This window comes from Lates calcarifer, linkage group LG8, assembly GCF_001640805.2.
Source record: "Lates calcarifer isolate ASB-BC8 linkage group LG8, TLL_Latcal_v3, whole genome shotgun sequence".
NCBI classification, from domain to species: domain Eukaryota; kingdom Metazoa; phylum Chordata; class Actinopteri; family Centropomidae; genus Lates; species Lates calcarifer.
In genome coordinates, this window is record NC_066840.1 from 8,421,631 (window position 1) to 8,565,809 (window position 144,179).

General features: G+C 40.2%; 1 protein-coding gene across 2 annotated transcripts; it reads right to left on the reverse strand.

Moving 5' to 3' along the window:
* Positions 1 to 9,661: 9,661 nt before the first annotated feature.
* Positions 9,662 to 87,058, reverse strand: LOC108882875 (glutamate receptor 3). Of its 2 annotated transcripts, none has more exons than XM_018675643.2 (16): positions 86,651 to 87,058; positions 85,994 to 86,152; positions 63,854 to 64,093; positions 47,833 to 48,020; positions 37,363 to 37,416; positions 36,212 to 36,373; positions 34,840 to 35,007; positions 34,343 to 34,447; positions 32,151 to 32,255; positions 30,049 to 30,255; positions 27,536 to 27,909; positions 26,799 to 26,997; positions 18,471 to 18,718; positions 14,533 to 14,647; positions 12,837 to 13,084; positions 9,662 to 11,451 (listed from the first exon to the last, which is right to left on the reverse strand). In XM_018675643.2, the coding sequence occupies exons 1-15, from the start codon at positions 86,727 to 86,729 to the stop codon at positions 12,839 to 12,841; spliced, it is 2,649 nt and encodes an 882-aa protein (XP_018531159.1). In that variant the 5' UTR covers positions 86,730 to 87,058; the 3' UTR covers positions 9,662 to 11,451; positions 12,837 to 12,838. The 2 variants fall into 2 exon arrangements, with proteins under 2 accessions (XP_018531159.1, XP_018531157.1); XM_018675641.2 differs by lacking the exon at positions 14,533 to 14,647 and adding an exon at positions 17,569 to 17,683.
* Between the last annotated feature and the right edge of the window lie 57,121 nt (positions 87,059 to 144,179).

Sequence of the window (144,179 nt, forward strand, 5' to 3'; positions counted from 1 at the left end):
AGCTGTCACTGACTCGCAATTGGTCCGGCAGGTGAATGAGCAGGACATCAATACTCCCACCAATACTAATACAACTGCGCAGACTCTGGCTTCAAATGATGTCACCAGCACAAAGATGATGATTTTACGGGAGTAAGTTAAAATGCGTCATCCATCTTTAGATACTTTTATACTATATATATATATATATATATATATATATATATATATATATATATATAATCATTGGTAGCAGGCAGCAGTTTTCAGCATAAAAGCTCTAAAAACCTGCTGAACAGTTTTAACCCTGATACCTCAACATTTTTTCACCTTCAAATCTTGACAGGCTTTCTACTGATCATTTCTGTAATTGCTGGCTGCTTGTCACAGTGATGTTCATGCTGACACATACTTGTTGAGAATGCAGCATCTGTATGGTCTTTGCCCTCCAGATTTAAATAATTCACACAAAGCACAATCTCCATTCAGTTTTTATGAGCCCCCAGTGGCAGTTCAAGGCAGTTTCAGCCTTTTATATCACAGTCTCCCTTATGTGCCCTCAACCCAGCCTTTCTTAATTTTGCATTTGGTTGCAGCCTGTGAAGCCTGTAACCTTTATGTTCTCTTCTGGTTTTTAATAACAAGCCCCACAACTATTATAAGGATTCTGTAGCCTTTACAAAGAACTACTGTCTTTCCAAACACTCAACACCACTGTGATTCATGGTGCGGGTTATTTAAGTGCACGTATGACTTTTAAGATAAACCCAAGGGCAAATTCCTGGATGGCTTATAGAAGCCTACCAACAAAACAAAAACAAACAACCCATCAGACGGAGGCACCAACAGCTACGGGAAGAGCCTATTGTACAGGACAGCTAAGCAGAGCCGCACCAGGCCGGGAGTGATGCACTATTCTCATCTCTCTCATAACGTTATTAAAAGTTTGAGCCTGGAGGCCATGAAGGTTTAGCAGAGGATTATTATTTCAAGCTTCCTGCAAAATAAATCAATCCTTTATCAAAGTCCGCAGTCCCCATGAACTGCGTAATCAAATTGAACAGTGTTCTAGGCTAGTATCCCGTTACTGTTCTATTAAATTGAGCTATTGCTGAGGGAGATAGCTCAAATATAGCCTTCTACAAAAGACATGGGTGTTATGCACAGACAATTGAAAAATCCCATAAATTTGGCAGTGTAAAACATTTTTTCCTAAAGGATTCTTTCTTTGAAGTTTTTTTTCTCTCCTCTCTTCATTACCTCTGGAGAGTAGAAAATGTTTTGTGTTAAGGAAAAGTCCACAGTGTGTAAGGTTAGCTGTAGTGGTTGTATGCATTTTTAATATGAGACATTTTACTCTATGTACAAGCTAAATCCTCATCTCTTTAAAACTCTTTATACTTTGCATGAGGTAACTATGAATGCCTCTCTGACATTTGGAGAGAATATACTGGGCAGACCAATTCCTATTGTTATATCACATATTCCTGTAATGCAATTTCTGAACAACAATGTCTCTCTTGCTGCCTGGTCTCTCTCTCTCTCTGTCTTTCCTTTTCTCTTTCTCTCTCTCTCAGGCTGGTACGCCTGTCCGCTCCCAGTGATTGGACGAGGCCTTCTTGCGGGCTCGGCGCTTCTATTCAGCTGGTCCCCATTGAATAGTGCCCGTCAAGCAGTGGAGCAGATGAAGTGGTTTTGCTGTTATGGCCAATGAAGGAAATGACAGTGAATTTGAAAATATGCTGATGACTCCACTTGAAACAGCGATTTCTGTGAATTTAGAAGAGGCAGTGTTTCCATCACGTCTCCTCCCTCCCATTGTTTCCTTCACAGGGTTTCCCATTATTCTGGCAGGGATTTCACCTTGGACATGATGTGAGATGATACCATCCAGGGAAAATGGATACAATGTGTGTCTGAGACCACAGTGCTGCGATGTTTTCAAACACTCAAAAACTGGATTTAAGTTTCTTTGTTTGTTGCAGTTAGTCCTCAACACAACATGGACAACATAAACATCTAGATGTAAACATTTAATAGAGCAGCAACATGTTCTAGTGTCAGTAACAGACTGAAGAGAGAGAAAGAAAGATGTGGTTTTTCAGTGGAAAATCAAGTCATGCACATTTCTTGGCAAAACACTGATACCTTGGCCTTGTGGCTTTTTTTGAGATATGAAACTGTAATGCTTGTTTTTGAGTTAAGAGCCACTTAACACCATTTGTTTGTTAAAAAAAAAAAAAGAGAATAAAGCAGCATCTCATTGATTTTATGTTCAAAAACAAAGGTATGTTTGCATTAAGCAACATCAGCATCAGTGCAAAGGCTAAAAAATACATCATTATATGACATGAAAAATGATAACAAATATCATTAAAAGACTACTGGCATCTTCACAATGCCAGGATATATGTATAATGGTAGCAAAACAGACTCTTGAAACACATATATAAAGAAATCCGTTGTAAAAGACCATTTTCCATTTTTTCATGTGTGTGCTTGCAAAGAGATTCATTAGCAACTGCTTTATATGCAAAACACGCAGCACATATGGCATTTGCACCTTACATCTCATCCACTGTAACCCAGTGTGTGTCATTAAAAGGGAGTGTAGAAAAAGCAATTTAAAGTGAAGCTTTGATTGAACTTTTGATGATTGCTCAAAGGTGTTTTGAGGTACACCCTCGCTACATACCTGGACGACAAGAAAGAGCCGCTCTGCCTTTGGAGCTCTAATTAGGTTCTAGAGGAGCGACTGTGACAGGAACATCACTTCCTGTTCAAAGACCTGGACTGTGTCACTCATCTACTGTACAGGCACGTTTTCTCTCTCCAGCAGTAATGAGCCGGGCACATCCTTCTCTGTTTGCCTCATGCAGGTTTTGTTTCTTACATTCTCACATTCAGAGGGTACATCTTATTTATTTGCTGAAGGGCTTGTCAAATTTAAAAAGCACCACTATTATCTTGTAACTGCTGTCAATTATGAATAGAAACATCAAACAAGCAGAGTATTACTGCATCTTTCCACTACCTCTTAGGCTCACTCACAGACACACAAACACATTCTGTTTTTGTCTACTGACGCTCCAGTGAATGAATGAAATTACTTCTCTGACTCTGTTCATCCTTGTTATTCAAGTGATGTCTGGGCCTGTACCTCGTTCGACTTTGTTGCGGGAGTTGTAGTGGAAGGATGGTATTTTAAAACAATGATGGGACTTCATGCACTGTCAGCTGCTGACAGAACCTTTTGCCTTTGATACACTGAGCTTCTAATGGACTGGCACAACTCTAATACAGAAGAGAGGAGTCTATATTAACTACATCTGAGTGTGTGAAAATGTGCTTTGATCTCCAGTTATGGCAGTGTTTGTGGAGTGCTTACTAACTGATTAAAATTCTATATCAATACTTTCTGCTGCTGGGACCTTAATGAAAAATTTAAAAAGGACTGTTGTGATCAGAAAGTCTCCAGAACTATACTGTAAATTATGCCAGTTGAAATCATTTATAAGAAAATATAATGAGATTTACTGTAATCCAATTTAAGTATAAAACAAAGCAACAATAAGACTGCTGTCCCTCTCTTGGTCAGTAAGAAACAGAACAGAATACTATTTCTGCCTGGACATTTCTCTGAACATTGAATATGGTCATGCAGAAGGGTGATGTATCATTTATCCCAAAATTTACCACAATCAAGTCAAATCAGTTATCAGCTGAGCATCTTAAATGATATGTTTGGCGGTTTTAAAAATATCAGTATTTGCTTAGACTTAGATGAGAAGATTGACACTGTCTCTATACTAAATATTAAACCTTAAATTAAAACTTAGATTAATTAAGAATGAAAGCAGCTTGGTCTGTTCCAAGTTTAAAAATAACCCCGGAGTAGCACCCCTAACAGGCCCTTAAGCAAATGAGTTACGGCGTAATAATTAGTGAGCCTCAGAGGAGTTGTTATTTTTGAACTCTGGAGAGAGCCGAACTAGCTGTTTTCAGTCTTTATCCTATAGGTGAGGCTAACCACCTCTTGGTTCCCGCTTCATACAAACAGTGGTAGCAGTCTTCACAATGTGTCATGAATAAATGGCACAAATGCTTTATGACATCTACCACACTGCCAATTTTAAACAGGTCTGCCTGTTATATCAGCAAGATTTTGCACCATGAAATAAAAGTGAAAGTTGATGCCACTGAGTTGAAACGTCGGAGTGAACGAAAGGTGTGAACCACAGTTATATGACCTGTGCTTGTTATGGCAAGTAGAACTGCCACTGGATAAAGGAGAGACTAACCCAGACCCCTCTTGGGAGGGTGCATAGTCTCAATCTGCTGAGATGAATCTAGTCTACAGTCCACAGAGACGGAGGTAGCGGCATACCAACAGTGGTTTGAGTTCTTAATCATGTAAACAGTCACAGGGTAGGCTGGGCTACATATGTTAATGTATAGGCTGTGTATGTAAGCATCTATTTAAAAGAAAATATTTTTACTGCTAACTAGGTATGAAGTGCAAATATCTGTTTGTTATGGACATGAGCACCAGCTGCTGCCAGATGTCGACTATAATGATATGTTGCTATGTAGTAGATGTTGCCATGTGTAACATAATTAATTGGCTGAACCTTATCTTATCAAAGGCGAAAAAATGAGGAAAGAAGAGCGACATTTTGCCATGTATGTGCATAGTTTCATTCAACAATGAATTATTTGCCTGAAAAATTGTGCTCTATGTAAAGGGTCCTTAACTCTTGGCATGAAAGTATCTAAGCGTATCTTCCAAAATGTCGAACTATTCCTTCAAGGCCAAGATAATCTTGAAACGATTGTAAGTGCTATGTGCTACAATCGTCTAAGTTTCAAGATGATTATGGGAAACATGTCCCAGATCAGTCTCAGATATTACTGCATATGACTCATGGATGAGTCAACAAATTATGTAGTGACCTTTCTATGGGCTGATCTGTTTATTTATGAAAATGTGAGAATGTTATCATTCCCTAGAGTTTAGCAAAAATCCATTACACAGTGCCCCCCGTAGGACAAACAGTGTGATTTAGAAAATGCTGCAGTTGCACAACAATATACAGTTAAACTTTCATCAAAATCCAATCAATGGTTTCTACAGGGATGGACCACAGCTGACTCATATTCCCTTTTGTTATTGTGGAGAGCAATTATAACATCACTATAACTGTTATGATATTTGGATTACACATTAGACTGTAAAATCCAAAGCTGAAGACCAGTAACCGGTACAACCTAAACAAACAGTTACCAAAGCAATTTCCTTGTGTGAGAAATAAACCAGCTTCTGCATGTGGCAGCTGATGACTAATGATCATTTTATAAATGTAGACTGAACTGTGCAATATATTTGGGTCAACACGACTTCAAAGGGGATATTTTTGCAGTCAGCTGCATACCAAATCTGTTGCTGTATAAAAGCCTTCATATAATAGAAGAATTGTAAAGTAGTGCAATGTCCAGATGTGAAATCACACTGAGCTGCTTGTCAGTTCTAATGGGCCGTATTAATGAAGCTCTGCAGGACATCAGCTCCTGCTACTCTCTGCTCATTCCTTTCTGATCCAACATTGTCAGTCTCCTCAGCACCATCCTCTGTTCTCCACACATTTAGTAAAAGTACAAAGCTACAAGCATGAGCAATCAAAAATGGTATAAATCAATGCAAGACACTTGATAGCTCTGGAAAACTTTGCTGGTATGTAGTAAGACTTCCTTTTACCATCAGAACAGCTGCATTCATCAAAGCATGGATTCAGCAAGCTGTTTAGAAATGTTCCACGGGGATGCTGGTCCATGCTGACTTGTGACTGTCACGCAGTACCTGCAGATTTTTCATCCATGTTATGAGCATCTTGTTCCATTTTATCCCGAAGGTACTCTGTTTTGGTTGTGATCTGGGAACCATTGAAGTGGATTTAAAGAACAATCCACCCTGAGATATATTGTAACAGCTATAACTACAAGGACTGACTATCTGTTAGCTTAGCCTAGCATAAAGACTAAACCAGGGGGTAAACGCTAGCCTAGCGCTGTCATTTTTGTCATTTTTCATCAAAAACAAGCTGTAACATTATACTTTTTTTTTATTGTTATAATAAATAGCCAAAAATGAGCCAAAGTGAAAACCAAAGTAAATGTCAACTGGCTTGTTAGTATCTCCCAGCCAAGAAATTGTTCAGCTCATAATCTACAAGCTTCATGCCCTCATAAGTTCTGAACATATTTATGAACAGTTTTAAACCCAACTGTGAATGATTTGTATCTCTGAATAAGATCAGTACATGTTTTAGAACGTGTGCAAAATATATGTGTATTCATTTAAATATCATTACAGATGTATTATACTGTGTTATCAGACATTCATTAACTGTTAAGTTAAGCAGTTATTTGCTAAAAACTGCATTATATTTTATTTTAAACCATGTAGTATATACTGCTTATAAATGATGGCTAGGAGGGGATTTAATGTGTAAAGGATGAGTGATAAATTTAGATGATATGACCTCACAGTACAGCTAGTGTTTGATCAGGCATCAGATTTTAGTGCCTGTACCCCAGAATCAAAGAGCTAAGGCTTCTTACACTCAGCATTTTGCATCAGTACTGAGAAATATCATTGCTGTGGAGGAAGAGATACCAATTTCTCCACAGAGCCTCAACAATCAATAATGTAATGCAGCCGCAAGATATTTTGTGTTTTGAGCAAAGGGTTCAACATCTCCTATAAAGTCTCCCTGAACACCAGTTTCACTTTTTTGGATGGAAATGAGAGAAAAATAGGAAATCATGACTGGGGGCATCACTGAGGTAGGTTAAAGGAAAGTGAAAAGTGTCTGAAAGTGGAGTTTTTATTTAATCCACTGATACATTTTGAACACAGAGAGAGTGTGCTTTGTAATGTGACCCCTTATTCTGGCAGACAGACCGAGGCCATGAAGAAGTCCATCCAGTAAACAGCAGTTTTAAGAACAGTTCACACTATATGCAAGTGTAAGCCAACTTTTAAGGCTTTGTCCAGCCGTCGGCATATTGCAGCAGAAAGCAGGATTTGTTGTACGCGCTGAGATGCATGCCCATCGGTCTGCCTTGCAACTCTCTCCTGACCCCTCTCTCTTTGAGGTTTTCCTGCTGTTAGAACTCCAGATTGACTGTATTGTATATAACAGCATTCATTCTCGATTAACTCTGCGTTCCAGAGTCTGTAGTGCACAAAAACTCCCATGAGGGCAGCTGTCTCTGCAGATGCTGGGACTGGCACATCTATCGCTCGTGATCACACTGTGCTCAAAGTGGGATCATGAGTCTTGCCCATTCAGGTTTAGTCAAACAGTAACAAGATCTCTCCTCTCGCTATCTGCATTGTCTCTGTGACTCACACCTGCATTACTCACCGTCTGGAGAAGGTGAGGTTTTGCATAAATGGGAGACATGCCTACGAAACATGGCAAACATAAATCTTTTATATAACTGTTATGATGATGAACTGTTGTGAGTAGCAGGCCACAGCTCATGTAAATCACAATCTCTTATTCAGTGCAGGATGCTAATGGTGCTTCTGTGCTAATATTAGTTTTCATTGTTTCAGTCGAGCCCTAAAGGCTTCACATATGAACTCCACGTGTCATTTCTCTACATCTCTGTTGTCTTTGCAGTCATTAAAGTGTGCTTCAAAGAGCACAATTACCAGCTAAACGAATTGGAAATGTACTAAAAAGCAGATGAGAGAAGTTTGCCAGATTAAATAACTATAAATGTAAAAAGCTGTTAATGTCAAAAGTCAGTCCAAAAAATGCTTTATTTATAATAATGCCTTTGAACTAGTCTTTTAAATAGCAGTGTGTGTGTTTGGGAGGCTGATCAATGTCAACTGAATTTGGATGTCAAGTGCAGGTCTCTTCAGGTGCACTTAAGATAGCTGGAGAGCTAAAGTGCAGAAAAGAGGGAAATGGAACAACTGAGTTGGAATCTGATTTATTCATTGTGTCCTTGGAGAGAGAGACATGGTGAAAGACTTCAGTATGCCGCAAAGTGAGGGAGCAAGTGAACCAGAAAGCTTTTTCTTTTCTTTTCTTTTTTTTCTGTGGCAGTAATCAAAGTATCCTCCCCACGACACGTCCTCCTTCAGCCTTTTTGAGTTTTCGCTTCTCTCTTTCTTTCTCACTCTTCTCTCTCTCTCACTCACACACACACACACACACACACACACATATATATATATATATATATATATATATATAAACCTCCTTCCCCTCAGTGACAGAGCCCATGTTAGATCAGATTAACTTTCACAGCCACAGGCCCAAAGAAGGCAGCCGGCACAAGGAGCCAACCTATAGTCGCACGGTTCGACACAAGTGTACGACGACGCAGCAGGGGATGATTACTTGTCCTCTAGGGGAATGAAATGTGCTTTCCTGCTCCTGTGATTAGACAGTTCCCTTTCCCCCTGGTGTCACTTTCTGAGTGAGAGGCCTCATCCCTAATTGCTTGTTGCCTTTTGTTTTTCCTCCTATTCTTGCAGGACAAATGCTGCCACTGTGTCGCCCCTCTTTGATAGGTGAGTAAACTAATTCCAGACAATAGTCTCATGAGCATCGTGTACTGCAGTGCAGTGTCGTCCTCGCGCACCTCTCCCCTACGTTGTCTAGTTCCTGTTTGAAAGCAGTCCAGGCATAACAAAGAGAGAAAAAAACAAAAGGAGAGGCAGTGAAGCAAAGGAAGAACAAAAAAGCAATATCCTCTCATGCTTTGTCAGAAATGGGTTGTTTGGATCGTACAGTAGTGTTTCATACAGACTGACTCTGTTCCACAGGACTGGTGCAGTGAATAAATCCTGAATCATAGTGTCTGCATCCAAAAATGAAAGAACCCCCCCCCCCCCACACTGGTCTTCTGCCATGTTTGTTGGATTTGTTATTTGAGCTGTGGCAGGCTGGATCTCTGGAAGGAGGAATTCATTTACCGCACAATGTAGACCCAGAGACCAGTAAAATGACACAGACTGTCTGGGCAATCTATCGAGCCTTGTGCTGGTTTACTGTACAGTGTGAGAATTTACACTGTGGGAATAAGCAGTGTTTAAATGATTAACTGCCCCTTTGCTGTATTTACTTATGCAAATCCTGATGAAAGCGTCCTCCTAAAATGTAGTTTTGAGCTTTAGAAACCACTGCTGGAATTACAAGCGACACAACATCCGTGTGCAATTTGCTTTGTAAGCAGTTGGTGGTTATAATAATACATTATTGATTGTGTCACAAAGCGTCTCATAAAGAGAGAGCGGCAGAAAGATCACATGCCAGATGAAGCTGTCAATGGAGCCCTCAATCAGTGGATGCACAGCAGGAGAGCGAGAGTGAACCAGATGGTGCTTACTATTGATCCAAAAAATGCACACACACTTCCACTGACTAACGGCTCAATATCGGACCATTACAGAAAAACTCCTCTCTTTGTGTATTTGTCTGCAGGGGGGGTTGCTCAGGCTACTGATACTCTATTGGCACCATACTGGAGTTAAAGTATGCAGTGTGTTTAACCTGAGCCGAGATATGCTCCTGCAATACCTGCAGGCCACGAAATACACAGCGGTTTATTCAACAACACACACAGGTTCAAATAGTGTTGTGAAATGACAGACGCAGGGAACTTTCTGTACATTTTATTTACAAAATGTATTAAAATTCTCTGTACAGCGCCTCACTAATGAGGTTCAGCAAATTATGCATGCATCTCTTGCTCTTTTGTACCCACTACTATGCCTGGCGAGTTTTCGTTTTTGCAGAAGGTGAGGTGTACAAAAAAGAAAAAAAAAGAAGGTGAAACTGATTTACAAAAGAATAACCAGGGCTGGATTTCTAACGTTAACCTAAGGTCAGTTTGTGAGTAGCAGAGCTCGTCAAGCATCACTGATTTCACATGCAATTTCTTAGAAAAAACAAAAACAAAAAAGGGAAACCATCATGTAATATAAATAACTCATTTATCTAAATGTACACACTTCTCAAGTTACTCTTTCTTTTTCTTCTCTTTCAGTTTCTTTTTTCATATAAAACTATCTGCCCATAGCTTCAGGTGATTAGATAAGTATCGTCCTAAATCCTATGGAATCACAGTCTTTTTGAAAGAAAAAGAAATTATTACAGCAATATGGAAATGTGCTAAGCTTCAGGAGTCTCCCTGGTATAACCTTGTATAAATCTATTTTTCATTGTATTCATATATTTTTCATTTTCATTTACTAAGTGAAGTCACCAAACACTGTAATGCTCATTGAAGGAAATCAAATTAAAAGCAAACCACAGCTCATTGTAAAATGTGCAATTGTTAAAAGAAAATGGTCAGGTAATCCAAAATACTACAGTTTAAAAGCCATTACTGTTATCCTTTAATTGGATTGCAGTTAATCTACAATTGAATTACCCTTTTTGTTTGGTTTTACTTTCATGTACAGAAGACTTGAATGACTCTAGACTTCAGGGAGAAACTGTTTGGAGCTGTGAACCTTAGCGACTCAGTGGCTCCTTTGATATTTTACAAACTGTGAATCACAAACAGATTTTTTATTATTCTTTTTTTTTTTTAAATCAAGCATGAATACTTTGCTTTACACACTTTTTTTGTCATACAAAACACACTCTTGGCAGTATTGGAAGTGCGAATCATGATCTGGTTCAGCAGCGCGCAAAAGCCAACCAGATCATCTTCTCATCTCCGTGAGTCCCGTCAAACGTTCAGAAGACAGTGGCAGCAGCACCAGAGTTTTAGAGTACAAACGACACACTCATCATTGTTTTGGGCTGAATGGCATTTCGCTCCAATGAGATCAATCTGTCTTTTAAAATGAGTACAAGGTCACCGTGTAAGTGACTTACAGCAGTAAAAAAGCTATCATCTGATAACCAGTGTCTTACAGTGCACTGAGTAGATCTAATAAACTTATCTGAACACATATAACCAGTGAAAATCTGGCAGCAGAAGGATGAAGAGTAATCTGATCATACTGATTACAAGAAACCAATTAGACACTTGTCATATAAGATTTGTCGTCTGTCTGGCACTTCAAAATGTGCTTAGGGTTGCAAATGATGGCTTTAGTTATCTCATTCATTGTAACATGTCAAATGTATTACATATAGAGATATATGTTCTTTTTATCACTGCACCATTCTTCTGTTTTGTATGAGTTTCAAGCAAAAAAAAGCAATATCATTGTGAATGAGTTGCATTGATTGGACTCGGGAGTTCCATAAGGCACTGAGAGGAGAGGAACCGTGTCGGCTCTTCCCGTGACCAGTCCAGTCGTGTCGTCATTGCAGATTATCGTGCCGTGTATCCGCGCGAGAGGATTTGGCTTGGAGCTCGAATCCCCGTGATCCTGTCCTTTCATAGATGTTTAGTCACAGTTGTAAGGGACAATGCAAATGTTTCCTAAACCTGTGACAACACACAGAGCAGAGGCAAACATTGGGTAGAGTTGAGGGTTTATGTGATTGTCGGGAAAAACATCTTCATGCACTGTGACTCATGTTGGGTGAAAATATGTGACTGTCAATTAAAAAAAGTCAATTTAAAAATCAATAGAAAACTGTGAATGTGGTCATTTCATTGGAGGACTACATGTTCTATTACTCTTTTGAAGCCCCTGAAAACAAGTTTTCAAAACTTTTTCTAAATAACACGGAATATTTATGATTGAATTAGGAACAATCAAAGTTAAAGTTCGGAAAAACATCCTCAGTTACAATTTATCAAGAATTTAACACTCAATAAAATCTGCTAATCTGTTTCATCAGGACTGTGTGGGTGTGGTTTGATTGGATTGGGTTGACAGCAACAAAAGCAAACAACCCACCAGCTGTCATCAGATTTAGACTATTTGACATATGTGACTTCAAACTGGTGAGGAGGCCCAGACAAAAAAAAAAAAAAACACAAATAAAGAGGTCTGTCGTGCAAATAATCTAAACTTTTCTACTTTGGCAGAACATTGCGTGTTGGGAGTTGATCGAGAAAATATGTTTCCAGGGCTTTCACCACTCTTTTTGACGAGAAGCAACAGCACACACATGCAATCAGTCCAATCAAAACATGAGACTAGCAATTTATTTAACAATGCACTTGTCAGGGCGTGTTCCCCTTCATTGCAAAGCTTGGGCTGCTGTGTGAATTCCCACTTAACTCTAGTGGTGTTAAGTGGTAAGTGAGCTTTCAGTGGAACTACTTAATACATTTCTACAGAAGGAATTGGCTCTGTATCAATGCTGCAGTTACAGCTTCTTCTGCTGCCCCCTAGTGGGCAAAAACAAACAAAGAAAAAAAAAGAATGCTGCTTTAAAATGGTTTTTTTTTTTTTGATCACCAATAGATGCAGGCTGAATTCTAAGAAGTGGATATGTCAAAATAAATATCATTAGAGGTAAGTGAGAAAATAACCATTTAAAGGTCATGATTTGTGCAACAAGCTAACTTCTTCCATTATACAAAATAACCCTATATGATAGTTTGTTGACACAAAAACACGAGGTTTTAGATCATGTGTTCTAGTCCTCACATAGCCTCAGGCACTATCCATGAAGCTATATGTTACAAGGCATGAACAACATCTCAGAGTTTTGTGTTTGGGTGGGCATGCGTGTTCTGTTGAGTCCAACATGACAACCGTAAACAAATTCACAAGCAGCAGCAGCTCCACAGCAACACATACAAATGAATAATTTACTCTAACTGATATGACAGGAAGCTAAATGATTCATCTCTCACAGTGCTTTGGGGGCGGGGTGGGCTGGGACTCTGTGGACGAGTGAGGGGAGGCGACGTACCTCTAGATCTTAACACTCTCGGTTCCGTATACGTTGTAGCCTTCTCTGTATGTGGCAAAGTTCTGGGTGTTGGTCGGGGGAGCCGGCTTAAAATTCTGGGCATTCTTGGCCAATTTCAGCCGTTTGGTTTCTTGCCGTGATTTATAACAGAACTCTATCAGAGCCACCATCATGGCCAGCCCCAGCCCTCCAACCAGAATATAGAAGACACCAGCCACATTGCTTAGGCTGAGAGCACTTGTCTTGTCCTGGGGGAAAGTGAATAACATAGTTAAGAGTTTTGCAGTGGAGCAAGGACAGCAGAACAAAAATGCAGCCTGTGTCCTTCAAACTGAGCCTTACATAGCCTTGGCTTTCAACAGTAAAACTGCTTTAGTAAATCATCATACTCTATCTTGCTGATGCTAGATCATGGATACTAACAACTACAAGAAACAGAAAAATCTAAAATGTAATGAGGTGCTGAGGCTATAATTTCGACTGAACTGATTTTCCTATGGTTGCCACAAAGTCGTGAGGAACTTCAGACTGCCATAGTCAAACCATTCTCCACTAAGGAGAAAGAAGCCAACTCTTGATGCTCTATCTGCTGGTGAATGTAGAGCTTAACGCTTCCCTACACTGCATGTACGTTAAATGGCTTCTGCTCTTGACCATGTTAGGAAGCTGGTCAGTATCGCATAGGTCGACAGCTCTGAAAATCCCTATCTTTTTTCATCCTCTTAGCGACATGTACGTATAACTCTCATGGCAACATTGTCATACAGTACAGTCAAATTCATAGTAGATGAATGATAGCTCCATTGAAGTTAAAAAAACACTAGAGATCAAACCATTTTGCTGCTGCTTACCTACCAAACATATTCATTAAAAATTTGTTCATTAGAGTTTTACTATTTGCAGTTTAACCCTATGAGCGTGGAGATATCATAAAGCTATCTAGCAACCCTAACCTGTGATCTGAGGCTTTGACTGTATCTCAGAGGGTTAAATAGTGGGTTTATTACATTCCTCAACTTCTTGTAATGTGCAAACAGAGCCTCTAACCTCAGCCACAAGCAGCCACAAGATGTGGAGGACGCCCTACGGCACTCTCACTGCTTAGAGAAGTTGAATTTGAGTAACTCATCACAATAAGAGGCTTTGCTTGTTTATCACACCACAGGAAGCAGAAGAATCTAATAGACACATCTCGATGCAAACTAGTAACAACACAAATAAATCAAATTTTCATTAACAGTTTGGTAAATAGAAACAGCAGCATAATGGTCAGAGTATCATGAATGTCAAGAGTGAAAATGAGCAAAAATAGCATTTATCAACAACTGTTAACTGCTGTGAGTCAATTGACATTATGTATCTGAAAGGCACTTCAGCAATTTCCCCTCAGCATTATCATTACAGTTTTCCACAAAAAAAGAGTTTCTATATTTTATCTTGCATCAAAAAGTGTCTCATTTCTATGGCATAAAAGAAAAAAAAAATGAATTTGGGGAAGCAGTGCCATGTGTTAATGCCACACATAAACTGTGTTACAGTTGGTGGCAGAAAAACTGAAATACTAAAAAAAGAAAAAAATTATGTGTAGCAAATAAACAAAATGTATACTATAGATGTTAGAGAAGTTTTGTCTTGCATATGAACAGTACGTCAAAATGCAATTTGGAATCAGTACAAAAGACCTGCAGCGACTGACCTTACTTCCAGAGTCCTTGGTTCCACATTCACCCTTATCGTACCACCATTTGTTTTTCAGCTTGTCTAAGATGCCTTGTTCACTGAGTTTCAATACTGCAAGGTTTACAGGAGTTCTTCACGTGGGAAATAACATAAATAACATTATATTATGTTATTTTATGTTATTCAACTTTTAAACTACTACATACTTTACAAAGCGATAAAGCAGGGCTCCTGGCTATGTCAACATCACAGAGAGCAGGCATTCTACCTATTACCTTCATAACCCCTAGTCTAAAGCCAGGACCTACCCATATCGCTTTGAGTAATCGGCAGACGCTGTTAGCAGGGCGACGAGCAGGTACTGAAAGTACAATCTGCAGGTCTATGAATATCAAAAAGCACTGGGTTACATGGATTTTGGGGGTAGATAATTGATCACAGGGGGTTTCTGATCAGTATTTAACAAGTTCAGTCCAAACGGGAGCTTTGTCTTAACGAACAGAAAAAATCTAAGTGTCAGACACCAACTTTCCATTTCCACAATATCGGCTTAATCCTGCGATGGCTAATACTTCTTTCACTACAATGACAACAATCAATTTTGGAGGTATTACAACCAATTTCATATGTGCCCAAAAGTGAAGGCTTAATTAAATCTTATGTGTTCTATCTGGACGTATCGCTAAGAAAGCCTTATCTTCCAATTATGCCAGATTAGTGTCAGATGAGTGTGTCCCAACCAAACTGCACAGAGCTGCAGAACTAAGCTCACAAGTATCAGCGGAATAATTCCTCTCATATTTGCCTGTAGCTGCATAATCTAATGTCTGACACAGCTGTTTCTCGCCTTTTGATAACTGTAAGAGTTATATCATGACATCCAAATACTGCATGTTAACATAAATTATAATAATATTCTACAGAAATAAATGCAGAAAAAAACAATTGCGGAGCTGGATAAATATAACACATTGTGGTCATAAGATAATAGTGTATCATTTGTGGTTTAGGTCAATCTCTCTGTAAAAGTGAAAAGCAAATTGGAAGCACAGAAAAATAGTGCATCGATAAATGAATGACCTGACTACTCCTTGGGAACGATGTCCCCCAAAGGGATCCATGTGATGCATAATACACTGAGAGAAGATTACACTACTGTATATCCCTCGTAGCCAATCTGGAGAAACGGACTGTGAAGACCAGACCATTGTCTTGGCTTGGAGAGACATTGATTAACAATGCAATTACCCTGTAACATGCTCTGTGTCTGAAACTCAATCTAGGCTGCACTGTGTTGTGCCTGGGGGCAAGAGAGAGCTGTGTTAACTGTGTGTGAGTGGGTGTGCGTGCAGCTGTGTGCATGCTCATGAGCATCTCCTGTTGTCTGTTGGAACATGGGAGCTGTGAGCGGGGCGGAGGGCCAAGAGATGCGCTGTTTGGAACTGGACCGCTCCAGGTCCACTTTATTCCACCTAATCAGGGGCAGGGAGGGGAGCCCTTTCCACTGAGTCCTGGAGAGCCAAAACAAGCCAGGAAACAGATGGACAGTACATACCTGTGCGTGACAAAAAGTTGACGACAGCACAAGAGACAGATACTTTCGAATGGCTCCTGAGCACGCTCTCAGTAGCACGGGGACGCCTCCTGAGCTTGGCTACAGGACATAGCAACATTAGCAATGCAAACAATGAAAAAGTTGAGATTAAAAATCCTTTTCAGAAATAGGACATTATTTGATCTGTGCCTCATGTAGCCTCTTGTGGTGATGCTATTTTAACAGGTACTGCAGCTTAACAGTTCACTGTGGTCCAGGCCAATCCATGACAAATGACACTAAGGGTGTAATTATACGATCCTCAGTCCATGGGACCTTGCAGCTTGTGTGTAATCTAGCCAGTTATCTGACCCATATCATCACGTGTGCTGACAGCGTCATTTGTCATTAAATTGACCAGCATTGTGAAGAATGTAACGCTACTACCTCTCATGTAATTTAGTGAAAATAGCACAATGCTTCATGGCACATAGCCTAACTAACGTTACACTAAGTCGTCATGGGTGAGTGGGGTTTCACACTCTGCACCATTAGCTCCCGTAATGGCAAAATCATTCATCATCTAACCACAGAAGAAGACGGGAGCGATCTGATGGTCAAAAGGGTCACAGCAGGGTTATTAATGAGTGTCGGGGTAGGAACTGCATGTAGTGGAATCAAACAACAGGTGGTTTTATCAGATGACCCATTAAAAATGAATCATAAGTCATTTGTGTAATTAGAATTCTCACGTTTGCCTGCAATGCTTAGTCCCCTCAAGACGCCGCTGTTCCCCTTGCTTCCCTGTCGGCCTCGGCTGAGCAGCCATTTTGAGGTTTATTTGCAGTTAAAGAGAATTTATCACGTTGGCTGTAGAGCTCATGGGGTTCTGGGTCAGGGTCATAGATCCAAAGCAGCTGTGCGGTGGAGTACCGCAAAAGCCATCTCTTACGGGATTAGCAAACTTCACCCTCATGAGGGAAGGCTGGAGGTTACGGCCTTTTCGATGAAGAAACGCTCTCCGGCAAACTATGCTGAATTACGTGTGTGTGACTTTATTGAGTAATATCTCAAACTATCAAAACTACGTAGACAAAGTTATAACAACTGAGACCTGGTGATCTGCCCTACAGGTGTGTAAGGATGGATAAACAAAGCTCAACCTTTCACAACTGTAGGGCAGCCACATTCCCTTCACTAGTCAAACAGTAAAAAAAAAAAAAAAAAAAAAAAAAAAACTCCTATATTAACTCTTACTTGTACTAAATGAATCTCTAGGGACATTACAGTCTCATTAACCACAAATAATATTTTTCTATTTGCTAAACAAGGGCTCCTTAATTTGATCTGAGCTGTTAAACTGTCTGGTCAGACTATAGGGTTAATTTGGTAATCTGCCTTAGGGCAGCAGCAGGTTGGTTGGGGTGGACATTTGGTTTGGTTATGGTTGGGTTGTTGTAACAGCCTTGCCGATTACTCTGCACTATAGTACCCGATTGTGGTGACATCGAGGCTGACCTTGGAGTCACCTCCCCCGCTGCCGCACTCTCCCTTGTCGTACCACCATTTGTTTTTCAATTTGTCCAAGAGGCCTTGCTCATTCAGTTTTAAAACTGCCAGGTTAACAGCATTTCTTGAAACGATAAAACATAACTTGTAAGAAAATGCACAGGTCCGTGAGAAATCTAATGCAAAGTAATAATCGTACTAAGCATCATAATGATAGGTAATGGTAGTGAGACTACCACTGTCAAAGCAGGGGGCTTATGCACAGAATACTATCTGTTAATCAGAATGGTCTGGGAAAAGGACAAATTGTTTAAGAATTTAAGGAATGTGGAGAGATAAGAAAGGCTCATATAAGGTAAAGACAGTGTTAAATCTTGGAAAAGGTGGCATGAAGGGTTACGTAGTTTAGAACTGAAGTGTGCGGGATGGGGACACTTGTCATTGAGAAGAAAAGTAACAACAACAAACATCATGCAATTAACATTCGTCACAAGTGACAGCGCAGCTTTTAAAGGCTAAATTGAAAAACCATTGAACTGTTAAATTAAAAGTGACAACACAACAGTCAGGTAGGACAGCACACGGGACAGAAGGAGAGATCGAAGGAGAGAGAAAAGCAACAGTAAGAGAGACATAAATATGAAATGATTGTTAGCTTTAGCCTTATTATCTGGATTTGAATCCTCTACTCTGAAATAGTAAAAGTCTTATCACATATATGAAAATATTTTAAAAACATTAATTATCATTATATAACCTTTGTATCCAAGTGCATTTAAAGTCATACTACCGTTACCTCTGTGTCCATAAAAAAACAAGAAGAGGAAGAGAAGAGAATGACAACAGGGGGACATCAGGGTAGGTGGAATACTATAACAACATGGAGGATATTGTTATATTATTCCACCCACCTTAATGCTGAGCCTTTGGGTGTCGCCACACCGTAGCCTTTCGAGTCGAGGTTCCCGCCCACTTTCATGGTGTCGCATGGCTTCCGCTGCTCGATGTACTCATTCATGGTGGACTCGAGGAGAAAGGCGAACTTGCCCTTTGACTTTCGTACCCGGGCTACGCCATCGGGCGTGGTCTTAACAAAAACTGAGGGTTCAGCGGATTTCATGTATGACCACATCTTCTCATACACTGCTATTTTGGATCGCTGTGCAGAGAAGAAAAAGGAGAAGAGAAGTAGTTTAGAAACCCAAGTGTTATATGTGTTCAATGGAGTTTGTAGGATTTTTGTGCTTAATGATCACTTCATTTAAATTGGCATCATGAAGTATTTATAGACATCTTGGAAAGCAGCAGTGCGATATCTTTAAATACTTCCACAAAATATAGCTTTAGAACTTTTACAAGATCATGAAGTACAAGAATTTACAAAATCCACTTCTCTTCATCAGCATAAATGTGCTCTTTGATGTTGCAGCTTGAAGCTCAAATTCACTGAGTGTGAATGAGGATCACACATCACCTGTACTGCCAATAATGTCATGCAAACTGGGTTTCAGTGGAAATACTGGCCTTTGTGGGCTTGATTATGCAGAAAATGTTCAATAATTAAACTTTAGTGTCAGTGAATTGCAGGTAATCACCATTTAAAGGGACACTTGCAAAAGTTTTGGATCAGCTTGTAGAAAATAAAGTCTCAGTGAATTTGAGCCATTGGTTTATTGCCCTAATTTAACATGCTGAACTTATTACAGTCATTAATTTCAACAACACTGTCCTTAATGTAACATCTCAACTGTGACTCAGAAGCAATGTGCAGAAGAAGCAATAGAAGTGAACGAGTAAGGGGGTTGCACAGACACAAGGCAACCCATCACAAAGTGACACAGATGAGCATTTTCCCAGTGCCTGGGGTCAGGCTTAGCGAGCCTGTAAAATCTGGGGGAGTTGAGCCCTATCTATAATAAGCATCAATTAAATTATTCAATGCCGCTGGATTTATTTTGGCATAGGCGTTTCATACTTTGAACAGATCCCAGTCCAAGCAGTGATGAGCCAGTTCCCAAGTGGCACTGTGTGTACTGAAGACCGGATCCCACATAAAAAAATATACTTTGTTTCAGTAAAGGCCAGAGAAAGACAAAGGGGTTGGACAGTTTTCAAGAAGTGGCTGAATTAAAAGATCTAAAGGGTTTGTGAATGGAATATGGAAAAGATGTTGCTGTACCAGCATCTGTCAGAGTTACTTCCCAATCTCACATGGTCACAAGTGATGTAGCAATTGTGCTGAAATGATTGTTTAATACAACTTTGATGTTCAAATAATCGTTTGAGCCATTTATCACAGAAGAAGACTGGCCAAAAGTTCACAGCCAAATCTTGCAGGCCTCTAAGGCTTAACTTAGGCGCACCAGTGCTTTGAGCTAAATGCTAATGTCAGCATGCTAACATGCTCACAAAGACAATGCTAATATGCTGATATTTAGCAGGAATAATATACCATTTTCAACATCTTAGAATATCATCCTTTTGGTAGGAATTTGTTCATAACCCATGTATTGGTTATTATTATACTTTTCTATTATACTGCTGGTATTTTTAGCCAGCTAGCATGGCTGAAATTGCTAAATTTGCTGCTTCCAGCTTCTCAGATGTTTTCTCTGTTTTATATCACATCAGAATCATTTACATTGTATGTCTTGGGATTGTTAACTGTTGAGAAGCTGTCAACTTGGCCTCTGAAAAATTGTAATGGCCATTTTTCACTGTATTCTGACATTTTATAGACTAAACACGCTCACTAATGGCAATAACTGTTAGTTATAGCATTTGTTAACAGGTCATACAGTCAATTAGGAGAGCTACAAAAGAAGATATTATATTACAAAGCTCTTTTAAAGTTGAAGATAATGGGTACTGGAACACATGCTGAGCTTTGGCTTTGAATGTCCAAATATACTGATCAGTAAAAACACTCATCACTGCCCCGAACTGATAAAAGCTGCCTCAACAAGAGCATATCCATCTCTAATGCTTTTCTATTATTAAAACAAAAGCATTAACCTTGACCTAATGAAAGTGCTTCACTGGCTTTATGTAATCATATACAATTTGTTTGTAGGCATCTGTCATGGAGCATCAGGGCAAGGGTGAGGATGAGATGAGACAGCAACATAACACAAATTAAAAAGTCTGCATGATGAATGTTCCCTGCATGATGAATGCTCAGAAGAGAGAGAAGGCCTTGAAGTTGGGGTGATGGTCGCTCCATTTTAATGCAAATACAGCAGACAGGATGGGGTGGGGTTGGGGGGGGGGCAACAGTTGGAGATAGATGTGATGTTTTTGTTTACAATCTTGTTAAATGTGTTCAATTTGCATGTGTCAGACATCATGGAAAGGACACTAGTTTGGAGGACAATTTCCCTTAAGGCCCGCGGCTCATCTGCTCCGCACTGGGAAAACTCTAGACGCCTCCTCAAATGAAGAGAAAAGAATGGATCTGGGCATTGATTACTGACGACAGAGTGTGCTGCCTCAGTACTTTATGAAGTCAATTTATCAATATCAGACCGGGGACGAAGTGCAACCAAAACCTAAATAGGCTGATTCTACCGCAACTAAAGTCACCAGCGAGATGCTTAAAGCAGATTCTGACAGAGAGAGAGAGAGAAAAAGAAAAAAACAAGATACAGTGAAAAATTCCAGCAAGGGAAGAGAGATGTTTGATTATTGCCTGCTGGCATACTCACAACTGTGCACACAGAAAACACACACACATACAGTACACACACATGAACACACCATAATGTATTGAAAGTCTACTCTCATCTCCTTTAAAATGTAATCATTCACATCCCGGTCTATGGTGGTCATTTAAAATTCAATTAGGGAATAATGACTGCAAAAGTCCATCATCAATGAAAAGACAATTTGTTGAGCAATTATATACTGCCATAAATACAGCTTTATACATGTGGCTCTCCTTCACATCATATAATGGCCCTGTTAGAACATACCGCTGTATTCTAAATGAGCTTCCAGGCAATTAACAAGGAGTGGCTACATTTGATGGCTGATGTATAAGGTGAAAAGAAACATGACTCTATGTTGGGTAACCTGCAAACGGCATAATCCTCCTCCTCTAAATGTCTCCACATTATGCTAAAGCAACCGTAATGTTGTTCTATTCATAATGAAGTACCCAAATAGTCGATCTCAGCCAAACCTCCTACCTAGGCGACACAGTTACATCATCTGTGTGGGTGTTTCTCCTGCAAATCTGTCTGAAGCAGTGAGTTTCCTGCTGTCTTGTAATAGTCATAAAGACAAACTCAGGTCTCCTGTTCCAGCCTGGTGACCTAAGATGAGGAACGAAGAGAACAGGACTTGCCTTCAGCAAAACAAGGTTAGAGGGAAGCCAGAGGAAAACTGGTTGGTGCTTATTATTCTTCTAGGGGAGAACTCTTCGAATCACCACATCTAAATCACACACAGATATGAATAGACATGCACTCAAGCACAATAATACATGCAGATACAGATAAAAGTTCCTTAGAGCTGGAGTCAGGAATTCATGTTTTTCCTTTTTTGTTTAATTAAACCTGCAACAACTGACTTTCTTTTGGCCATTTGGGGCCGTATGAACTAGCTGTGTGCATGACACTGATATATTATCACATTACACATGCAGCAGACACGGAGCAGCATTTAAAGTCAAGTTTCTGATGAATATTCTAATATTCATTGCCTTTTAGCTCTGTTTTAGTCTCCACAACCTCCTCACAAAATGGGAAACAGCTGGCTCTTTAGCTGCAAAATGTGCTACTGTATTCACCAGCTGGCAACTATTTTTTAGAGCCTTTGCCCAGGAAACAGCTGAATGCAGTGGTTGAAAATACACTTTAAGGGTAAAATTTCTTCATAAAACTTTTTTAGGATTGTGTGTGAGGGTAGATGTCATCTATTCCCAGTGGAACGCTCTAATACTTAAGTGCTAACAAATGACTCATGCTAACATAGGTTCTGTGTTGCACTACCAGAGTAGAGGTTTACTTGCCAAATTACCCAAACAAGATAAACACCCTATTTTAAATACCCTGCTTTATTAAATATTAGATAAATAATACTAATAATAATAATATATTATATTGTGTGGCACAAATCTGTAATGGTCAAATATGCTAAAGCCACAAAACCAAACGTGTTTAAATTCACAGGATACAGTAAATGAAATGCATAATGTTATTTACCCGTGCTGGTGTCTGTTTGTCTTGTATCTATATAGCCATCTACAGTAAAATAATTTAAAAATGCAACCTGTAAAAGAAAACAATTTAGCTGTCTTCAGGGGAAAAGTATTTTTGCTGGATTTGCTCCACAGTCCATTGTTTGCTTACTGTTACCTTAACGTTTCTCTCTTACAGGCAACCTCTGACATACAGACAATCTCTATACAATCTCAAGATGAAATGCTTATATTAAAAATTTTCATCTTTAGAATATCTTGTGATACAGTGATGTAGGCAGAGAGAGATAGGTTTTTTTTCCAATATTTTCGAAGATCATTAGTACAACTATCGTTTAGAGATTTTGTTATTCGAGAAATCAGCAACGTCATTAAAATGCCCAAGAAGAGACAAGTGATTAAAGTCTAGCGTCAAAGAAATTGCCCTCTCCATTCTAAATAACCACTTAATCTGTATTGATTTGGAGTTACGCAGCATTTCTAGACCTCTGTCCACTGCCCTTCGAACTGCAGCCTGTTTTTTATTCTTCCTTTGGCATCGCAGGCTGCTTTCATTATGGCCTCTCTCTCATACGCTCCACTGCTTGTATATCTAAATGCCATCTCCAAACACCCACCACTACATTTCCTTCTACTTTCCTTCACCTCCATTTTGTTTGTGGACATCACCACTTTCCCCCAATATCCTGTATGCCAGGACTACCTGTATCTCAAGTATGCAGAAATGAAAGTTGAGGCTCTGGGAGTGTACTTTGTCATTGAAGTGCCACATGCAACGCCCTGAATACCAATTGCTCGTCTTTGATGCTTGTTGCCGGACTCCAATAGCTCCTCTCGCGCCTGCTGTTGCTACTCATCTAAAGTTCGACAAGGCCCTCTGAGGACAGCGCTTTCCCTCAGAGGTTACGCCTATCTCACACTAGTCTATCATCACTTTTGTCAGCTTTCTCTTTTATGCAAACAGGCTCTAATCTTTATAAAGGAGCCTCCCCTTCACTCAGCAGTGTACTGAAACATAAAGTGACAAGAGCTCAGGGAGTTGTGTTACAATGTGCTGCATATGATTGCAGGGCAACCTAAGGATTTCTTGTATGAATCTCCGTGCCGGCTCCTCTTCATGCAACCTTGGCCAAATGCAGGACTGCTGTGCATAAAAAAGCTACTTATTAAACATTGTGTTGGACCATGCAGAAGCTATAGTGTCTGTGCCACAATAGCTGAGACGTGAAATTGATTTTCATGCATAGTAAAATGCATTGGTGACTGCACTCAAGCTGTTGTTGCCATCTCCACCACACCTGCAGATCAGTAAGATGCATGATGTTTGTGCTGAGGCTTTGGGTAATGTATAATCTTTTTGAGGGGAACAGAAAACAATGCTGTGGTCTCATTTCTTGGGGCAATTATCATTCTTTCATTGTTACGCTGTTAAATGAGGTGCATGAAGGGACAGCAGTGTGGTTGTCTTTGATGGTCTCACCCCAGTCTTTACACGTAATTAAACAGCCACATCAGCCCATTTTATCATCTCAGCCATTATTATGATCCGGCTTCTATGTACATTTCAAAATGTAACTGAGCCAAGCCTTTTGATGGAATAAAACCTCATCAAGAGGATAAACATGGCCTCGCTGGTACAACTCATCATTTTCTAATCATCCAAAACACAAATATTCAACTGACTGCATGAAAAGATCCATGACAGGTATTAAAATGATGAAACAAACCACAGTGGTGCAGCGGCGCGTGACAGCTGCTATGTTGAGGAAGAGCAACACAAAGCTTGAAGCTATCCCGCATTGTCTCAAGGTAAAGCAACAGACAGGCTGGAGACAGAGGAGGAGAGGGTGCCCAAACACGCAGGGTAGTCTGGGGAAGAGGGAGCCAAGAGCGGGTAGAGCCGCACTGCCAAGCGCCTAGAGCCGTTCAGGCTTCCGCTGGGCACGTCAGCGGGCTCCCAGGCCAGCTGTCCTAGTTGGTTGCGAACAGCAGAATCAGGGGCTTTCTGGGGGATCTGCGCTAACACCACTCTCTTTGAAAATTCCTCTGCAGCTTCTCTTCATTCCCACCCCCCAAATGAAGACACACACACAGTGATGTGAATACTGTCACTGTCAGGTAATAAGCCATATGTCCAAAGTGTCTGTTTTTCAGGAGCTAAGAAAAACAGGAGGAATGTCTAAAACCACAGAAGACAATGAGATAATTTATCTGAGTTCAAAACATGAAAACCAATGTTGAAGGATTTGTGACTCATTATTACAAGCTATATTTATATTACTGTGGCTTATTTTCCCCCTGTCTGCTTAGAGAGAGCAAAACATTATTTTTTACAAATGCACAACATTACTGAGCTTGTTCTTCCTGCCATGTAACTTTGTAAGATAAACCAGGTGAAATCATCAAAAATTCAAGACCAAGGGTGACAGAGATGATGACATATGTCTTGTTTGAAACATTGGACTTGATTTAAAATTTCCAGCTGGCTGATGCCGTATGGGTCTAATTAAGCCTGAATGTATTTCCTGAAAAACAGATCTGAAATGGAACTTGAACTCCTATTAATCAGTGTGTTTTTTTCCTTGTCAGCCCTCTACAGCTTTAATTAAAAGTCCCTTGGAATAGCGGTTCACACATGTCATTTCCTATTTGAAGACTTGGGGATGTAAGTAGGACACTCATTATACAGAATACAGGAAATCTGCGACTCCCTGACTGACCACCTCTAAGATTGTTCCACCAGCAGACCTTGGGTGACTCCACTGTCAGGCCGGGAAACCTAATCTGTAATTGGCATCCATCATGTCCGTGACACAAAAGCATATACTGTACATAGACTTGTGCGGCAGCTCTGATGAAAGAGAGAGTGATGACAGGCTTTGTGAGGTGTTCTATGGAGAATCAAGTGTTGCTGTCATACATGTCATGCACCACATTTCCCAAGATATATGATCCTCTCAATGCACAGCCTTTTACAACCAAAGAGTTTAGAGACTTTAAACAAAAGGATTTTCAGTATCAAGCTTTGAAGACGCTATCTTGTACTTCTTTGTCTAAAAAAACATGGATTTGATTTTGCATTTTGTTGTTCTGAGCAATTCAACCCAGGGGTAATACAAATGAATTGCTCTTTCTGCCAACAGGCTGCAGCTGTGAAACATATGAATTGTTTCTCTCCTGCTGATGAGTAATGAGGGAGCGTAAGATAAAAGACTGTCATATTGCCTTTTCGTCATCACAGGCAGAGTGCAGTTTCATTAATTCTTTTTCAACTTATTGCTCTGCAAATGCAAAGGATGGGACTGCTGATGTAACCACGCCACAAGCTAAGACATCTATAGATTTTCAGCACAGAAGGTTGATCAGCCTTAAACATATGCAGCGGCATTTAACTCCTGCATGTGGTTGCCTTTCAGGGACTAATATACTTTCGCCTCCGATTTTAGTTAATTTATGACTTAATTGCCAGGCTAGTCCCTCATGCCGACGGACATATTGCTTATTCCATCTGAACCATCTTTCAGACTGCTCTGTTTGACCTACAGGGCTCTTCTTCATCAGGTCCAATTTGCCAGCTATGGCCGGCTAGCTAATTATATTTCATGAGCTGACCCTTCTGAGTTTGAGCCTGATGTGGGTGCTTTGATTAGCCTCCTGTTTTTATCACCTCTGAGTCTTCCACATTGTTATCACACTTTCTGCTGACAGCCCCACCGCCTCAAGGTTGCACACTGCAGTACTGCCGCATAAATTTCACGTTCCTGTCATAAGAGTTCAAGAACTGCTTCTCTGTCAACATGCCTCATTTGGAGCAATCTCGTGCAGGTCAGGAGCGCTGTACTAAAGGTACAAAATGGAAAAGCAGCAAGGAAGGGGTTTATCAAGGACGTTACACAAAGTGGTTCTTGTGATTCAATGTGCCTGAGTGCAAAGTGTTTAGGCCTTTGCATTATTTGCCATTTGATCTGAAAACAAAAGAGCCACTGGGCTGATTAGTCAGGTGCTGCGTGTGTAAAAACAGTATGCTGGCTCTACTCACCCTAAAAAACTCTTTTGTGGAGCCTGAGTCCAGAGTGCCATATGCTATCTCTGTCTGCTTGGCCAGATCTTCGGCACTTTCTATGGGAGAGACCATCCTCTCCACTGTCAAGAAGGCAGCCAGGTTGGCTGTGTAGGAGGAGATGATGATGAGGGTGAAGAACCACCACACACCACCGACGATACGGCCTGACAGGGACCTGCGAGATGGAGGTTGGTGACAGGGAAACACAGAATGTAATTACACAGTGACATGTGGTGCCTATCAGGCCACTAAAATCTACCAGTTGTGTTTAATGTACCTAATTGCATCAGTCATCAGAATTTCCTTGTAAATCGTTAAAACAATCTGGTACTGTGTCAGCACGCTAAAACAGCACATTTCTGAGGAAAATAATACCAGTTGTTTAAAATGTACTCTGATCCAAGACTTTAATTGGTTGCCAGACAATCAGGGTCAAAGATCATTTCACAGCCTGAAGAAAGTATTGATGAAACCATTTTGTTGATGATAATTTCAGCATACAAAATGACAAACTCAATTACACATATAATAGCTGCAATAAATGTGAAATGAGTTTAGTTTCGAATAATGAACACCTAAAGGAGGAAGACAGCAAATGAAGACGCTAGAGTGATTCTGTGTAGTAGTTGAAATTTCTTGTATTAATTCAGCATTCATATCTATTTCTGTTCTGCTCTGCTGTCCACTCCTGGTGTCTATTGGAGCTGACCCACCTGGGTGAGATGTCACAGCCCTGCTGCATGAAGGCGCCCAGTGAGAACCAGAGGGAATTGAAGATGCCAAAGTCATTGGGCGGGTCAGGGGGAGTCTGGGGGTCTTTGGTCTCGTCCTGTTCCTCGAGGTTCCACTCGTAAGGACTGAATCGACTGACCAGGAACAGGACCACGCTCACCCCAATATAGGCAAACACTATACACATCCAGATCTCATAGGCCAGTGGGTCCAGGAAGGAGAAAACGCCGGGCTTGGACTTTTGGGGCTTCTTTATCATAATGGAGATGCCCAAGCTCATAAACGGCTTGGAAAAGTCTATCACCTCCTCTCGAACCAGAGTAATGGTGAGAGGTGCAACAGCTATATCTGCTCTCTGGAAACAGGGACATGCACATTGAGCATTAGTTATGACCTGCATAAGGAAACAGATCATTTTACATGTGTGTGAATGACTACAGCTGGAGAGGGAGATAAAAACAATGCTGTTATCAGACATTTTACACATTATAAGAAATAAGCCTCTGACTGTGGTGCTTCAAGGCAGACTGAAAAGAAAACACACACGCGCGCACAGGAAAAGCAGAGTAGCATTTGCACAGTGTTATGACCTAGGATGGCAGCTAATACATCTAAGATTCAGACAGTAAATTAATCAGACTTTTCACTGAAACGTGGCCACATTGGGAGGTAAGAGGGAGGAAAAGCTCATGAGGGCACTGCAAGACTTTGAGAGAGACAGCTTGGAAAAAATCCACTGAGGCAGATGGGAGTTTGAGTCATGTTTGACCAAATGCTTCCTTAATCAGGACCCAAGGAAAAAAACCTGAATTGTTTACATTAAAACTGCAAAGTACTGAGTAGACTGACTCAGCAATTTTATAAATGGATGTAATTTAAACTTAAAAATGTATGGTAACATTGCTGTATATAAATAATAAAAACAAACAAACAAACAAAAACCCAACAAGCCCTGGCTGTGTAAACTTTATCACACGCCATTCAGTAGGCTGGATTTCCCCAACACAGCTTATTCTGGCATTAGCTTTATTTTCTTTATTTTCCAAGCTGTTTCTCTTTATCGCCCTCCTTTGCTCTGCTGCTTCAATCACATTATGTTATCAAAACACATCCATGGAGGTGGTGCTGCCTTTTTAGAAATCACAATGGGTTTCTTTGTAAAAGAAGAAGAAAATAATTAATCACATTAGACAGTGTTACTGCAGCTAGTGTGTATGTGATTAATTAAATAACTGCTCAGTGAAGGACAATTCTTTGTATTGTGCTGTATTGTCTTTTTATGTCGAAACTGAGAAAACGTCAGCTTGAAGCAGCACGAGGCAGAAAATGTTTCTTACAAGGTCAAACTAGGAGCAACACAAATAGGCCCAATAAACACGACTGTTTTCTTTGCGCTGTCAACACAACATTGTGAAGGGCTATAACCATTTAATCCTCGTGCAGGCGTAAGCAGCACTCAATCAATGGCGAGGGAAACAAAGCAATAAAGAGCAGCCTCAGGCCTAACCTTTAAAAGACAACTAAAATCAAATTAATTTACTGGTCAAAAGGTCAAAATGTACAAAACTATTAGTCCCGGCCCACCTGCTGTAAAATTACAGGCCTGGAAAGACTTGACAGCGACATGATTGGGATATTTTTTTTTTCACCTTCCATCTGCAGGGAGTGGACTTTTCCCATTTGAAAGATAATTTGGTGGCGATAGCACATCAAACCAGGCAATCTCTCAGGCTGATAGTTGGGAAATTGAACAGATGAGGAAGCCTAACCCTCATGCATTTTGTATCTGGCCCCCGTTCAACTATTGTGGCCTCTGAAAAAGGCAAGAAAGGGGGGCGAAGGTGGGGGTCGGGGTGGGTAATTTTGGAATGCTTGAGGTGTTGCGAGAGCTTGAGAGCTCTGTCAGATGTAAAACACGGCATGACCCTTTGCTAATGTGAGAGGTTCAACCTTTATGGAGCACAACACATATGGATCTTGTTGTTTCAAACCACAAACCACCATTTAGCTGTTGATTCTCGAGCAGATTTTCTCAGCTGTGAATTTACAATGTGCCATATTCATCATACACATCAAACATTGAACATAATTACACAATCACTTCAAAGGCATACAATCTTTCATTCATCAAAGTGATTACAGTGTGTTTGCCATATGGACTCATTGTTTTCATGTACCTACCTCTGTTTCGTCTGTAAGAGAGAGCTTTCTGGGCTAAGCAAGAAGGATTAATTGCAATGAACAGCACTGAGAAATGATTTCATTTTCTCCGTCTCAAGATGATCACCAACTCCCCAATGCTTGAGGCTGCATTCGACAAATTCACTCACAGCTGCGCTTCCTGAGACAGCATTAGACTTTGAACTGGGCAAAAGCTGATGAGTTCACAACGGGTTGGTGATAACCTTAAGACAGAAAAATGAGATCTCCTCTCATGTTGAAGTTCCTTGCAAACTGTCATGTAATCAGCGAAATCGAGGCTCCCAGTACTCACCCCATAGACCAGTTCACCCACCATCCCGTTCCACGTCTTGGTCTCGGGGTCTCGGGCTCCGTACTTCCCATCCATTACTATAGACAGTTTGTACTTAATTCCAACATGTTTGGCAATCTCAGATGCTAAATCGACGCAGTAGCCTTCATATCTGTCATTCCCCTCCAGATGCATATAATTTTTCTTGTACATCACATAAGGAGCTTCCTGTTGATTCAAACACACGCTGGTTTATTCACTCCCATGCCCGAGCACACATTCAGTTATACAGAAATATGCTTACATGCACTCATATGCGCCCGTGCACACACATACACACACACAGGCTCACACACACAGCACCCACCCACCTACAAACACACACACCCAGAAATTCAACATATTATAAGCTGTTATAACCACATCCATGCAGTCATGCATACAAAGATGATGCCCTGCGAATGCACAAATATGCACTGATAACAGCAGCGTGATCATGTGGTCACCCTGCTTTCATCAAGCCATGGCAGCCAGCAGACACCAAGCCCAATGCACCCAACCCATTTTGAGCCCAAGGGTGCAACTCTGTATCATAATAAAGGGAAGAGGGAAGAGGAGAACAAAGTTTTCTTTTTCATTTCTGTGGGGGAAAACAGGAGGCCAGAATGAGTTTTAGTAGGGCTGGGAGTCATTGGTAGGCAAGGTGTGGGTCAGCTCAGAGGTGGGTGGGGATGGGAATGGGGATGGGTTTCATAAGTAAATGCCAGTGACAGGAGAGGGATCAGAGAGTGCCCATAGTATCTCAACATATTCAAGCACATTGCACCAATGCGCAGTTAAAGGCTGTTTCATTCCAAAAAAAAAAAAAAAAAGAAAGAAAAGAAAAAATAAATAAATAAAAATAAAACAAAATGAGCTGTTATTCGCTATCCAGGAAAATGCAAAAAAATAATACTCCATAAATAAAATAATTACATCAGGAGAGCAGGAGCGTGCTAGTTTTCCTCTCCTTTTCAAAACGCTGGTGCAGCTTGTCTTTTCTCTTACTGAGCACATCATCATTATCAAACAATAGGACTGCTCAGGAGAGCAGGCATTGTCATTACAGCCACACACAATTAGAGTGCAAGTAGGAGAGCAATGGTTTGTTTGTTCTGTGCTGAATGTATCCCCTCACCTTGGATCCGCTGAGTGTTTCCCTTGAGTTAACACGTGTTTACCTTCTGACTGTATTTCTCATCTAGAGACGTTAAACGTTTCCTCTCACGATTGAGTGACACTCCCTCACGCCTTGGAATACAAATGAAATCTAACTGTGGATAAACACCAGAGATCCTTATCGTTTTCCAAACATTTTCTTTTATCATTTTAAAATGTATGCTTGCAGAGATTGAGGTACTGCATCAGGTAATTATAATGACATTATACAGTCAGTAAATGCATTTGCAATGGAGGCTATTCAATAAGCTTGAAGCATTTAGTTGAGTACATACAGTTAAAAGTAAATACATCTGCCGTATTTGTTTGTTTATTGTACTTTGGTCTGGGAGCAGGCCTGGAAAATTACCCTCTTCTAAAGTGCTGACTGGAAGTTATACTTCAACACAGAACACATGGGGGAGCAATACAAAATAGATTGAAGAGGTGATAACAAGGAAAAATACCAGACCTCCTTATCCCTCCTCCAATACTGTTTATTTTGCTTTGCCCAGCTTGAAAAACCATTGCAGAATCATCCTCTAGTCATTCTTCGGCCAGTCTATCCCAAGTGTCATTGAACATTTACTTGATGAGGACAGACAGGTCTACTTACGTATGCGTTTGTATGCGTTTTGTAATTGATGGAGTCAACCATTATCAAATATACCATTATTGTGATGTCACTGCTACGACAGGCCACTGAAGTATGGAAAATCAAAATGCTTTGACACCCACACGGATACAGTTGAAACACTCCCTCAGTTACGGACCGACTGTTTCAACATGTAGTGAGTGGATGGAAAGCAACACAAAAAAGATGTGGTTCTACCCGCCCAGGACAGAATGTATCACTCATTGGAATCAACACCATGACCTTGAGTGGCAGAATACGTGAAACATTTAAAACTGCAGGGAAAGTGTACCATAATAGTAGTGACCACAATCGTTCGGTTTTCCACTGAGGAGTCGTTGGAGACCTGCGGGTCCATAATATTTACAAATCGCGTGTACTCGTTCCAGTACCCAATCTGCAAAGAAAAAATAGTGGTTAGTGGTGCATTCCCACCCATCGGCGACAGTCATGTAAGTGAGCATATAGCAGGGACACTTCTAAGCATTAGTGGGAGCTACCATGATGCAGAGCTCATTAAAACAGCACTGCATTTCCCAGAGGCCTGCTGTCTCTGCCCTAAAGTTCGACCAAAAGTAGCAGCGGAATGAGCAGAATACTAAAACGGCAGAAGTTGCAGAGGAAAGTAAGCATGGAATAAATACAGAGTTTATAAAATGTTGTTAGATTTAGCATGCACTTAGTGCAGTAATAACATGATAATATAATATGGGTTCTTATGATCTACACCAGTTCAAATAACCAAATGTGCAGGAACTGAACTGCATGACCATACGGCAGAAAACTGCAATCCCTCCCACCTTCAGCTTCCCAGGTTTTATGATAAATAATTGATATTTGGGCCTATGAACTGCATACTTGTTTAATAATTTAGCATAATATTCCAGTGGCTCTACAGTTTCTCTTGCACAGGCCTGCCATTGCAGTTAGTCTGTATTCTGCTGTACAGATGCTTAAGTCAAACCAATGTCAAGTGTTTGTTTGCCCATCTGAAATAATGGCTGCTCTGGCTCACGATGAAACGCATTGCATATGTTGCTGCCAATAGTCTAACTGTTGCTGGCTAGGATTTTCCCCTTCACATCTGGTGCGCATTTTTTTTTTTTTTTTTTTTTTTTTTGCCTCAGATCTTTAAATGTTTGGGCCAGACAGGTGTACAACAGTGCAGAGTTTCTAAAGACCAAGTGGAGGCGCTAGAAAGCAGCAAACTTCTCAAACTTTAGTTCCAAACTGTGGTTACAGTTATGGAAGTTGTTAGTGCACTTTGCCAGACTGGGGAAAGCTCTAAATGTTTATCCCCAGCTCTTGTCCGACAGTGATATTTGAGAAGCCCTGCTTGGGGTACAAGACTGTGGGGAGCTGTGTCATGGAGTGCTGCTCCAGAGGCAAAGTCCTGATCTCACCCTGAGCAGCTGGGACAGATATCAGCCCATACATCACTGGTGACAGTCACAGCTAAGAACCTTCATCCTCTAACTGTCACTGGGGTGACTGGGGGGCTCCAGGTCCTGACAAACTGCTGCCCGACTTGTCTCATCTTCCCTCTCTCCCTCACTCTCTCCTCCTGACCTCCTTTCTCCCACTCGCTCCATCCCTCTCCCTTGCTTTCTGTTTGGCTGTGCGGGGATGGCTGTAAGGGCTGTGTGATGCTAATTGAAGTGTGGGCTTTAGAGGCCTGGGAGGCAGGCGGCATAATCACATGTCATATCAGACTGAGCCCACACTTATCCAGCTAACGAGAAATTCACAGCTGTCTCTTGGAACCCGGTGAGGTTATGAAATAAAACCAGAGGTCATCATATGGTACCGGTTATAATGTGAATGTACCAGTTGGGAATTACCATTTTGAAGACGAGCCAGAGGAATTCTTGGATCCCCTTTGCAGTAATTGGTTATTTGAATGGTAATTACTGTCAGGAGAGGACCAAAAATCATATCTGCACTATCCCACGGCACGGAAATAGTCTTTTATCATTCTTTTGATAGGACAGTTTTAGCTATCAGATCGTGGGCTGCGCGTGATTTGTGGGGCTTGTAATGCTTGGCATAGCTCATCAGTGCTGCTACCTAACAGAGGTAGGGAAAGGCAATCAGCATTACTCTGCACTGTCCTCTCAGCCCTGCTGGTCCCACATGGCTGAAAAAGCCCTCGGAGGCAGAGGCTTGTTTGAAAATGTTCTCTACTTTCACTCAATCACACATTTCTCTCGAAATAGTTTAAACTGACTTCACGGGTATGGTTTTGGCATGCCTAAACATGTGGCCAGCACTCACTGAGTTTTGTTCTTTGGTACAGATGATCAATAAATCATTTAAAATTACAGGTTGGCTAAATTCCATGATTTTGACAAGGCAACAACCCAAACCTTGATGTGTGCCAGCTGTGTTTTGATAAAGACCAGGTCTTTTTTTTTTTTTTTTTGATGAGGTCTGGATTTGACAGTTGATAGATGAAAGCTGATAGAGGTCACCGCTGCGTCTTACCTTCCTCGGCCCACCTGTTTTCATCTCATAAACATCTATGGTGTAGTTGGTCCTGCGGCCGTAGTTGTCGAACTGAATGTTCCCGGTCATACCCTGCACTTGGACCTGCCATGAGGGACAGACACACACAGGGGGATGTGTAACAGCATCACTTTGCATATATAGCTGGTATTAAGGTGCTCGTGTCCATGGAGCTACTGGAGTGTGCACAGTCTGTTAATCAAATGATGAACTGGATACGCTTTAATAAAAGATGTAGTTTTATGGTAATGAGGGCCTGGATTTGAGTGAGCTCTGTGCAGAGATATCTGGAGGCAGAGGGAGGAGAACAGCTCTTGCGCTCTCTCCCCTTCTCTCTGTCACTTTCCATCTTTATCACGCTCTCACTCGCTATCTCTGCTTCACTTCTTCTAGCCTTTTCTTTAGTTATCAGCTTGCCACTCTCTCTCTCCCCCTCTCTCTTCCCCTCTTTTTCTCCCCCTCCCCCACCCCCCTACCGTTTTGAGAGCTCTCTCGATGTCGATGCCTTGGCTCCAAGGTACAGCGGGATTGGCCAGACAGTCCCCAGCGCTGCCCCTGCGAGAGACATCCACGCGTTGGCGCCGCAGGTACCTGAAGGCCTCTGCTATCACCAGGATGGCATCGTGAGTCAGAGCTGAAGTGTACTGTTGAAAACAGAGATTTGATAAGATTATTGTTTTTGTAGTAAAGCCTTTACAGGTTTATATATAACTTTATACTGTCCAGTGATTATGTAATATGTTTTGTAAGACTAAAAATAAATAGTTTATACCACTATGAATTAGAAGGTAGATACTTGACTCAATCCAAACAGGACCTGACGGACCTAGCAGGTTGGCCTGTGTTTGGGCAAAAATTTAGAAATGATGGTCAGGTTTGGTTTGGTTTGGGTTTGGTTTGGGTTTGGTTTGGGTTTGTGTCACGTCGGTTTTGAACATTTGACCTCTGAATTGCTAATTAGGATGGGCTAGCCTATTTGACATGGCATTTCAATTTCTTATTACTGAAAATATAGTGTAAAAATCAATAAAAATGATGGATGGACAGGGTCACACAAACTCCAGCTCTTCAGCCTATACTGACTGAATCGGGCTCTGGTCAGGCTCAGTTTCTACTCTCTCAGCCTGGGGTTGGGTTCAGACAGAAATATGTGGCTCACACCGCACTCTATTCATAAAGCTTTTATATGAATACGCCACTTTTTCAAATGAATCAGTTTGCAGAAGTTTGCAGTAAAATGAGACAATCCCAGAGGAAACTGGGGCAGTCTATGTGTTGTTTTTAGCCCGTGCATCTCAGTGCCACTGGGTCAGATGAGTGTGAGTGGGTTGGGCGCGAGCTCTGACGCCCTGCTTAAAATAGATAAAAATAGTTTGATTAGACAGAACTGATTAGAAAAGCCAGGACATGTCTGATGGTCAGGACCTCTTTCAAAACTTTAAGTACAGAGTTAGAGAGAGATTTAATGTGTGATTTTATCTCCCATCGCACTTCCCTTCCAACTTCACCTGACCTTTTCACCACTGGGGGTTGAGTCACTTGTTTGTTGACCACTGCACCATGACAAAATCTAATTAAATGCCATTCAAAATCCATTTCTTTCTTGATCATTGTTTAATTAGATGTAAATTGAAGCTGTGCTATAACCTTGCCTTGCACCGCCTATCAATATATCGATTGCTGAGAGGGATGGCAAAGCAAAGAGAGGAGGAAGCGAGGGGTGGGAGGAAGACAGAATGACAAAGGCAAACAGGGGATGAGAAGAGGAGAGGAACCGATAGAGAGCACTTCAGAAGGGGTGATCGTTGTATTCTGCATGCACAATGAAAGGCCTTACAAGCAAAGTACCTTCAGAGGAGTGTTTCGGGCTTCTGGGAATTCTCTTTCATCTAGCCGTTCCCAGCGCTGCATAAACTGCTGCACAATCGGGTTCTCAGGGTTGACTATCTGAAACCCTGAAATGTTGGCTCCACCGGCGAAGACTTTGTCCAAGCTCACATTAGAAAATCCCTGAGATGAGACATAAGGGAAAGGAGGGAGGAGAACACTCCTATACCTTGTTTTTCTTTGAGGTTTTTTAATATAACCTTGGGCTAACTGCCACAAAATATTAGCAGCTATTCTGGCAGCACGCAAAGTGCATTTTATTATGAACTCTGTGCTGTATGAGAAAGCAACATGCGTTTGCCGTTACACCGAGGAAAATGTTTCTCTTCACACTTTGTGGCGTAACCTGAATTCATTTACAGAAAAACAACCTGCAAGTAGATACTTTAGAGTTTGTGTCAGATCATGTAGAAGACAAAATATTTTACTTGAACCAGCTGGCCTACTTTCATTCAGAAAGCTTTGCCATGGAAGAAAAAAAACCCTAACATTTTCTAATGCATTTCAAAACTACTGCTACTCCAGCTGCCTTTAAATTTCCCTCTTCACCCTAGAGCCATGACATGGAGTTATTTCTTTTTATGGTCAAATTGCTGTTTTTTAAGTACAGGATTGTGTCATGGCGTGCAAGGACATGTGTCTGACTGCTGCATAATCACATCTTCTAACGTCGGGGAGACAGCAACAGGGGATCAGCAAGTGAGAGCAGGGCAGGCCTTTAAAACTTTCATGCTAATATCAAGGCTAAATGAACATTTCCCTCCCCAGAGTTTGGGGTGAGGTGGCTGCCCTCCAAATATAGTTAAAAAGGTTAAATGCTGTTTGTTTATTGCTTGGGAGATTATACTTAAATATGAATTTATTCGATTAATGTTGTCTGACTGCCAGATTGTGATTGATAAGGCACGAACAACAAACATAATAAGCCAGATACAGTAGACAGAAAAAAACCCAGAAAACATATATAGGCTTTTTTTCTAATTTCATACAAAAGCCTATAATCCACTTATTCTGCATGCACATTTGTGCCCATAGCTGAAACTAAGCCCCATCACATGCAGCAAAAAGCAAGTTCCACTCCCTCCCAGGGGAGCGGCTCGGTTATTACTCACAAGATTGGCCAGAATGTAGTGGTAACCACGGCTGTTCTTCCCCAGGGTCACAACCTAGGGAAGAAAAAACATCAATACAGTAAACCACGGCTCGTATAAGTGGCTTCAACAGTCTCTGTGAATGCAGTTAACGTCCTGCGAGCACGCAGGGTGCCACCAAAGTTGAAACAAAGCGGAGTCGCCTATGGAATAAGAACAGAGAGGGAGCAGTTAGAGGAAGTGTTCATTAAGGAGGAACTGATAATGAGAGAGTAATGGGGACAATGAGGAACATCCTTGAACATTCTGCTCACTTTTGAAGTCATTCATGGTGTAGGGATGTAAGACCTTAGCAACTGCTGGACAGAAGGTAGAAACAGGAAAAAAAATATATTTCAAAGAAATTTACAGTGAGACACTAAGATGTAGATCTCACTCTGCTTTGAAAATATCACACCTTTGGAGCATAACAGCATGTTTCAACCCACGCAGCCTGTCTGAAAATAGTAAGTGGTGTTCTAAGCTATTCCATCAGTGTGGTACTAACCATATGTTGCCTTTTATTCTAGATTTTCTTCTTCTTTTTCGTTCTGGGCCTGCAGATAAATCTAATATTGAAACTCGAAATTGTCCAGGCTTTTTTGTGTGTTATGTGCTGGACATGGATTTCAACTGGGCCTCACGAGGTCTGTTATTTATGAGTTTTTACAGTCTGTTGCGGATGGACTTCTCAGTGGCTGCCATGCAGAAACCTGTCAACCATGTCTTGGTTTTCATCTGCCTTCTACAAACACAGCAACACAAGTTTACAGCAAAATCAGCATGTTTGCACATGTTCTGGCTCTGGCTCTGTCACAAAAACAAACTGTCAGTTTATCATCTGTTTGTGTGTGCGTGTTAGGCCGGGGATGTTGGATATTTGTTACTGCGGATCGTTTACGACATTCCCGCTGAGTAGGAGAGAGTGATGAAAAGCAAACTTGTATCTTCACATCTCAGGCTGCAAAAAAATCTCTGAGGGACGTTTTCAGTTTCACCCATTTCGACTGTAGTGACAGTATTTCATTCAGCTATGCTGAACCTTAACTGACCTGGGTAGACTCTTATACAGTAGCACGAAACAATAAAACCGTCATCTTTGCTTGGACTGAGAACCCTTCCAAATTAAATAAATTGCTTGTCTCCCTCTTTTGTGGACAACCTTCAGATGTCCACAAAAGAGGTAGACGAGTGGAGACGAGGGGAGAGAAGTTGGTGATGTTTTTTAAAATGAGCACTCAAGGGAGCACAAACACATAAAGCCTTTCACTCATGCTATCAAGCTGCTTGTGGGGGTCAGTGTTCTCTGACAGCTTCCCCATCATAAAGGCTTTAAACTTCCAACACTGTAGGATGTCAGACAGAGGGGGAGCAAACCAAGAAAGTGAAATAGAAACAAAGAGGAAATGAGCTGATTATAATGCAGAAATAGCAGGAGCTGGCTTTTAGAATCCATCAATCTGTGTCTAATGAGCAAGTGACAGAAAGCTCCATGAAAAGAAATCTCTGCAACATTTCTGCTGCCGTGATATCAGAGCTAGCCAGATCACGGCTACTTCCGCTGTAATTGTTCACAAGTCTGACTTTCAGACTTTTAGCCCTGCTGATTTTCTTGGACAAACCCCACAGCTCCACACTCCTTCACCGAGAGCTAACCTTGACTCTGGCCGTAAGCCCTCCTCCTCACACTTGCCCTGGAGCTGGGCAGAGAAAGACCTTACCCCCTGCCTGCAGCCTGCAGCTCACAGCCAGTCTGGCAACAGCTACAAGCAGCAACCTTGGGATGGAGCACAGCAAGACATTGATGACACAGAGATACACAGAACCTCCGGCCAGAACACACCAACCTCTCCCCTAAACCTATTTAATTAGGCAAACGGCAAGACCTGACTCCAGTTGAGATGGACAGATTTCATTGTTACTGGTTGTGATGCACCACTGACTGCCCTGTCCATAAAACCCTTAGATACTGCAGATGGTGATAACTATCTTTTAATAGTGTAGTAAGATATGATTCTCATGTGTTTCTTTTTAAATCCAATAGTATTTGAGCAATAAAACACAAATATCAGAAACAACACTTACTTGGATTAGACACAGGAAAATAAAGTCTATTTTACTTGAGAATAAACAGCAGTTAAAAGTGCTGTTACTGACTTTGAAGACATAGTTTTAGGAAATAGACTTTCTTTCTTCTCAAGATTAAAATAAGAACATTCTAATTCTAATGCCAATCTCACGTCTAAAGAGCAGGGATGAGATTAGCTTAACCTAACATAGGTTAAAAACTGGAAACAAGGGGAAACAGCTTGCTTGGTTCAGTTAGTCCAAAAAATACACCTGACAACAATGTCAGGTGTCTTGTTTGTTTAATCTACACACAGATAATATGAACAAAAAATATGAAGGCTAATATTTCCAGCAGAAAACAATATCTGACCTCCAAAGGTGGTTAAAAAGGTTAAATGTTATACTTGTACAGGACATTCATTTATGCTTAAATTCATTCATGCATTCATTTTAAATATGCAGTGCTTCACTTGGGAGACAAGCAACAACAATGTCTGTTTACATGTAACTTAATTCAGGATTTGATTAGCCAAGTAGCATAAAACCTGAAAGTAGGGGAGGTAGCTAGCTAAGATCCAGACAGAGCCAATGTAGCTGCTTTCTCCTGCCTCCAGTCCTTATGCTAATCACTGTGATTGTAATGTTTGACTCACTCCCAAAAAAGATGAAAAATTAAGATGTTTACATTTTCATTCAATGTTTTGCTTCTATTATAATCTTCAGTTTATAGTGGATTTTCATCTGTATTTTGTTTCCCATCCCCCCTGAATTAATTTATGTTGCTGTTAATCACCTTTAGGGCACATATAGTGGCTTAAGAAAGTAGCCTTATATCATACCTCTTCACTTTTTTCAGACTTTATGGATAAGAATCCCATTTTTGCCCATCAGTAGACTATGTAATAACTCACAATGATAAAGTGACATTTTTTAGATTTTTAATAAATTTTCAAACATTTCTAAAAAAACAATTTTTATCTTGTCATTATGGATTATTGAGTGTAGACTGATGGGCAAAAATGCCAAGCCCGCTGACCAATTATTCTTTTTCTCAGTGACACTGAAAAGAAAGTGTTAAGTGTGTCTACCGCTTCAATAATGTGATTCCTCTTTTTCATACAGTGTGCCCTCTTGCTCATCGATCCACTAGCTGGCTCCACCACCTTTTGTTCTGCTGCTGTAGGAGAGCCTGTGTTTTGCAGACTGGAGTTTTCTTTAAAGCCTGATGGGGAAAGACAGTCGGGATGACCTTGACTTCACCCTCATCCTCGGCGTGCCTCGCCCTCACCAGACAGAGAGCCTTAAATGTAAAACTACAGCTACACATTTTCAATAAACGCCAGACCGTTTTCCTCCAAGTTTGACCTTTCTACTGTGGAGTTTGCCACAGCACAGGAAGAGGGAGACTGAAAATGGCTGGTTCCCCAGAGTTTGTAAATATCATACCATTCACTGAGGCATATAAAAGAGCAAATAATGATGCAATTATTTTTAGCCTGAACTATGAAAACTCAGTCTCAAACATACAAACTCTCAGCTTTACTGGTAAGGTACACTGTTAGCATTAGGACTGCATCTAACAAAAAACAATGAAGGTTTTGCATTTTTTTCTTGATAAACTGATCAGTTATAAAACTAATGGTACTAATTATTTCAGCACTAATTTGTACACCTACAGTATATATCAGTGTTTTAGCAAGAATTTAGGGGAGAAGGCTCAAATGTGCCCAGTTGTACCTCTATAAAGGTAAATGGTCCATCCAAGGGGGAGAGTAAGCAATACTGTAGAAACTGTGCTACAAAATAGTATTAAATTGATATGGGAATAGATATTACACATGTAATTAGTTCAATTTTCAATACACTAATCAAATGAGAATTACAAAATTATGTCAATGAAAAATAGGTCAATCAACAAAGTACACTCACCACAGCTGTGCAGGCAAATATTTCCATCAGTATTAAGATTGAATTAATCTTTAAAGAACTTGAGACTTCATCTGTTTCTAGAAAAGCGACCTACTTACATATAAGAGAAAGGTTACTTAAAAAAAAAAAGTACAGAGGCATTGTTTCAGGCTAAGCCTCCAGGTTTAAAACCATTGCCACCTTTTAGTGACAGTAGTAGCAGTAGTAGGTAAGTCACGTACGTTATTTAAATCGATTGTACAGGTCTCAGTCTCTCATTTGACTGCTGAACTAACATGAGCTAATATTAGAATTTCACAGACGGAGAGGCTGCTGCTCGTCCTGTGATTAAGATATTGATGTGATGTGCTTAAAAGTATAACTGAGGGATTCTGACTGCTATCCGCTAATGTTAACTCTTGGTCTATATTTGACTGCTAACCTTTTAAATATCAAAAACAGTTACATTTCTCTCTCTTTTTCTAATTGTACAGACAACAGTTTTCACTTCACATTTACTAGGTAACAGTTTTATTTTAGAATTTGGAAGCAGAATAAATAAAACAAAACTGGCTAACAGCATTTATCCTACCCTTGATTATAGGATAACTTGGCGCAGGGTTGAGGCTGTAGTGACATGACATTTTATGTTTAAAGGGGGTCATTGTTGCCATGAGGCACTCTGGTTTAAACGGATATAAATCCAATCATTAATTAGAGTGTTAATAAGAAGCTATATTAACTGCTACATGTAATTTCATGATAACAAGTGTTATCATGAGTAGATCAGTGGCAGTGCTCCACTTCACTCAGGATGGGACATAAGGGTGAATTTGACCTCTATATGCTTTGATAGAGAAGGACTTTCCTCTTCCACTGACTCCATTTCTGCTTCAAGGCTCTTGGTAGAAGTGCTCTTGGTGGAGCACTCTCTAATTAACAGCCAGCAGTGGCTTTGGCTGAGATGATTTTCTTGGCAGCAGCCATATATGCCCCTGAAGATAGCACAAGTGTTGGCCTTCCCCCAAATGCAGAACATTTTAGAAACACCTGACTCTTATTCAGATGATTATGTCTATCATTGCTCTGAAATACAAGAACAATTTGAGACGTGATACCTTGGGAGGAAGGGATCGCTGACACCGCAGCTGAGACGTCCTCATGTTTGTGCCAAGGCTTTGAAACACTAAGATGTCCTACTCTGTTTCCACTGAAAACAATCAGGGTCATTTTGCTTGATTGATAATAGGAAAAAGATCCTCTGGTTTACAGACTGTATTATTATAAGACTGTATTCTTTATACTGCATGTGCAAATCATCACAGTCACAGTACGCAGGTCTCAGCCTCTCATTCAGTCGTGGAGTCGCTGGGTCACATTCTCTTTAATGATAACACCTTAATCCTATTTAATTCTATAATCGCAGTTAGTAAATGACCCTCAACAGTCCAGGTTGGTGCCATGAAACTGAAATCACTGGGTATCCCCAGCTTTACATTCAGTTGGAACAGTTCAGTTATATTTCTATTTATATGTCAGCCCCCGTTCTCAACAGCCCGGGGACAATAAGCTGATGTTGAGATCGAGGGGCACCTTTCATATCAGTAGGGACATACAGTAAGCTCACCATCTTCCCACTTTCCTCCTCTATGTTTTAGAACAAACTGAGAGACATGGCAGGTAATGCTCCTGGGAAACAGAATCAAAAATAATTAAAAAGCTTTGAATGCCTGAGAAGGTTTAATGTGGCAAATTTTGTGTTGTAAGTCCGTGAAAGAGTTTTGGAGTCCAATCATTTAGATTTTCTTTAAGTTTGTAATACCTTAAGCTACATCTTTGTTTGCCAGTGTGTTACAATGCATCATCCCTGATACATGTCATCACTGATATTGTTCCCTCTTTCACTGTGTCATCCACCGGCATTGATTGAGGACCCTCTTTTCATTGCTGACATTTTTCTATCAGCTGCAAGCAATCTATTGTCCATTCTCTCCATCTCCCATGACTCCTTATCTCCCATGGTCAGATTTCTTTGCTTTTCCTGAATTTTATATTACAAAGAGATTTCAGATCCAACTGTGGATATTCTCAGAGTTCCCCATTCATGAGGAGAGAGGAGGATCTCCAATTCTCCATGAAGAGGCAATATGGCCACCCTTCATGCCTCTACAGGCGGCAGAATGTTGTCCTAACAAATCCCCAGATGCAACTCTCATTTTTTTTTCCTCTTTCTGTGAATCCTTTTCACTTCTTATTGTTTTTTTTTCCTGCATGAAAATACAGCTTTGCGGCTGGCAGAGCAGCTCATTGCCTGCCTGTCTTTGAACAGCTTGCGTGCCCTGGGCCTGTCCCAGACGTTGTTCTTTTTTCTTTTTTTTCTTTCTTTCTTTTCTTTTTTTTTTTTTTTTTTGCCTGACTCTCTTTACACTAGTGATGGGCAGGTTGTTGCCTCTGAGCAGACTCCAGCACAGGAATCCCGGGAGGGAAGAAGGCCAGGAAGGAGCATAAAGGCAGATATAAGGCTATATGTACAGTCTCACAGATGGATCAGATTATGTATGAGCGTGTAAGTGGTTTAACTCATGCACACATACTCTGAAAAAAATCATCATTATGACAAGTGGGAGCAATAGAGACACGATTAACTTATACTCAATCATAGTTCTTGTTTAAACTGCCTTTCTTTAATGCCACAAACATTCCTCTCAGCATATACTATCATAAACCTAGATGGTTCAATCAAACACATTGGTTGGATATGATTCAGAGAGCAGAGCTGGCAGAGGCTCTCCCATTTTTGTCGTAAGGGAGGGATTGCCGTTGGGTTAATTTATCTGCAGTGCAGTGTATTGATGGAAAAGTCCTATGGGTGATAAATCCTGAGTGGTTGTTACGGCATAAAATGATAATGGCCCGGGTGTAGCATTCTCCTCAGCATCCCAAAACAAATTTGTTGGGAGACTTGCTCTGCTCTTATACTAGCAAACAAAACTGTGCCTGATGCAGCAGTATGCAAATACTTGTCTAACCGTGTTTCTACATCATGTCAAGTGATAAATGAAGCTAATAAAAGTGACATCCAGCTGAGGGTGCTTACGACTGAAGAAGAGCTACAGTCACTATTTTGTATATGTATGATGAACCCTTTATCCATCATGTGGACTGGGATTAGAGGTAAAACAATAATCCATTAATCGATTGATTGATCAACCGAAAATCAATCAGCAACTATTCTAATAATGATTACATAATGATTCAGTCGTTTAATCAAGAAAAAAGATTTTATATCATTCTATTTATATGTATGTATTTTGTTTATTTTATATAACTTTGTATATCTTAGCACTGTACAGCATCTTGAATTGCCTTTTTGTTGAATGGACTCTCAAAACTAATGATGAGATCATTATATATTAAAGTTTTCATAAACTAAATGTTTAATTAATTAATTGAAAACGGATTATCTAATAATATAGTTAATTTAGTTAGGATGTCTCTAATGATGGCAGAAGCTCTCAGATCCCTAAGTAAAAGTAGTAAACCACTAAAATACCATATAATTTGTGGTACATAATGAATAGTACAGCATGTATATCATTGGATCATTGTTATTATTGTTGTTGTTACTGGTGCATTAACATTTAAGCAGCATTTTAATGTTGTACCTGGTTGAATGTGTAACTAACTTCACTTGCTTCATATATTTAGTGTTGTTTGTTTCAAGTAACTATTTGTATAAATTTTGCTGATTGAATGGTATGAGGTAGTATATAATGGAAACTGTATTCAAGTACAGTACTTGAGTAAATGTAGTACCAATGGATGTCCTTTTAGATATTTAGGAGGATTACTGAAACATTTAAAAATTGAGTTCAGTGAACTAGTAGTACAACAAAAGCAGTGTTTGCCGCTAATGAGGAGCAGCGAAGAGGGTTTTTTTTCTTTTTTTGAGCTACAATTGTACCAAATTGTAGAAGCTCGACCCTCGCCTATTCAAGATAACTCTACACTCCATGAACTTCATTGCCTGGTATAAAGACGTTCATTCTGCAGTGGGATTACGCCGACTGAAATCATAAAACTAAGCCACTGAGCTGATTCCCATTTCCCCTGGCAATCAGCTAGCTGGATCTGTCCTGCCTCATGATCCTCTCTCTCAACAGGCAGTGACCTTGACGGATTGAAGTGACACATTGACATTGCGACACACAGACACTGGCCTTGGCACATGGGTTCTGTTCAAACTCTCCCTCCTGTCCTCCAGAGACAAAACTCTATCTGTCTACAATCATTGGCTAATAGAACTACAACAGCGGGCAGAAGCAGCGGGTTTCCACAAAGCTGCCACCAGGTGCCATTTTTGGTGTGATTACCCTCATGGGAGACGGTCCATCTCTGTCTCAATGTATAATGGTATGGCCCAATAGGGGGCGGCTGCAGAGTGAAGTCCAGCAGCTTCCCTGAATGCCTGTGACTCATCCATATTGGCAGAGCTAGCCAGATTATTTCAATTAACTCAGACAAAAAAAAAAAAAAAAAAAAGAAGAAGAAAAGTCCCATGCTGAGGTTGTCATTTAAACAAGGGGCAAAATTGAGCACACTGCTGCTTTGAAGGTTAGCTGTTGTAAAAGCCTTATTTTCCTCTTCTGCACTATAACAAAGTTTAGACAGAAAAATGTATAATGCTGATAGTAAGAGGTGGAGGAGGGGAAGCAGCTCCCTCTAGAAGAAAAAGAAATAATTCATTAATAGGAACAAAGACAGAAACAAGGGAACATCAAACAGATTACTGCCCTGCATTCTTATTATTGTTTGGAGGGAGAAAAAAGGTAATTAAAGACACAACCATGAATATGCCTCACATGTGATTTGTAATGAATATTCTAGACTTTTCTTAAAAGCTGATGCATATTCTTAACGCAAAAAGGAAATAGATTTCAGTATAGTCCCTGAATTGTAAAGGGAGGAAATTTGCAGCACAAGAATTAAATTAGACACAGCAAATTAATACTAAAAGCAATTCTGCTTTAAACTATGACTCTGGGATCAAATTAGATTCATAAAAAACAAGTCAAACTAACAGTCGTTGAGGGGATATTGTGAGGCAGAGAGAAGCCGATATCTAAATGAATGTTAACGAGCAGAATCCAATTCGGAAGCTGATTGCCTTATAAGCAGGCAGCAGCAAGCAGAGGGGTTCAGGGTGGTGTGGGGCAGGCGAACAGAGGAGATGCATGGCATAATAGCCACTCATCTATTCATGGTAATTGTGTTTCCCCTACTACAAGGACTGGTGGACCTTTCATTTCCTCCTCAGGCAGTGGACGTGATAGAGGAACCGAGGGGTTTGCGGTTGTTAGAAGAGGATTAAAAAGGCTGCATCATCAGTAGTGTCTCCAAATGGCTGCTCACGCTCAGACCTCTCAACCTCAGGCTCCTGGGCAGCTTCAACACCCGCTGATTTTCAAACAAACTGGCCTCGAACTTAGCAACCAAACAAAGCCAAACTTAGCTCCTCCAACAGGTGGGATTACTGCTGTGCTTCACATTCAACTTTATGCCCTGAGGACATTACACAAACTCCACTTGTGTCAGAAAAAAAGACTTAGCCCTGGATTTCAATATTAGCTGCTTGTAAAAACTGATATACAAAACAAGCAGTGGTACAAAGGACAACAACAACATCCTCTACAGTATATTCTAAAATATTGACTTAATGACTCCCCAAATTAAAGGGCCACTCCAACAATTCTGTATTGCACTTCCATTCATGAGACAAGTGTATGAACTGTTCTTTGGCAACTTGGGGTAACAGCTTAAAAAATGATATGCAATTACTAGGATTTACACATTGAGTAGCCATGGTGTAACATTAGCATTAATTTGCAATCACGTTTCAGTCAATGAATATTGACACAAAATTATTTCCGCAGAGTCTGAGATATTCTCACTTTTAGTCTCTACAGGATCAAGCTCCAAAAATGTGGATCCACCTCAACTCAAGATAACTTAAAGGTGCTCTATGCATGTTTTTGCAATGCTACATAGCCAGAGTTAGCAGTGACAGTTGTTTACTTACTGAGAGCAGACTGGACGCAACAGTGACTTGCTATCACTACATGCTACCATCAGATGGGATGGGGCTAGCTTTTTACCATGCTAACTTCAGCAGAAGAATAGTGATAGAAATATAAGCAAAACAAGAGTTAGCATAGGAGATGCAAAAGGCAATAGCAAAAATGTACACATCACACCTTTAAGTGATGGTTAGATTAATTTTCTCAAACTTGACAGAGCTCTTCCAGAGTCATAGTAGATAAATGTTTTCACAGACTGAGTGGTATTCACCATGACTGTTGGAGGACTGTTCCTGCCAATTATCTGACTAAAATAGGGAGCACCAAAAGTGCAAGTTTGTTTGTTTATAAAATCCACAGGCGTTACCACATGTACAGTGGATACACTGAGGCTCACCTGCTCTAATATGGTGTTGATCCTGTCCACTTCGCAGTCAATCACGTAGCGCTTCTCCTGCCTCCTGTCCATCTCCTCAATGATGCGCTTGAACTCTGCTGCGTCTGTTGTGCTGCTAACAGAGCGGGCGGTCACCTGCCAGTTGTTAGCCACCGCTGCCTCCATGATGGCCTGCAGTATAGAGAAACCTAGAGAGAGAGGGAGAGATATAGATCGAGAGTGACCCAGGGGATTAGATGCAAAGGAGACTGGCACACAGTAACAGTTTAAAGACGTGAGTGGCTGCTAATTTATTCTGGAGAGGTTTTTGCTTGAATCCAAAAGGTTAAAGGCCATCTCATTACAATCTAAAATAGCATTCCAAAGTCTGCAGGCCCACTAAAATATTGTCTAGAGTCTAGACTGTGTGTGCCAATGTGTGAGTGTGTGTGAATTTACATTTGCATATTGAGAAGGCAATATCATAATGAAGTGAAAGGACAGGAATTGTATCTCCATATTATTAAAAGATCAGTGGGTGATGTTATTGCGCTTGGCATCAATTAAATTATGGCATTTAGCTCAGCCGCATGTTAACTTTGACGGTGTGGTGAAACAGTGCGGCCCCCGTGTCTCCTTGGAGGATTGTGCCAACTCATTTAAAGATAAAGACAATGAAAGATTCATCCAGGCCAGTGGTAGAAAAGAGATCATTATGCTACCAGACGATTGGAGAATGAGCTCTTCTAATGATTAATTAAACACGTGAAATATTTTCATTTAACAGAGCGCTCAGAAACACTATGGTCAAATCACATACCACAGAATGAATAATGTAGTCCTATTTCTGGAGGGATGGATTGCACGTAGCACAAGCTGAAATAAAAATGGCTTAACTCTTCTCCGATGTACAACAGGCGAGAATGAACATGAAGGTTATTAATGAAAATCAAGCACACTGCTGGTATTTCATTAAGCCATGGACAATGCAATTGCAAACTGTATGTACAATAAGCTTCTTTCCTATATTCATTTTTCGTCATCTGTCATGTGGTTAACTGATACAAAAAAGGGGGGAAAAAAAACTACAGCTACAGCAAATTCTGGCATATATACAGATGTTATATGATGATTAAAATAGTGTGCATGTGATTGAGCATTATGTAAATCATCTGACACAGTCTGAGCAGCAGTGGGTAAAGCAAAAATCTGTCATATATTTTTTTACTGTGAGCCATTTCTCTGCACAGTCTTATCTCCATGAACCGGCTGCAGACAGCCAACAAAGCCAGCACAGAGAGCAAAGAAACAACAACAGCTATAACAAGAAAACCACTTTGTGCCTTTCCTCATTTCTCTGCTTTTTGCATTTCCCCTTTTTCCCATTCCATCTGAATGGTCAAGCAGCCCTTTTTTTTCTCTTTTTTTGTCTTGACTTGTAAACGCTCTGAGTCTGCTGCACTGTGTGTGTCTGCACTCCCGGCGTGAAGCTGCTACTGCAACGCACAGCCACATCTCCATCGCATAACCTTTTGGTGAGTGGCGCAGCGAGCAGCGGAGGCCGACGCACAGTGTGTCATCTGTCCAGAGGAGCAATGGCTTACTGCCTGGAGACATCAACATGCCAGACCTCAAGGTTATCTGGCAACCCTGTTATCAGGTCACATCTCCAAGGAGTTCAGCCTATAGTTTATGAACGTTACTTGTAGCACAACACAGAGTTCAGATGATATGTTGAGGGCATGTAGAGGTACAGTGTGGCGGAAATTGTAGTCCCTCTGTGGCTTCTGGGTCACAGAGCTTTTTAAAAGTAGCAACACTTGTACATCTGAAGTGAAACGCCATGGGACAACAAGACTATAAAGGCAGTGTAGTCTAAAGGCATAAAATTGTCCAATGTAGTTTTACCTGGACAAAAGCCACACTTTCTTCTGGAAAAGAAAGTGAAGTGAAAACATCTGAAGCTTTTTCTCAAGTATAATCATTTTTAAATGAGCACGGTCTCTCATGTACTGTACCTCCACACATCTCCCCTAGCTAAAGCAAAAGTTACAGAATGAAGGTTTGAATAACATGGATGCATTATTCATTTTCCTGAGGCATATGCTCAGAACCTCACCAACCGCAAGCCAGCTGGATAGCATGGCAGTCTTCCCGGCAATAAAAGCTTCTCACTTTGAGAGATGTCATGCAGATTAACTGGGTCAAAACGGTCTCTGCTGGTTTGCCGAGAATACGGCTGGTAAAGGTAAAAACGCCGATGAACCATTTAACACACAGTAATCACAATGGGAGTACGACATGCCTGCATATAGTATAAAATGATAGGGGTGGATATTTGTTTCAGGGCTGCGAGTATCTTTTTTGTTTACTGCGGTGCAATCACTGCTTCCTGTGCTGCTTGAAATGCACAATACCACGTCTCAGATGATGTTAAATAGCTAAAGAAAATGCAAATGCTCACGGGGGATGCTCTAGGGATTTGGGCCTCATACTGTATATAAGTATCTGTACTGTTCTGTCAAAAAAAGCATTTCCCATTTCCATTTCTGAGGTGTAAGAAAAACACAAATTATGCTAACTCTTATGTGAAAGAGGGAAACAATGCCCTGTCAATCAGATTAGAATCACAGGGGGCTTTTATTTTGAAATTGCTGATTTGTGCGACGTTCGTCTCCCCATGCCTCCGGCAAACCCTGAACTGTGTGGGAACAATTGGATTCATTTAAGATTCACAGAAGATTCCATGCCTGCCTAGTTTTACATTTGTATGGAAATTAAGAGATGGAATCTGGTGGTGGTAAATAGTCTGTCCAGAAATGGATTACTGCTGCTCCTGTTTTTTTATTAACGTCAGCAGAAAAGTTTATGTTCCGTGATTTAGACTTCAAAATCGAAATGAGGAAAATCCTTTGAGCGCAACTTAATCTGACAGCAGCAACAACGATGATAGTTCCTTCTTCATCTCCACCAGCAAGTAAAAAATATTTTGTAATTCCATGCTTCTCTGCATACATTTACATCTGCAGGTTACCTGTCCATTTCACCTTTGGCCAATCAATGGATTCAACGTCCTAAACTGCATTTGAGACCCTCAGAAATGCTTTTGCAAAAGAAGCTATAAATCCCATTCACCTCTTCGCCTTCAGGAGCCCCACAGCTGTGTTGCATGGAAAAATGTAATACAGTCAACTACATAAATTATGGAAGACAACGACAAGATTTCTTTATCACCACCTATAAATCCTCATGGAATGAATGCAGCAGCAGCAGCAGCAGCAGCGTGCTTCTGCTGATCATGCTTTTCAATGCTAATCATGTCATCAAGACGGGAAAGTTTTAAAATGCTGTAGCACTCGCTGCTACCAGTCACATTATATACTGTAAACATAAACATACAAACAGTGTAGCATGGTACAATGTGTGTGTGTGTGTCTGTGTGTATATATATATATATATATATATATATATATATATATATATATATATATATATATATGTAAACATTTGGTATCTATATAGTATGTTAACTATGACACACAGGACTTGATATTCATGGTATATTCTGTATGTGTGTTCATATTCATATACCTTGTTTTTACTACACGTTATGGTCATTTTATTATAAGTCAGTTGATTCGCATCGTCATTGCAATGGTGGTAGTTTGCTCAAAAACAATTCTGAAAAAAACCTATGGTGCATCCTCGTACTTCACACCCCCCAAAGCACAAAGCAACGTCACGGTCACCACCACCCTCACAGGCTGTAAATGGTGCATAAAAGTAATGCTGCATTAATAAATATTTCTCCATTTGTGAGCACTGTGTGACCTATGGTTACCCATAACTCCCTTCTCTGCATTTAGCCTGAGGAAAAGTTTTTGTGTATCTTCACAGAAGCATACTTCCAGCCTCAGTTGCACAGCCTTCGACTGAAGTGAGCAATATTCGCAGAAGACAGACTGTACTCAGGACAAACTGTCTTAGAGAGGTAAGGAGAAAGTGGGAGAAACCAGCGGTTGTGTGTGGTAATTGTGAGGGCAGGGTGGGATGGTGTTGTGCACCCGGGTCTGTATCCAGTTTTTGAACATGGGGGAAAGTCTTCGAGCTAAAACAGGGTGTTAAGTCGCTCTTTAATCTCGAACACACACTTGAAAGAAGTGTGTAGTCGGTGGAGCAGTGTATAAATGGCTGCGATGGGTGAAAACTCAATTATTTCAGCATTTTCCTTTAAATCTATATCAGAACATTGCAGAGTCTGCTATCAAATCCCAACGGAGTCTAATGACGCTCCGTGTGCTTATAAATCAGAGCTGTTGCGAATGAGATGTTGTGGCAGTGTGGCGTACGGCTGCTGAGTGAGAACTGCAGTCCTCTGCCTTCGTCTGTGAACCGGATCTTAACAGGATGAGTTTTGAAGCGTCACCCGTGGCGGCTCAGCAGTAATTGAATTGAGTTGCATCTAATCTCATTGCCCAGCTCCTTTGGTTCCCTGCCTCTCATTAGGGTTTGGTGCAGAGTGTCACAGGCCTCCATCTCTCTCTCTCTCACAATCACAACCCTCTCTCATATCTCACAGCTGATCCAGGCTAACTAGACAAATCAGAGAAAACATATTGCAAATTTCTCTGAGCATATAAGTTGGCATTAGCTACAACTGACTGTCAGTTTTAGAGAACTAGCTATACCACTTGCTCATATTACACTGTATTATCACACTGTGTCATCACTGGCATTACACTAATCCAGATCAATCCAAAATCCAAATCTATCAATCTGATCAAATAATGACATGACAGTAAATAAATCACTGTTGACCACACAACAGTACACAATAAATAAAGGGAACCACAAGCTACCAACTAACAGCAAAGAGTGAGGGATGAATCACACAAACAACATGATCTGAACTCATATCTGAAGGATCAAAATCTAAAGTGCACACATGAAAAAGGGGCAGCCGGTTGTTGAGCCAACAGTAAATGTGGCCGCTCTCTCCCCCCCTAACTTGCCAATCCTCTGGTAAATGAGGGACTTTGGCACGTCGAAACGCCCTGCTGAGCACTGTCCAGGGTCTCAGAGGGCATCAGAAACAGCTGAACTGAAACCACAAAGATAATGGCTTTGACTCATAATTGTGCGGGCTGGCTTGATACAGAGTTCAGACATATAAGGAGAAAGAAGAAAAGAGAACTTCACAGATGAAGCACTGGCACAATTTTAACAACATGACAATATTTCCGTGAGGGGTCATTGAAGAAGCATCAACAGACTTAATGTTTGATAAATGTACAGTATATCATTTAGCTCTCTGGGTATCAGGCCACGCAATTAGTTTTGGTTGTATTTGTCCAAGTTTGTAGATATGTATCTCTCAGCTTTAGTAATTAGTTCATCTCCACTGCATTGTGCTTGAGGCAGAAATCTCACATAGGGACATCAACAGATACTACTAGAGGAAGGTGTGAAATATTAAATATGTTTTCTTTTGTAATTTGGGTAATTTCACCCTGAAGCACTGCATTTAGGAATTTAATATCATGACAGTGAAAGACACTTCCAAGTTTGTAGTTTTATTACAGTAGGGTGGTTGAACCAGTTAAGCACTTATTTGTATTTGGTGAATTGTTTATGTTTATCACATGTTATATATGTTCTGATATCACTGAAGTTCATAAATTAAAATAGTTTCATGTACGTTTTTACTAGTGTATCATACATTGACTAAGCTAAGTTGCGTGCTAAAATACATGTACATATATTTATGTACATGTATTGTGTAAAACCATGCTCTATTGTCTTAACAGTGTGGAATGTGGAACCAGATATCATGTCAGTAACAGACTGGTTTGAGATGACCTCCTGATGTTGTGTTTTTCCCTTCATCCTGGAATCCTGGGTTGATTCACAAAAAGTTGAATCAAACTAAATCAAATATGAGCCACAAATGAGTAAATCCTTGCAGACAAACTGGCCTTTAAACAAGTGGGGAGGTCAGGAAACAACATCTTCACCGGAGAGCGGCCTTCACCGTGAGGACACTCCAAATGTCTATTTTTTTCTTTTTGCAGATTGCAACTAATCTGTGTACCCTTCCTCTCACTCCTCCCTTTCTAAGCATGTAGAAGGTCATCAGGTAATGTAAAAACACAAAAGGCCCTCTCTAGAGCCAATACTTGGTTTGTCTTTTGTGGGCTACTATAGCAACTGCATGGGAGAGGACCAGTTCCCTATATAAAGGGCTCATTGTAAGCCAAAGAAAACACAACAATTCTTAGTTTCATGCGATTATACACCAAGGAAAACATAAGTATGAATATTATATTCCACTTCTGCCAATATATTGCCCTAAATCCTACACACTGGTCCTTTAAAATTCTTAAGGTGTCAAAATCTCAATCTTCATTAACTACACTACTACTCTATGTATGTAGAACTTCATACATATTCCCAGAGATGCTCTGTCTCCATTGTCTTTTGAGGAAGCCAAAATAAATACTTACAGTATTTAGGGCCTGGTGAGTGTGTTTGCCTCTGGGCTAAGTATGCTCACGGGGCTCTGAGGATCCCTCCAGTGTTTGTGCAGTGGAGATCAAAATCTTGGGCTGGGAGAGGAAGAAGGCTTTATATTTCCTCTCATTAGTCATCTAGCACAGGCCCACAATTTGTATAAAGGAGGTTGGTTTGCCCACATTATGTGACCTGTACTCTTGACTTTTCTGGCAAACTCTGTACAGCAACAACAGGCAGGAAGAGTCTAATCAATGTCTGATGGTTGTCTGTAGAAGGAATCTTTAAGCAGCTGTAAAGACACGGTAATTGATGTGCCACTGAGAGAGGTTTAAACACCTGACAGTTAATAGAGGAAAAAATACACTCAGAAGCTGGTTCATTCAAACTGTGTAATTTAGAGGGAAAAATGTTATAGCTAATGAGAACTCCACTACAGCATGAGCTCCTCCACTTCTCCCTGCCCAGGGGAGAAGGAAGCTTTAGACGTTTTACCCCGATGGTAGAAACGCAGCATTCCCTATGAAGCGAATGCTACAGTGGCCCAAAAGTGTGTAGTCGAGGCTTTGATGTGGGGTTTACAGTAGGCCTATAACCAAAACAGTTTCACTGCCAAGTGTTGTCCTAATCAAAAAGACAGCGCATGTCAAATCAAAACCGAAGCAGCATGCTGTCTATATCTTTAGAAGTGCATACATGCAGGAGGGAGGAGAGTGGTGTTTTTTCCACTGTGAAAAAATCCACCCACAGACTTCTCAGAGCTTCTCCATCTCTCCCCATCTGTCTTTGTTCCCTTGTCCCTCATTCTCACTACACACTGTGACATATCGGCACATATACATGGATGGACATATGCACTAACACACATGGAATTGTGTGTGATGTGTGCCTCTGAGGGGATTGATGAAGTGCTGCACAAAAGTCTCTGGGCAGCTTTGGCTAATCAGCTGAAACTGAAAGAAAAATGACAGAAAGCGAGACTTACCTTTCATGAGGCCAAATATTATACACTGTTGTGTTTCCTCTTGAGGATGACATATATATTTTATTTGTTGTTTCAAACAAACAAATTGGCCCTGTGACATAGTATAACATCAAAGCAATCAACCTCTACTATGGTTGCTTGAAGCAAAGGCCAGGACATTTTGTTATAATGAAAAAAAAAAGAAGCTCCCAGCAGTAATTTCATGGCTGCTGAAGCTAGCAGTGGGTAGGTGGTAAAATGGCTTTATTCCAGGTTCAGTTAAAAGAGCACACTGAGAGAGCATAGAGGTTTATTGTGTGCTTATTGTGACAGACGATGGCTCTCGTATCACTTTTTTTTTAAAGGCTCAGGTGCTTGACTTGTAGTTTTTCAAGGGGGTTACTGAATTACAGGGGTTGCCACTGCAGGTTGGACTATCTGTATATTGGGATGTCACTTTGGCAGTGATACCAGTTTATGTGTGCAAAATAAAAAGAGAGAGAAAAACACCGGTGATGCATAGCTTCATCCACATTTCTTTAATATTATTTTTCTTGTGCATTTTATGGCTTCTCTGATGTGCCCTTTCTTGTCAGCGTGTCCAAGCTGATTTATTCTCCTGATGCATGCATAATTTAGTTGTTATGAAGCCGGCGTGAAGGAGAGGACCACTAAAGCACAAGAGGCATATGTGTGTGTGTGTGTGTGTATGTATAAAGTCTCAGCTGGGTGCAGCTGATGTGCCATTATAGTGGCTGTGATGAGACCACAAAGCCAAGGAAACAAGCTGCGGTCTATGATATAGACATGGTTGCAGTAGGGAGCTGGCATTCACACTTATTATCTCACTTTGCAAGCAGAGAGTATAAATCACCAATTGTGGGTGACAATATTGCAGTTGACTAGACATTATTTGTGTGAAATGTGTCAGAACGGCATAAAAAATTACTTGTGTAACAAATTGAAAGGGAAGAAGCGGCTGATGGTTTGTAGTAGCACGTGAGGAAATATTACTCTCGTTTAACATGGTGGTTAAAAGATAAAATGCAAACTACGGAGCCACTGCAAATGAAAACATGTCACCATGCTTCCTTAACTGGTTATGTTGAAGAAAAAATTCAGTAGCTATTTCATGTCTATCCTTATGTGTTTAATAACTGGAGTCTGGACTAGCCTTAATGCATTTGGTACGAGTGTATCACACCGCTTGATTTGTTTTGTTGTTTACAACAGTAAGAACGATGCTAAACCACTACAGTCAAATTAAAGGACAGATTTGATTTGGTTTGCCATCAAAGGCATCCAGGAGAGCAGCGGGAGGCATTTATTGTTTGACTCTTTTAGGGGAACAAAGGCAACTGTCTCTGGATAGCCAATTAGAGGGATTGCTGAAGAATAGGGGTTCACAAGGTTCGCTTTAGTTGCAGTGTATGTGACTCTGCCTGATTGCCCACCCCCCTAGCCCAAACACCCCTCCCTCATATCTGTCTTTCTGTCTACAGTAGCTTGGCAGGAGTTAGACGAAATGAGGCTAACTACGAAGGGTCATCCAATCCTCCCATTCACAAGCCTCTCGGCCGTGTTGGCACATCGCTCTGCCAGTTTCTGCCAGGTTGCAGTTATCTTGTCTGCCTGTTTAGCAGCTGATCAACAGTGTCTGTGGTGAGTTATGAGGGTTTAATACAAAGCCAAGTGGTCTTTGATTGATGCAGCCATCAGTGTGATAGATTCTTCTGATTCTATGTTTTACCATGCTCGCTAATCACTTTATCCCTCAGCCACTGATATCAGCAGCCGTGACGGAGGTAATCACATGTTCTCACCCATTCTCACCCACCACCATATAATTTAAGAAAAACTCACATAGATCAAGTACATGTACAAAAATATGCAATGCACATCCTTCAGAATATATATGTGTACTGCTCATTAAATAAAAAGACTGTGTCTACAAGCACCCTCAAGTATCGGTGCTACTTAGCATAAAAATTACAACTCTGTCTGGAAACAGACAAGAAGCATCTAATCCATGGCCGAAATAAAATAGTTTACCCAATAGATTGAAACAGAAATAACAACCTCAGGAGGGCAATTTGACTTTGGCCTTTCACTCACTTATAAAATAACGATAAGATAAAATGAAAGACTGAATATGAAGACGCTTTATTTCTAAAAACCCAATAAATAAGAAGATAAATTTAACACACTGTATTGAGTGGTTCTCGGCAGGTGCACATTAGCCTGTCAAAACAGTAATGAACTCCTCTGTAGTTATCTGTTGTTCTGAACGTGGCTGAAAAGCTAAAAAATCAATTCTACTGTCTGAGACACTGATACTACATGTTACTCAAATTCTACACATCACACAAACAGCATGTCAGCAGTGTGTGCATGTCCTCTGTCAGGGCCGCACTGGTTCCACTCAGTCATTTTTGTCACATGCAGTTTAGATCAACTGACTGAGTCAACAGCACCTAAACACACAGCAGGATCTTAAAAATATTCTCTTTGTTTTACAGTCACTGAGTGGTTTTGTTGGAATTGCAGACTAGATTACAACTGACAGTAAACTTGCAAAATTATTGTCAACTCAAAAAATGTAACGTGCCTGGTTAAAATCAGCATATAGAAGGATAATTTATAGTAATTTAAAGTAAAACAACATTGTCATTCAGTGTTCTCATTTAAACACTTTAGTGCTTGATGGATTTAGTTGAACTGCAGCACAACAACAGAGAAACTTTAACTACTGCAACAATACATTTGACTAAATCAAAATGACCCACATATATGCATAGACTCATTTATTTCCACAGAGGACACATCACTTTTATAGATTTATTTGTGTTTAAAAACAACAGATAAGTATCATTGCTTTCATTATGAGGAACCAAAATTGGCTTGTTTGATTTAGGTTTAGATTCAGACTGTTGTCTGGGAGACAGCTGTCTGAGTGATAATGAAGGAGCAAGTAACCTTTTTTTTTTCTAGAAAGTAAATACATTTCTCTAGAGAACAGCTTTGGCGTAGTTCAACTTCCTCCTGTGTTAACACAGCAGCACTATAGGGGCTTTCGTGTGAGATTTTCTCTTTTTTTCCCTGCTATAAGTAGTTACATTTCGATTCCAATACTGACATTTTCAGACCTTTAACAATACATGTGACAGACAAGTGCCTCAAATCAATACTATTTACAAGCCTGCAAACACTTTGGAAACTATATCATAGGTCACAATTTGCACACATTTGCATGTTTTATATTAAGCCCATTGGGATCAAAAATGCTAAAACAACCTCTACTCTAATCATCAATACTGTGCATGTACCTCATTGTTCCAGATAAGTTTGTAGAATTCAGCTGCAGTTGAGGTCATTGAAAATATTGACAGATTGAATCAAAGAAGTGCCCTAGAGGTATTTTTGGACTCCAGACTACAGCTTCTACCTGGCAGACTTTTGCTCAAAGTACATTTGACTTCCTGGTGCAATAATGATGGTTTTAATATCGAACACTATTTCAACTGTAGTTTCAACTGTCAGCAGTTAAATGATAAAAGCAAATTGTTCCGTGTTTTCTGTGCAGCAGCTTCGCGTCGGATCGTTTTCCACCTAACTGTATCACATTCAGAATATTGATCAGCAGAGGAAATGATGGAAGGAGACGACAGGAGACCCAGCATTGTTCTTAATATGTCATCAACGCCTCAGTGTGGCAATGGATATTGTGAGACAGGGTAAAATCCTGTGTCTCACAACACCATCGCAGGATTTAAAGATGTGGCTGCTTCAGGTCTTAGCACAAAATATCACTGGTATTGCTTTCTGCAGATTGGTATTCACAAAATGTCAATGGGAAAATATAAGTGCTTTCACAGTGTGAGGAGACTCAATCAGTTATATTTACGTCTTCACTCTGGTTTTATTTATTTTTTGTCTTGTTGTTCAATTCAAGGTGAACTGTTTTTTTTCCCCAAGAACGACACAATCAAAGTAATGCAGAGAGGCAAGGGAGCGACGTAAACACCGATGAGTCAGACAGCTGTGATGAGGGAAGGATAGGCATACAATTGACCCTTTGCCAAACCCCTCCCCCAAACAGTGATTGTCCCATCATGGCCGAGCATCTGTGACTAGGCACAGCAGGCCTGTCAAGCTTTGAATTCAAAGCTATACTCTGCATTTAAAGTGTTTGGATTGTGGTGTCCTTTGTAGCCTTTCCAAATCCAGAAACACAGTAGGAAGCATGCTCTAACACAGGCTGCAATTATTAGCATGTCTGGCTGTTTCAACTAGTTTACTACCTACAGTAGAGGTGTAACTACCATATTTGCAGGTAATACTGCTGCATTCTTCTTCATCAGTTCATTTTATCTTGCCACAATCATACCAAAAGATCTCAAGCATCTCTAGCTCTGAGTCTAAAGTGTATAGAGCAACTACACTTAAATGGTATAGTATTCTGTGAGTCACCTGCTGCATGGTGTCCCCCACCAAATAAATAACAATACAGTAACACTTTTACAAATACATGCATGTAGTTCATTGACCTGTATGCTACATTTTTTAATTAAGTTTAAGTAAGCCTTAATCGATGATTTGAAGTTCAAAAGTGAACAAACATGCCCATGCGGAATTAAAGGAAGGAATGCTTGTGATTGCTGTACTACTGCAGTCACAGAGAGCTCAAAGCTAAGACTCTCAGGAAGAGGGGACATAAGAGAAACCTAAAAGTACATAAGGAAAAGGTACAGAGAGTGTGGGAAAGAGAGAGAGAGCGCGACTCATAAATCAAGTAGAGGTGAGATTGCTGAATCAGGGTTGATTGTGCCTGGGAGAGACAATAAAGCCTGTAATCATCTGTCTCTGCTGCACAGACCTGGCAATTATCTGCCCATACCTGACCGCCAGAACAGAAAGGGCAAGATCCATCTACCCTCAGCCTATACACACCCACTTTTTTAAAGGGGAAATTCGACTGCTGATGCAAACCGAAAGGACAGAAAAAAGAATTTTCACTCTCTGAGAGGTGAAGACAGAGGATTTGGTTGAAGGAGTCTTGTAGGGGATTGTCAGTTTTTCCTAGTTAGCCAGACTCTATGGGAGTGATTCAAAAGAAAGAGTGGTGATATCTGTTTGGATCTTTCATCTCTCTCCACCCACACATGTATTAACACACATACACACACACACGTCAAGTAGCCTGTCAATATATTACCTCAGATAAAAGAAGAGTAGCCACTCATTATGCTGGTATAACACTGCCTACGGAGGTTCCATTTGCTTTCAGTGCAGTTCCTTCATCATAACGTCTGCTTTCAAACAGCTGTCTGATATTGGCATTTAGGGCACAAATTTACCTCCATTTCCTTCCAATACATCGGAGACTCAAGCATATGGACCATCACTCTCCGACTGAAAGCACTGCACTAAGGCCTAAAAGCATTTTTTTGCCAGCCCAATAACAGAGCCAAATGAATAGTGTGGTTGTAATTAATCTTTTCTATTGACTGAATAAAACCTCGTGGTAGAACTCAGCTAGTGAATGCTTTTTTTCCCTGTAGTGCTGTGTTTTCCCTCCCTAATAGGAGAGTTTGGAGAATAATTGCAAAGTTGCTTCCAGTATTGTTGACGATCAATGCTTTTATCAAACAAATTAAAAGGCAATAAGGCACCCAAGAAAATAATATGCCGCAACAGGTGTTTTGCTTTGCACAACATGAGCAGAGGGTCATTGTCTTTGGGTATATTTGTTTACTCACTGGTTATCTATTGCAAAATCAGAAATCTGTCACAGCCACCTGTATGCAGGGCTGTACTGCTACATGTTTTTGATTTTTTACATTCATTTCATTTACATTCAAGGTCAGAGATCACCAAGAGACTTTGCTAAGCATGTCAGTCCTTTGTCTTTTTAGACAATGCTGACACATGAAAATCACAGCAGAGCAGTAATACATTGTATTGTAAGACAATGATCTTTCATCGATCCACTTTTTTCCAAAGCTGCATCACCAACTGTGAACAAAGAATTAAATAGATCAGAGATTCCCAGGGGGTACTATTGCTGTAGTCACAAAGGGGTAAGTGGAAAGCCTGTGAAGTACCTCAACTAATTTGAGAACAAAAATCCAAAAGAAACTCTAAATTGGTGTGATGTTGATCCTCAGCAAAGTTACTGTCACAAAACCCAGTAATCTACAATAGCAGCTGCACACCTGCTGTTACAGTGTGTCAGTTGTAACACCACAACACCAGCAGGTGAGAGTTAGCAAGTGCATTAAAGTTAGCAAACAGAGAAGTCCAAATAGTGATAGTAATGGATGAAATGTTTAAATAGTTAGCCAGATAGTTCAAATTGTAAGTAATGGTTATAAGTTAGTAATAAATGGTTGAAATAGTTTAAAATATTTAAAAAAAATATATATATATATATTTAAAATCCTTAGCCAATGGATAAACAGTTCAACTAGCGAATGAATAAAGAGAAACTTACTGTATTAACAGTTAAAAAACACTGTATTTAGTTGAAACACTAATCTAAAGGAAAATGATGAATGGTTGAAATAGTTTACTAAATGTATGTAAACAGTTGAAATAGATTAACAATTAAATTGTAAGTTTTGGAAACAACCATATTTAGAACATGACAAGTGATGCCGATGAAGGGTATTGGGTTGTGGGGGGTTGCCAGTCAAAAAAAAAAAGTTGGGAACCACTAAATAAACTAAATTCTCAAAATAATACAGACGAAAGCAAGTTGTCTGTCAATTTTCCTTTTGCCTCAGAGCCAGAGGGTAAAAATATATATATACCCTTGAAGACTATTTTCCCTTGTCACTCCTCCTGGTTTAGCCAGCAGTCAGTGTCCATATTGCCAAGGGAGCTGCGCTACCTGATAAGCGGAGGTAGAGGCTCTCTGACACATCTGTCTGCTTGATGAGCCAAGTGTCAAAGCCCCCCAAAGTGCTGGATGGAGTGCATCAATAAACGACTTTAATCCCCTCCTGGGGCCAATGTCCTCCCACTAATAAGGGATCGTCTTACACCACTGGCAGTAAGGAGAGAGGTAAAAGTGGCTTGGCATGGGCCTCAGCACGGGGATGTACAGTACACAGGGAATTGTCTGTACACAGGTAACAGGCTGTAAATCACACACGCCTGCTGTTGCCTTAATTGCTGGACCGAATTGGTGTTTTGTTTCCTCCTCCTTCTCACTTTCCCTCCCCGTTTTGCCCTCTGTCGCTGTTTCTACTCTTTAAAGTCTGTTTGTCGTCACTCTTTCTCTCTTCAACACCTCTTCTCTTTTTGTATTATAGGCTCTTTTCCCCACCTCCGCTATGTATCCAACTCTGCCCCAGACTGTCTCGCTTGCCAGACAGAAGAGGAAAAGCGGAGGGATGGGGACCGGTAGCTGGGCAGTATTGGTTGTGCTGAAGGACGTGGGGGTTGCTAGCATCCGCAGGGAAGATCCAATGAGTGTTCTAGTCAGAGTGACCCTAATTAACCACATATTATCTGCAGGCTGTGTGGAGGATTAAGGCCCTCAGCTCTGGACCCTACAGGCTTGGAGACCCAAAGACAGAGGACTCTCTGTGCTAAAGCACACTTCATATTCTGCCTCAAAGCAAGACAGAGAGAGGAGGGGGCGTGAGGCTGGACCATAAAAAGAACCAAACACAGAACAGAGAGCACACTGCAGAGAAGACAAGTTGCTTGAAGCATATCTGCAGGTCAGGACCTTTCTATAATGAGCAAATAAACATAGCAAATCCAAGCCGCTATGTACGATGTGGGAGGAATATGTAGCCACCCTTTTTGGCACCCTCACAAAGAGGAAGACATATTGTCTCTTTGTCTGTCACATGTTGAACATATCCTTCCCTTCTGCCCAGGTGTTGTTTGAGCAAGTTTCTGTAGGAGAAGGGGATCATTATTCTATTGAGAGATAATGAGCTAATTTTCTCGTCTGACATTAGAAGTCCCAGAAAAGAACACTTCGCCATGTTGACAGGTCGTCATACACGTGGCGCACTGCTACATTAAACCAGCATCTATTGTCAACTAGGCAATGCAATCCGGGAAGCTCACAAAAAAACCCTCATAGATGCAACACAATAATCAGCCCCCACAGGCAGGCAGAGACTCTGATTTCTGTAGAAAACACTTTAGTAGCAGCTGTGACATACCTCATTTCAGATGAAAGACGAGCCAATATCAACAACATGATTAAACAGAAGATTAACTGACACCAACCAGCCAACTGTTAGAAGAATCCAGAGGTTATAGCTCATAAGATATGCTGTTTCTTAAAGTGTAATGTGTTATTACAAGTATTACGAGCTGCTGGTGAATATATTTCACATTTACATATCACCAAACTACTGTATAAAATAGTGCAGCGTTAACAGTTCAAGCATTTACAGGGCTTTCATAAAGTATTACAGGGTAAATCTATCCCTGGCTAACCCTGGTGTGCAGTTGCTATTCTGAGCCAGTGAAACATTTCCTGCGGTTCCACACTGTAATTCAAGCGTTAAGCCCCGACTCAAGGCCTGCGCTGTCACCTACCTCGGTCAGTGTCGTAGAGGTAGACGAACTTCTGCCACTTGTAGTGAGAGAGGAGGCTGAGGACAGCACCCCGGAGGGCGGGGCGCATCTGGATGACAAACTGCACCTCATTATCGGTGGGGTAACTGGGTGTGACAAAGGAGGTGTGCAGAGCACCACAGAACGAGGTCAAGGTGTTCATGGACTTCTTGTCGTAGAATCCGAAGATGGCGTACACCCCACGGGAGAACTGGGAGCAAACTGAGAGAACAGAAAAGAGGGCAAGAGGACATCAGTGTCAAGGCATTAGTCAGCAAAATATGTGTATGCACATTCACAAATGTGTGCCTCATCACTTTAGATGGCAATATATCGATTGTGTGTTTTGACCCACCACTAATAGCCAGTTAAAGGTCTGCATGACTCTAAATGACCCTTAATGCAGCTGATAAAGCACTGACAGCATATCCTAGGAAATCAAATAATAAAAGTAAATAATATTGATATATAATAATAATGATTCATAGTTTTGTTTTCTTGTTTTTTGATCAGATCCTGACAATCTACGGTTGTTTATTTTGGATAGGTTACATTTGAGATCTTTATCTTGTTATGAAAAAATGTAAACATTTTTTAATGAAAACATATTCATACTTATCAGTGTAAAATATTTAAAAATGTACATTTTTATATCTGCACCAAAACTTGAGAGTTGGATTTGGCACTAGTCAAGTCAGAGAGAAACCCAACAGATCCTACTAGTATTGAACCATTTGACACAACACTACAGCTGAAATTATTAGAGTTAATCGATTAGTTGACTGACAGAAAATGATTGTTTAAGTCATTTTTAAGCAAATGCTGAACAAATTGTTAAAATGCTTCTGTATTGGAAAGTATTGCTGCCTTTCTTTGTCTTTTATGACACCAGACTCAGGTTGAGTGGGTAAGGGGCATTCCACAGATTCTTCACTTCAGATCAGTTAACTCATCAATAGGGGTACTACTCGACCCGTGTAATGTCCTCTGAGAGTCTAGAAAGAGATATCCAAAGCCAGAAAAAAATAAGCCTAATGACGTCATCAGTGTTGTCTCAGCTTGGGCTTAGAGACTACAACCCCATTGAGTACCCCTTTGATTGAGTAATCAGTCATGAAAATAATTGCTAGTTGCAGCCCCTAAAGCCTGATGCCCATCCCTTGTGATCAATATTCAGTTTCTACATCTGGATAAGCTATCTGACAAAAAAAATGCATGTTACATACAGTACACACACACACACACACACACACACAATGGAGAAATCTGCATCACAAGGGGAACTGAATCTGGTAACGGTCTGGTTCACATTATCACAGGATGTCAGCAAGAATCCTGCAGCTGTAAATGCGAGTGGTGCAGTGTGTGTGTGTGCGTCGGTAGGAAAGTGACAGCCAAAGGACAGAAACGTCACGTCGTTCACCGAAGGTCTCCAGCTCCCACCAGGAGCTCCCACCAGTTATCGCTCAGTCCCCTCATCCAGAGTGAACAACTCACTGCAGCATTCACAGCAGCTGTGAGCGCTGCTGCCTGCTGCTGCTTCTGTTACCTCCCACGAAAGAGCTGAAAAAGACAACTCTTTCTGCCTCGAGTGAAAAGTGAACACAGTTTCACTTTTACTGACCCCATGTTGACGCCACATTGTCAGTTGCAGCTATGTACGTGGTATCTTTGGATGAAAAATGAGATCTGATCAGAAACAGAATGTAAACAAAATAATATGTCAAAATATACAGACGTTTTGATACAAGATTGACTCTGAAGGTCCACGTTGGAGCAAAAAACACCAGCCCCTTCAACAAGCAGCACAAAAGCCAGACTCTGTTCGGTGAAATTGCTATCTGAGACGACCAAAGATGAAAGAAAATAAACAATTACACAATCATTTGAATGTTTTTCACTGTAACAAATCTATAACAACCACTTCGGGGGAATGAACATCTCAGAAATACAAGCAGGTTTTTTTTTTAATCAGCATGTGCATCTGATGACATTTCTTGAAAGGCAAAAAAAAGGTTTCCATTTGTTTCTGTATTCATCATGCACTCTAGTGAGACAGCCTAAATTGTCAGGCAGGAGCGACTTCCATTCAGTCAGAAGCCATTAATGTGTAAACTAATATTCAGAGCTACAGGTGTGTTTTGCTTTCCTACCCTATCATGAATGGCTGTTCACTTATTCTGATTGACTCTCAAGTGCTCCCGCTGGGTAATCAAGCATTCTTAACATCCGTAAACATTGTGAACATTCCAGTACAATGGATTGGATGACATGAGGGGAGGCTCTATCCAATCTTGTGCAATGGCTGTGTTAAATAGTTGTCTCTGATTGGCTGACGGATATCCATTTTGAGTTGTACAGTGGGGATGCATCAGACACACCTCGAGCTCCAAACTGAAAACAATTCATCACTGACATGACAGTTTTGTATTTCATGCCTCCATCCTAATCAAGCGCACGATGCGATCGCACACACGTACGCACGTGCAATAACCATATTGTTTTGTAGCTTTTTTTCTGCCCGTGAGAATTCATCAGTTGTTGTGAAGGGTGGTGCTACAGTATGTGCAAACCTTTCTGAGGCTCAGAGGACAACATGACAGCACTCACGTATTTTGACTCTTAAGCACAATTGCTGTGTGAATGAGAGATCTAGTTGCTGCTGGGATTTGCCTCCTCCTTTTTAATTCTATTCCCTCCCTATCTGTCCTGGTACAGACACCTCTCCCAAGGTATAAGCATCCATTCTCAGCAACACGCACACACTTGGACAGATACAGGCATACTATCGCACGCGCGCACACACACACACACACACATCACAGTTTCTTGATAAGTGAATCAACAGATGGACAGCAGTATTGTGGGTAAGTGCTGCAGGGTGAATGGTGCAATCTCCCTCACTGAATGGGAGCCAGTAGGAGTTCCAGACCTCGTCGAGGCCCAGTTTCCACTGCACTCCCTCTTAATTTGGGCCAGTACTGACATAGGACCTATCCTAGGGGACCAGATCTGGCAGCCTCTTTCTTTCTGCTCAGCTGTCCTCTGCTTATTAGGTTGAGCTTTGAGCAAGCCCATGCTTCAATAACAGATATGTCCGCAGCATCCACAGTGATTCAGTGTCTCTGTGCCCCCCCACACATACCCCCCCACACCCCTTTTCAGGGTCACCACCTCATTGCAGTGCGTTGCAGTGATCCTATGAGCGATGCCATCCAGAGCAGTCTGTAGGTGCTCCCACGGCGGTGAGGTTTATAATGACGTTCTAGACAAAGAATGACCTGTTCTGTTTTGGGGTCATGCACCAGCCAGTCTCACTGCACCAGATCTGCCAGCATCCTGCGACTCTGCCTCTCAGACACGACTAATCCTGAACTATTTTGCCTCAAGAGCTGCACACTCCTTTCTTCACAATTCTCCTCCTTTTGCAGGGTCATGCCTCATAAGCATCAAGAGGAGGTTATACGCAGTTACAGGACTGGCATCCACAGCCACACGCACGCATCGCCATAAACCGAGACAGCTACAGGTAGTGTTACACTACATAGAATTAACGGAATCAGTATTATTGATTTTCAGTGTAATGCCATGAGCTGTGCTGTGCATAAACCTAACAAGCTGCACCACATGTTAAGGTTTCATAGGGTTCTGAAGGTGTTTATATGCTATGGCCTGGAGGTGACAGTAAATCTGAGCTCCAGGGAAGCTTCAGGTAGAGCTGCAGTTGCAGTGCTGTTGATCATGCTTGATTAAGCAAATGCATCAACCTCATCAGTAAATATGACCCCTCCTCTGGCGAGCTTTGTAAGTTGTAAGCCGTTGTAAGAAAATAGCGGAAAACAATTTGCTGCTTCACCCAGTGCTGGTGGAGAAAAACAAATAAGCGTCAGCTCTTATCAACAACCAGCCGGGATCACCTGTGAGGAATGAGGAAGTGGTTTCTGAAATTTCTTCAAGTTGCACTTTTGTTGTATAACATTGGAACTTTCTAATTAATCAACATTTTGTTAGAAGCTGCGCCAATTTGCTACCTTGCTAATTTGTTGTGCATGTAAATTTCCGAACCTTTCAAATTTGAATGAATTCTAACAGTGAATAATAAGACAGCAGAAGAAATAATAGAGCATATATATATATATATACACTGACAAGTTTATTAATAGGAAATGACTAAAAAAGCAATCAGTGGAAACATATTGACCAAGCCAAACTGGGGAATTTAAAGTTTTTAAGTCGATCGGACCAATATTTTCAACCCAAAGAAAAGGAAAATGCTTACAGTGATTTTTGAGAGCTAAACTCAGAGTTGAGACTGTGTCTGAAAAGTTCCACATATGGAAAGTTCTGGATTAAGAGTCATACTCTGTATATGTATGTATTCCTTCACTCACTCTCTTCCCAAGATGTCTCTCCATGCAATACTGATCCCTTCCTCCTTCAACGCCTCACTGTCTCTCTCCACTCTCCTCTCCCATCCTCTGTCCTCACCACTCTATTTGACCTCTCCTTTTGTTGCCTGTCTTTTGCCTCAGCCATCTGGTCATCCCCCAAAGCATACATCCTCTTCAAGCGTGGCAGTATCTCTCTCCACCTGAGTGCCCTTCTCTCTCTTCTCCTCTCAGATTGTTTCCCCCATAATATCGCCTCCCTCCGTCAGTGGAGCAGAAATTGGTGTTGGACTTCAGTAAAAAAAAAAAAAAAAAGTATATTGTAGGTACTGTACAGTTAAGGGAGAGAGCTGCTGAAGAGAAACACCCTGGCCCTGGCTTTCACCCCTCTCAGCAATTAAATAAAAATGAAATAAATGTCGTGCTGTAGGTGGGGATGAGGTGGGCTGAACCTGTCTCCAACTCTGAAGAAATAACACATCAGTTAATGTAATTCAATGAGTCTGTGAGTGTCACCATGAATTCAGGTAATGCTAATTTACTCGCAAGTCCTCAAACAACCACGCGCATGTACACAGAGTCATTAGAGGAGCTTGCATGACGAACGAGTGGTAAACAACACAAGGATAATTCTCTCTCATCAGCCTTTTCTCTTTTCCTTCGTCTCAAATCTCATTTTCCCTTTTTTTTTTCCTTCCTCTGCAGCTAGCCGTGCCTCCTCCTCCTCCTCCACCTTCTCCTCCCCCCCCCCCCTTCCTGCTGCAGGGAACCATGCATCCCATCTCCAGTTCACTGGTCAAACACACACAGTGTGCCGCCCTCATTCCCTTCCATAATCAGGACACTCGGCAGTGCTACGGGGATGTTACATTTCTGATGCATCACTTGAGATGGCTGGCCTGGAATGCTAGTTCAGAGGGATATGTGGTATCCTGCAGGCAAGCTGAGCTAATTCATTAAAAAAAAAAAAAGAAAAAGAAAAAAAAAACCTTTTCATGCACTCAAAGTATTTGGATTTCCATGCTCTTTTGCGGCCCATGAGCCAGAGCCTTGCACAGCCTTGGGAAGGGGGTCGGGAACAGTAAATGTCAACGATGATTGTATCTCTTTAGCTGTTTTCCTCGTCTTTTTTTTCCCCCCACTAAACCCACATTCTCGCTTTCTCTCTTTGGCTCTGTTGCTTCTCCTCTCAGCCACATGTCCTCCATTTCCTGCCTGTGTCTCGGTCTCCTTCTCCCTCTGGCCCTCGTGGCTCCTTTTGCTGGTACCCACCTCTCTCCCTCCCTCTCTCCCTCCCTCCCCAGTTTTCACCATGCCTAGATCAGGACCAGCCTGTCCTGCTCTGAAGAAGGGATGCTGTCACAGGGAGATAGCTCCTAAGTGCCCTGGGGGACTGCATCAGCTCCTGTCATATAGAGAAGTGAAGTGCTTCAAACTGTTAACTCAAATGGCAGACCCAGATTCGAGATCAACTCAACCGCAATGGTGCCGCGAAATGTTAGAAGGAAGCTGTTACTAGTCCTGCTGCATCAACATCTACAATCTATTTGCACTTCACATTATCTGCCGGGTTAAATGACACCAGTACACACACTGTAGGAAGAGAACAAACAAAAACATTCAATAAATTTATGTAACAGTTATAATAATAAATATAATCAATATAATCATAAATATAAGTCAATATTATTCTGACATAATGATAATGTTATTGTTTAATGAAGTGATATATATATATATATATATATATATATATAGATATAGATAGATAGATAGATAGATAGATAGATAGATATTGGAAAAAAATAAAATAAATAGTAAAGTAGCAGTAGTTTTACAAATTCACTTTAAAAAAAGACCAGCTCTGTTTTAGTGACATACAAATCCTCCTGCCCTGTGCTCCGCCTGCCAGGTTGGGAATCCCCACCAAGACATACCTCATCTGCTGTTTGGGTTTGAAAGCAATCTGCTGGTGAGTTCAGGAGTGCATCTGTGGTGTGAGTCTTTATGCATGTACATGTGTGTCTGACCACTATAGTGTATGATGGATGATGGGGGGGGGGGCCTGGGACCGAGGCCTGTTAGCCTGGAGCTCAGCCACCAAGAGATCAGTGTCCCTACAGGTTTCTAACTTCCTCAGCTCCTGTGTTCAGCTTTGATTTAATATCTTTGTCTTGTCTGTGCGTGCACTATTCTATGACCTGCATATAAAGATTCAGATGTTTTGCTGCAGCCGTGTAAATCTACAAATTCAGTAACAGAAAATAAATGTGTACATTTTATTGTATCTATATAGTGTATACAACTGCACATTGTGAAGTCCCAATATATTTCCTTCTCTGCTTGATATATTAGTAAAAGTCACATCAAAAAAGGTTACTGCCCAGTAACTTTAATGGCTCAAATTAGTGTGTCTCTATCAAAGAGGATGCTGAATGGTTGCCTGCTATGCTGCTGGCTCTATACAAAGAAGAAGAAGCATATAGGTCTCAGTGTCCCCAGTGCTTGGATAGACATGTCAAATATTAGAAGAAACTTAATCTTATTCTGGCATGGCAATAGCATGTGTGCGATTTTTGTCAAGTTTCTTTTTCACAGTTACACTTTTGATCCAAATGTTATGTGAGAAATAGCACAAGGTTTATTTTTCCTAAAATATATGGAGAAGTTTTATTAAATGAACTAGTGTAAGGTTCATTTTTGACACCCCTGCTGCTCATTATTTTTAGTATAACACATGAAGCCCACCACATAGCACAGAACTTTAAGATATGACAGGAGTCATATCTTCATATCTCTGTGAGAACGAACAAACTGAAATTCAAACTCTAGTTACAGTATATTGACTAAGACTGCACTAGATAAGTATTTATTAACACAAGGATGAAGTTTTAATTAAACCCAAGTTAGAAAATGTACTTTGGTTTGTGTTTAAAGGATCTTCATTACTGACTCACTAAAAACATGAAAATTCAGAGAGCAGTTCAGAGAGCAGTACAGTTACCAGGTAACTGATCAAATACCAAAGTACTATATAGCTATTTTTAATTGTATTACTGGACATCTGTGTGAAAGTATAAAATTAATTCATTTCAGTATGGTCTTTTTTTAATGGGCTCAATGGAAAGCAGTGTATCCAATTGAGAAGGACATTATGGAAATCTGTATGAGAGCGTAAAATTCAAACTCTAGTTAGCATGATTTACATTCTCTTTGAAGCTTCAAGAATTGGACCTAAAAGTCATCCATAAGAAAACCATTTCTTCTATACCACACTGTGCCTGTGCATTCAGATGGAAGACTCATGTAAAGTCCGTCCTAATAAGACGTCACTGGACCTCTGCTCTGTTAGCAAAAGACAGAATTAAAAGTTGAGAAATCATATCTGAGTTACATGATGATTCTGTTTGTAAAATCTTTGCAGGTTTGCCAAAGAAAGCTGAGGAGGGATTACTTATGCATCTACAATTGTCTGCTTTTTAAGAGAATGTTTAACAATTTAGAGATGAGTGAAATATAATTGCTTGCTAAAAATCATGGTTTATATTATAATTTTAAGTCTTTTTGAAGAGGGCTGGCATTGAAAAACTAATAAATGTAGGACTCTGTGGGAGGTGAAAGACTGTAGAGAAATTGTTCCATGAAATGAATGGTTAATCAAGATGTGTACCATCTACTAGTATTCTACACTATCTACAAGGGTTTTTAAAACTTAGGAACTGTCCCATTGTGAATTACTTATGAATCTATATGATAAAAATTCCCATTCACAGTCTGCACTGAGTTTAGCATTCAAAACCTTTGTAACATGAATAATGTCTGATGCATCAAAGGTTTGACTGCTGCAAATTACCATGTATATGGTGCAGCAAAGATTAGAAACCGACCTGAGGACCAGAGGTACTGAGGTCAGATGCTGCCCGCGAGCACATACTTCCCTATCACTGCACTTCATCAGCTATTCTCTTTCCTCTCTTGTTTTTCTCTGCAGCCCTTCAACCATGGGCTCCTTCTCCTCTCCACCTGCCATCTTGATGATATAGTCCTGTACTTGTGAGAACGGCTGGTGAGCAATCCCCAAGGGAGTCAATGACTCTCAGTTCCATCTCCTTCTGACAGATATTTTCACCTTGAAGGTCTTACCATCATGCTTTTGTTTGAGCACAGAGCAACAGACGGGGCTGACAGCACTGCGCCGGTCAAACAGCCCTACATGCCGCAGAGGGCCCTACACATGTGGTGATGTCTTCATTATCATGGAAATGCCCTCTGTTTGACCAACAAAAATTATTATTATGTGGGGGGGGGGTTCAAAAGTTCAGATAACGGTGTTGGGATGGCAGCTGCAAGACTAGTCGGCTTGCTGAATAATTCTGAGGGAAAATCAGTTTGATGGGACTCAGCTAATACTGCAGAAATCTCACTTTGCATGCCTCTCCACCTACGCCATTTCCTTGACACAAGCACACAAGGCCTATCTATGCAAGCAGATAAGAGACCTAAACCCTTGGCTCTTGCTTCACCTCGAGAGCCGTGCCCTGAGATCCCAACCCATCACATCGAACAAATAACAAACCCTTCTTCGGCGGGCTCATGCAGTCCACCATTTGCTGCAATGCAGAGGTGAGAGGAGCGCAGGACTTGTCTTATCCTTTCAAAAGATCCTCTCACCTTCAGGAAGATGTCAGCACAGTACACAGCAAGGATGGCTGCTCAACACTGACCCTTTGAGTACGGCTGTATGCATTTTTTAAGGAGGATTCAGTAGAGTATGAAACATGTAAGGCTTATGATATTCTGTAATTGGATTTCCCAGAAAGCTGGTGACAAAGTCCCTCACACACCACTAATCCTCCCAATCAGCACTGCGGGCCTAAAGCGTGCACTTCTTTGCAGATGAATATGGAGGAAGGGAGGAGAATGGAGCATGAAGCGAGGACGAAATGTGGGGATCGAAGATGACGATGGGTGCGGATTGCGCCGCCGCTGCTCCGCGAGGGTGAGCAGCGGTCTCTGTGCCGGGAGGGTGAGACGAGTTAATAGGAGGCAGGGCACCCAGGACGGCTGCGGAAAGGAAAGAGGGAGACGAGAGTTCAACGCATCAGACCACAACAGCAAACATTCAGGCTGTTGCTGTCAGAAGTGGTCTGGGCCTCTGCTTTCACAACAAACTAAGCAGATTAGCTTTGCTGAATCACAGGAAACAGTTCATTTTAGGACTCCATGACAGATGCCTTTAAGAAAAGAAGACACAGGGAGAAAACTCTCAGCTCCATCAGAGAGATTATAGTTAGTTTATGGAGATGTCTACAATTATTCGACTTGACTACAGGAGGGCTGGGCTTGCCTGGGTAAAGATTTGTGGTGATATTTCAGGTATAGAGTGCCGCACCTGACTGACTTGTTTTGAATCCAATTCTACACAGCAGGGGAAATACCTGGCAGCTGAAAACCTCTCTTGTTCCTGTTCTTATTTGGATGATTGAAAAAAACATAAAAAAAAAGCAGGATACACTTTTGTGGATGTCTGGCAGGCACATATATTTTTCCATCAATGTCAAAACTCTGGATTGTTTTTCCTGCCCCCCTGAATATTTTTCTATCTGTTCTTCAGTCTTGCTTGCTAAACTAGTTTGTGTTTTTCTCATCTGCGAGACAGGACGACAAGAAGTCTCGTAATTGCCATATTCCAGTTCAGAGTGCAAAACATTTGATTGTAATGCTTCCTGACTGGTAGTTTTTGTCCTTTGGGGGGGGTTTCAGATCTCTTCGTCTCATATATGGCTTATACGCACGTGCAAAGCCATGAGTGTGCCGCGCGGTGCCACCAAGAGGAAGGGGATGACTATCTGCCACTCTCACGAGGTCCACTTCCTGTGCGTGTAAGCTAAGCCTTTGCCCCCAGTGTCGCTAATCAAATTACACATTGCAATTCATATCCTATGGCAGTGGAACAAGCCATTGAGGGATTTGCATTGTGAAGCTTGATTACAGGGCTGAATTTTTAAACAGCACCTCTCCAGGACCAGTACCTCCCACCTTTTTGCCTCTCTGTGAAGAATAATGGAATAAGTCAATGAGGACGGGAGATGGGACTAGTTGTTTAACCTTGAAGGCATCAATAAAAGAATTCCCTCTCCTTCTCAGCCTCAATCCAGGCCTGGTTAAGTATGTAGAGTCCAGCACCACTTTTCATCTTATTAGTGCCCTTGCTGAGACGGTGCTCCATCTGTGAATGATAATGCTGGAGGTAGCAGATAGATAGAGAGAGAGGGAGAGGGAGAGATGGAAAACAGAGGGATATGACAGTGAGTGAGCTGTAATCCTATATATACCAGGGCCCTCTCAAACAGACCTTTAAAATATGCCTTGCTCACCTTACTTTTCTAAAGCAAATTTCCCCGCAAAAACCAATAAAGATTCTCAGCAAGGGGTTTCACTTTAGACCCACTTCATGTAGTCGCTCAGAGAGAAGAGAGCAAGAAGTTTTCTCGCATTAGATGAAAAGATGTGCTCCATTTTATTCCCAGTGGACCTTTCATTGCCTGGACATATGAGAAACATTCAGTGTAATTTGGTGGCAGTCTGATACTTTTACCATCTGATATGGTCACCATGCTGCAATTCAGTCGAGCCAGAGTGAGACAGAGGTATTGAAATACCTGTCACGAAAAAGACTCACTGTAACAGATGGAATATATGTGGTTAACTGATCAAAACTGAGCAAAAACAAAATATTCAGAGTAAATGAATTTTTAAGCTAAATTGATCAAGCTGCCATAAAATAATGTATTTTCATTTAAAGTGTCAGTGTTTTTGGTTTTCATTTGCCTGTGTGCTCAGAGTTCAGACATTTACATCTCAATAAACAATACCTTAGTAACTCAGGATAATCCACAGGAGTCATTGTTGGAACTTCTTTCCACCAAAGTAATACCTCCTATAAAAATGGTTAAAAGGAAATATGATTTATTACAACTTAAGTTGCCTTGTTGCAAAAAATGAGTCCAGTGGTCAGACAGTCGTACCTGGTGTAAACAAGCCAACAGTTTTGCAAGATTAGCTAAAACTGCATTGCTGCATTAGATAACACTTGTGGTCAGTGAGTGGGCAAACTGATGCTTTAAAATCAGGATTGTGCTACATAAATGTTTTAAACTGTACCTGTGTGAAAAATTGTGAGAACTGCGAGAAGAAAAAAAACATGGCTGCTACACAACTTCTACAACAGGAAACTCCTCATGCAACAAGAGTCTTCATTACTTTTAAATATTTCATTCAGTTACAGGGCATCCTAGGGCTAAAAAGCTTTACTGTGAGACAAAGCCCTGAAATTGGGAGTGAAATGTTCACTAACTTTTCACAAACTTCGGTCACTTGAGAGCAATTTTCAAACTTAAGCTTCTTTATGCATAAAAGACCCAAAGTCTATCCCCTTACAGCTTAGGGATGGGACTTGTACAGTAGCCTAGTAGGAGCAGCAGCAGGAGCAGGAACAGCACTACAATGGGCAGGAGAAAAAAAAAAAAACATTGCACAAAGTGTTGAGAAGAAAAAGCAAGAGAACATAAAATGAGTCTGATGAGACGACACATTTAAGAAAGGTACGTTATTCAGTCTAACTGTCCATTAACACTAATAAGCAACTATACATATTGCACATTTCTTTATGATGAGTTAATGTCAAAGTGCACATCTTCCTACTGTTGGCTACTGTCCACTTCACAGCCATTGTGGGTCTGCTGTTGAACATGCACAGCTTATCCCCAGAAGCGAATCAAATCTCACTCATTGACTGACAGCATGTTCTGGACATTTGGCTTGCTTCAGTTCAGTATAGAAGACAGGGGAGATGAAGGGGGGAGCGGCCGTATCTGCTTACAATCCAGTTCACATCTCAGACACATGCACACACCGGCTTACACAAACACAGCAGTCGGTCACTTCATCTCTGCATCCTCAGTACCGTGCCTCTCTCCTCCGCTATTCCCTTCTCTCATAAACATAGCTAAGCCACTGAACTCTCCCAAGTCCTTTTTCATCATATTCTAGCAGTGTCAGGGCTGCAAAGGGCACCGGCATCTGAGAGAAGCTTTCTATTGAGGCCTTTTGGAATGGATTCACTCCAAACGGCCTTTTCATTCTGCAGCTGCGATGGATTAGCTCTGTCATGGGTCCAGATGAGGTTTGCCTTCCCTGATCTGCACGCCGTGCCGCCACGGAAAAAATAAAGCCATGCCACCCAGATAAAGAAGACAGGAAAGATAAAATTAAGGGACAGGAATCACGCCGGCGGCCCAACCAATGGTCGATGATAGAGCACTTCAATATTTCATCACACAGTCATGCATGGACACACACAAACATGGACGGCGGCCTGGGAGCAACCGCCCACAGGTTTTACGTAGCCATGTGTGAAATGGCAAGAGCCATACTACAGCACTCGCCAAATGAACCATTGGAGGGAGAAACAGAGGAGGGTCATGGTTGAGTGAGCACATCATGTTTACTTAATTCTCACTCATGGGGATAGTGAGGACTAAGGACAGGAGAACTGTGGTAAGAGGCATGTAAAGTATGACTGCACCACTGTGTCACATTGAATACCCATAGATGCACTGTCGTAATAAAAAGTCTGACAAATTGTTTGACAGCGATGGCAACCACCACCTTGACAGCCAAGCAGCAGGTAAGGCAAAGCACCTTGGAGCTTTACAGTTGCTACAACCAACTGTAAAATTCCCAGCATGCTATTCATGGCCATTTGATTAATCATTCTACTCCTTACAGCATCCATGATTTGATTAAACGCGTGCATTCAGTGTGAGTCAGTGAACATTCAGAAATATATTGGCGCTTGTTATGGTGACAACACAGCTAAAGTGATTTGAGTGGCTTGGGTTTGTTCCTCCGGCCTGCCAGAAGATATTTCTGTTTCAGTGTCATCAGTGGTTTATTCCAACGCATCAATGTGCCCTGCTCTGACATTGCTGGGGTCTTCAATCTTCAAGTGCAATCACAGTTGCAATAATTGTCTATAAATTCACCCCGTCTCCGGAGGTGTTGGTCTGCATTATGTCTTTCATTACGTAAGATGTGTTTAATATTAACCACAGAGGCTATTCATGGCACAGCATGTCTTATTTGCATCTCTTTATCACTGCAAGGAATATGCTAATATCTTTTTTTTTTTTTTTTGCTTCTTCCTCCTCTCCTTCAGCCTGTATGCTAGATTGCCCATACACTAGTTTCACAAGGTTATGATGCTTCAGTGGCCCGGCGACTGTGAACTGTCACAAGCAATCAGTTATGATGGAGCCCTTGTTTCTGCACAGACATGCAGCTTTGGCAGGGCTCTGCCAGCGACTGCCTCTTTTGAAACAGGCCAGGAACGTGCGGATCAATCTGCTCAGTCGGCAGACGGGAGAGCTGGAAGCTGGAAGCCCCGTCGCACTATGATCCAATATTTACTAGTTGGGAGAGTACATTGTGACACTCCCTGTTGGTGCTTTGTATTCATCACAACACCACCCTGATGTCCTCTTCAGTTTTTGACTGTCTTTAGTGCTGAAATTATACTCCGCCGCACACATGCAGAGGGAAACCAAAACAATAAACAGCTGATAATGCAGCCCGAGTGGACCGCCAAGATTAGACAGCACATAGGTGCCAATTACTGTTTTCTCCGGATTCTTGAGAAATAATAAAAGGCTCAGAAGTGTTTTCTTCCATAAGCTGTATGACCTTGGTTAGGACAATGCAGTCTGCAGTTCCTATTGAGGAAGACTTCAGAGTTTCCTCCTTTTCTTTTGGACCCAGTGAAGCCAGACCAATGCAGCAACTTCCGATGAGGCACGATGTGCTATTCCAGCTCAAGTAGAGGATTACTGATTCAGTGATTACGGGTATTGTAGGGGAGTGTAGTGAATGGGCAATAGCTAGCTGAGTGTGACTGCAACGGCTGCGGGAACATAGCTGTAATGGGCTTTGTGGGAGAGATTAAATATATATAAAGAGAGAGAGATAGAAATGAGAAAGACAGAGAGGGGGAGTAGGGGTAAAAAAAATGCTGACTGCAATGTCAGAGATCTTTAAAAGCGACAAGTTTTGAAAATGTGCTTCTTTTCTTCTACGTTACCAACTCCATCCCTTGCCTTTTCACAACTGGTGCATGAGGATAAGTGACATTTTGAAATGAAAAATAATCTCTGCCACAAATGACGTACCCCACTCTCCTTGAGAGGTTTTGCTCATTGAGAAAACAAAATGGAAGCAGCCATTACATGGAGCTGCTGGCAAAAAAATCCCTGATGCACCTGAGACGAATAGTTCAGCAGCTTGTCCTCTGTCCATTTTACTTAACCACATGTGCAGGCTTATTTTTTATCATAAACATTTTTTTTTCGCACAGTACAGCAGCAAATGTGTTTAATGTTCCACTAAGATTTTGTGTGCCTCTTCCTGTGCGGTCCTTCGTAGTGCTTATCACTGCTTTTTATATGGTCAGCCAGCTCCTCTTGTTCATCACAACGCAGCGCTGATATCATCTTCAATAAGGGAACACAGACTTAGCCTGTCATTGTTGACTTATAGTTCAGAACCCACCCCATTATTTGAACAGTGGTGAACAGATGTGTGGAGCATAGATGGGCTGTCATGTTGCATCATGTCTGCTGATGAAAAAAGGAGCTTGATCCTATGCCTTGCATTCATGGCTCTGCCATAAAGCTCACATATGGGTCAGTGTTCCACATGTTATTCTTGAACTTACTCTAGTTAAATGGTTAATGGCAACATTAGGGTTTTCATTGCTCACCAGTGGTGTAAATTGTTTTAATAGACATGGAAATTTTATTGTTAACAAAATCTATCAAAATGTTAAAGCTTTAAGAGCAATCCCATATGTCTACTGATACATTTAAAGCACTTCTTGCAGTCTAGTATTTCTACGGTATGCAATGTATAAAAAGCATCAGTTATCATGTTAATGCAATATTATATACAGTGGTTTTACAGTATGTTGACTGTGGTGATGATATCATCTGGTTGCCATGAGAATCCATCCATAATCATTTCACCCTAATCCCTCTTCTCACTTGAAATTTATCACATTTGCCCCAGAAAATTGAGCGGATAGATAAAGGAAATCAATAGGAAATTCAAAGACCCCAACATCCCCACAGTAGGTCTGAACACACCACAAAAGACTGATGACTGTCAGGCCTGGAGAAATCTTTCAAAGTAGCAGTGTAAATCTATGATGTGATTTACCGATCTTCCAAATCAAAAATCTGCCCTAACACCATGTGCTGTTTTTTTTTTATATTCCATAGCTGCTGAAATGGCCAAATGCCCAGTGTTTGTGAAAGATATATGGAGATTTGAAGGAGTCAGAGCAGCGAGGGAGGAAAGCTGTTGTTTTATCAAACAACATCTGCCAGCGTCATTGATTCCAAGACAAATAACACTCCGACAGCAACACTTCTCCTCAGGTTGGGTTTAAGAGGATCTTTTGATATTCTGATTAAAAATTCATTGTGTTGAATCTGCCTTGGAGTATGTTCTGTGTTTTCTATTCTGAATCTCATTACAGCTTCAGCTATATGCCTGACTTTAAAAAATATAAACAAAAAAATAATAATAATCCAGCGGACAGCATCTCATGGCCAGAAAATTAGGTCAAAATAATGCTCCCTTTGGAGGTTTGGCCTTCGGAATATTTCCAGCCTTTTATGTGTTTGCTCTGTAAGAAAGCTTTAACCTCATGTGGCCACAACAAACAGGACCAGTCGCTGAACTCATGCCAGCAAGACTTCAAAAAAAAAAAAAGTATAAAATGTAGGATAAGCTATTAGTTTTTCATTAGTATTAAATTTCAGTAAGTGTGTTGCTGTAATGTAGCAGCAATTACTGTAACACTTGTAGTAACAATTAATATTAGCCTTATGCTAAATTCTGACTATTTAGCTGTAGTGTTCTTAAAAAGTAATGATAATAGCTCTGCAAGACATTTTAAAATCTCAGTCACATCATAAAATGTTACAAAAGCTCCACCCTTTCTCTGCCTCATCCTTTGCTATCTGAACTGTGCTGTCAGTCACCCCCCGCCTTCTGCTGTTGTCCTGTTCCCCTCTCAGAGACCTTGCAGTTCCCACAGCATGTAACCTCATCCAGAGCCGTTACTGTACCACTCATCTGACTGAGACCTGCATCCAGCCACCTCGGCGGGGGCCCCCCAAGACCCGTCTGGCCTGTTGGCCTCGAAATCACACCATGACATTACTGCGCTGTGGTTAACGTTACTCTCTGAGGCTTTTTGCGCAGTCATGGTGCTTATCAAATAAACTTGATCCACATTTAGTTTTTCACATAAATTCTCGCCTGCATATCTTTCACAAATGGTATTTTCTAAAACTGCGTTAGCTTTTTTTGTACAAAGAGACACAGGGTGAACCAGTAATATTTTTACCGTGACCTTTACTTTGGATGAATGATGGAGGGTGTCATGGGAGCTTTAGTACAAAACAGTGAGATTTTCTCAGTAACAAATGTGAAGACGGAGATGGTCCATGCATATGTGCAGCTCCCACACGCCTCCTGTGTCTGTGTGTGTGTGTGGTTCTGTGCATATGTGCACACACGTGCATACATATGAACATGCCTGTGCATCCATTAACAAACCTCCATCTGTGCCCCCAACACAGCTGGACTGTGATGGCATGTCCCGGTACAACCCCCATAGCCCGAAGTAGTCCCTCTCTCTCTGTCTCCGTCCCTCTCTCTCCCACATCCACACACATACACATGCATGCTCTCTAAGATAAGCAACCTCTAAATTCTTTTTCCTCTTGCTTTCTTTTACTGCAGTCTCCATCTATATCCTCCCATCACTGACTCCCCCCTCTCTTTCCCAGCTTCCCCTGCCATGTTTCCCCGGTCACACCTTTCAAGCTGAGTTACAGCCTGCAAGGACAAGAAGTGTGGCACTGCTACAATCACCTGAGGAGCTTCTCTCGACCATAGCCTGTCTCTGTCAGGCCGTGCGCTGCAAAAACATGTCTCCCTGTCGCTTTATTTACCGTCCATTCACACACCACCGACACCAACAACAGCCCCAAAAGCTATACAACAGCAATACATGCGTAGATTGGGTAACAGCCTTTTTTTCATCTGTGCCTCTCGACATATGCCATTTGCCACATGTGCTCCGTCACAGGTGTAGGCCGCCAGTGTAAAGAGACTGTTGGTGTTTCTGGGCAACGTGTGCAAAGCAAGCACAGCCTGGGTAGGCGTAAAGGTCAGTGAAGACGATGCTTCTAAGGATGTGTTGTGTCTAGACAAAAATTTGACTTGCACGCTGTGTTATTGAGTTTTTATGATGATCCTGATCGATGATGTTGACATCCCAAGTCCATGTAAAAACAAGCATCAGGTGGAGTTTTCTGACTGTTAAATTAATGCCTTAACTGCCTCTACTAATGTTCTGATCTTGATACTGTACCCACGGTAACATTGCACACATGTTATCACCATAGATCATCGTGTGTTACGTGCAATACAACATCCAGTCGGAATGCAGCACATAAATAATATGTGATAATTTATTTTTCTGCACATTACTTCAGACAGACAATGCAAATACTGCAGCATGAACCTCTAGCATCACATATGTGAACAGCTATTCATTTGGAGCCAGGTTAAAGGAATAATTCACCATTTTTGGAGACAGACTGATACCACACTCATGTCTGTACAGTAAGTTTGTAGCTAGAGCTAGCAGCAGTTTAGCTTAGCCTACCACAAAGACTGGAGACAGGGGAAAACAGATAACCTGATTCTGTCTAGAGGTGACAAAATACACATATCATTCTTTGTTTGTTTAATCTGTACAAAAACCGAAGTGTAAAAACAACAATGCACTGTTGTTCCAACTTGTCACTCTACAGACATGAGAGTAGTATCAATCTTTTCATCCAAGCATGTGCAAGAAAGCAAATAAGTGAAAATGTGACACAATTCCCTTAGCCTCATCTTCCCTCCATTTACAATAAGACATATTGTACCTCACTGTCACTTGGGCTTTCCTCTCTTGCAGCTCTCTTCTTTCTTAGCTTTCTAACAAATACAATCACTTTGACTCTTGTTTTAACCTGCATTCTTTTCCATACTCCTGGAGCAATGGGGTACTGGTTGTCGGGCACACCAGGACAAATCCTGGTTGGCCCGTTGCATTGGTGGGCCAGTGGTATGTCCAAAACAACAACAACAAAAAAAGTCTTTATCAGCCCTGTAAGACTCTACCAGCCCTCTGTGTATGCCTGTCATTCTGGGTGCACATGATAGCATGCTGAGTGCGTCTTCCAGAGCTGGGCTCACTGGCCAACCACAATCAAGTTAGTTAATGTGTGTTAGCATTCTGGGCCCAGAGCAGCCCTGTCTTGGAGCGAGGCAGTTTTGTCTTCAGTTGCTAACAGTGGTGGGAGAAGGTGGCTGGACGGCACAGCCAAAGAAGCATCTGCTACTGCCAGGGTTTAAGGACCTGGAGGATTCAATAAAAGAGGGGGTAGGCACATGTAAAAAGGCTGGCAGAGGGGACACAGACCATTAGCTTAATGACAGAATGAGGAATGGGGAAAAGGGAGATGAGATTCAAAAGCCAAGCATTGCAAAATTTGCCTTTAACAGGAATCAAGGCGAGTAATCTAATAAATAGCGTGGCACGGAAAGATGGAGGGGGGCTTGATGTGTTTTTTTCGCCTCAGGTAAAAGAAGAAGAAGAAGAAGGGTAAACAGGAGAGAAAAGGATGGTGGTGTCATTAAGTTGGCTAGCCGTGACCATCAGGAACATTAATGCTGTCTGCTCTGCTTTCTTCAGACTGGTACCCTTTGCTTTGAACTACTCCTGCCTCCTCTGTGAGCATACCTGACTCCTAGCTTCCACAGCTATTATGGACACTGCACTGGTAATTACACATTTCACAATTTCTGATGTCACTTCAAAGCAACAACAGTCTTGCCACCAAAGCACATACCATGCCTCTGCAGTACAAAGCCAAAGCCTTAAGGATTACTGAAGCCACACATTGTTTTGCTGCCGGTCACTAATTCAATTAATAGCATAAGGCTTTAAACTGACTTGAAAGAAATTGTTCTGACACAAGACTGTGCCTTCATTATACCTAAGGATTTCCATATTTTGTTTCTAAAAAGCAAAATAAACTCCAGCAAGTTTAATTTGACTTACTGTATGCACATCCTCTTGCTCCTCTCCCTCTATTATATTACTTTTAAAGGATGAACAGCAAATGAGGGGGAGTGATCTACATGATGAGTCAGAGTTAAGGGCTTTAGCACTCTCTGTCCCAGAGTAAAGAGAGAATACACAGTGGAGCAAAATAACATCAGCTGCGAGAAAAGAGGAGTCCGAGCAAAACAAAAAGAAAAAAAAAATCTGTCATTTCAACGACTTTGCAAGGCCTAAGGCAGCCAGATCTCATCTTGATCAAAGCAATGAAGCTTGCCTCAAAATAGATTTACTCTCCAAACCCGCATGAATGCCACTTTTGTAAAAAAAAAAAAAATCTTGTCCGATCAGAAAGTAGATGTGTGCTGCTGCTCACAAAGGTCTGAGTCATCCACATGGGGCTATTGATGACAAAGGGAATTTGAATGTCCACTAAACAAATGTGACAGCTTGCAGAACAAACAACCATGCTGACAAATGTAAAACTCAGGAACACAGGAGGTCTTCACTCACTAGAGGCAAAGCCTCAAAGGCCTGGAAGTCAGCAGATAAGTGATATTTAATAACCGTCATCTCTATTTTGTTCACTACATTGGTAGAGACAATCTGAGGTGCTTGTGGACTGTTGTGAGCTCAGCATGAGCTGTCTGCTGTTTGCGAGCTCAACTAGACAAGAGTCTCAGGGTGCTACCTTGAAAAAAAACTCTCAGATCATACATTACACAAATCAGATTCTAAAGAACACTGCTTCTAAAATTGTCTTTGCTCAAAGTTTGTTGATTATCAACTTAATTATTTAACAATTAATTCGAGGACTTTTAGTGCGTTAAGTATAACACTTCTTTCTGTATAATGTAGCAGGCTAAACACTCAGCAGAGTAGAAATTTCAAGCTGAGCAGATTATTAATATGCACCTAAAAGCAAAAGAGACACTCTCAGCAAACATTATAATGACATTTGACAATCACCCTCCTATTTCTGCTCCACTAAACAATACATTTCTTTTGAGCACTGCCGTTAAAAGCTCATCGTTTTCTTGTATCTGAAGTTCAAGTCGGTCCTGAGACAGTGCTCTTGATGGAAATGCTAAGACGTGGCAGCAAAAAGCAGGAAACGGGGCCACGGCTCCCACAGGAACCCCTTCCTCTCACTAAAACTCTGTCTGCCCCTGAATTTAATTAGATTCTGATATCAAGCCTTTTTCTCCCTATGCTTCCCTTCCTCTTCAACATGCGTGAAATTGCACAGCACTATCTATTATTTATTCTCTCTCATTTGCTTATTGTTTCTTATGGATGCCTTCGTTAGGGCACTCGCAGCTCTGCTCCTTGTGATATGACGCTCTGCTTCATCTCCCTCACCGCTCAGACCCACCTCCTCTGCAGGTCTGAGCCCAACTCATTTGCTGGCGTTGGTTGGGGAGCTATGGATTTTTTTTCCCCTTTCACCCAATGACAGCACGGTGAGGTGCTATGAGGGCTGGGTGCTAATGAGCTGACTCTGCAATGCTGGGGGAGATGCTCTGTAACACAGTTGGGGCTGGGGGTGGGGTGGAGGGGAGTCAGAGGACGGAGACGCTCTGGCACATGGAGAGTCAGAGGGGCCATTATGGCTGCACAACGCATGGGTTAGACAGGCTGAACCCCACCAGTCACACAGAGCAGTGTGTCTCCAAAGTCGGCCATTCAGCCAAACTGAACCCATCATTTAAAATGACATCACAGAATGGCATTCTCGACTCTATTTCTTCCCCGTTCGTCCACAGTGTTTCTGCTGAGTTCAAGAAACTGCTGCCAAAGGGGGTGTAGAAAAAAGAAGTTATTTGTTGGATCAGCTACAAATCAAAACGCCTCTGTGCACCAGTTGCACCACGGGATGACCATACCCACATAACAGGACCCATAAAAAAGCATGGAAACAAATCAAGATACTGTATTATATTCATTTGTATCCTTCCTTCTTGAATTGTGAGTCATTTATGTGATAAAATAAAAAGAAATGCTTGCTTTTTATCCATTTTTGTTCCAAACTACAAAATATGGACTCCTCCAGCACTGAGTACTTGACACAGCATTTGAGTAATTGCATTCTCTTTTCAAGGCCAGCATGTATACAGCATGTTGCCAAGGTAACTTATTTTTCAGTGTGGAATCCATGCATTTGTAAAATATCACCTCTGTAAAACTCCTGACAGCAGACAAGCAACAACACTGTACATTAAAAAAAAACAAACAAGAATACTATGTGGGATGAATTGCAGGAGGAACACTGTGTACATTGGAACAATTCTGTGTTTGTAAATGTTCCTGTAATTCCCACTGAGACCTCACGAACTCAAGTGAAGTGAGGTGAACTTGACTGCCTTCCCCTGGATTGAGCTGTAGCCTCTATCAGCTCCATATGAGTTTGACATAAATAATTCTGCTCGTTCTGCGTGGACAGAAAGTGGTGAGGATCTCGGACACAGACTGAAATAGAAGCACACTTACACGCATGGGTGACCGAAAAGCTGTTGGACGACTCGAGGTTGTCGACATTGTAGTTGAGGTGAAAAGGCTTTTCAGTGGTGTTTTGGTTGGTGTTGTAGAGTTGGACAGCGAACCTGAACGCGCTGTGCTCCTGCACCGTGGAACGCATGAACAGTCCCCCTTGGAAGAGATGGGGAGAAAAAAAAAACCCAAGATCAGACAAGGCTTTCACACTCGCATCTGTGCCTATTAGTCTACTGTCAGTTTGGGACTACATTTCATTCAGTGACGGGGAACTCTATACGTCCCACAGTGAAATAAAGCAGAATAATTGTCATGTGAAAGAAGAACTATCATGTATTTTTGACCTGTGCGCCTGTCAGTAACTCTTCACGTCGAGCGGACCGTTTCCACATCTTCCTTCTTATTCACTCCACTTATTTTCAGACAATGATTACAGTGACACCGTCAGCTTTAATCTTGTTTTCAAGAATCAGCGGCTTAAAGCTTGCAGCATATGTAAAATCAAGTTAGTCTCTATCGTTGCGCAGAGCTCTGCGCTCCGTGCACATCTTCCCGGTAAAAAAAAAAAAAAAAAAAAAAAAAATGCAATCTTGCATTTGGATTTCTCCATACAAACAAGAGTCTGCAGTCATTTAACACAGCAAAAACACTTACCGATATTAATCTGATTGGGAAATCCTGCGAATGATCTGTCACAGAGCCACAGTAGAAACAAAACCACGCGTTGTGCCATTTTCTCCGACCTATCTGTTCAACTCCTTAAAAGGGTCTGTCTAAGCAAATTCATATGTTCTGGATGAAAGCCGGGCGCAATGGAAATCCAGTGGATAGATGATGGTCGCTCACAGTGCACCAATTAGGTTCATTGAGGTGCAGCCCAGCTGCAGAGCATTTTTTGCAACTAAGAGAGAGAGAGAGAGAGAGAGAGAGAGAGAGAGAGAGAGAGAGGAGGGGTGGGCTGGTGGGGGGAAGAAGGAGCTGATTTGAACTCCGATTGGACCCGTCGCGGCGCGGGCCAGTGGTGGTCAAACTTGATCTGACGTTAAATGAAAAAAGCCTCAGCCGGCTAGATCACGACAGCTTGGAATAAAGCGCGGCACTTGTCAATATTAGCCCACTGTTGGCCGAATCAATAAAAAACACTGCAGTCTCAGAGGTGGCCAGTGATTCTGAATAGACCGGCCGCTTCCAGCTGCGGCAGCTGCTGCATTTCTCTACGATCAGCGGAGGCGCTGCGTTTGCACCATTTCAGGCGCAACGCGGAGAACTGCGGTTTATCGTTCACAGTGGGAACATGTGTGAAAAGTTTGTGTTTGTGTTGGGTCTTTTTTTCGCTCGTTTTTTTTTTCGATCTTAACACAGTCCACGTTTTAGCTCCAGCGTGGTTGGGAAAACAATGACATTTTCAGGTTGGAACGAGGCACAGCAATAAGTGGTGAAAAGTTGGAAACACATCATGCCCGGATACCCACACCCACACATACACATATTATAGGTCTATGCTGGCAGAGGGAAATAGGGACACAGAGTCAATAGAGCTGTCTATGGTCCTGAAAATGATCATGAAAAGAACTAAACAATGGTGCGCTGTATTTTTTTAATCTACCTCGCAGGAAATTATAAACATATATTAAATAAAACACATTTGTCCTTCCTTGGAGGTTTATTGATAATAAACTGACAGATATATCTCAGTAAAATCTGAATCTCTTTTTTATTTACTTTAAGTTTGACTCTGTCTCCAATGAAACATCTATCATTCCTGTGATTCTGCCTGAGAGAGAACAATTAAGGGATTAGTGGCCCATTTATCACCCTCAGCAAAGCCTTTGAAAATTGGAGTTTTTAATTGCATTGCAAATGGCTGGGGCTTCAGCTATTGATACTGCAATGCACTGAGTTGCCTTTAGACTGTGTGCCCTGTTTTAAACTTTTTAGCATCAGGCATATGCAGTAACACCATGAAGCCTGATGTTAGAGAAATAGGAATGACTTGTTTCTGCTGTAGATTAGCCAGTGGTTAAGGCTCTGCTACTATGATCAAGATTCACTGACAAATAAACAATAGAGTAATATATGAATACAGAGGTGTATGAAAGGTATGCTGTTAATTATTTGTGTCAATCAAGTAATGATGTGGCATGACCTGGTCATCAGAAGGGGAAATTTCCTTTAAAAACAGGGTCAAAGTTGATTTCTGTTCCCACAGCTCTCTGGGCCTCCGGGGATGAATCTGGTATGACATCACATCGATTCTCTGGTCTCTGCAGCCTCTGTGTCAAAGTCGTAGGACGTCAGTTTGCATGACCTTAATGGCTGAAGTCATAATGACCAGTGTCAAACTGCTGACCTGCTGACTTCTCTGGCCCGCCATCACCGCAAACTCACACCTGAATCTCAGAGGTTGATGGTTGTTTTAGTGGAAACAAGAGACCACCGGTGATGTGGGTTTGCTAAAATGTTGTATAAAATCATTAATTGAAAGAATACCAAAGGAGCCTATTTAATTGGTAATTTTCAGTGCACGCTAGTTCACATTGTGAACTGAGCTAATCATGCATCATTTCAAACAATCCCCATAAAGAAAAAAACATTATTCGCTACAAGGGGAGCCCAAACAGTTTAGATAAGGCCTGATATAATTGATATTAAATGCTGGAATAATTGTGCTGCGTTATTTGCAATTAGGACATTTTGGCCATGCTGCGTTATCCTCCAGGCTTAACCTCTGCTGGAATTCAATTTTGTCACGAGTGTAGAAATTCACAGATATGATCTATACGAAAACAAATAATTATATGATATGCCTTTTTGGATTTGAAAACACTCACAGGAGTGTTACTCGCGCAGGCGAAATGAAAAGACTGAAAAACAGATGAAAAGATGCTGCTTTTTATCTCATGATGATGATGATTCACAGGCTATAGCTCAGAGCAGTGCAAGCCTCACCAGCAAGAATTATTCATTTGCTCCCTGCCTTCTCCTTCTAACACAACAGGATGAGATCTTCATCTTTGCCTCTTTGAGGATACATGAGCAAATAAGTCAGAGACTACTGTATGACTTTTATTAAAAAATGACATTGTCGGTCTCTGTGGGAATCTAGGCACCATGGTTGTACTTCTTTTTACATTTGATTGGCTCATGATGACTGGATAATCATTCTGTTATCCTGATATAAAAAAGCATGAGTTCTCATGATATTTCTTTCTTATCTAATAAAACAGAAATGCAGAAATATTCTAGGTATCAACCTGAATATGAAGGTGACCTGATAGCCTAATGGTTACAGCACATAGAACACAGTGTTCATGACTCATATCCTGGGACCTGTGTTGCATGTCACATCCCGCTGTCCATATCTTTCCTGTCTCTCTGTCTCTACACTGTGGTTGTCAAAGACAAACCAAACTGCATAAATAAATGCATAAAAAATAATCATGTATGTATGTATATATGGTGAGCAGCAGGGTGGTGCAGACTTTTCAGGTTTAATTCATCGCTCCAGTATTTCCAGCTCTCTAAAGCCCATTTGGCAGCGTTCCTCGTAGCTGCACTGGTGACTCCTACTAGTTGGTCAGGGCGTCTGTGTGGAGTTGGGTTAGGATCTGCAGGAGATCCTTTGAATCTCTGCGTGCGCTATACCCTGCTAGCAGAGCTCCTCACTGTCAGGTGAATAGAAGCAGCTGGTGACTCCATGTGTGTCGGAGGAAGCACATGGCTGTCTACACCCTCCCCAGGTGAACAGTGGGCATCAGCACGGCAGGTTCTGGGGTACAAGGGAATTTGGCCTTTATGAATGGGAGAAAAAGGGGGAAAATGCCAAAACAAATAAAATATGGAAATAAGAAATGGATGAAAAAAGAAGCAGCAAACGCTTATGGAGCAGACTGCAGCTGCAACTGACCAAGAATTTAAATACGCAGTTTTGGTCATTATGTTGTGAATAAAGTATTTCATCAGTGCAAGAAAACAGTATGTTATGTAGAAATAACAAAAATAATTCTTCTGTCATCAAGAGAAAACAAAACCTGAACTGATTGGTCCGTCCTGCCCTTGTCATGTTGTGACAAGAATAAAACTGGCTTGATATAACTCATCTGCTCAAACTCAGGGGTTTGGCATCCAGTGACGTACAGATTCAGAACCAGGTGTTTGGGTAAATTCTTAAATCTGGTGCAGATTACCTTAGAGCTTTAATCTAATAAATTGCAAAGCAACAAGGCCATATGTTTTAAATCACAGATGATGACTCCAATTTAGCTAGACTCATTCTCGGCAGAGACTTTGTGCCTATCAGAGAAAATTGCTTTTCATGTCAAAGATTTAAACACTTAACAGCTTGAAAATTCAATATTATTCTGACTGGTCACATCATATTTCATTTTCCTTTTGCTCGCATATGACCTGACTCTCCTCTCAATCTCTCTTTTTTCCCCTACCATTTAGTGCACTGCCTCACGTCAATCCTATCCTGCTGAGGAACTAAATTCAGTAATCATAGAAATGGCTTCCTCTGGTGAAAGACACATAATGAGAGGGGGTGAATTAGTATTGTAGGAAGGATGCAGTTAAACAAGCATTATGCAGCTCAAACTCAATGATATTTGGAGAGCTATTCCAAGAGCCCATCAGTCTTGGCCAGATGTTGGAGGCTGATAAGAGACTCTGCTCTCAAGGAGCTCTTCTTTATTCTGTCAGTGCCTCTTCCCATGAAAGAGACTGTGGGAAGGCAATGGCCTAAGGAGATAGAGAAGCACTTGCCATTGTGGTAGAGAGCCACACAGATGTAAAGAAACAACAAATCTAGTTGAATAAAACATTCTGTGCAAACAGAAATCACATTTGGTTAACAAAGTGTAAAAAAAAAAAAAAAAAACCTCCATTGGGATAAAACTCGGCGTATGTCAAGTGGTAGCACATTCTGATGTAAAAGATGTTCCAGAGGAGTCGTTGTGAACTCCCCATGAGGAAAATGAAAACGCATCATGTGGTAAGATAAATGACGTGACACAGTTCAGGGGATGAGGAAAAAGTGCCTACCCCACTTTTACTATTTGAATGTCAGTGCGTGCTGCGTCACAAACCCATCACGCGCTTTGGCTCCCCAGCAAACACTCTTTGGCCTGAGTGTGACAGAGGCGGTGTTATCAGCTGCACAGACTGACACACTTCACCCTCTCGCCTCGGGCTTTGCACAGTCACAATCGTGCGGCCGCAGCAGTCAGCACAGCGTGGCAGGAAGACATCTTCACCACATGAGGTTTGAGCGACATGGAAGAGGCTGTCTGCATGCAGAAGGGTACCACCCTTGTCGACCAACATGTTTGTGCATATATGAATGTGTGCACAATTTAAATCACAGGGCATCACTGGTTAATCATGCTATCTCTGCATACATGTGGGTGGTCAGAGGGTTCAGTGTGGTCTAGTGCTTAAATGATTAGCTGATTAAACAGTTAGTGGGTAAGCAAAGAAAAATAATGGAAACTAATGTGATAATTCATCAACAATGGAGTCTATTAAGGAGCACAAATGTGGAAAAAAGCTAAAAAGGCTCCTTTAATAAAATAGCAAGTTTTAGCTTCTAAAATGCTACTTTTAGCTTCTAAAAATGATACATCTAGGTGCTAAAAATGTCTACTTCTAGCTTCCCATATTTGAGGGCTTGCTGATTTCCTCATCTTCTCATCAGCATAAAGTAAATATTTGACTGGGCATTTTGGAGCATTAACTGATTGATTGATTAATTGAAAATAATTAGTTGATTAAAGAATAACAGGGACTGTTTGAACACGTGATCAGGAAGTAACAGTAATATAAACACCAATCTCAGATCTTGTAACTATCAAAGACTTGTCTGATAATGTCCACAGCCATTTTCCAAACAGAGACAGATACAGATGTCAGATCCCACATGTCCATCATTGGTTAAATTAAAAACTAATGCATTCATCATATCCCAGGCAGTATTTTTACTCCTTTATGTCCTCTGCTCTGCACAGAAGAAAAAGGGGGGAAGAAAAATGAAAAAGAAAAGAAAAAAAAAAACACCAACCGACATGTCATGGCTTTGTGTCAGGTTAGGTTTCAGTGACCCAGTCATTTTAGACTGCCAAAAGGGAGTGACAGAGGTTTAATGGTGGTGGCATGTTATAGTGGAGAGAATAAAGAAATGAAATGCAGCCAAGAAAATGCTCAAAACAATCCCTCAGCAGCAGCAGCAGCAAAGACGGTGGTAACAACAGCAGCAGCCTGTTATTTTCCCTTCCCCCATGGCCTCTGTTGCCATATCCCAGTAACAGGAGATGGGTGTTCCTCACTGCCTGCGTGCCTAATTGAGAGGAAAGCAAACCGGTTGCTACAGATAATGGGAAAGGTGAGGCAAAATACCATTAATAGTCAGTGATCCTTTTAAATAATTACCTGTGTCCACTATGTCATGTTACCAGCACCGTTTCTGTGATTGATGGTCCAACTATTATGGGTGTTAAGACAAACCTGCTAATGTAAAGAGAAATCAATCTTACTTATTATAGTGTATGATAAATATACTCTGAGTAAATACTACAGTTTGAGGTGATTTAACAACACTCTTACATAAGATTTTGTGTAGGCTGAACAGCAAACATGATGAGCAGCACTAAATGTACATGTTCATAAACTGTAGCAAATAATGATAACCCCTAGCATATTAGAAAAGCAAAGGAAAATATTTATTCTTTGCATAACAGATGTACAGGTTTTCAGGCACATTTAGTACCTGACAGTGCTCCCCTGTGCTTTGATTTCCAACACATGAAAGCAAGATTCAAGGTCATATGAAGCATTTCATAGGAAGAGCACACTAAGCTAACAGCACATGATAAATGATAAACATACATGGATAGTCTGGGCCATACTTCTTAATAATGCACTCCCCATCTCTGCAGTTTTAATGAAACATTCAGTAGCTGGAAAGTATGAATATTGCATGTCATTAATGGATCAAAAGAATCAAGAGGTCAGGAGCGGATGTATGCTTTTTATAAGTGCTCATGTATGTCAGTAAGTGTCCATGCTGGTGTATCTGTGTGTCCGCCTGGGGTGTACGTGTGTGTTCCAGCGTTGTTTGTCAGGAGGGAGGCTCCTGCTGTTTGTTTGTCCCTTACAGACTGTAATGCTTCAGTTATCCCATTGTTAGCCGGTTCTACTGTACCTGCAATTAAATTTCCAAAGTCAGAGGAGCTTAACTAATTACTCCCAGCAAATGCCCCCTCTTTCCAATGCAAATAACACCGCAGTATGCTCTAATAGTGCAGGAAGCTATAACATGGGCTTGGTGAATCTTGCGCTGTCAATCAATACGAAATTGGATTTGCAACATAATGTTATGTCAGCTATTTCTGCGCATTCATTTGACAGATAAAACCGTAATCAAGCTAATGCAATGCTCTCAATAGAATAGTTTAGCAGAGCAAGTTGAAATGAAGCTACTTTTTCCTTTTTGCCTGACTGAACAGAACCCAACGAGTCTCAACTGCAACGTTTCTCATGTATGATACTGATGAGTGCTTGACAAGGCCAAGACCGGGCGGCTTGTCTGCACACGAATGAGAATGAAGCATTTTTCAAACACAAATCACCCCTAGAAACATCACCTTGGAATATTAAGTTTAATGTAAATTTTCTCCGTTTTTGATGCATATTTGCATATTCTTATGTAGCGTGCTGTCAGTGGCAGCAGCGGGTGGCTCTGGAGCTCAGAAAGGCTCCTGTGTTTGTTCAGTTTGGCAGACAGCTATTGCTATAATTATATTAGGACATCTGCAAGGCCACTGATGGCCTATAAACAACCACCTGCGGAATACAAGGCCTTCAAAACCATCTCAGCGTGCTTGTGTAACTCTGTAAAAATGCTGAAGAGCGGAGACTAAGCTGGAGCCATCTCAGAAAGGTTTCCATCAGTGGTGACTCATACAAGATTAAATCATTTGAAAGGGAAAAAGAATCTTGACAGCAACAACCAAAACAAATACAGCGAATGCTGGAAATACAGCCTTAAAATGGATAATGCACACTTAAGCAAATACTAGTAATTTATTCTTTGTATTAAGATGTTATGTAAAAATAGATCGGGGTGGGTAAAGGAGGTGAGTGGTGGTATTGGTTTTATTGACAAAACACAACACAAATGTGCCACAAAGCATTTTAAAGAGCAAATAAAGTCAGTATCAACATATTGTGCTAGGTTTATGCAGTGTTCCCTTCTCTGCTGTGAACGGCGCCAGGGCTGCCTCACTGCATACGTTGTGTGAATTATATATTAAGTCGGGCTGCAGATGCACAGGAGTGCATTATTTACTGATGCCAGCAGAGGAAACGCAGATGCTCTACTGTATGTCTAGAACATACAGTACACACCTGACAGCTGGAGGGGTGGTCCTGTAAGCACTTTAGTCGCTTCAAGTGCTCATAAAGATTAAGAACACTGCTTACAGTTTAACTGATATCCACAGAGCGGTAGTGCAGAGTATGAATGCTGTGGTTTGTGGTTTTTTTTTTTTTTTTTTTGGAATAATAATAAAAATAGACCTGATCAAAGTTTTGAGCTACAATATTAACCTGAAATCCACATATGAATACTGACTGTAGTACGGCAAGATTTCTGTTTTATTTTTAACATGATGTGCTTGTGACATTTCTTTGACATGCTGCAGTTTATCACATCTCTCACATCACTTTTCCTGAACACCACATTCCTCTTAGAGTCATTAAAATTTCACATATTTTCTCTTTTTTCTTCTGGAGGTAAAGTGCGTGAGATGTGTCATCCGCATGATCCAGTTCACCCTGACTGAAGCCATGTTTTTCTCTACATGTATATATGTATGTGTGTCCTTGCAAAAATAACCCTTATTCATTTCCATTTATTTTGACCAGTGCTGGAGCCGCGGCAACACTGGCAATAAAACAGGTCATTTATTTGACATGAAAGCTGATGATTACTAAAGACAGCTAGAGTGGTGACAACAAAGAAAGAGGAAATCCAGAGAAGATAGAGTTGGATTGATCTGCCTTAGAATAAACAAATGGCCCTGTCACCAAGGGGAATAGTTATACTTTATCCTCTATTGCCCATCAAGTAAACCCAGACATTTGTTTAATATTATGTAGGAATAAAGCACCCAATTGGCCACAAGCTGAATATGACAAATTGCCAGAGTTCTCAAAAACTATGGACAGGTGGCTGTTCTGCAAGTCTACAGACAGGTCAGTCCAGCTCAGTGGGAGTTCAGCTTTAAAAGGGGTTTCCAGAACATACCTGAACTATAACAAATTGCTCAGAGCTGTAAGCTTCATCACTGTCAGACCTTCTTTTTTGCCACTCTTCTATAGGTCATGATGAGCCCCCTAAAACAGGAATTTTCTGAAAATATGGCACACTTATTTTAAAACCTCCTCACCTGACATTTTAAAAGGTTAAGCTCCCTGGAAAGGGCAAGCTAATTAAATAATTTCTTCTCAAAGAGAAACGATATCAGCTAATCACTGTGGAGAGGAATCTCACAAATATTAGATCACTGCTTAGAAGTATGTTAGAGGAAGCAGCAGCAGCAGCATGTCAGATTGACAAAACAGTACTGTAATATCAGCCTAATGTGTATTTATTTTTACAGTTTAATCATCATTATTGAGATGAAATCCAATTTCCATTCAAGGCTTTGGATTTCTACACATGTTGAAGCAGTGCAGTGGAGCAGTTCGGATATTAGTTTTCTTTTTTTTTTTTTCTTTTTTTTTTTCCAAAACCAAAACTTTTACAGATAAAACTGCTCTTGCATTAGCTGCAAATGAAGGAAAACCAGCATTAGTTCCACAGCCAAGGACACTTCATACTTTATTATGTTGTGGGGTTACTCCAGCAACCCTGACAAAAGCCATTATCCAAGATAGCCAAATGCGCTAAAAGCTTTTTTTTGGTAAGGTTATCATTTGTGGGGTACTGCTTGAAAATATGAACATGAACACACAAATATCAACCCTAACTCTAATCCTATCACCTAGGACTAACTATAGTTCTACACTGCCATACAGTTTCTTGTCTTCTATGTGGATCATCAACTGGTGAAAATGTTACCTTTTTGTCTGACACATTTAGTTTTAGCCTCAATCTTTGAATTATATAACACCCATATGCATATTTAACACCCCGCATAGATTTAGCTTTTAGCTGAAAACATTAAACAGTCAGCCAGAAATGGCATTTTCAGCCAATTCATGAAGTTTAAATAGCTAAGTAGTTAGAGCTGATACAATCTGCTAATGGCAGTTTCATTGCAGCCAACAAAAATCAATGGTCAAGGGCTAGAAATGAGAAACCTGCTTTTATCCACCTCTGACTGAGACCAAGGACTCACAGTGTCAAAAATGAATACACATTTTGGGTTATCATTATAAACTGCATGTGTACTGTGCAATGAAACATCTGACAATAATTTCACCTTGATTTAACCCAGGGTCCTTAGAAACACACCTGTATTAACAGAGAGCTCCTGGCTTCAAGATATACTGTGCATCATCCCTACAGCTCCAGAGGATCTAATTGGAGCGGTAAGATCTTACATAATAATCACATTGCTGATAAAACACCCCCACAATGCAGTGAAGTGACAAGTTCAAGAGGTGTGTTCGGCTGATTGCTTGGATATTAGACATTAGGTCCTGACAGAATGGAAAAACTCATTGCATGTAACAATGTGTCCCTGTGCCCTCTACACAGACACCCACACAAACAACCCCCACTACTCATGGCCACAACCCACACTAAAACTTCCCCTCTACCTGTCACACTTTCAGCATTAGTACAGTAAATTGGTATAGTCTTCATGTGGCTTCTCTCTTGGACAGCCAGGAGCTTAATTTAAGATAAATACTGATTTCTAGAACTAGGGTTCATGTTGCTGCTGTCTGGACAAGAAGCAACACTGACCACTGATTTACCAGGATCCTCATGTATCCATCTTTATATTTTCACAGAGATGATGCATGTTAGCCTTTGCATAAAGGAATGCATTAGTGTGATTAGGATCAGAACAGGGGGCGATAATACATGGTGCAGTCTCTGTGATTTCAGATTTGACACAGCAGGTTATGATATAAGACTGTATCCTATCAGACAGGATGGAATGGACGGACGAGGATGGTGGACTAATGCAGACTGACACTCGCTCTCTCTGCGACTCCGCTTAATGGCCCTCAGACAGACATACAAAACTGGTTGGCGTGAAGGGCACTGGGTTACAGGTTTATTCAACCACTTCTCTATCTAGTCAAATGTATTCTGTTATTGTAGTGTTCACACTGCAATAACAAGGACGGGGAAGATCCTGCTATTATTCAAAATAAAACCATTCTTCATGTAGCTAAGGGCAAGCTTTTATTTTTATCTTTCTTTTTTGGTGTGTGAGCATTCTGAGGGTTTTTTTTTTTCTAAAAAAGAAAAATCCCACTGTGTTATTTTGAGCATTCCACACACACACACACACACACACACACACACACACACAAAACCCCCAACAAAACAAAACACTGAACTATAGTACATAACTGTAATAAAAGTGCAGGTAGGTGTTTAGCCAAGTGACAGTATTCATTTGTCACCTCACAGACTGCTGGTGGTTGTCTATTTGGAGCACAGGAGTCGAGAGTATGTATGGTTGTTTGCGTGCGTGTGTGTGCATGTGTGTGTTTCCAGGGAAAATTGCTGGAGGTAGGGATGCTCCTAACATGAACCCTATTCTGCAGGAAGGACTCAGTGATTGGAAATAAAAAATCAGATACTTTTACCCGTGGCCCTGACCTGCCACCATCTTGTAAATACGAGAAAATGCATGTCAGTCTTTCAGATCATTATTCAGTACAATTCTTTAACTTCAAAAGTCACTTCCTGCATGCGCTGCAGGCATCTTGCCTCTTTAGAATTTTTTATTGTCAAGCTTTATTAGTTATCATGCTGTATCTGCGTCAAGAGGTAAACAGACACCATCATCGAGAGACTTCATCTGCCTCGCTGTACAGTATTAAGACGTTATATAATCTGCCCATGCAGTGGCCCTGAGCATAATCGAGGCTGCCGTTGCAACTTCAGAGTGGGCACCTGCCTGCAGAAAATGTCCTGAAATTGAAAGCAGACAGTTTTTGCTCAGCCTAGCCTTCTGATGTCGTCAAGAGACACTGGGAAGGCTGCAGGCTGCTTCAAGCTGTGAGTGAACAGTTGCTGTGCTCAGCTGAAAACATGAATGTTTACACGTCTTAGTAGTAGGTTTCTTTCAAAACGTATACTTTTTCCAATTATTACATCTAATGACAACTTTAGATAAATGTCAATCTGGCTTTCGCTTCATCAGTAGATGGGTTTTCTGTGCATTCCCTCTCTGCACTGAAACACGCCAGCAGATCACTGCTGTAATAAGAAAATAGACTCCACTGAGACAAGGTGATACATCTTTTTCAAAAAGCTCCCTTTCAGACAAAGGTTATGTAAAATGCTATATAATTACATATTTCAGAGTAACTCTACACTTGATCAACACATTTTTCCCCTAGATTTTTTTGTACATGAAGGTTCAAGAAACTTAAAATTGAACACTTTTTTTTTTTACAGGTAAATCCAATACAACACCAATGACAGTCTGTGTACCTGTGATATTAAATATCAAGATAATACAACTTTCAACAGGTTTAGCTGTATAAATTCATGTTGACGGTGCATGTTATTTCTATACCATTTTCTTCCCTATATGGACTCCATAAATCAAGGATCCCTTTAACATGTGATTAGTTCAGCAGGCACAGGTTTCATACAGTCTATAATCAAGCCTTGTATTTCATTCTGGCTTAAATATATGAGGATATTTTCATCTACGCTGTTGCTTTTGAGACCTGACTAAGCTTTTTTTACTCTCTCTCTCTCTCGCTCTTTGCTATAAATACACAGCTTGCCACAGGAAATCTGTCTATCTAGAGAAAATCTCAAACAGTTAAAGCATTTATACTGAACTGGCAATTACCTCTCAGTCACAGGCTTTCTCAGAGATGGACAACAGCATGTGTACAGTATTTACACCATATGAAGGTCCACAATATTGTTAGACTTCTCTCACTTCTATAATCATAATAATAAGTGTCACCGTTTTCCCTTATTTATCTTAGACCAAGACGCACAAATGCTTACACTACAACCTCACTGTCCTGTTATATCCATCAGTGGATACTATACAGTGAACATTGTAAATATGTATTGTGGCATCCAAGTCAAGCAAAGCTCTGCATCACCTTTGAGACAATGTTTATAATCAAAAAGCTTGTTAGTATTTTGCTCTGAAATTGTAAACTGCTATAATAAGATAATGAGAAATAAAGGACAATGGAGTGTGTTTTACACAAAGAGCCACATCAGAGCTGTCAGTGGCTGCATGAAACAATGTGTTTCTGATTCCATCAGTTTTACAGCAGCTACTCCAAATATAGTATCTAACCAACACGTAATCAACAAACATGTTTATGTTTGCTATTCAACTGCTCACTGTCATTTACATGATTCTAGCTTCAACAAAACTAATAAGTAATATAAATTGTATAAATAGTTGGCTGTGCTTCTAGTTCATTCTGTTGCTACATAACGTTTTGTCTCAAAAATGAACCTGCATTATAATAAAGACTTTACTCTCATGAGGTAACTTGTCAGGCTGCTACAGTAATTGGTAATGGGATTTTCACTGAGCTCTGAAGGCAGAGTCAAAACACCAATGTACTATAAAATGATTTATTTCTATACATGGGCCCCAATTGCAACACCTTTGTTATTTCACAGAATTAACTTTGCACCAAACTACATGACACAAATCACCCACAGCTGCACACTGAAATAATTTAATATACATAATGTATTCTAAATGACTGGACTTGAAGCCATTAAATCAGTGAGTGTGAAGTTACTTTTTCTTTTAAAGAGAAGAAAAAAAAACTACTATCTATCTAAATGAACACCTTTGTCATGTTTTAAATACCCACTCACTATGGAGCTTTGTCTTTATTTAAGAAGTGACAAATGTTGTCATCTGAAGTTAAGAAATATAATGTAATCCCATCTAAATGTTGCTGAAAAACACACACTAATACAATACTGAAATAGTGTAACATGAAAGTCATGCCCTCCAGTCCTCCAAAACCTTCTAAACTTTTATGTGACAACACTGTGGTTAAGGTTTGGTTAGATTTAGACACACAAATAAGATTGGTTAGGTTTCAGAAAGGTTTGTGGTTGAGTTTAAATAAGCACAGCAAAAGTAGGGGAGCTTCACTGTAATAGTTGCAATAATAAACATGTGGTTAAGGTTATGGAATGATTTTGCTTTAAAAAAACCAAACAAAAGACCCCAACATTAACTGCCCTGTCATAATTACTACAGCTGCTAGAGGATGCAGACATATGTGGTTTTCATGGGATTTAAAATCTTGTTTTACAGCGGTGACAATTTGCCAAACTTTTTCTCACTTAGTTTCTTTTTCCTATGAGTGATATCCTATCTCTTGTTTAATTATGTAACCTGACCAATGCTGGATTTTTAAGGCTGAACATAAACAGCTCTGGCTCTGTCAAATGTGGCTAAATTTGCCAACCAGCACCTTTAGAGCTCATTAATTAACACTTTATATTTTCTGTTAATTAGAATTATGTAAGAATTTAGCACTGAGCAGGACATTTTACAAAAAAAGATAACCAAAATACAAACTTGTCAGTGTTCTTTGGTTGACAAGCTACTATATATAATAGTGATATTGATGACATATAGAATATACTTTTTTAAAATCTTCAATAAGCCAAGATCTAATGTTTGTTAAAGTGCAGACTATTTTTTTTGGCTATTAAACAAATCTTAATGTAATCTTAATGGTAATCTTTGGTTGTGTAAAGCTAATTATACATTTGGCAAAAGGGTGACAATTTATTGTTTGGTCACATAATCTAATCAGTATAAGACAAGGATGTGGTTCACATAATAAGCAAGGCGAATCTAGGTTTGTGCTCTTTCCATGCACATCTATAATTTTTACATAAACCTCTAAATGGTGATCGGCAGTGTAGCACTATCACCATCAGGCCTGGCTCCCCCCTGAGGTTTCACACAGCTGAAACTGTGTCCAGTGGGACCTCAGTGTCTTTAGGAGATCACAGTTCATTGACATGAGCGTGTCTAAAGTGAACAGCTTTCATTCCCTGGGCACTGATCCCTCTTCCTGCAACACTCCTCAGTGTGTTATGCTCTGTTTGGGTTTGTCACCCAAAGCTGCTGTGAACAAGGTGAATGAGTAAAGACAAGGCAATAACACAGAACCATTGCAGCCTGGAATACAGATTACATTGGGCTTTGAGTCAAGGAAATGTTGAAATCACATTTAAGTTTTTGCAATAAAGAGAGTCTCGTCACTATTCCTACAGCTGTGCATTTAGAATATGCTATGTTACATACACATATTGTAATTTAGTGAGAAAGGGGGACAGTTTATTTAAAGCAGATCTTTTGTTTTTTTTTTTTCAGTGTTCTAAGGACCCAAGGGCAAACTTTTACATTATCATTAGTAGCGAATGTGTGTTCAAATTGTCTTCTCTCTCTGGCAGCTTTTTCCTTCCATGCCTGGATTTTTGCCATTTTGATTTTTCTTTCTATTACTGTTCCTTAAAGCTTCCTTCCTGATTAGGCAGAAGTAGTCATTTGGTATTGTGAGGAAACTGGTGCCTGTTATTGTTGAACTTGATTATTGTGCTTGTTTATCTTGCTGAAACATTTGTTTCTGCAAAGGTTTGTGCAAAGTTTCTGGTCATGTTTTAGAACGCACTAAACTCAGTTGAATCATGGCATTCAACTTGAAATACTGGTGTTCCACTATTCTGCAGAATTAGAGACCTTGCAGATTTCAGCCTGCACAAGGACAGATAACATAAACTATTGAATGATCAGAGTCTCCTCTGTGGTCTATATGAGTGGTCCAAAGTTTGTCAGATGCATTTCTTGTTTGTTGTTGTTGGTATTTTTGTTTGTTTGTTTAGTTTTGTTTGGTTTCTCTTTTTCAAATTTTCCTGTTTGTGCTGCTGTACGTCCAAATAACAAAAGCCTTTCTATATAATCTATTTGTATGCTGCTGGTCTGTGTTAAAATGTCCCCCCAGCATTTATACAAGAAAGTAAAAAGTCCTGGAGTTTATGAAGCTCAGGAGAACTGCAACACTGCTACAGCAGCCTTTATTAACGTAGGAAGAAAATTTGTCTTCCAACAACTCACGCGCTGGTTACAAGTGGACATATGGGAGCTCATAGATGTGTGGTGAATATTGCTTTATATTATATGTATAGTATAATATATAGGATTTAATTAAATTTGTTGTCAAAGTTTAAGAAAAAAAGCTGACAGCTTTACTGTCTCTGCTGTCTACTAAACTATATTGTAGTAGTCCAAAAATTTTCAAACTGATTGCACTTCATGACAAATATATGAATACATAATCTGTGTATGTTAGAAATTTACACCCCAGTTTGCTCAGTGTTCATAATAAATATAACATATACTGTATATAATAACATTTTTAGGTACTTGTACTTTGCTTGAATATTTCTACTTAGTAGTTACTTTGGAGTTTAAGATTTGACATCACAAAATATTGTGATTTGTTGCAGAGGAAAATATAGTATAACAGTATAACAGTAAACAGATACACTGTTCACATGTTAATCCATCAGTAATAACCAATCAACATAATATCTTCATTTATGTTGTGTGAGTGAAACAAAAGCTCTCTTCTGTAAGTTTCTGACAGTTTCTACAGTTCTTTTCTTTTTAATCTGGCAAAATATCAAAGAAAACAGGTTTGTTGCATATTTGACAAAAAAAGCTTGACATTAGCCTTGGATATGCCCTCACAGAGTTAATAACTGTTTAACAGAAAACCGAGCATTGAATTTGCTAAAATATACAAACAACCTCTGCCATTAGCACGACTGCACACTGAGAAAATGCATTTAGGAAAACACCAGACTGCGTTTTGATCAGTTATGGAAGCGGCGGCGTAAAATGATGGTGATTCCTTTGACAGAGCTGTCTTGAACACTTCTGTTTACAACAGGAGCAACAGCAGATTAGGGTGTTTCTATGTCAAAATCCACCCATTAAACAGACAGTCACTTTTTATCCCTGTCCACAGCTTTTAAACCACTTACTGTACTGTAGGAATTTAGACTGCTCTGTTAAAAGGATTCTCTCTCTAATTCCCGTTTGAAATGGAAAATAGCAACTCTATCAACATAGGAACCAAAATGTGTGGAGCAAATTTACATTTCCTGGATGTGAAACATGAAAAAAACCAATCACAGTGCTCAGCAGCACGCTGTATATTCCTGCTGGTTACTGCAAGTGTTTCAGTAAGAACTGTGTGATTTGTTGTGTCTCTCTGTATTGAATATTTTAGGGTTTAAGACTCTGAAAAGTAGAGAACAGATATGTTGAACGGTGATTAAGACAAAGAGAGGCCATTTCTCATTCTGCCTCTCCTTGTTGTAGCACTAGTGTGAGTAACAGCAGGGTTGAATGTCTTTTGTCAGTAAATGAGAGTTTAATATGTTGTACCATGGAGACAGGACGTAGAGTGTGTGGCCCCTGCTGTTTCCTTCATCAATGCCTTGCCTTGTCACAGACAGCACCACATGAACCCACTCTCATCCTCAGCGACAGGAGTCTGAAAGACCACAAACCTGAGACCTCTGTAACGGCTTCCTGAATTGCTTTCTGATGTACATTCATCAATACTGTTAGACTCAAGGTACTGTTACCTAAAGGTACAAATCTCCATTAATATTCTCACAGACGGGAAAGGTCATTTGTCTTTTTTCCATTAAAGGAAACTAACTGTCCTCAAAAAATTAATGACTTACAATTATTTCCAGCTGTTTTGGTGTGATGAAAGCATGGGTGCACGGAGCTGTTTGGGTTTTTAGAAGATCTAGAGACAATGCTGTTTGGTTGTGACTGATTTTAAAGTTGCCCTCAGATTTTAAGGTGTAAGACAGCAGCATTTGTTAGCACATCAGGTATCTTGTGATGCTAAATCATTGAGACTTTAGCCTTTTCAACTCATCATGAATGTAAAATTATAACATTTAATCTGAACTGTAATTCAAGTATGTTTCCCTAAGAAATCAGTCTTGTTTGTTTTGACTTGTTTCCTTGACTGGTCAGAATTATAATTAATGAAATTTGTGTGGAAGCTTGCTAGCCTAGCTCGCTAGTTTTCTCTTTCCAAACTTAACAGCATGACTGGTCCTCCCAAATGTTAAATGTTATAAAGGGAAAGATGTCTTAAATCACTAACAGCACAAAGCCACTGTGGCCTTTATGAAAAAGGAAAAAAAACAAACACATCTTTTATCAACATTCAAGGGCTATGGAGGGCTTTAAAATGCTCCACAGTAGTGCACCACAGCAGTTGACAGCATGTCTTCCAGAAACACCCGCCCTAAAATGTCAGAAAGCTGCTGCCATTGGAGATTCCCACTCAGAGGCCTGAAAAAGTTTTTATCCTCTTTTGAAAAATGGAAAATTGAGCACAATAACTGTAGTATAATTATAGTTTATATTTCCTTAAACAGCAAGTGAGGAGAATTCAAATTTCAGTTAGCCATAACTATTTTGTTTTATGCAACACATACACTTATTCACTGTCTGGTACTGATCACTGACCAATTTAAGCTTTTGTCATCGTATCATAGTTGAGAAATGGCTATGGCCTATCACAGTTTCCACAATGCTTAATACAGAGAAATTTGCTACCTGACCAGAGCCAGACACATCCTGACCCAATGTATCAGATCTGGGGTCGAGTTCAGGTTTGGTTATTTTCAAATTCAGAAATTAGCCTTTCTCAGTCTATTTTTCAGTCTGTGCCATTGGTCTGGAGCAGAGTACATCACGTATTTCAAGTGGTACGTGCAATGCCCAGTGGAAAACAGGAGGAGAGACAGAGTGTAGGCTACACACTGAATAGCCTGGCAGGGTTCATTTTACAGTTTCTCATTAGTGTTAATCAAAACCTAATAATCATAATGATTGAAGATTCATTTAGTCATTCAGTGCTAGTGCACAGTAAAATGTTTACCTGTTTTATGATTACTTCCGTAATTTTTGCCAATTGTTGATATGAATGAGACTGTTCTCTAACTTGCCATGGTAACTATTAACTATCATGGTCACCATCTGATCTTCAGTCACTTCAACCAACAAAATGCTCACTCCTATGTGTGTTCACTTCAACCCTTTTTGTTTCCTCTGGCAGCTTTAAACCTGTATATACTTTGCTGCCTGGTAAAAAGGATTGTTCCAGGGTACAGAGTGTGATAATACAGACTGTATTTGTTTCAAACAGCACAATAGTTTTGACAAGGGACTGAGATGAGAAGAGAACCTTAAGTAAGAGGGAGTGTCATTATCATCCAAGTGAGTTTTAACATAGCTTTAAAGCCGCTTACAAATGGAACCATCTGATAAAGCAGACGACATATCAAATGGGGTTGACGTGGTTTCTTTGAACTTAATAATGAAAAGTCTTAGAAGAGTCACATTTTCTTTGATGGATTATATAATGATAATTATAGATGTCAGAGTCGATCATGAACGTCCGTAATTTCTAATCAGAGCTTTAATACTTTGCGCATTACAAAGTCTGAGGATACCAGGGGGCATATACAGTATTTTTTGTCTTGTGTCAGAAAATGAGTCTTTTATCCTCTGTAAAACCATGCACCATATTGGATATGTGTAAAGAGTAGGAGGAAAAATCAAACAAAGCCCTAGCAAAACATTGCAGGTCAATTACATTAAAAAAAAAAATAAAATAAAATAAAATCTGGTGCCATTGTACATATGCAACTCAGTAATGATGGGTGTTGGGTATGAAATTTGATCTGCAATAACATATGATCAGCCTACATGTGCAACATATGGTGATATACTCTGTGACACTGCCAGGGCTATTTTTAAACTGTGAGTGTTTAGCTTCAAATGTAACAACCCAATTAGGAAGTATACATATGCATTCTCACACTGTGTCCTAATCATAAGAGTCTTCCTTGTTAAATAGAAAGGTCTGTACCAAACTGTCATGTCTTTATATCTTGGTATGTTCCTTGAACATTACCATGTGTTCAATAGGCAAAGCTAAATGCCTTTATATTGGACTCAAATTGCCATGTAAAATCAGTGAAGCAAAACTCACCTAAAATAAGGACATGCTTTACCATGCCCAGAGAGTGACATCATTTTTGAATGTGAACCAAGTTTGAGTTGGTCCAACTTCTGAAATGTATTCTTGCCATTTCCTTAGGGATGTGGAACACAAAAGGCCCCCATGAAGAAAATTAACATTTTTCACAGTTCATTGAGCTCATTTAAATGAATCAAAAGATGCAACTGACTCATTTTCATATAGTATGGCAAAGCTGATGCCGAGCACTGCTCAGCATTAGGCCTAACTGTGTTTACATTGTTATGAAAAATGTGATTTCAGAGGGTTTTTTTTAAACGTGGCAAACATTTGGTTTCAAGTTTAGGTCTGGTCTGCTGACTCTGAACACAGAGGTCTCAAGTTGCTATGATATTATAAATCTTACACTGTGCATGTACTGTATCTTCTCGCTAATGCCTTTCTTCTTCAGTGACTATTATAATACTGTATAATGTAACTTGGATGTAACTGAAGCCAGAAGCCACCATATTTATTCAAGACCTGTATCATTCCTCTAAAAAGAAGTCTGTTTTCAGCTTGCCTGCACTGCAGCAAACAAAAACATCTTTTTTATTCTATCTGCACACATCCCCCTTGAATTATAAATAACCGCACCTAGATTTTGCCAATAAAGCCAAGTGTTGCTAGACCAAAGATATATGTATATATATATATATATATATATATATATATATATATATATATATATATATATACACATATGTCTGTTTATTTTAAAAATTATCTCCAGTAATCTAAAGTTCTTTGAAAGCAGTGGAAAAAGAAGCAGTTTGTTTAATTCTCTTGGAGGTTTATGTCGGTGTCTGATTTACAGCATATTTGGAGTATTTTGCATAGTCTCGGAATAGTGCCACCAAACCAATCCCATGAAAAGTTATTTCCTTCGGAGGACCATTTATTTAGTCAAGGCCGGAGTAGTTTAGCGGGATGGCTTTCATTTCACGGTTCATACTCTCAATGTGATTAATAAGTAAAATGCTGTTGAAGAGAGAGAAAAGCCGTCATTCAATCCTATCTTCCTGGAATGGTAGGAGGACAGAATATCTTAGGGCATTAGGAGCTGTTGTCAATCACTGCGCGGAAAATCAGGCATATTTGGATCTGGTCTGACAAGTCCTCATCTGTTTTGACTAGTTCCACAGCAAGCTGGAATAAGACAGGAAATACATAGGATGGATAGAAGACAGCAGTGTAGCACTGTACACCCGCGATGCAATCAGAGTGACCATACTGGATTATCTGCAAGGATTTTTTTCTTTTATTTCAAATTTGATAATGAATTAATTAGATGTGTGACATTTGTTAATTGATTTTGTAATAAGCCATTGGTTCCTTTGAGAACTCATTTAGCTTGAATATTCTTTCATTTTCTGTTTGACCTTGCAAGCTGTGGGGCTAAGAGGTCCCTGCAAAATGCGGAAAATGATCATAAATTGTGTGGAACTATGACTGAACCATACTGTGAATACTGATGTATTTGTTCAATACTGTTTTGTACATAAGCAAGCAATACATTAATCACTAATCTCACCACTACTGTGAGCAAGATAAAAGTTTATGAGCATCCAGTAACTGTAGCCTCAGTCTCTCCTTATTCTTATAACTGGAAGGCTAAAGCCATCTCAACAGACCATTAGGTGACATCTGGTGACCTGTGTGGAAGCATTTGTTCTCCACTTAGGTTTTTCCTTTACTTTGTCACCCCTCTCTATGACCACTCATTGTGTTTTATACATTATGTCAAATGGTATGTCCTAATATGTGCACACTCATCTTTCACAGGCTGTGCACACACACATAATGTGTGTGTGTGTTAACTATGCACCTAGATGGAAAAACTAGTAGAAAGACTTTCAAAATATAAAAGAGAATATTACCCTCCCTATCACCACACACAGTAAACAAGAATTGTCTACTTACAATGCTATAATAAAAATGAACTTAATTTACAAAATAAAGGCCATAATGTTAGTTTTACAGTTCATAAAAATGTGCTTACTACAAAAGATACAGAGACAATAAGATAATAATAATAATAATAAGAGAAAGTGTGTCAGAAATTGTTGATATATTTCATATTTCATATCATAGTAATTCACTTGGTGGCTGTCTGCTGCTTTGAAGCCAGTCTTTTCTTTATAGCTGCATCCCTCAGCGCTTTCTCAGCCTCTGTCGCCTCTTTAGAGGGCACGTCACTGTAAACAATGTGAAACACTGAATGGGAAGCTTCATTTGTTAAAACTACATGAACCTCAGATAACCACAGTCAACAATGAGCCCAATACAGTGTGAGCGGTTATGAGCTCCGAGATATTGAATGCAACGTGATGAAATCAATTTGCAAAGTATACACAGAACCAAATATTAACACACATTAAGGTTCATGTCAACAGTTAAAACACACTGACCACAGTTTCAAACACAAATACAGTGACAGTATTGTGTGCATCACGCTAATTAACTGATGAATGAAAAGCAGCTCTGAATGCTGCCAATGCTGCAGATGAGGACGTCATTGCTCACTGATTGGGAGCCTGTGTTTATTATAATTAGGATGGATTTGGTCCAAAAAGGCACTTCAACCAAAAACTGTGTAGTTTAAATTCATATACGCATCATTATCACATAATTTATTCATTATTTAAAGCTTTTTTTCTTGCTGAAAAAATAACCAGTTTTAATGATAAAATGTACGTGACTCTGGACAAACATAATGACTCACATTATACACTTACCCATTATGATCTATCTAATGTGTACAGCACATTTGCAAGTATGTGCAAATGCATGCTTGATGCTACTTCAACAGCTGCACAGCTTATATGATTATTCAGAGTTTCCCATATGCCATTGCACCTCTGGCTATGTAAAATGTTTATCATCAGGAAGATACAGAGTTCAGCTGAAAACTCCTCACTCCCTATGGGAATATATGCATGATTAATACCGCCTGTGTGTATACAGTACACTCACCATGTAACCAGCATCTGCCATGACTCATACAGCCCTTGGCAGGTGGGACAATATCCATCTAATTTCTGAGGAGTGTGCCAGTGCCATCCTCTGCTTTGTCGTTTTTAACGGTGTACGATCAGCTGTCATTTTGATTAAGTAAGCTCTTGAATCTTCTCTGGTGTTATTAGCTTCATTTTCCATTTTTTTCCTCCCCATACATACTCAAACACTGTGGCTAGATGGAGAAGGATAAAAATCCTGTGACCTGTTTTGGAGTCTGGTCTCTAATGACTTGTCTCTTTCTGGGTGTTCTGCAATGTTTTAAATATTGCATTAATATCACACACTTTGATGGCTGAATGATGAATGAGTGTCAGTGGGAAATATTTACTGAATATTACCAACAATGGAATATAGTAATATTGGTGGTGCAGTTAAATGTATAGTGTAACTAAACTATAAAATACGATATTTCTGTGTGCATGTGTGACTGCACATGTGTGTGCAACCGAGAGAGCGAGAGAGAGAGAGAGAGAGAGAGAGAGAGAGAGAGAGACTGTAGCCGAACACAAATGTTGGATTCAGGGACTTTGTGCAAATGTCAGCAGGCCTCCCAGCACCTCCCAAGCAGTCTAACTGGAAATGGCACTGAGACACTGCTGACCATATGGCTCTTGTAATTAATCGTGCCGATTAATTTTTGGCTCGCCCTCAATGTCTGCACAGTCACTTATGTAATACCAGAACCCTATGAGCAGGCACTTCCCCTAGCCTTTCATGATGAATATTAGAATATGAATAGAAGGTCATGTGGTGCTAACACCACAGCCGAGAGCTCGATTTCACTCAGAAGAACTTAGAGGTAATTTAGATCAGTCTAATTATTTCATACTTCTTAATTCATAATATCAATAGAATAAAGAACATAGAAACAATGAGGAAGTATGATGTCTTTAGAAATGACTTCTGAATAGAAAGTTTAAAATTTGATTTGTCTTGAAGAGAGAGCTAAAAGTAAAAAAAAAAAAAAAGAAAAAAAAAGAAGCTAAAATTCATCATGTTACATACAGTGATTCTGTAGCATCTTGCTATGGAACACCACCGACTTTACACATCACACACTGGATTGCCTTATGTCCTGTCACGTTCACTGTAAAAGCTTGTCATGAAGAATGCTTAAGGCAGTTTAAAAACACATACGCACTTTTACTTAATTAATATGTAAATTTAGGCAACAAGGCTAAATTTACTCAGATCATCTACTCCATATGGGGTACCTGTCATATAAGTATTAAGTATGAACTTTCTACTACTTATGAATTATCACGTTCACAAGAAAAATCTGTTTCCTCCAAATTAACCCAGTTAGCTCATTAATCATGTGTGTATCTTTGTGTGCTACATATCTGGAATCATTTTGAACTTAAACTGTGATGGTGTTGAAACAATTTCTGGGAAATAAGTGTTCCTACTCCACATGAAGTACCTGGGGTGTTGGTATTAAGTTTCTACTATCTGTTGTTCTTGCGTTATCTGATTCACAAGAATGCGTCCACTTAGTCACGGAGTATCAGGCACCACACCATAATGTACCATGTATCATGGTTTTGGGACATAAATAAATTGTATAAAGAGGGGAAGTTAGAAAGGAGTGAGCTTACCAGACCTCTCGAGCCTGCTCATTAGTCTCCTTGAGGTTTAAGTGACTCAAGGCTACTAGCATAGCACACCTGGATCTCTGATCAAACTGTTGGCATTGTGGGTAAGGTCAGTGCCTGGTTTTGACAAAAAAAAAGAAGAATGTATGGAAAAAAAAAAACAATATCTCTAGTTATGCTACATCAGTTTTGATCTTTTATGTAGGTATATAAGTGCAATGTGCAATTCTAAACAGGTGAAGTACTCTTTTAATCCTGAAGGTGGTCAGTGATCTACTGCCTCCTACAACAAAATGCCCTTACTGAGTCTTCAAAGGACCAATGTTAGGAGGATAATGACTGATGCATGATCAACAAAGGTACTGTTTGGTTTGGGTTGGCTAGCTAATTATTCCTATGGTAAAAAATTGTTGTATGTATTAAGGAAAGTCACCGCTAACTTGGCTACCTACAGTATATAAAATAAAATATAACTCTTGCTTGCACTCTTAAAAGTCTCCCTTTCTATGAGACAGTTTTAAACTCATTGATTTAACAATTAAAACCTCTAAATAAGATAAAAATCAGCTTGCAATTGTACACGACTATTTCACCTGTCATTGATGCAACCCCCTATAATAGCAGATGTCATTTTATGCTACAATATCAATATACATTTTCCCTGGAAAATCAGTTGTGAAACAAACATGATTCAAAAATCATGCCCATAATGGCTTAATTAAAATAGCCCAGATTATAAAGATAGCTATGACAGTACTGTTTAAACTGTATACAAATGTATATAATCTTGGAATATATCATCACACCACTGTCTGAAGGAAGAAAGAGGCACTGCAGCTGAAACTAAATACAGAAATGCTTGCTTGGCCTGGCTCACTGTCACCCCACATAGCTTGTGACATGCAACAATTGCAAGTACACATGGCCTTGATATAGGCCAAAACACTTCAGAGTACAAGAGTTATCTATTATGTATTGTTTACCACTCAGCTGAAGTAATGTATCCACGAGAAAGGTGAAGAATAGCCTGGGGGCATTTACCACATGTTCATTTATAAAACAAAATGTATTCACTTTAAACGCCTCTACTGAATTCAGCACACCTCTACTGAATTTTTTAACAACTTATTGTGACTGTGAACAATATGCAGTGCTGTCTTGTACATTTGGTGTAAGATAACCAAGGTGATGCTATCTTTCAGATAACCTAACAAATTCACATACTGAAGATAATGATGTGTATCTGTGTCAGTCAGTGAATCTCTCTCTCACTGTATCTTTTATAATGCTGGACATGTTTCACTGTTTTTGATTACTTTGTTTTTCAGCCTAGAGATTACCTATAATTGAAGTGTACAGTTTGTCTACCTTGTACAGCAAAAGCCCTGATTTGTATTCACTGAGCCATCAAAGAGTCTGTGTCACCTGCTGTGTCGTAGGGCACCGTACTAATCGTTCTTGGATGACTAAAGAGCTCAGATTATGACACTGTTTTCCCCCCTTTTTTTCTCTCATAGGAATGCAAAGGTTGGCCCTTCAGAATATTAGTCAGACTATCTGCGTGCGGGGAGTCAGAGGGTGTCACTGGGGGGAGCCTGAGGGGCTCATGCTAGTCGGTTTTTCGAGCCTCATCCTTCTGCTGCTCCCTCACCTTAACTCTGGGATTGATAAGACTTCTGCTCTTGCAGCTGTGCTGCTCTGGAGCGTTGCACAGTGATAACAGACCAGCGAGACGTCAAGCTGTTATCTCCTTGATGCTGACATTCACCTCATATACTTGGTAACATGTGCCCAAAAGGTACAGTGCTCTCACTGAGAAAGCTGCAGGGAACCAAGAAGGGAAAACACACAGAGGGAAGACTGCGCCCACTGACAATTGAACACGCAGTCACAAATACAGGAACTATATCCACGTACTGGAGCACAGATTCCTGTTTTTGACTGCGCCATATAATATTAGTAACATTACTTCCATTACTTATTATTGTTGTCTGCTCAGAAAGCAGCCAGTCTAAGAGGAGGATTAGTTAGAGTTATTCTGAGGAGAGGTGGCCTCAGCTCAGGTCCTGCAAATTACTCTTGGTAGTTTCAGGTCATATGAGACTTGGCTTTTAGGATATTTAGACTGAATAAGTGAGGCTTTGTTTTATATTTTACATAAATGCTGATGACTTAAATTAAAGATGCAGTTGGACCTAGCTCTACCAAAACAATTGCAAATAAGCTGCCCATGTCATTTCAAAAAATCTGCAGACAGAAAAAGAAAGGACACAATACATGCTTTGAAGCCATCATTCATTTTTGTTTCAAACATGACACAAGTTGGACAGAACCTGTTGAGAGACAATGTGTTTTGAGACACTTTGTTCTGCAGAAATAAATTAAGTTTTACATCAAAAAGAGGTTTGTACTTCATAAGCGCCGGCAATAAAGGGGAAGGATGTACCTTATCTCTGCCTGTACTCTCGCTTGCTTTTATTACAGAGGTAATTTGCATTTTAATTTGGAGCTTGAACCTGTGCTTAATAGAATTAAACTGAGAGACACATTGACATGGTTTTCTGACCCCTCCAAGGCCTGCAAGTACAGAAGGGGCAGACTCACTCAAGTTGTAGTGAGGCATTGGGTTGACCCCAGCTGAGATAAGCCTTAAAGGTAAACACTGGCTCCTTAAATGCCAATTATTGCCATCATTTTCAACAAACTCCCTGCAGAAGCAGTGCATTAACCTGTAAAACAGTTTGTTATTGAGAAATCACAAATCAGCTAGATATTTTGATGTAGCTCCCCCCATTAAAATATTGCCTCCTTGGTACAGAAGATTAGAAGACCTTGCACAGAGAGCGAAACAGTATTGTCTTTTTTTTTTCTTTAATGCACAGCAAGATTGTGGTTTGTTTTGCCATAATAACTCCCAGCCCTGTATCTGTGAAATTGGAAGTGGGCTTGTCAGACATGTGAATGTTTACAGCAGCTTTGAATTTCCTATTCCAGTCAATATTAGGTTAGGCTATGGGGGAAATAGCTTGAGAGGGGGAAGTGCTATGAAGCATGAACAGCCTAGCTGTCGACCTACGAGAAAGAGAACCAGACAGAATGAAGTTTGGCATTTTATAATTAGAGATGAAGGGCTGGAGCAGCAAACAATGCATTTCAACTGGCACACGTCAATGTCTTATACTGTAAGTACAATAGCAGGAATGAGATGTCTGCCTCTATTAATAACAGCATAACTCTACCAAGTATCACCAAGTAGGTGATTATTCAGTTTATTATACGATCAGTTTCACTGCTTTCGGTACTTCAGACTTGACTAAAAGAGGCTTTAATGCCTGTGATACTGAAGTCTTGTTGGCTCTCTATAGGCTCTACTCCTCCATCTGTATCAGTGTGAGTCATCTAGTCACAGACAGACAAGTATAAACACCACATTCTTCCAATAGTTGTCAGCTTTGACCTTTAAGGTGGTTTTAATAAAGGTATAATTGACACTGAAAAGACTGTTGCCGCAGAAACACAAAAAGGTAGAAAAGGTCTAAATGAAACATAATTTGCCCCAAAGCCAAATTGGTGAGATCTGAATAGATCATAGCCATACTGAGCACAGACAAACTGCTACTCCATGCATTATATACAGCTTTGCACAGCAATGCGAGGATATGGCGATGTCTGCCCACACAAATCAGTCTAGCACACCCTTGAAACATTAATTACTTAAAGTGCTCAACAATATAATAGCAACAAATAGGAATTATTCAATACCGCAGCAGTGTAAAAAACATGACATGCCTTTTTTCACACCCATTAATACAGGATTTAATCAGTTAAATTAACAGCAGGTAAGATGTTTGCTTGCATTTCTCTGTACAGAAGCATCCACCACCATACTGGGCATCATAAAGACTTGGCTGAGTTGGCTCATTTCAGTTAATATATCCCAACTTGGAAAACAAGGCTCACAGGGGTGCAGTAGTTATGTTTGCTGCTTGCACAGGTCAGTTGATTCCTTCATTAGGGCCTGCTGTCAGTAGCAGTGCTAGTTAGCATCAGGATCAGCTGTATGTTTTATTCCAGATCTGTCCTTACTTCAGCATCATTGTTGTAGTTGTCTATTTCTTTATTTGCTTCTTTTTTACAGTTGAAATGTGAATTATATAGCCTGTTTGTACATTCATTTGGTGTGCCCACTATCTGAAACAGTGCTTATTGTCCACGCAACAGAGCCAAGCCCATGGCAGCAACTCTAAAAGAATAGAGCATTTAATGAAAAGAGCTGCTGTATGTCTTTATTAAATTAAAGAGTATTACATTACATTCCATGTGTTTGGTTATCTGGCTTTCAGGGTTTCCAGGGTGGCCTCAGCTATTGCAAACCTCCTCCTGCTGCCTCCTATTTCTACACCATTGATAAATTAAGCAGGGTCAGCCATCTTCCAGGAAACTTTTGTACATCATACTGTATATCATTGCAGTTTAGCAAAATAAGGAAAATATGTTTGTTTCCCTTCGATCTCTGTAGAAGCACTTCAAGGACAACAGTGACTATTATCATGAGAAACTTTATTACATTTATATTGTTTTGTAGAAAGCTTCATTTATTTGCTTTGCCAGATATAGACGTCTTTCCTTCTAGCACTTTATACAGTATGTACTATGTGGTGCTATCTTACCATTTTCCATAGTGTTGCCATGAATTGCCAATGCAGTGCTCGTAGCTGTAAGGCTGTTGCCACAAGAAAAGAATGATTAGTCATAGCAGAGGTGTTGCAGCAGCATCGAGCTGCTGGAGTCACAAGGGAGATCCACTGTGTAATGCCTATTAATTCAGAGAGACAAACTGTGCAGTTCATTTGATCTTCTCTTTAGCCCATGAAATAAAGCGTCGTATTTAGTAATATTGTTTGGGTGACACTTCATCAAACAGTTTGCAGAAAAAAAAACCCTCAAGTCTCAAATTCATGCAGCCTCACTGAGATATCCTTACTGCTTCCTGGCAGGTTTATTAAGATACAGCAAATCATTTATCCTGGACCAATATTCACATTTGGTTTGGTAGTTTCCCCCTATTTTTCAAATGAATTGCTTGAGTTAATATACTGATTTCAATCCAGTGGATTTTTTTTTTTTTTTAAAGGTGGAGGACACCCTGGTGTTCCACTAACTCTCAACATACGTTTAGTGATTGCAGGTGATGTGACAACTTTATCCAAGTAAAAATACTGATGACATGTTAGTAATTAAATCAATTAACATTTCCTGTTATATAGTATGTAGATTAATAAATCTTTAACTGTACTCAGTGTTGCTGATGTTTTACATTCATACATCTTGGGTCATATTTAGCCAGTTTACAGTTTCGATATGTACGGCACAGTCCAGCATTGTCCACCACATTCACTTTACTGACCTGTCATGCTTCAAGGAAACATTGCTATTTTCATATCAGTCTCCTACAAAAGACTACCCCTTAAAGAAACATGATTCCACTGAGGATTGCCACTGAAAAATACAGATTTTTGGTGATGGAGTCACATTTTACACACAAATCATCATCATCCAAAATCACCTCAATTTTATGCCCATCCAAAAGTAATTAGGTTACCAAATAAAGTGAAAATAGGTACTGAGTAGGGATGCACCGATACCGATACAAGTATTGGTTTGAAAAAAAGTGGTATTGTTGCATCCCTAGTACTGAGGCATGTAAATTAATGACTGACCATTTGAAGATGTTGACACTGAATATCAAGGAGTCATTCATTTCAAATGGAAAAGGCCCAGTAAGTTTAGCTGACCTTCCAGAGAAACATTTGCAAGTGGGAGGACAGTTGCCTGAGACGATTCAACGCCGACACACTGTATTCTTAAACTACTGGCAACATATTGTCCTTATGGTGCACTGCAAATCATTTTGTACATCATGCACATTTGCTTCTGTCTGCTTTGTATCACTTGTCAAAGCATTGTCACTGACCATGGTGTTGATGGATGTACTGTAACAAGGCAGTGGTGCAGGCGACATGAATTTCACACACCAACACGTGGCATGTTGGTGCATGATTTCAGATGTGTATTCATAGGTTTGTTGTGATTGGTCTCAATTCCATATGATTTCCAGGTGGTTTACTTGTTGCTCTTAGTTCACAAACCCTAAGCTTATCGGCAAGCTTTGGTGCTGTGCAGTTGTCATATATGAGGAAGGCTCTTCATCATTTGGTGAAGCTGACACTTAACCTGATGCTAATGTGTTAGCATTGTGCAGTGAAGCAAACTGTCATTGACACTTGTGCTGAAACACTTAGTCAATTAATCTATTAGTTGGTTGAGAGACAAGTAAGATGAGTAAGATGATTAAATGTCACCTCAGGCTGTGGGAGTTTGTTCTGCTTATTTCATTTTATAGACATAACAATGAAGTAGTTCATCAAAAAAAAAAAAAAAAAAAAAGATTAATCCATATTAGAAAAAAACATGCATTGCAGCTCTACTTGACACATGCATGAATTTAGAGTCTATGTTCTTGTCTGTTGCGTAAATAGACCCACACTGACAATGATATTTGGTGCCCACCCCTACCAGTGGGAGGTGACACTGATCTGCAGTGTTTACAAACTGATTGTTCAATTAAAAAAGGAGAAGAGAGGGATGTTCCAATAAAGGAAAAAAACAACTCATTCATTGCACCAGAGTGATCTCGACGGTATACACTAAATTTCAAATTAAATAAGCTCCCGCTGCACCAATACAGCACTGCTGTGTAACAAGGAAATGAGCTAAATAACAAGAAAAGAAAGTGTTATTCTGCTCTTTTGCAGACAGACACTGTCCGAGAATAGATCATTCAAGAAAAAGATCTATATTTACTCGTATTTTTAAGGCATTATAAGCATGTTATCGACATCAAAGCCCACAACACCCTGCTCTTAAAATAAGCCTTTTTAAGCACTGAATTCATGTCTTAGCAAACAGATGGTAGTTTCACACAGTTATTCACTTTGAAGCTGCATCTTCACACTGGGCCTCTCCCTCCTATGCCAGGGAGCTGTGGGTAAAACTATCTCCCAACTAGAACATACTGACATGATTTCAAATAGTCCTCCTCTCTTGCTCTGTCTGGCTGCTGCTGTCCTCACCACGAGCAGTTTAGAATGCGAATGTGTTTTTTTTTTTTTGGTTTTTTTTTTTATGTGTGTGTGTTTGTTTTGCTGAGGGAGAAAATGCATGCACTCCAGAGTATGATCTGAAGGAAAGTAGATTGAGACGGGCACAGCCCAGATCTATAATTGGAATCTGTTCTTGGATGTGGAGAGTTTCGAACGCCTATCCTCCAAAAAAAAAAAAAAAAAACCCTTTCTCTTCCTAATGGGAAAGTAGCGCACGGACACATCTTTTTAGATTTCAGCCTCTGTTTGGCACTCTCAATAGAGGACGGTACTGTTGTTCAAAAATATGAATGCCGCATTGCAGATTTGCTCCTAGTTATGCCACAAAAAGCTCTTATTTTTATGGGTGCAGATGTGACTCTTAAATAACATCACACTCATGTGCACTGGTCTGTGTGCTTAAGTGTCTATTACAGATTTACAGTGTGAAAACATACAGCCCTCTTATTGTCCAAGAGCCTTGGATGGACATCATTAATGCTTACAATTCCTTGTTTTTGTGCTCTCGAGTCCTGTGTTCCCATTGATTGGCCCATTATTAGAGACACCAGCATGGAGCAGCCTGTGGTGCTAATGGCATGCTCTCTCATTCATACAGACACTGAGCAATGGTAGACCATTACAACATGCGGCTCCTCAGCATTGCCTGCCACCGTGACCACTGATTCAGCATCCATCCTCACCAGTAGACCTGTAATTGTGGTTGAGAGAAAATGATAGGGCTTGTTAACGTTTTTTTGAAGGAACGCCCCGTGTCAGGTGTAATCCGTTTTGAAACCCAAAAATAGTGGTGCTAAATATCTCAAATATGGTCACAGTGACGAATGAACCTCAGTGGATGAGTGGGTCTGATGGAATGCCCCTCTCTAATGTAAATCATTGTCAAGGCGAAAGCGTCAAGGCTGACATTTATCACCTCAGAGAGAATAAAAAGTTTGGATCTCCGAGGTCCTTCTTACTCTCTAATCTGTTTGGATTTGAAGAAATCCCCGGGCTTTGACTGACTTCACTCAACAAGGCTGCAGGAGTGAGTAGGAAGCAAAAGCAGAGGAGTGGAAGAAGTACAGAGGAAACAAGAGAGGAGGAGACAAATAAATGATATGATGATGGATGATAAGGCCAGATCATTATTAGAGTGAGGCAGAAAGGGTTAGAGGGAGAGAGAAAAGATAAGAAAAGAGAGAACCAGTGGTTTAAATTTCTTTTTTCTTCATTTGGATGTAGCTGAATTTATCAGAATTTCCCCCTCCCTTGCAGGGTATCAAAAGCTATGAGCAAAGTTACATTTCATGGTGCACAGATATGTAGATGTACTTGAAACTTTCAAGTTTTATACCATATTATCACTTTGTCGTTCATTGTTTAAAAGCCACCCTGAACATAAATTTGTGTTTTGCTACTTTACTTAGATCTTTGACCTTCACTGTAAGAATGATATATGTGCAGAGTTTGATTCTTGAGGTTCATTTTAAAAATCATGGGCTGAGGGAGGAAAATCTCTGTGTTCACCTTAAATCTCAGTTTGAGACTTTGTGACATTGCAACCAGTTTTGAAGGAAGAAAGTCTTGATTCAATATTCAACATCTATTCGACATCTTGTTTGCAGCGGTTTTAAAATGAACAATATTTGTATATTTCATATTTACCTCAACATAAAAATTACTGAAGATTACTGATTACTGATGATGACATGTGTACCTTTTCCATCATTTTCAGACAGCATAGTGATATCAGTGGCTGCACTGTATAATAGCAAAAAAGCAAAAAAATTTAACTTTTAACTCAAGCGCATTATTTTTTGCTCAGTGTAGTTTTAACTTATCTTGTGCATACTTTTTTCCCACAAATATAGTGTTTTAGAATGATGTACAAACACGTTTAGGTTTTGTTTGTCCTATCTGTCGCAGGCAGTAATCTGCTAATATCTGTGAGTAACACAGACAAAGCGCAGATCGACCTGCCTCACAGATGAATAGTGAGGGAGAGCCACTTCCTTGTCCATATGCCCATTTACTATTGTGCTCTATAAAGCCAGAGTGGCCAGTGACAGCGATGGAAAGGCTGTCAGAAGGATAAAGGCACAAACCCTCTTCCACAACACTATTTATAGCCGAGTGCGTGCAAATGTCAATAATTTATGCTGACACGTGTAAACACTGCTGTCACATTAATAACTGTGTTGCTAAAATAGTCACGGAAAACGCATACGGGGCGAAATGTGGGCGGCAGTGAACATGGACTGCTTTTCATAAGTGTAAATCATCCAGTGTTATTGTGATCAATGGAAGAATGAGACCCATGAAAAAGCAGAGCCGTGAACTATTTCTGATGAGTGGAAATCAAAGTGGTGACTTTAGTAAAAAAAAATTTAATTGCAATTCATGGATCTAACGAAAACTGACGGGATGCAAGCTGTGCCCCAACGACAAATTCTTATGGAGAAATTTAGATGCCAGAGCAGATACCCAGCCCATCTTCTCTGTATCTGCTCGGTGCTCTACGTGTCCCGTTTTACAATGGGCACATGAAGAAAAGCATAGTAATCAATATTTCCTGCACTAATTGAAGTGCTTTTTATCTTGTTGGACTCACAGTGTTGTGTGTGTGTGTGTGTGTGTGTGTGTGTGTGTGTGTTTGGGTGGGTTGGTAGGTTTGGCTGGTTGTGTGTGTGCGTGTGTATTTGTGGGGCACTTGTATATTCATCCACATAGCTGTCCACTTCTCTTTGTCTGGCCTGTCCTGCCTTTAAACTCTGTCAGCCTGTGGAAGCGCCTGCCTCTTTTATCAATATTTATACCAGACAGAAATTTGGACCCAGGTCACGAGGTTCTGCACTACTTACAGTCAGTGAATGCAACTCATGGTTCACATCACAGATGTACGCCTTTAAGCTTCAGTTAAAGTCCTTTTCTTTGGCTAAAATATTAGTATTGAATAATTTCGACTGATCATTCTTTTCTACTCCTCTTTGATTTCCCCTGAGAGTAATATGCGTACTGTGCAGATATAACCACGTCTGAAACAATCAGAAGTTGGTAAATGTATCCCAGATGACTCAGAGACAGTTTGGTTTTCACAGTCAGAGGCACAATCTGTCGCAGTGTCTCGAAACAAAATTCAAAAATCAATAAAGGGAGACACTGCAAATGGATATAGCTATTTGACAGTCTAATTCCTTTATCACGAAAAAGAACAGTCTTTACAATTAATTTAACGAACAGGGCCCCAAGAACTTTGAAAACTCAAGGGTTTGAATGACTGTCTGTCTGTGAGGACATAAATGGGGACAGTTCTGTTTCATTTTAATGTCATTATCTGCTTGTGTGCTCACTCTTAAATGACAAAACAAGAATGAGCACCAAGATTTAAAAGTTCATCATGCTCTTCTTCCCTTTTCTCCGAGTAAAGCCATATAACACAACTGTGGGTATTCACTATAAATTCAAATAAGCCCACAGTACTGTATGTGAGTGGTGCTTCACACAAACGTCTCTGCAGATGTTCTGTTCAACAATCACAACTTTCTCTGCTAAATCTTCAAGACCTTCAAGGCAATTGCATAGCAAATATCAAGTTTGCCAACCGGGAAATTTCGTCTGAGGCTATGCTTATGTGTGGTAATCTGCCAGACTTTCAAGTGCAATCACTCTCCACTGGAAAGTCCTGCTCTTCATTTGACACGGGGTGTTACACTGGACCAGCGGCTAATTATGTTGGCCCCAATGATTAACATTTGAAGGAAATACTATCTGCTACAGTCAGGGCAATAGTTGCATCACAGCAGAGCATGAGGGGTTGCCAAGATTTTTTTTTTTCTGTTATATGGTTTCTCTGTTGGTGATGTATAACTGTGTGTGTTTGTGTATGTGTGTGTGTGTATCTCTGTTTTGAAACCCACTTACATGCAAGTAATGTTACCTGGAGCAAAGCTAGCCTCTGTTCATCTCCAAGTCCACAACAAGAAATGTATACTCTATCTAAGAACGCCTTATCTTCACAGCCATACCTTTTTTATTTATTACACTAGGTATAACAGAGAAAAATACATAAGTGATGTGTAATTTCTCTCGGAGTAGCCATGTCACTAAGTGCCTCATGAAGAAAGGCTGTTCCTTGTTGCAAAGGTGAAAGGAAGGTTCATTTGTACACATTTACAGCAGCATTGCAATAAACTACAGCAGGTTCTCCCAGTTTGGTAAAACTAGACCACAGTGATGCCCTACTAATAGCAGCACTAGAATGTAAATAGGTTATTCATCAACTGATAATACATTTCATATCATGTGTTAGTGGTGTTAATACTTAAAAACCAAATATTACTTTGTTGTCCTGAATATTATGTATAAAGTAAAAGTGTAGGATCCTGGAACCATTAAACACTTTCTAATTATTTAAACTCATAACATATTCGTCTCTGATCTCATCCCGGGATTTCCAGTTTATTTTTTGCCACCATATTAAAAGGTTGCAGTGACAAGATGCACACAAGCACAACCACACTGAATCTGTCTCTGTGGATCAGGATGGAGCTAATGAGTATTGTCAGGATAAAGAACATCGTGACGATAACATTATGAACACAGGTCACAGAATAAATAACTGCATATCTACAATTTGCAACACTAGTAATTATTCTGTGCAATAAAAATATCCCTGTGTTTTGGCAGAGGAAGAAGATCAGCATCACGTTTTCAGGCAGGCTCTTATAGACTAATCGGGACTGGACAAGACAGCATACAATTACAAGCACAAATTGCAGGTCTCAACATAGTTTTATGTGTAGTTGCTGTGCTGAAGCCATTGTTCCTGGAGGTCCATTGTTTTCCAGAGTTATAATGGCATTCACAGTTTAAAGAAAGGACGTGCAAAATGCTAATTCACAATATCTTTGTTTCCACATTGTGCAGTAAATAGCGACTTCCGTCTCCACTGTAATGCTTTTACTTCATATTCCTTTTTGATATTAAACAAAATAAACAACAAGAGTTACCACGGTAAGTTTGTTAAGTTTGTTTTTTTTTAGTTTGCCAACAGGTTCACACAGGGATAGGGTACATTAGGGTTATATGGATTGGGCAACAAAGTATCCAAATATTCTATAAAAACTCAGCTCTGCAGAGGCCAAAAAATCAAGAAGTGACTGCATTAGTTTCAAGGCAGCTCAGTGATGCATGAAATAATGTCCTGTGGCATGTTGCTAAGACCCATCCCCGATGGGAACAAGCACTGAAATAGCCACCGAGCTCCAGTGTTCAGCCCTCCCATCAGTTCTGAGACTGGGCAAGTCAGTCGCGACTCACATTGCTGTGTTTCATCATACAATGTCTCTTTCATGCAAGGCGTTTTATGTATGTTATGTAATGCATCTGTACAATGCTTTTCACTTTAAAGCATCTTCTTGTATGCTCACTGTTCTTCTGCTCTTCTGAACCCATAGCCTGTCTGTTTTTAATTGCTGATGTTTGAGCAGGTTGGAAGGTTACACTGAGGAATAGATTCTGGTCTATTAAGTAGACCACACTGTCATAGGGGTGACAGGTTTAGTTTGAAGCAGGTAGAGACACAGTATATAAATGCCCACTCTCAATTGTTACATTCTGCCCTTTGATGTACTGCTATTTATATGCTGCTGAAAGTGGTCTGCAGTATAATAAATGCCCTTATTATGAAATCTGTGCCCACCAGTTTCATATCAAACATGACGAAAAGCTCCACTTCTCACTGCACTGCCTGTTTGGTGTGAGACAAAGACTGGCTTATATGTTACTGTGGGAACCTTCAGTGCCTTATTCAGTGGCATATGCTCAGGTTCTTATCATCTTTGAGACAGTTTATGTCACTATAATTGAAAGGAACTTACTCAGCCAGTGACAAGGAAGCCTAACCACACACTAAGCTCACATCTAGCATAGAACTCACAATCATTTATGGCAGTTGTGTATGTCAAATAGACTTAACTGCAAATTAGCATAGTGCCTTTTGGGAAAAACTGTACGGATTGTGGTGTAATTGAATTGTACCCTAACTTCTCACTGCCACATATATTATAACCCTGAAGACAAATCCATAGGAATAATGGATTACTGCTGTCTTTCACATGTGGCACCTAATTTGGATATTTAAGATTACACAGGGGCACATCCTAGCTCATTCTGTTTGCTGAAATTCAATGGTAAAGACTAAGGATGCAATGATTTGACTTTTTCAGGCCTGGCACCGATACTTCAGCTTTGATTATCAGCCAATTCCAAGTACTGATCTGATACCAGTAATTTGCAATGCATCCAACAAAGTTAACCTGCTTCTTTGAATCATCCCTGTTTGTCATGTTGTTTGTTCTTCTGGAGATGCTTGATTAAGTTAGTTAAATATCAATCAGTCGGCATTGTGTTTGTTTCTGTTATATGAGCTGCTGTATTCTTTGATAAAGGTTTGGTGGGTTAGACTATAAATTAGAGTAAAATGTTTGACTTTTCTCTTGGCTCTTAGTTAAGACAGAAATGGGGCACAACAGCACATGTATCTTCTATGGTTTCTATGGAAACTATAATCAGGGAAGAAAAATCAGAGACCTGTCCACTGAGATCCCTTTTGATATCTCTTAGCTGGAGAAGATGAGCCCTAGGCAGTAATTAAACTGTAAACTTAGCTTAGCCTGGGAGGAACAAGGCTGCGTACATGGTTTGAACTCTACACCAACAATTGACATGTGAGAGATGAGTATGTTTAAACAAATTTAAACCCAACTGACAGCGTTTCAAAACACTTCTGTCTGTGCTTTACCTCAGCACCTCAGGCGTGTGCATGCTAGCTGCGGGATGGGGGTCAGTGTTTGAATTCATCTCTTCAAACTAGTGAGATGGTGACGCACACCAATGAGGGGCTCTGTCTGCTAAAAGAGAAAAGGGCTCAAATACATATTAAACACAGCCCTGAAGAACACTGTGTTAATGTCAGGTGTTCCCTACGGTGCAGCAATGTCAGGAGCATCTGGCTCATTTCAGGGAAGAGGGGCAACATTTTTCTTAACATGCAGCCTGGCACAATGGCACAAATTAAGGCCGGAACATCTGCATTTTTACCTCAGGTGTGGGAGGGAGATAGAATTCTTTGGCACAAACATGCAATATGGATCCTGATGATTATCAGAGAGCAGAAATCAAACACACTTTATAAAAAGAGCAGAAACTGTCATAACAATGTTTTTCAGTTTGGGTACTTTCAAATTGTGAGTGTGCTTATTGGGATGGGAACAATCTTTAGGGTGATCAGTGTCTTAGATGGATGCTAGGACTGTAACTAAGGGTTAATTTTCTTTAGGAACTGACTTACTGACTTGACTTGACAATTATTGGTTGACTTGACTAATAGATTACTCATTTTGTTGTTGCCATGTAAAAAGACTGAAGTTAGCCAGTTCAAATTCTTTGCTCTGTGTGATGACCAATCCCGAAAAATATTTGATATATGTATGATAGTTACCATCATACAGCTGGAAGCACAGAATAGTTTGGATTTTTGCTTGAAAAATGACTGGAACAACTGCACTGATTATCAAAATAGTATCTGATAAATTCTCTAAATCGTCTAATCAAGTGATTAACTGCTTGTTCTAGCTCTAATGGACACTGAGTTTATTCTTGCTACAGTAAATGTATTCACATCACATCATTACCACCTATTGTAGATTATAATGAGATATTTTGAAGAGATGTGGAATGGACACAAGACACAGGCATTAAATAATAGAGGTTAAAATAGCTTTGCTAAATCTATGCAAACCAAAATCTTTAGGCCTTTGTCAGCTGTCATAAGTTATCACTGTCAGAAGTTAGTGGATGCTGTAATAAGGACATCCCTGTGAAGAATGAGGACTGCAGTCATCATAAGACAAGACAGAAAACCTCTCTACAAAACCTCAAATGGTTGTCTTCAGCTGATGACTCTCCCTGATTAATCAACTGATAGGGACATGGCAAAATGACAGTGACATGATGAAATTGCTCTCAGGTTTTATCAAAAAGGTTTTTTAAAGAATCTCTTTTTTTTCTTGATTACAGCCACAGTCAGCAATCCCCAGCTTGGAGACAAAACAAAGCGATTCTTAATTTCCAGCAGTTACAAATGCCAGAACCCAAGGCGCATGGAGGAGGCAGATAAAGTTGTTATTGGCAAATGTCCTTGGTGCAAGCAGAGTGAGCGCTCAGTAATCCTACTGTGTTATTAGTCTCCCAGGACCCTGGGACTCTTCGTTACTATCACAGGCTGGTCCCATGTAGATAACACCAGCTCCATTCACCCTCACATCTACTCATAGCTAAATTGACTGCAATTATCAGGACTAGGGAGCTTATTATTGCCCTCTTTTATTTACACACAGACTCCCACACAAGCCCCAAAGTTTTTAATGGTAAGAGATGTTGGACATTGCCTAACATGTCTTAATTCTCCATTAAATCCTCTGGAAGAACAGCATTGATCTCATCTGCTTTCCCCTAAGCCTTAATTGACCATGAAGCAATCAGGTATTGTATAGTTTGCATTTTCAATTCCTTGTTGATCAATCAAGAAAGTTACCCAGATGAACTTAACCCATTCAGAACCAAAGTATGTAGAAACATTTTTAATAGTGGATTTCTATTCTAAATGCATTCATAATTACCATTAGCAATTAAAAAAAAAAAGATTAAAAAACGTATACATAATGTTTGTTTGTCTATGTCAATGGACACAGAATCTGAACGTGAGAAATCGCTTTTTCAACAAAAAAACATGAGATGACTTATTTTACACAAATGGCTAACACTAAATAAAGTCATGCGTTAAAACACACTGCATATATATTTTGTATTATTTTAACAAAAATATGATAGATGAAACACATCTCCAGAAGCAGTATGTTCAAAGACCCCTGAGTTGAATTTTTTTGTGTTCATAATCAGTGCCTCCTCCTTGCCTCATGTTTGCTCATGCTTGCTGAAAAAGGGGCTGTGGCTCTACTGCAGTCCACTTTAGATCATGTGGAACACTGTAATTGACTTATAGACATCCAGTCAAATACATTTGTGCATGTGGGTTGAGTCAGATGATAGTAACATCCTACAAAATTTATGTCCATTGGAATGGTTGGGGGATGTGAATGGGTTAAGGTTAATCCAGATACATCTCAGGGTTAAATGTGTTAATGGTCTATAGTAGATATTGTTTTGTCAAATATATTTCAGTAAGTTTCAGTTTGTAGTAAGACCTTCAGTAAGCTTATACATGATATTTACTTCTAATATTTGTTGATGTTGATATTTGTTTCTCACATTTATTGCATTTGCACCTACTTCTGTGTTTATTCAGTGTTAAGAGTTCACTTAACTCTGGCAACTGCTTTAAAAACAAACAAGTAAGGGCTGGTGGCCTCAGTGTCAGCTGTCATGCGTGCAAGACAGAGTCTAAAAAAACAACAGTCTGCTCCCGAAAAGGCAGGCTGCCAAGTGGCGGGGGGAAACAGGTGAGACCATGACCCTCTCTATCAAAAGGATGTCACCTGTGGTCATCTGCTATAGGTGAGGCCTGCAACCTTGCTCTCACTGAAAATCTGGAAATATGAAGTGGCCTGTCAGTAATCTGAAGTCTAGGGGGGCACCAGGAAACTGGAGGGGGAAAATATTAAAACTTATCATTTCTGACACGGCATGTGTCGAAGCATTTTCAGTCTCATTTGTATTCTGAGTTCCCAGTAGCTTTTCTTTCCATTCATCCAAGCATGGCAGCTGAAAGGCTAAATAAAAATGAAGCTTATCCATATGGGTAAACTGACATACCATTGGACCTAAAGCAAAATACAGTGGAAAATATTTTCTTGGAGAAATGGTAAACATCAGTATGCTCAGGGGCATATCACACATTGCACTGTAAAAAGTAAGTTATATGTTCATAAACACTACTTTAGAACCAAACCTTTTAAAAAATCCATGAATATTATCACTATATAGCTATGCTGACTCAGAGTAACTGTAGTTACACAGTCATCTATTATATCAAAGGAGAACCGACATATATTATTTATGAGCTATATCATGAATTAGTGACTGTTCTAATCTTGCATGTAAGTGCATGACAAAGCACAGTAAAATTATTAGCAATGCTGAAAAAGCTCCAGAGTGCGATCCCATTTTCCTGGGACCAAGCTGACTGTGGGGTGCAATCGGTCTCAAAGCCAACGAGCTAAAAAACGGGAACTGAATCATTTCACTCTGAACTCCGGCCAAAGTACCATCAAAACACTGACATTTTATTTGCATAAAAGGGTTATCTCAATAATGGGATATTCATCAAAGACATCACTGAATTAGGATATATTTTAATGAAACAGCATGCATTCATACATTATTGAACATAGATCCTCCTGAAACGGTGTGCCTCAAGTTTGCCGTGGGCTGTGTTCTTCCAGCTGACCTTTTGAAAATTTAATCTCTGATTACTTTGGATGGAAAAATATTGAAAACGGTGTATAGGTCTAATCTGCTGCCCACATTTCAACTCACATCTTTACATGTGGTCTATGAGAATGTGAAATACTGTTTCTCATTCCCATGTTGTTGTTTGCAAATAATGCAATTTGAAAACAAGTCTAACGGACAGATCTTCTACTGACCTTTGAGACTGAATGCCTGGCCCACTCACTGTAGCATATGCATGAGTGCATGTATTTGTTTGTGTGTGTTCTGTTTCATATTTTACAAAGAGAAATGGAGAAAAGACAACAACTTCATTGATGGAATCTGGACACCATGAGGTATTAATACAGGGAAAAGCCCATTGATCCGTCTTATGGGCTTTCCAATATCTAATTTCTACATAAAACAGAGACAATTGCACAAAAGTGTGTGTTAAAATGAATTATTCAGCTGGGTGTCTGAAAACTTGCGATCTTGCTGATACAACATGTGAAAAGACTTGCAGTAACTGTTGAAATATTCATGCAATTAAACACTACATGCAGAGTGTAGGGTTGAGAGGAGGTTAAGCCTCATATGCATCAGTTGTACTTGTCCGCAGAAACCTTCCTACAGGAAATGTAATTCACCACAGAATACATTTATAAGCATGACATATGTACAGAGGATTGTGTATTTTTAATACAACTAAATGCTCAGTCATTGCCGTGGGCATACATGAGCTGTTAATTGCCCAGTACGAACATAGATTGGTCCATTCAGATATCCAAGAGATTCTCCCCATAGGTGTAATTAGATGTGCAGCTGCCAAAGCATCCCCTATAGAGAACCTGCCATGGGTAACGTTTCCTCCCAGTGGATGCTTGAAGAAAGATAATTGGTCTAATGTTCATGCCCAGTGTTTTGAGCTAATTAAAGCTGGGGGGCATTGGCTATCAGATCTCACAAACTTTATAGCAGATGTCCACTGGTCGACAAAATGTTCCAGTTAGCTTTTTTTCCCCATTTTCATAAAATTCGATTTTACTTTTATTTACAAAGTATGAATCATGCTTGCTGGCTCTCTCTTGGGGGGTAACTTTTGGTCAGGATGATTTGGCAATTACAATAAATATGAAATTAAAACTGTAGTTAAAGTTTAACTTTTTATGGTTGCTTTTAGGTGGAGCTTTGCATTATAAAATCAAAAACTGACATTATTTGGTCATGATTGGGTGTTCTTTGAATGTCACAATTTCATTGTGTGTTTGTTTTTTCAACCTCAAATTTATAATCTAACACCTTACATGTGATGAACTCATGGTCAGTAAACCATTCCACTGGCTGGACCTCAGATACCTCACACAGGGGTGCAGGATTTGATAAATGTTTAAAAGCTTCAGATCAAAATTATAGATATGTAAGTTTACAGACTGAAAGACAAATTTGTAGCTAATGAACTGTCTAAAACCCAACCTCACAATACAGAATGCACAGTCACAACCCATAAAAGAAAGAAATTTAGCAGTGTTGCCAAAACAAATAAATACAGACTGCTGGATGTCTACAACCTGCAGATTAATCTGCAGAAAATGGATCCATTCTGGCCACACAGTTAAAACACGACACTACCACTGGTATTGCCCATTTTTTTTGTTAGCTAGATCAGTACTGCAAGTGATCAGCTTTATGTTGAATCTCAGACACACAAATCGGTTGCTTCTGACATACTATCCAAACCACAAATACACACAAAACATACATCACATCTGTAAACTAAGTAAATGTTTTAAACATACAGTACACATTCTCTACTTAATTTGAAAAAATATTGTTGGAGGTGGTGCAGATTTTCATTTTTTCCGGCTCTCTAATGGCATCCCGCTGTCACACAAACCTTGTTTGGATTTTAGATCACATGAGCATGTTTTTCAGTGGCTGCACTTCAGTCATATTTTTAGGGGAGGATACGGTACATCTCCGGTGCCTCTTCTTTTGAACTGATTTGTGTTGCATAGTGATCTGCATTTCTACATTTCAATTAAAGCCTGCTAATGCTTTAGACCCCCCATTAAAAATTATCCTCGTTCCTCTCACACATAATTGAATGGTTATGACAAATAAAAACAGTAAGAGGGTGAATGTCCAGTTTAACCTCGTTGGTAAATTTAGAAGACCATTCAGGAAAACGAGGTGCTGGGCTGTAATTGTGTGAGAGTGATTATGGCTTTTATTTTGAAGCTTTTCGCAGAGCATGAAAACGAAGCACCATTACGCAGGCCGTGATTGGACTCTTCTTGTCATCAGCGGGATAATTGTCCACGAGTTCATGATCTCTCTACAGTGCTGACTGAATTGATTCTGGAAATAAAAATCGTTGCACCTCCCACATAGCACTGCCCTACTGAACCACCTCAGCATTAACTCTGACTTTGAGCTTTCCCTCCCAGAAAAGACCTTTCCAGTCATATCGGTTCATCACTTTAGATGGAGTTCCTAGCAAATATTTACAGCACTGTGTATCGTGGCATGATTTATACTGATCACACTCATATTTCTCTCGCTACATGAATGCTAAGTCTTATCAGTAGCAGCAGATATAGTAAAGTAAATCACTTTGCAATTTCTTGGCTATAATTGTACATTTTTATCTACACTATTTATACATCTTTCTTTGAGGAAGAAATACAGCATTAGTGCCAAAACCTAAAATGGCTCACATATATGTCTGTTTTTACTTTTAAGGAGAAATAAGCTAATCTCCTCTCCTCTTCTCTCCTCTCCCTCATTATTGGGGTGATGCTTAAGGGTCAGGGGGACAGAGGAATAGGTCTGGGGCTGATATCGCATTTTGGGGGTCAGTTCCAACAGCCTGGCCCGATAGCAGGACTGATGAGGACAGCAGACTGAGTGCTGCAGCAATCTAGCCTCCTCCAGACGGGCTCCATGGACATCAGCAATGAGATCTCCATTACTCTGTTAAACTGTGTCTGAGAACGCAACCTCACTATTATGTCAATGTCAGGGGCTTAATGCTGATTCATACAGCCGCACAAATCCCAGATTAACCTCCAAGCTGGAAGACCTCTTTCAGCAGCAAACTGCATGGGCAACTTTCTGTCTAGAAGGAGAAGCAATATGATTTTGTTTTGATAGCAGAGACAGACAGACATGCGTAAAGATACCTGTATTGACATACACAGATAGACAAGCACACAGACTGGTATAGAATACTGACCATATAGCAGCACTTATCTTTGGGTATATGAGTGATATCACAGTTGGGGGGAACATACTGTACCCAGATGTCTATAATCTAAAATATGCTAAGATATGACCAAGATAACATTTATTGTGTTAATTTAATTTAGCTGTCAAATTCTTATTCAGTATGTTCAGTGCTACAGAGTTTCATGAACTGCCCAATGTCAAAGGAAAAGCCTGAAACAAAATCGTCGTCCTTCCTCAAAGATAATATAGGGAAATCTGAGTCACTATTGTTGAAGTGAGTCTTCTGTGCTGCAGTGCACCCCCACCCTGGCCTCACTGGTTGGGCACTAAGAGCCGCAGTGTTCCTGTAAGAATGAGTATTAAGGCATTGGGGGGGGGGGGGAGGAACGACTGGCAGCGGGGGGGGGGGGGTGGCAGGGGGTGTTCAGCTGCAAAACCCTTGTGTGCCGCCCAGTGGTATCAATCTCCTTTTTACAAAAATAAACCAAGCAAAAGTGGTCAATTATAATTTTAGGAATTAGCAGGCATAAAAGTAAAGCATATTTATCAGCTCCTCTTGCAGGAGCCTTCATGCAATTCAATTTCTTTTTCTTAGTTTAATAACTTCAAACAGAAATTGCTTTACAAATCAGATTAAATCTGAGTTTAAGGCTGCTGTGATGTACATACTGCACATTTTAGGATTATTGATGCCATGGTGTGACTTTTTGGATTACCACGGTTATTTTATGGTGTTATCATCGTGCCTGGGCAGGCACGCACAGAGTGGTGGTGATGGATTTTGTAGCCGTATCTTTGAGACACGTTCGGGCATGGTGCAGGATATTGCATCATATCTTGTGTGAATCAACAGGCTGCAATCTCCCTGAAACAGTGTATGTGTGTGGAAATGGGTAGATGGTGAGAGAAGTGCAAAACAATAATCAAAAGCACAAATGATAGATAAAAGTTTCTTTCTGGTCAATGGCTGGGAGGGTTTATTTGAAGAAATTGCTATTTGGTGAATGAAGGATTCTCCTTGAAAGACTTTGGCTCCTTCTTCACAAGAGCCACTTCCTCAGCATGGGACAATGGGTAAGCATCAAACTCTGCAATGGGATTTAGATGTTTGAAATTTGTTATAAATTTTTGAAAAGGACTCGGGGTAGTGCAGTTGTTGAGCAATTCTTGTATCATCAACTGTGGCCTCTGCTCCTCAGTCACTGCCCCTTTGGTCTGGCCTGCATGGGTTTGTCTCGTTTGATAAAGATCACATCTGTTTTCTTTTGCAACAGCGTCTTCATCTCATTCATGTGTAATTCTAAGAGCCTGAGTTTCAGACATTGATATTTACGTTATCTTTGTGTGGAGAAGATGATGACAATCTCCATAACACAGAATATAAACATGTGAAGCACACATCTGTTCATAGATCTGGCTGTATGTCTTATGTCCAGGAGCGTTGTGCTTGACTGAGCTACTTGTTCTTTTATGCCACATCAGATAGATCAGTTGAACAGGCTTTTCAGTACAGCTCAAGACTCTCTATTCAAGCTTGTTTGGGATAAACTGACCAATCAGTCAAGGTGTTTTAGTCTTCAAATGCCATGTCTGGCCTTAAAGGATAATTCCAGTAATTTTCAAGACCTCATTTTCATGGGTTTTGCCATCACACCAAGTGTGTTCAGAATTGTGTCGAATTTATGTGGCTATGCTTTGCCAGGTGAGCTGCTCTCAGACTCACACTGGTAAAGCCAAGGTAATCTTGAAACACTGACCCATAAAGTAATTAAAGTATGTTCTTTGAACACACTGAAACACTTACTTTGGAGTACTGCATCTTTGAATAGCTGCAGTTGAACTTATATCATGTTTAATTTAGAAGGGTTTTAGTGTTGCACACCCACATCATTGTCTACTCTGACTACATTTTTTGACATGTTCACATCAAAGAAGGAGATTTCAGTGTTTCAACTTGAAAGTATTATTTTATTTGAACACCCACATCTCAAATCCCTGTATGTGCGTTATGTTAGTGTGAATGTAATTGATAACTATTATCTCAAATAACACAAATATGAATTATTGGAGGTGAAAAAGCTGATGTTTAACACGTAGCATTTGGTATGTTAGTGTGGTGAGAGCAATGAGGTGTGAATGGGGTAAAAGACAGACAATTCTACCTGGAGAAATACTGTCTGAAGAACATTGAATATTGTTTTAAAAATTGGTAATAAGGCACGCAGACTTTTTACTGACACAAGGCAGAGAGTGTTTTCACAATAAACTTAAAGTTTTATTGTAATAAGCCAAAATAATCAAGTATGCAGGGCCTGAAGCTGCTGGGGAGGAAGGAATATTAGTATCCAAATGAAAGTTACTGAAACCAATAAGGGGAATAAAAATAGTGCTTTATCACACTTATGGCTAAAAAGGCTGCAACCCAAAATCTTAAACTGTGTGTGAACTCTAAAATATCTAATGTGCAACATAAAGTAAGAGCAACAGGGGAAACTGAGCTGAGGCCACTTGTGGAGAAGCAGATTACACTGAGGAGGGCCCAGGGGTCCTACTGCTTACTCACCTCAGGTGCAACACAACAATCCTCACAGCAAAAGATGGTGCAATCTACATTCATGTCTCCTATGCCTCCCAACAATATGGCACTCAGCCTCACTGAAAGGAAGCCGACAATTACAAAAAGAATCACAAACGAATAGACAACCCAGTTGGTTTGACAGCAGGCAAAAGAATGACAACTTTAACCATAAGGTTAAACAAGACAATAAGGAACAAAACAGCAGCAAGTGAACCTACAAGGGGAGGACAGAAATTAACTGGGCTCACCATGCTGTATATTAAAATGATACAGCTGGATGTTGTGACCCAGTTCACCACTTCTGGTAACACACGGGATTAACCAAAAAGTGGGCAGGACAACAATGGGGTTCCATTGTTACTCAAAGTTAAAACAGAAGGCATTTGCATTAGCATTCCAATGTTAGCATTTTAAAATGTAATTGTTACCACTGGGAGGCTGCATGTGAAGGATTCACCCAGTCAACAGTCCATATTTATGAACACACAGACATGAACACAGCATGCAGAGTATGATTGTCTTCCCAATAAGGAAAATGTGGTGCACGTTTGCATGTTTCAGACAATGGCTAATATGATAAAGGTAGATATCCATTGCAGTCTAAGGAGAAATGTGTGTTAATGGTTTCTTGGGTTCAGCTGTTGGAGATATATTGCTTTGGCCCTTTCAGAGAGCAGCTCTCCAAATGAACCACAGCTATGTTGCCATCTCTACGAATGATGAAGCAACAGAACACCATTCTTCTGGCTGCCCCCTAACTCCTACAGCCCTTCACCTCAACCCTTTACAGTGGCCAAAAATAGCAACTAATAATAATAGCAATAACCTGTCCTAAGCAGAGGGTACTGCCATCACTATTGTTGGCAGGGTTAATAATGTGTCAGTATGCTATTTCTTAACATTAACTGAGTATCCCAGTCCCTTAGAGTTTACCTCATTGATCTCACATCTATCACTGTGTATCTGTCAGCTACTTTACTTCCTCTTACTCTGTGCAACCTCCCCAGTCTCTGGACACAGAAGCCAATCCATACTTAACATTCATCCCTAGAAATGCTGCATAAATTTAAACCAAGGTTGAAGACACTTTGGGAATACCAATCCTCACTCAGCATGACTTAATTTCTTAAAAGGTAACAGTGAAGGATGTAATTTCTTTGAAATGAATTTCAGATTTATTATGACACTCTCTTCCTCTGATAAGAGTTCAAGAACGTGGTGTAAAATTCTTGCCTGTTGGTCTATTACTGATGTCTATCTTCAAAGCTCAGATTGCAGAATCAAAGACAATGAAAGATGGCCTCCCTTGATAGTATGGGACGTGAGTTGAACTAATCTGCTCTGACAAAAAAGATTGTTAATATTTTCTGACATGTATGTTGGCATGCACTTTTTAAGTATTTTGCGGCTCCAAGACAGATTAATGAGAGCTAAGCCATTGTCATTTGATTTACTGGGTTGACTTTGAGTCTCTGCTCGAAGGGACGGCCACGTCCAGATGTGCAGCTGCAGAAAAACATCTCTGTACTGCACACACTGCATAAGGCCACTAAGAGTGGCAGCCAGTCTCTCAACAGAGTGGGAAATGAACCCATAAGAAGCGGCTCAGCAAGCACAATTGGCACTAAGACACGGTGTATTATAGAGCATGTGCTGCAAGGTCATGGAGGTCTTGGTCTTGGCATAAGCAAACCAGAATGAAACAAAGAAACATTCACACATAAAAGGAAATTGGCAGAGATTCCAACACAGTGCAGGAAACAGTAAGATGTGCCAAAACAGCTTCCTGAGCTAAGTGGGGACAACAAAGATGTTTAGTTGAAAATAGATGTGATTTTTGAAGAAAAAATGCAGGATTAAATTCATTTGCATTTCACTTTAAATAAGAACATGCTGAGAAAATCCAAGATGTCCTTCATAGTTTCTCCACCTGCTGTACCAATGCATAATTGAAATACCAAGTTTTTCTCAAAGCCACGTGGTCTATTGAAATACTGTATTGTATTCCCCTCCTGGTGCGACTACTTTTCCACTTTTGTCTGTACTGACTTTCTTTGCTGCTGAACAGGTCACTTCATGCAAAATACTCCCCTAGCCCGAGTTAATTCTGTTTTTGAACTATTGAATGGCTGTTTCATTTCAGAACAGGCCATCTGTTCCATTAATGTGTGATTGGCAGTAAAATGCTGTTTCTGAAGTTCTGAGTTCAAGCCAGGAGGGTCGGTTGACCCATTAAACTATGATTGCTGGTTCACTACAATGCTGTTTCTGAACCGCTGAATGGAAAGTTTAAAAGCAGTAGGATCAGGCTATTTTATTGGCTGTCTGGAGGTGAGGCTGACATTGTGTTTGAAAAGTTGAATCACAATTCTGTGGACTGAGTATAATTCTATCTATAGGTGAAATAAAATGCAGGTATAGAAGCTGTGTGTGTGAGACTTCAGGTGCTTCATGTTGAGCCTCCTGAACACTGCTGTCCTTGCTTCTCTAAGGAGACTCTGTAGGTTTCTTGTGCTTGACTAAAGATACAAGAAATGGCTCCAGCAAATTCTACATAATGGTAAATTTGAAGTGTTTTCTCTTAAGATATTATTCACAGCCATTTAGTGAAATGTTTCCTCTTGTTCATTGTTCTTTAGTGACTCTGTAGCATAGGCAAAGAAACACTGTAATTACTTATTGATACGCCTGCATTTATTTTTACATTGGTCCTTCACCACTAGGGGAGAGAGGACATTGTTAAATGAATTCAGTCTATACATAGAAATTCATGAGATTTCATTTAACCATTTCTGCTTCCTTGACTTTGGAAACCTTGCTGCTATTCATGGTAAAGAGGACTGAACATACAGTACATGCAGAATCCACTGACTACGAGCTTACTGCACCAACATCAGCAGACGATAACAGAAATTCCTTCTGTTAAATGGAATTTCTATTACATATTCTGTTACTGCACCATAACATCTTGCACTATGCTGGAAATTAAATGTTTGATATGTTGAAATACAGTGAGGATTACAATGCTGAGGATTAGGCTTAACCAGCTAAGCTTGCCTAATCACTACATGTTAAACAGGATTGGCGACTGTGCTCAGGTGAGGCTGTTTATTAACATCCATTTCAACCCTAAAAAAGGGAACAGAATCTACAGGACCTCTGGTCTGTACAAGCTTCACCTGATGCTCTGGAGAGATGATAATAATACTATAGGGTCCAGCTACAGTCCAGCCATTTATCACTTGCCACCTTGCTTTTGTGCTGTGTCACCAGCTAGATTGCTGGAAGACTTTGGATGTGCAGAGTTTGGTTGTTAGTTATTAAAAGGCATGGGGCTACAATAAGCACAGAGAAGCCCTCCTTGTTCTCCTGCCACTGTTTGTTTTGTGTGTTTGTTGTGGTGGACAGAATGATAATACAGAGGAATGGCATGTGGGTCCTCTCCAGGCTGTTTGTTGAAGCTTATCAGATGACTTGTGCAGACTGCAAAACCTGGTTTATAGGAACCGTCAAAGTCCCCAGGAACGACAAACTTAGCTGCACTGTTTCACTCAAGATATCTTATATTCTAGGGGGAAAAATTAATATTCTGGTAGAGCTACATAAATGCTAAAATTACCAGTGTTGCATAACACACTGGGTAAAAGGGATAATGGCCGATGTAATTACCTGACGCGTGTTGTCAGGCACCAGATCTGCTCATGACTGCATGGGCTCATGAAATGAACAAGGATACAGAGAAACACTCAGATCATTCAGATTATTATGTAAAATGTAAAGACTAGATCTTGTCATCCTGTTCATTTGATCAGAATTTAAGAAAGCTTGTGATTTTTATGTGAATGGAAATAATCTACATGCTTTTTCTCTTGTTTTAAGTTTTTTCTGAAATGTTTTAATGAATATTCTAATGTATGTGACTATGATCATTATTCAACATAGCACTATAACTAGCACCATGACTACTACTACTTCTTCTAAATATAATAATGATAATAATGATTATACAGTTTCCATCCATGTGGCAAAGTCAGCAAAAATCAGTTATAGAGATGGGAGTTTTGGATGCTGTGGTGCCCCAAATGTTACATAGTGTTGATCCATTAGCTTTAACATATCTGCTTTGGTGATGGAAGGGTGCATAATGCCTTGTGACAGATATGAAATAAAGTAAACCCAACCCTGCTGTGAGCAAGTATTTATCTATAACGCCTTCTATTTTGATGGCACAAACATTCAAAAATGATGACAAGCGCTCTCATTTTTCATCTTGAACAAAATATAATTTCATGCTGGATTAACTACATATTGACCAGAAGTAAGGAAGAATAATCTCTGGGCACAATTGAAGCCCCTGGGCTTGAAGATCTTCATCAATTTACTATGTTTCAACACATTACTGAGAAAAGAAAAGAGAGAGGGGGGTGAAAAGATGGGAGGTAGAGAGAAGGAGCTGAAGGAAAGTGAGTCTGATTTTGACTTGTGACCTGAGGGCTGTCGCATGCTTAATCTAGACACATTACTTCTGACATTGCAGTCTACGTTCACTCACACATCTATGATTAAATTCCTCTATTTTACATTTTAATTGCTTTATTACCATGATAATTCCGAGAGTAGGAAAGACTTATAGGTCTACGATGGTAAGACATCCCTGCATAAGCTCCATTATAAGAGCACAGATAGCTACAACCAGGGCATGAACAGAAACCTGCAATCATTCAGCCAGTCAATCTTTTAGTCAGTTCATCAAATCATCTGATGAAAAACTCATCCTTGGATGTGCACTTGCAACTTGACTTGGAGTCGCTGGCTTATAACTTGAAGCCAAAAAGTTGATCAGTTTGGTTGTCCACAGCCGTAAATATCAAAAAGTGCAGCACATGCAGTTTTGCTGTTATCAACAGTGCATGAAATATTGATATTGTAATGGGGAAGGGCATGCCAATGTTTCTAAAGCCTATAAATAAATGGTCACATGCGCAGCAGCTGGCATCAGCTCTAAATTCAGATTAGAGACATTAGACCATCACTATAAAATTAATTACATAAAATTAGTAGTTTAATAGATTCCTCCCTTTCTGTATATACAGCAGAGGTACAGTATGTTGCTAAATCTGATACACAGATTTTCTTATCTAAGCTGCATCTCTAGGAATTTATAGAGCTCTGTTGTTTCTCTCTAAATTATATTTTTATTAGTATCTTTTCAGAAATTCTGTGGAAATTCATTTGAGAAACCTTTGTTGATGGGAACTTTGTTATATTAACAAGTACTGCCAATTATGCCAAAGCCTAATACGAACAAGGCTTAAGAATATTAAGATATTATTGTTTTTAGTCATGTTGACCAGCTCTACCAGTGTGTTGTACTGGGCTGGAAATGAGCCATACAGTTGATATGCACACATGCGCTGTAGGTCTGGACAGGTTTGGTGCTTGTTTATATGTAAAGGGGTGCAGTTTAGACAAGGCAGGGATGTGTTGGAGTGAAACCCTAGGAGCACTGATGTATATACACTGCTGTATTCCAAACAGTCAGAAACTTGCCAAGGGGGCTTTTTGCACCATTAAACATATTTAAACATTTGCTTTCAGTGTTTGACACATAGAAAAATGAATTCATCCATCACTTGGAACATGATTGTTGATGCACCACTGTTAACTTTTAAGAAAACATACATTTTGTGCACTGTACTAGACAAAACTGGCATCGTCAATATTAATAGACCCATGACACTAAAGCATTTTGACTGACAATGTGATAATAAGGAGGAAATTTAAAGTTGTCTTGCACGACTTACTGGCTTGGCCTTGAACCAAAGGACATAAAAACTGCTCTGATATAGCCCAAACATGTTTTTCTTCAGTGTCATCCTCCAGGTAATAGGAGTGAAATCTAATGGGCTTTGACTTCTCTATACTGGGATTTTGGCAAGTGTATGGCAGCTGCCATGCAGGGTGGCATTGTTTGGCACTTTCTGTCTATGTTGTGTCTAGAGAGATCTGGCTCCCGGCCCAGAGATGCTCAGCACAACCTGAGCAGTGTTGGTTTGGGCTCTGGGGGGGTGACTGATTGAGCACAGATTGTATTTATACTCAACCACAGCATGTACGGGAGCTGATGCTTCAGCAACTTCGGGAAATGGACAAAATTAGATCATTTTTCATTATCGAAGCCAGCAACCAGCACCTTGTTTCCATAACAAGGGATCGATGTTAGTGACTCAGATTTTTTACAACATCAGAAACAGACAGAAACAGTTCTTTGAAATGCAACATCTGTATTGTTACATCTACTTGAGCAGTTTTTAATTATTCATGTTTAAATTTGAGGTCATGCAAGCAGAGAGCACAGTCTGTCTGTTAGCCAACTGCAAAGTGCTGTCTCTCTGTTTTAGTTGTATCTCCCTGTCATTGATTATAAAGAAAAAAAAATCAAATAAGGAAAATCAAATAAATAATTCACCCACTTGATCATTATTAATCAAAGCTGTGTTTGTGTGTGGTTATGGTGAATCATATTACATAAAACAAAACTAAAATTACATACTTTACTCAGAAAACACAGCTTTTTTAACCTCTAGCTCTACCTCTATTTAGGCATGTTTTTTCTTTCTTTCTTCCTTTTTTACAGCTCAGCGAGCCATCTACTGAAGACTTATCTTCAATGCCAAACATTATGTTGCTAAAATATAAACTGGTTCAAACATTACAGCAAACAGCAGATGTCAGCATTTGTCAGAAACTTAAAGGGAACAATTTTATAAAAGCAAAATACACTTTTCATTTTAAGATCCTCAGTAAGTGTAAAAGAAAGCACTGGCCTCTGCTCAGTGACTGAGAGAGCCAATCAGGCTGATTGCAGTGCTACAGTGTATGCTGTGCCGTGATTCATGCAATCCCAAGTTCATAATTGCTTCACTGTGAAATCTGAATTCATCACTTCTTTGTTGACATGCTCTGTTATGCTTCTCTTTATCGCTCTGCATCTGTGTTCACACAAACTCGTGTTGATGGCTCGAAAGCTACAGATATCACGCACAGTAACAGATCATGACTGGTGACGGCACCGCAAGAAAAGGAAGAATATGGGCAATTAGCATACCCCTACTATCGTGGCGAACGTTTTTCCATGATCACCAGCTGCTGCCTGCTAGCATGTACACCTGTCTAGCTAAAAGTCACATGCATGGTGTAAGCCACAGCGGCAGTCCGTGGCTCTGTGCCCTCTGATTGCTCCTAGTTATCCCTGGGTTTCTGCTGAGCTGACAGGCAAGACACACAGGCCAGATGGTCAGGGCCCCGAATCAGGGCTTAGAGTTTACAAGGCCACTTCCAGAGCTACTATACAATGATAATAAAATGGATGATTTATTAGAAGCTGTCTCTGTTGCATCAAATTAATGTCCAATCAGCCCACAACTCTTGAACGACATAACAAAATGTATTCTCCTTAACATCATCAACATTATCTACATCTATATTATCAGTCTTGTAGAACTATAAGGAGTTTTTTATTGATCAGCCCATTGTTACAGGCTCGAGTGCACCGGTATGTTATCCAGATACATTTTTATAGATGATAAGATAAATATAGTTAGCTGTTATTAGTATCAGGCTGAGCTACTACTCTTGTCTCTAGTCTCTCTGCTGTTGTAAACCTCGCTAATGGGTCATAATGGGAAAAGGTGGTTGTCCAATCAAATTTATGATAGTATTATGCGGGGGTCATGACAGAGTTCAAGTTATAACCACATCATTATAGTGCAGTTAAAGGTTGAATCCTCTGTGGACATCACATCACCGCACCCATCTAATACATCTAAAATCCTCTCTCCACAAAAAATTTAATTCAGTTCAACCCGTGTTATATACTGTAGAAATCTGCTCAGTTATAATAATTTCTCTTTAAATATTTTAAATACAGTTAATGCCTCGTATCTTTTATTTTCTTTAATAACTCTTTATTGCGTAAAAAATAAAATAAAGAAAAAGAAAATGGATGGTGCTCAGTAGTGAGGATATTGATGGAGCCATAACTTATTCATTGCATTTCAAGTGGGCATAATTTGGGCAAACTTCACCTCACTATACAAGCTTGAAAACAGAGTTTTCCTCTTAGATGTATTAATAATGGAGGAACCATATACAGCAACTTTCTTCCCTGACTCCAGAGATTTCAGACTGCTTTCCTTGAGAAATGAAGGAAATCATTGGCATCTACCAGCCCCAGGTCAAACTCATCAACACGTCCTACATTGATGAAGAGGGATCTGAATGCTAATGACGGTGTCCTTGACTCGCTCACATCTAGTTAGGTTATCTGTCCTAAGATCATTTAAGAGCAGTTTGACGGCCCACTTGCCAATTCAATGCAGCTTTCTTTGCAAGACATTTTTACTGCTTTGTTTTTTTCCCCTCTTCTCTTTTACCTCTTCTTCTGCACTTGCACCAATTTCCCTATTCATTTTCTGCTGTGTATCTAAGTGGACACAACTAAAACCTCAGATCGTATAGAAGACTGTTCCCTAGTGTTTTAGCCACAAAAATGCAATATGGTGTTCAATTTCATATAAAATGAAACAGCTTCATACAGTATGTGTGTTCAAACTGGATTCCATTTGAGCATACAATATAGTTATTTAGCCACCCTAGTGATGTGGCTATGTCAGTCTGTTGGTTGGTTAGTCAGGCCATCACTCTGATGGAGACTGAAATGTCTTATCAACTACTGGATGAATTGCCCTGAAATTTCATACTGATATTTATGGTCTCCCAAGGATGAATTGTAATGACTTTGGTGATCCCCTGACTTTTTCACCAGTGCCACCACAAGACTGACATTTTTGGTTAGCAGTGAAATACCTCAACAACTACTAGGTGGATTGCCATGACATTTGGTACAGCTGTCCATGATGCTGAGAGAATGAATCCTAAAAACCTTCCCATGACCTTTCCTCAAGTGCCACAAACATAATTTTCAGTTATTCAATTAAATATCTTGACACCCACCACACCACTGACATTTCTGGTTCATGATATATCTATATCTCAAGAACCACTAGATTGATTTCAATGAAATTTGGAACAGACATTCAGGGTCCCCTTGTAAGAACATAATGAGAGTTTTGGTGACACTCCATCACTTATCTTCTTGCACAATCATATGGTCAAAATTCCAACGTGTCCAAAAATTGTTAGCACCGTCGCTCTAAGCATGTTAGCAAGCTAATGTTAACATTCAGCTCAAAGCACTGTTGTACCCCACAAAGCTGCTAGCATGGCTGTAGACTCTTCATCTTATTAGATAACAGTCCTTTCAAAGTCTCTTTCTAAAAATAATTTCAGCTTTTTAGATTAGACATGTACGTGTGTGTGACTGTGCTTACAGTGCATTCCTACAAAGTCGTCTCTTCACACTAGCCATGGACTGCACTCAGGCGCAGTCAACACGCTTCCCTCAAAGACCATATGATGCCCTTCGTCTGGGCTGTGTTTCCTGTGTGTCCGTAAGGAATGCCCTTCTCTGGAGAGCCACTCAGAGGATTCTCTGTGCAGGAGGCCAGCAGAGCGTGTGATACCTCCCTGAGGTGCTTTGTCAGAGAGCTATTAATAGGTTCAAGGGACATCCTCCATCCCCCAACCCCCCGAACACTCCCACCAACCTACGCCCCATTCGCAACCATCCACACATGGGTGCACCTCTCTGTTGGCGTGCCCGGTGAAAAAGGCAATGGGCAGTCAGCCATGATGCTGTGTTTAGACGAGAAAAAGCTCAGCGTTGGTGAGGGACGCCATGCTCATTCCCTACAGGCAACTGGGGCTTTTAT

What these genes read in the sequence shown, in the direction of transcription:
- LOC108882875 (XM_018675643.2), bottom strand. Translation starts at nt 86,729, where the DNA reads ATGGCACAACGCGTGGTTTTGTTTCTACTGTGGCTCTGTGACAGATCA. An exon ending in CCTCTACGACACTGACCGAG is followed by an intron (nt 48,021 to 63,853) that starts GTAGGTGACAGC and finishes CTCTCTCTCTAG; the next exon opens with GTTTCTCTATACTGCAGGCC. An exon ending in CCCGAAACACTCCTCTGAAG is followed by an intron (nt 35,008 to 36,211) that starts GTACTTTGCTTG and finishes TGTTTTCAACAG; the next exon opens with TACACTTCAGCTCTGACTCA.